The sequence below is a fragment of the Heterodontus francisci genome, chromosome 5 (genome assembly GCF_036365525.1).
Source record: "Heterodontus francisci isolate sHetFra1 chromosome 5, sHetFra1.hap1, whole genome shotgun sequence".
Classification (NCBI taxonomy): domain Eukaryota; kingdom Metazoa; phylum Chordata; class Chondrichthyes; order Heterodontiformes; family Heterodontidae; genus Heterodontus; species Heterodontus francisci.
This window is the reverse complement of record NC_090375.1, coordinates 8,645,079-8,789,257: the sequence shown is the minus strand read 5'-3', so window position 1 is coordinate 8,789,257 and position 144,179 is coordinate 8,645,079. Positions and strand designations below refer to the sequence as shown.

Sequence of the window (144,179 nt, the reverse complement as noted above, 5' to 3'; positions counted from 1 at the left end):
TCAATTTCCATCACTCCAGCATTGGCAGCCATGTCTTCAGCTGTATAGGTCCCAAATTCCAGAATTCCCTCCCTAAACCTCTCCGCCTCGCTACATCTGTCTTCCTTTAAGACGCTCCTTATTTGGTAACCTAATAACTCCTTCTGTGGTCTGGTGTCAAATGTCATCTGACAACGTTCCTGTGAGGTGCCACAGGTCAGGTGTTATATTAATGCAAGTTGTTGCCGTAAGCAAATTCTTATAAGCTGTAAGCAGAATAATGTTCTATATTTTTTTAGCAGATTAGCTGTGTTAAAAAGCACAATAATTTAAGGTCCTGTGGTAACTATTGGCAAAATTGTACTGAGGCAGTGTTTCAAGTGCCACTGTTTTTATAATAAACTAGTGTAAACTTGGCTTTATTATATAAATCATTCCTTCACAGTAAGAAATACATTTCAATGTTATCACATTGAGGGAAAATTAATAAAAGATATTGGCAAACGTTCTTCATCTAGACAAGACTGCTTCCCTTTAACAAAAACAAGAAATGCTGGAATCACTCAGCAGGTCTGGCAGCATCTGTGGAAAGAGAAGCAGAGTTAACGTTTCGGGTCAGTGACCCTTCTTTGGAACACTTTCGGTCACTGACCCGAAACGTTAACTCTGCTTCTCTTTCCACGGATGCTGCCAGACCTGCTGAGTGATTCCAGCATTTCTTGTTTTTGTTTCAGATTTCCAGCATCCGCAGTATTTTGCTTTTATTTTACTGCTTCCCTTTAATATTAATAGCTCAAGTCACAAAGTGGAAATAAAGACACCAAAGGAAGGTACTAAACCTGGAACCACACAGCCCTGCTGCAATGTATCACCACAATCAGGAACCAGTGAGTTTTTTAGCTCCTATCTATGGATGTGCAGGTGCTGGGGAGGAGAATAGGATACTGTCTGAAAAGAATGTTCAAGTATTCACAGCTACTTTACTAATTAGCTCCACCTAGCTTAAAGACACAAGGCATGTCTTGATACAGAGCATAACCACTGTTCCCATTTAATTCAAACAGCAGGTGCGGGCAATAGTTCTGCTGTTGCTGTTTATAGCTCCATCTTTTGTTTCGTTACTTGTCCCATTACCACCTCCTTTTGCCTTTCACCATCATCTCCTTTTGCCATTTAATCTCTCCTGTCCTCCACCATATCACAGGACTTCCCTTTGTTCTTTCCTCCTCTTCCTTCCCCCTTGTTCCTGGTTCTGTACTAGCTTATGATTTGTTACATCTCTAGCTTCTCCCAGTTCTGACGAAAGATCATCAGTCTGAAGTGTTAACGGTTTCTCGCTCCACAGATACTGCTTGACCTGTTGAGTGCTTCCAGCAATTTTGTGTGTTCAGACTGAATGTGGAGGAAGTTGGTTGTATATAAGTGTTTTATAAAGGAGACTAACTGGCTCAAAACAATTTCATCACACGTGTTTTGGATTCCAGATGGAATAAAGACTGTATGAACACCAACCTGTAGCACTTTGTCACTGAAACAATGAAATAAAACAATTCTAATAATCTTAGCTGGTGTATAAAAATGCAGAAATTCATTAAATGCAATAAACACAAAGTGCCAGAAATAGTCAGCAGGTCTGGCAGTATCTGTGGAAAGTGAAACACAGTTAAAGTTTCAGGTCTGTGACCTTTCATCAGAACTGACAAAGGATATCGCAAAAGGTTAGTATGCAGATACTGCAAGTAATTAGGAAAGCTAATAGAATGTTATCATTTATCGCAAGGGGAATTAAATATAAAAGTAGGGAGGTTATGCTTCAGCTATACAGGGCGTTGGTGAGACCACATCTGGAGTACTGTGTACAGTACTGGTCTCCTTATTTAAGGAAAGATGTAAATGCCTTGGAGGCAGTACAGAGAAGGCTTACTAGACTAATACCCAGAATGGGCAGGCTAGGCTGTCTTACAAGGAAAGATTGGAACATGCGAAGTTAGGAACAGGAGGCAGCCATTCAGCCCCTCGAGCCTGTCCTACCATTCAATGAGATCATGGCTGATCTGCAGCCTAACTCCATATACCTGCCTTTGGCCCATATCCCTTAACATTTTTGCTTAACAAAAATCTATCTACCTCAGATTTAAAATTAACAACTGTTCTAGCTTCAACTGCTGTTTGTGGGAGAGAGTTCCAAACCTCTACCACCCTTTGCATGAAGAAGTGCTTCCCAACATCTCTCCTGAACGGTCTGGTCCTAATTTTTAGACTATGCCCCCTAGTTTTAGAGTCTCCAACCAGTGGAAATAGTTTATCTTTATCTAGCCTGTCTTTTCCTGTTAATATCTTGAAGACTTCGATCAGATCACCCCTTAACCTTCTAAATTCTAGCAAAAACAGGCCTAATTTGTGTAATCTCTCCTCGTAACTTAACCCCTGTAGTCCAGGTATCATTCTTGTAAACCTACGTTGCACTCCCTCTATGGCCAATATATCCTTCCTAAGGTGTGGTGCCCAGAACTGCTCACAGTACTACAAGTGGGGTCTAACCAGGGTTTTGTACAGCTACAGCATAACCTGTGTGTTTTTATACTCCAATCCTCTAGATATAAAGGCTAGCATTCCCTTAGCCTTTTTGATTATTTTCTGCACTTGCTCGTGGCATTTTAAAGATCTATGCACCTGAACCCCCAAGTCTCTTTGGACATCCACTGTACTTAACCTCTTCCCATTTAGAAAGTACCCTGGCACTACCCTTTTTGGTCCAAAATGGATAATCTCACACTTGGCCACATTGAAATCCAACTGCCACAGTTTTGCCCACTCACCTAGTCTGTCATTATCTCTTTGCAATTTTATGCTATCATCTAGACTGCCTACAGTGCCACCTAACTTTGTATCATCAGAAAATTTGGATATATGACTTACTATGCCATCATCCAAATCATTAATGAATAATGTGAATAATTGAGGCCCCAACACAGATCCCTGCTGGACACCACTAGTCGCATCCTGCCAATCGGAGTACTTACCCATTATCCCCACTCTCTGTGCCTACCACTCAACCAACTTCCTAACCATGTCAATAATTTGCCCTCAACTCTATGGGCTTCTACCTTAGTTAATAGTCTCTTATGTGGGACTTTATCAAATGCCTTCTGGAAGTCCATATAAATAACATCCATAGACATTCCCCTTTCCACTACCTTAGTCACCTCTTCAAAAAAATTCAATGAGATTTGTCAGGCATGACCTTCCCGTCATGAATCCATGCTGGCTGTCCCTGATTAACTGAAATTTTTCTAGGTGTTCAGTCACCCTATCCTTGATTATAGACTGCAGCAACCTGCCCACCACAAATATCAGGCTAACTGGTCTGTAATTTCCTTGGTTTCCCCTTTCACCCTTCTTAAAAAGTGGAGTGACATGTGCAATTTTCCAATCCAGAGGGACCACTCCTGAATCTAGGGAACTCTGAAAGACTATAGTTAGGGTATCTACAATGTGCTCCCCTACTTCCTTTAACACCCTCGGATGGAAACCATCAGGTCCTGGGGATTTCTCACTCTTTAGTTCCATTAATTTCCTTGTTACTGATGTTTTACTTACGTTAATTGTATTAAGTCCCTGTCCCCTATCGGCTATTAATTTTTTCAGGACTTCCGGCAAGTTATCCTCCTTTTCTACTGTAAATACTGAGGCAAAGTAATTGTTCAACATGTCTGCCATTTCCCCATTATCAATGACAATATCTCCATTTTCAGCTTTTAATGGGCCTACATTGCTCTTGACCACCCGTTTTCCCTTTATGTAACTAAAACATTTCTTCTTATTGATTTTGATGTCCCTTGCAAGTTTCCTTTCATAATCTCTTTTAGCAGCTCTTATAAGCTGCTTTGTGACCCTTTGCTGTTCTTTGTATCAATCCCATTCGGCCGGATCTGTGCTGCATTTTTGTAAGCCCTTTTTGTTTTATGCTATCCCTAATCTCTTTAGTTGTCCATGGCTGTTTTTTCTGTGAAGTGGAGCTTTTTCCTCTCAGGGGTATATACTTGATCTGTATTTTGTTAAATGTTTCTTTTAATATTCTCCACTGTTCTTCAGTCGTTTGACCCATTAACAGATCTACCCAGTTTACCGTGGACAGTCTCTGTCTCATTTCGGTAAAGTCAGCCTTACCCAAGTCTAAAATTCTAGTAGCTGTTTTGGACAGACTAGGCTTGTATCCAGTAGAATTCAGAAGAGTAAGAGGCGACTTGATTGAAACATACAAGATCCTAAGGGGTCTTGACAGGGTGGATGTGGAAAGGGTCACTGACCCGAAACGTTAACTCTGCGTTCCGAAGAAGGGTCACTGACCCGAAACGTTAACTCTGCTTCTCTTTCCACAGATGCTGCCAGACCTGCTGAGTGATTCCAGCATTTCTTGTTTTTGTTTCAGATTTCCAGCATCTGCAGTATTTTGCTTTTATTATATGGATGTGGAAAGGATGTTTCTCCTTGTGGGAGAATATAGAACTAGGGGTCACTGTTTAAAAATAAGGGGTCGCCCATTTAAGACAGATGAGGAGAATTCTTTTCTCTCAGAGGGTCGTGAGTCTTTGGAATTCTCTTCCTCAAAAGGCGGTGGAAGCAGAGTCTTTGAATATTTTTAAGGCACAGCTAGATAGATTCCTGATAAGCAAGGGGGTGCAAGGTTATTGGGGGTAGGTGGAAATATGGAGTAATCAGTTCAGCCATGATCTTACTGAATGGCGGAGCAGGCTCGAAGGACCGAGTGGCCGACTCCTGCTCCTAATTTGTCTGTTCGTAGGTAGAAATGTAACAGGCTTTGAGCAGGTGAAAGGGGAGAGCGTGGGGGGTGGGGGGGAGGGGAATGGACAAAAGGGAAGGTTTATGATAGAGCGGAGGGCAGGAGAGATTAAATGACAGAGATGTAACGGAACAAAAGGCAAAAGGGCGTGTTAATAGTTGTAGTAAATGCAATATGTGTAATGTTTAAGGTGGACCATCTCCAGTGAGCCCATAATGTGTTCTTGCCTCATTATTACACATCAACATTATTCTACAAAGCTAGAGGATCTTTCTTAAGATTAGTTTTTAACATCATAGAGAGCGGTTTGGGAAGATGAGCGGAGAATGTGTTTAAAGAACACCTTCCAATTTCTACTTGATAACTACAGCATATGTGGTCTCAAATATCTGCACTTTGATTTTGCAACATGCTTTACCTGAAAGAGATGCAGCTCTTGTCATCGGGCCCTTTAACCACCACACCAGTAGCTCCCCCAGATCGAACAGCAAACACCTATGAACAGCAAATTGAAAAATGCACTTAAAAACAAAATCTGCTATCCAATCCAATAAATAACATATCTCTATATTATCACTCAAGTTATGGACTTAGGGCTGAAAGCTTATCATTTCTACCTGTTAGCGTCTGCTTTCAGAACTTCTGGACGTCCCAAAACACTTCACAGCCAATTAGATACTTTTGAATTGCAGTCACTGCTGTGTAATGTCAGAAATACAGCAGCCAATTTGCATACAACAAGCTCCCACAAACAGCAATATGAGAATGATCTCTTTTTCTAGTGATGTTGATAGAGGGATAATTACTATGCTGGACATCAGGGAGAGCTCCCCTGTTCTTCGAAATAGTACCATGGGATCTCAGTTTTACATCTTGTTCAAAGGATGGCGCCTTCGACAGTCGAGCACTCCCTCAGTATTGCACTGGGAGTGTCAGCTTGGATTATATGCACAGATCTCTGGAGTGGGACTAAAACCCATGACCTTCTGACTCGGAGGTGAGAGTGCTACCCATTGAGTCAAGGTAGACATCAAATTGAACCCAGCTGAAGCTATGAGGCTGTAATTATAAAATCAAGTTATGTTCGTTTGTGATAACTGTGCTGACAACTGTATTATCCCTACTTGTAGAGTAGTAATTACTAGTACATTAAACTGTGCCCTGCCCTGTAATTGATATTTTCAGACTGGTGAGACAGGAATCTCCTTGCTCATTCTTAACTGACATGGTTGTGTGTGAAATGTGTTTGGATAAACTCAGCCAATTCCCAGGTGGATGCAAATCAACACACAACAGAGGCGATGGGATCACTGGTGTCACAAGTATAGTTATTGAAGTGTTCAAACTGTCGCAGGAGAAGATGGCATAGTGTTAATGTTACTGAGCTAGTAATCCAGAGACCTAGGCTAACTTGCTGATCTAAATACGATTGCCTCTACATTGGGGAGACCATTTTGCGGAACACTCTGCTCAGACCCTGAGATTCCGGTTGCTTGTCATTTCAACACTGCCACCCACCCCCCCCCCCCACCACCCCCACTGCACTCATGCCCACATTTTGCTCCTTGGCCTGCTGCAGTGTTCCATTGAACATCAATGCAAGCTTCAGGAGCAGTACCTGATCTTTTGATTCTGCAAGGCTGTAGAGTGCCACTCAACCTGGAGTTCAACAATTTCAGAGCATGACTGGCCATTTTTTATATTTTTTAACCATGTGCCTGTTTTTTCATGAGAACAGAGCTGCTCATTACTCTGCCATTAACAATCTCTCTGTACTAATGCTTTGTCTTTCACCACAAGCACTAACACGGTCTTTGCCTTTGCCCCATGACAGTTTTGTTATTTAATCTCTCCTGCCCTCTGCCCTATCACACACCTCTCCTTTTGTTCTCTTCCTCACCAAACCACACCGCAACCCCCCCTTCACTTGCTTAACCTTTGCCAGTTTTGATGAAAGGTCACAGGCCTGAAACATTAACTCTACTTCTCTCTCCACAGATGCTGCCCGACCTGCTGAGTATTTCCAGCACTTTCTGTTTCATTTCAGATTTCCAACATCTGCAGTATTTTGCTTTTACTGACCCAGGTTAACGCCCTGGGGGACATGGGTTCAAATGGCACCACGCTAGCTGGTGGAATTTAAATTCAATTAATTCATAAAAATCTGGAATTGAAAGCTAATCTCAGTAATGGTGCCATGAAGCTGTCATTGATTGTTGTAAAAACCCATCTGGTTCACGAATGTCTTTTAGGGAAGGAAATCTGCTGTCCTTACCTGGTCTGGCCTACATGTGACTCCTGACCCATGGTAATGTGGTTGGCTCTTACCTGCCCTCTGACATGGCCTAGCAAGCCACTCAGTTGTCAAGAGCAATTAGGCATGGGCAACAAATGCTGGCCTCGCCAGTAACACCTACATCCCAAGAAAGAAATAAAAGAAAAGCGATTGGACCATGCCAATTAACGATGCATTTAACACTTCAGCACGAGTACAGGGCAGAAACCCATGATACAGTTCCACTGCAAATGCACCCCACATTGCTTGCTCTGCCTTCACCTCATTCATTCGCCCTTTTCACACAACCTGCATTTATATAGCACCCTTAATGTAGTAAAATGTCCCGAGACACTCCACAGAAGCAAAATTTGTTAACAAGCCACATAAGGCATTATTAGGACAGGTGACCAAAAACATGGTCAAAGAGGGAGTTTTAAATGAGCATCTTAAAGGAGGAAGGAGTGGCAGAGAGGCTTAGGGAGAGAATTCCAGAGCTTAGGACCTTGGCAGCTGAAGGCACGTCCAACAGTGAAGCAATTAGGCCAGAATTGGAGCAGGGCTGTGGGCTGGAGATTACAGAGGTAGGGAGCAGCGAGGCCACAGAGGGATTATAAAACAAGGATGAAAAGTTTAAAATTGAGACGTTGCCACACTAAGAGCCAAAGTAGGTCAGTGAGCACAGGGGTGATGGGGAACTGGTGCGAGTTAGGATGAGCTCAAGTTTAGGGAGATGGGAGGCCGGCCAGGGGAGCATTGGAATAGTCAAGTTTAGATTCACTTGTTATTATTTACTGTTTCTCTGTATTCACTTGTCTCCTCCTTTGCTACTATCTCAACCCCATCTCTGCTCTTTTCTTGTGTTTCGCTTTCTTGCTCTTTTGTTTTTACTTCGCTCTTTGTCTCTCTGTACTTTAGTGAGTGGCAGTAACAGTGGCACTCAGTTGAGTCGCCAATTTAGAGGCAGCAGCAGGTAGAAACAGCAGCATCAGGACTTGTGGGTGAGCAGGTCAGAGGTGGGCATCTCATCTAATGCGCAGAGAACACTCTCTTGGTTGTTGTCTTCCAGTAGGAGGCAAGTTTACAGGCAGACTCAGTCTTTGAGACATGAGGACAGCAAATGCATGAGAACACCACCATCTCCAAGCTCCCCTCCTAGTCACACACCATCCCGACTTGGAACTATATCACCGTTCCTTCACTGTTGCTGGGTCAAAATCCTGGAACACCCTTCCTAACATCACTGTGGGTGTACCTACACCACATGGACTGCAGCAGTTCAGGAAGTTGGCTCGCCACCACCTTCTCAAGGGGCAACTAGAAATGGGTGATAAATGCTGACCTTGCCAGCAACGGTCACATCCTCAGAATAACTAGAAATAAACTGAATCAGTTCAGCAATTTCTACTAGTGAGAGGAAACTAAAAGGTGGAGCACTGCATACGGGGTAAGATTAGGAAGCTGGCATCTGTATTAATGGGTGTTCTTCAGAAGCCTACAGTGTCATCTGTTATCTCAACAAATTACACAGGATATACACACAGAAACAGGCCAACTAGTCCATGCCAGTGTTTTATGTTCCCCTCAAGCCTCCTCCATCTTTCCTCATCTAAAACTATCATCCTAACCCTCTATTCTCTTCTCCCTCATATGTTTGACTAGCTTCCCCTTGAATGCATCTATACTTTTCGTTTCAACCACTCCCTGTGGTATCAAGTTCCACATTCTCACCACTTTTTGGGGAAATACATTTCTTCCGAATTCCCTATTGGATTGCTTGGTGACCATCTTACCCACTCCATCACAACCTTTCATAATTTTAACATAGAAACTAGGAGCAGAAGTAGGCCTTTTGGCCCTTCGGGCCTGCTCCGCCATTCAAAAGAGATCATGGCTGATCGTCTAATTCAGTATCCTGTTCCCACTTTCTCCCCATGTCCCTTGATCCCTTTGGCATTAAGAAATATATCTAACACCTGCTTGAATATATTTAATGACTTGGCCTCCACTGCCTTCTGCAGTAGAGAATTCCACAGGTTCCCCACCCTCTGAGTGAAGAAATTTCTCCTCATCTCGGTTCTAAATGGCATACCCCGTATCCTGAGACTGTGACCCCTGGTTCGCGACTCCCCAGCCATCGGGAACATCCTCCCTGCATCTAGCCTGTCTAGTCCTGTTAGAATGAGATCCCCTCTCATTCTTCTAAACTTTAGTGAATATGGGCCTAGTCGACCCAATCTCTCCTCGTACGTCAATCCTGCCATCCCAGGAATCAGCCTAGTAAATCATCTTTGCACTCCCTCCATGGCAAGAACATTCTTCCTTAGATAAGGAGACAAAAACTGCACACAATACTCCAGATGTGGTCTCACCAAGGCCCTGTACAACTGCAGTAAGACATCCTTGCTCCTGTACTCAAATCCTCTTGCAATGAAGGCCAACATACCACTCGCCTTCCTAACTGCTTGCTGCACCTGAATGATTGCTTTCAGCGACTGGTGTACAAGGACACCCAGGTGTCGTTGCACCTGCCCCTTTCCCAATCTATCACCATTCAGATAATAATCTGTCTTTCTGTTTTTACAACCAAAGTGGATAACTTCACATTTATACTGCATCTGCCATGCATTTTCCCACTCACCCAACTTGTCCAAATCACACTGGCGCCTCTACATCCTCCTCACAGCTCACTTCCACGCCCGCCCCCCCCCCCCCCCCCGCCAGCTTTGTGCCGTCTGCAAAATTGGAAATGTTACATTTAGTTCCCTTACCCAAGTCATTAATATATATTGTGAATAGCTGGGGGCCAAGCACTGAACTCTGCGGTACCCCACTAGTTACTGCCTGCCACACCGAAAAAGACCCGTTTATTCCAACTCTCTGTCTTCTGTCTGTCAACCAATTCTCAGTCGTTGCCAGTATATTACCCCCAATCCCATGTGCTTTAATTTTGCACACGAACCTCTCTGAACGGACAGGGGGCATTCTGAAGGGGGAGGGTGAACAGTCAGAGGTTGTGGTACGCCTCGGTACCAACGGCATAGGCAGGAAGAGTGATGAGGTCCTGCAGGTGGAGTTTAGGGAGTTAAGTAGAAAGTTAAAAAACAGGACCTCTAGGGTTGTAATCTCGGGATTACTCCCTGTGCCACGTGCCAGTGAGGCTAGAAATAGGAAGATAGTGCAGCTAAACACGTGGCTGAACAGCTGGTGTAGAAGGGAGGGTTTCAGATATCTGGACCATTGGGATCTCTCCAGGGACAGATGGGACCTGTACAAGAAGGACGGGTTGCATCTAAACTGGAGGGACACAAATATCCTGGCTGCGAGGTTTGCTAGCTGGGAGGGTTTAAACTAGTGTGGTCGGGGGGTGGGAACCAGAGCAGTAGGACAGCAAGTGAAATAAATGAAGGGGAACTAGTAAATAAGACCAGTAAGACTAAGAGGAAGAGCAGGCAGGGAGATGTTGTGGAGAACAGCGGGACTGGTGGTCTAAAGTGCATTTGTTTCAATGCAAGCAGTATAACAGGTAAGGCAGATGAACTTAGAGCTTGGATTAGTACTTCGAACTATGATGTTGTGCCTATTACAGAGACTTGGTTGAGGGAAGGACAGGATTGGCAGCTAAATGTTCCAGGATTTAGAAGCTTCAGGCGGGATAGAGGGGGATGTAAAAGGGGTGGGGGAGTTGCATTACTGGTTAAGGAGAATATCACAGCTGTACTGCGGGAGGACACCTCGGAGGGGTCATGCAGTGAGGCAATATGGGTGGAGCTCAGGAATAGGAAGGGTGCAGTCACAATGTTGGGGGTTTACTACAGGCCTCCCAACAGACAGCAGGAGGTAGAGGAGCAGATATGTAGACAGATTTTGGAAAGATGTAAAGGTAACAGGGTTGTAGTGGTGGGTGATTTTAACTTCCCCTCTATTGACTGGGACTCACTTAGTGCTAGGGGCTTGGATGGGGCAGAATTTGTAAGGAGCATCCAGGAGGGCTTCTTGAAACAATACGTAGATAGTCCAACTAGGGATGGGACCTGGTATTGGGGAATGAGCCCGGCCAGGTGGTCGAAGTTTCAGTAGGGGAGCATTTCAGGAACAGTGACCATAATTCCAAAAGTTTTATGGTACTTGTGGATAAGGATAAGAGTAGTCCTCGGGTGAAGGTGCTAAATTGGGGGAAGGCTAATTATAACAATATTAGGCAGGAACTGAAGAATTTAGATTGGGGGCGGCTGTTTGAGGGTAAAGCAACATCTGACATGTGGGAGTCTTTCAAATGTCAGTTGATTAGCATCCAGGACCAGCATGTTCCTGTGAGGAAGAAAGACAAGTTTGGCAAATTTCGGGAACCTTGGATAATGTGGAATAATGTGAGCCTCGTCAAAAAGAAAAAGGAAGCATTCATAAGGGCTGGAAGGCTAGGAACAGACGAATCCCTTGAGGAATATAAAGACAGTAGGAAGGAACTTAAGCAAAGAGTCAGGAGGGCTAAAAGGGGTTATGAGAAGTCATTGGCAAACAGGATTAAGGAAAGTCACAAGGCTTTTTATACGTATATAAAGAACAAGAGGGTAACTAGGGAAAGGTTGGCCCACTCAAGGACAGAGAAGGGAATCTATGTGTGGAGCCAAAGGAAATGGGCGAGGTACTAAATGAGTACTTTGCATCAGTATTCACCAAGGAGAAGGACTTGGTGGATGATGAGTCTCGGGAAGAGAGTGTAGATAGTCTCAGTCATCTCATTATCAATAAGGAGGAGGTGTTGGGTGTCTTGCAAAGCATTAAGGTAGATAAGTCCCCAGGGCCTGATGGGATCTACCCCAGAATACTGAGGGAGGCAAGGGAAGAAATTGCTGGGGTATTGACAGAAATCTTTGCATCCTCATTGGCTACAGGTGAGGTCCCAGAGGACTGGAGAATAGCCAATGTTGTTCCTTTGTTTAAGAAGGGTAGCAAGGATAATCCAGGAAATTATAGGCCGGTGAGCCTTACGTCAGTGGTAGGGAAATTATTAGAGAGGATTTTTCGGGACAGGATTTACTCCCATTTGGAAACAAATGGACTTATTAGCGAGAGGCAGCATGGTTTTGTGAAGGGGAGGTCATGTCTCACTAATTTGATTGAGTTTTTTGAGGAAGTGACAAAGATGATTGATGAAGGAAGGGCTGTGGATGTTATCTATATGGACTTCAGTAAAGCCTTTGACAAGGTCCCTCATGGCAGACTGATACAAAAGGTGAAGTCACATGGGATCAGAGGGGAGCTGGCAAGATGGATACAGAACTGGCTCAGTCATAGAAGACAGAGGGTAGCAGTGGAAGGGTGCTTTTCCGAATGGAGGGATGTGACCAGTGGTGTTCCGCAGGGATCAGTGCTGGGACCTTTGCTCTTTGTAGTTTTTATAAATGATTAGGAGGAAAATGTAGCTGGTCTGATTAGTAAGTTTGCGGACGACACAAAGGTTGGTGGAGTTGCGGACAGTGATGAGGATTGTCAGAGGATACAGCAGGATATAGATCGGTTGGAGACTTGGGCGGAGAAATGGCAGATGGAGTTTAATTCGGACAAATGTGAGGTAATGCATTTTGGAATGTCTAATGGAGGTGGGAGGTATACAGTAAATGGCAGAACCCTTAGGAGTATTGACAGGCAGAGAGATCTGGGCATACAGGTCCACAGGTCACTGAAAGTGGCAACGTAGGTGGATAAGGTAGTCAAGAAGGCATACGGCATGCTTGCCTTCATCGGTCGGGGCAAAGAGTATAAAAATTGGCAAGTCATGTTGCAGCTGTACAGAACCTTAGTTAGGCCACACTTAGAATATTGCGTGCAATTCTGGTCGCCACACTACCAGAAGGACGTGGAGGCTTTGGAGAGGGTACAGAAGAGGTTTACCAGGATGTTGCCTCGTCTGGAGGGCATTAGCTATGAGGAGAGGTTGGATAAACTCAAATTGTTTTCACTGGAACGACGGAGGTGGAAGGGCAACGTGATAGAGGTTTACAAAGTTATAAGCGGCATGGACAGAGTGGATAGTCAGAAGCTTTTTCCCAGGGTGGAAGAGTCAGTTACTAGGGGACATAGGTTTAAGGTGAGAGGGGCAAAGTTTAGAGGGGATGTGCGAGGCAAGTTCTTTACACAGAGGGTGGTGAGTGCATGGAACTTGTTGCCTGGGGAGGTGGTGGAAGCAGGTACCATAGAGACGTTTAAGAGACATCTTGACAAATACATGAATAGGATGGGAATAGAGGGATACGGACCCCGGAAGTGCATGAGGTTTTAGTTTAGGCAGGCATCAAGATCGGCGCAGGCTTGGAGGGCCGAATGGCCTGTTCCTGTGCTGTACTGTTCTTTGTTCTCTGTTATTGTTCTTATGTGGGACCTTACCAAAAGCCTTCTGAAAATCCAAATACACCACATCCACTGGTTCTCCCTTATCTATTCTACTAGTTACATCCTCAAAAAACTCCAGCAATTTGTTAAGCATGCTTTCCCTTTCATAGAAACATAGAAAATAGGAGCAGGAGTAGGCCATTCGGCCCTTCGAGCCTGCTCTGCCATTCATTATGATCATCCAACCCAGTAACCTTGTCCCGCTTTCTCCCCATACCCTTTGATCCCTTTAGACCCAAGAGCTATATCTAACTTCTTCTTGAAAACCTTCTTTCGTAAACCCATGCTGACTTTGTCCAATCCCGTTTATGCTTTCCAGGTGTTCTGCTTTCTTATCCTTTATTTTGGACTCTAGCATTTTCCCCACTACTGATGTAAGGCTAACTGGTCTGCAATTCCCTGTTTTTTCTCTCCCTTATTTTTTAGATAATGGGGTTACATTTGCCACCCTCCAATCTGTAGGAACTGCTCCAGAGTCTGTAGAAATTTGGAAGATACCCACCAATGCATCCACTATTTCCAAGGCCACTTCCTTTAGTACTCTGCGATGTAGATTATCGGGCCCTGGGGATTTGTCAGCCTTTAACGCCATTAATTTCCCTAGCACTTTTTTTTTTTACTAATACTAAGATCTCTATTCGGTCACCCCTCAGCCTTCTTGCTCATCTCAGGGCTGCAAGTCTGCCTTCAGGTATTGCAAGGGATATACGTCAGAACCAAAGGATCCAACTGGAAGAATTTATAAATGACAATGGTGTCCCCTTCAACTTTCAGCATCTCAGTGCACTCATCAGCAATAAAGAATGGATTGATCACCCACTGCCAGCACCTAATCCTCCCAGGTCAGGTATAGATGTCAGATGCAGAGTAAACCTCACTCAACAAAGAAGGAAAACTAAAATGATGCATATGCTGGAAATCTGAAATTAAAAAACCCAGAATATGCTTGAAATACTCAGTAGGGCAGACAGCACCTGTGGAGAGAGAAACAGAACTGCTGATACGTCATTGACCTGAAACATTATCTCTTTCTCAAGCCACAGGTGCTGCCGGATGTGCTGAGTGTTTCAAGCATTATCTGCATGTGTTAAGTATAGCAAATTGCAAAGGTGTTTATATTACTTTGTTACACCTAGATCAGAAAGGAAATTCTTGCCTAACCTCACAATAGCAACATTAATGGTCCTGGAGAAGATTCAAGAGGGCTACCAAATAAATGAGTAGTTTAAAAACTCAGTTATCGTAATAGGCTGACAGATCAGTCTTTATATTGTAGAAAACAGACAGTACTGCATGTCCCAATTCTCTCAAAACTATCGAATTAAATCATCCATCCACCTCAACAGTCCCTGCATCATTTTAAATCCTTCAATATAAATCTGCATTTGAAACGGACAAAGTATTGCAAGCGTAAAACACTGTCAGTGTTAGCTCAGTTGAAATCATTCACACTTGAATCAGAGCATCAGAGATTCAAAATCCACTACAGAGACTTGAACATATAATCCAGGCTGAGACTCAGTGCAGTACTGAGGGAGCGCCGCGCTGTCGGAGGGTCAGTACTGAGGGAGCGCCGCGCTGTCGGAGGGTCAGTACTGAGGGAGCGCCGCGCTGTCGGAGGGTCAGTACTGAGGGAGCGCCGCGCTGTCGGAGGGTCAGTACTGAGGGAGCGCCGCGCTGTCGGAGGTGCCGTACTGAGGGAGCGCCGCGCTGTCGGAGGTGCCGTACTGAGGGAGCGCCGCGCTGTCGGAGGTGCCGTACTGAGGGAGCGCCGCGCTGTCGGAGGTGCCGTACTGAGGGAGCGCCGCGCTGTCGGAGGTGCCGTACTGAGGGAGCGCCGCGCTGTCGGAGGTGCCGTACTGAGGGAGCGCCGCGCTGTCGGAGGTGCCGTACTGAGGGAGCGCCGCGCTGTCGGAGGTGCCGTACTGAGGGAGCGCCGCGCTGTCGGAGGTGCCGTACTGAGGGAGCGCCGCGCTGTCGGAGGTGCCGTACTGAGGGAGCGCCGCGCTGTCGGAGGTGCCGTACTGAGGGAGCGCCGCGCTGTCGGAGGTGCCGTACTGAGGGAGCGCCGCGCTGTCGGAGGTGCCGTACTGAGGGAGCGCCGCGCTGTCGGAGGTGCCGTACTGAGGGAGCGCCGCGCTGTCGGAGGTGCCGTACTGAGGGAGCGCCGCGCTGTCGGAGGTGCCGTACTGAGGGAGCGCCGCGCTGTCGGAGGTGCCGTACTGAGGGAGCGCCGCGCTGTCGGAGGTGCCGTACTGAGGGAGCGCCACGCTGTCGGAGGTGCCGTACTGAGGGAGCGCCGCGCTGTCGGAGGTGCCAGGGTGAGGGAGCGCCGCGCTGTCGGAGGTGCCAGGGTGAGGGAGCGCCGCGCTGTCGGAGGTGCCAGGGTGAGGGAGCGCCGCGCTGTCGGAGGTGCCGTACTGAGGGAGCGCCGCGCTGTCGGAGGTGCCGCACTGAGGGAGCGCCGCGCTGTCGGAGGTGCCGTACTGAGGGAGCGCCACGCTGTCGGAGGTGCCGTACTGAGGGAGCGCCGCGCTGTCGGAGGTGCCGTACTGAGGGAGCGCCGCGCTGTCGGAGGTGCCGTACTGAGGGAGCGCCGCGCTGTCGGAGGTGCCGTACTGAGGGAGCGCCGCGCTGTCGGAGGTGCCGTACTGAGGGAGCGCCGCGCTGTCGGAGGTGCCAGGGTGAGGGAGCGCCGCGCTGTCGGAGGTGCCAGGGTGAGGGAGCGCCGCGCTGTCGGAGGTGCCAGGGTGAGGGAGCGCCGCGCTGTCGGAGGTGCCGTACTGAGGGAGCGCCGCGCTGTCGGAGGTGCCGTACTGAGGGAGCGCCGCGCTGTCGGAGGTGCCGCACTGAGGGAGCGCCGCGCTGTCGGAGGTGCCGTACTGAGGGAGCGCCGCGCTGTCGGAGGTGCCAGGGTGAGGGAGCGCCGCGCTGTCGGAGGTGCCAGGGTGAGGGAGCGCCGCGCTGTCGGAGGTGCCGTACTGAGGGAGCGCCGCGCTGTCGGAGGTGCCGCACTGAGGGAGCGCCGCGCTGTCGGAGGTGCCGTACTGAGGGAGCGCCGCGCTGTCGGAGGTGCCGTACTGAGGGAGCGCCGCGCTGTCGGAGGTGCCATACTGAGGGAGCGCCGCGCTGTCTGAGGTGCCGTACTGAGGGAGCGCCGCGCTGTCGGAGGTGCCAGGGTGAGGGAGCGCCGCGCTGTCGGAGGTGCCAGGGTGAGGGAGCGCCGCGCTGTCGGAGGTGCCGTACTGAGGGAGCGCCGCGCTGTCGGAGGTGCCGCACTGAGGGAGCGCCGCGCTGTCGGAGGTGCCGTACTGAGGGAGCGCCGCGCTGTCGGAGGTGCCGTACTGAGGGAGCGCCGCGCTGTCGGAGGTGCCGTACTGAGGGAGCGCCGCGCTGTCGGAGGTGCCGTACTGAGGGAGCGCCGCGCTGTCGGAGGTGCCGTACTGAGGGAGCGCCGCGCTGTCGGAGGGTCAGTGATGACGGAGCTGTTGACAAGAGTTGTTGTTGTTGTTGTTGTTGGCGGCAGCTCCGCTCGAGACTCGGTTCGCGCGCTTTCTCCCTCTCACCTGTTTATTGGCTTCATCGAAAAAGACATTATTGACGGCGGAGACTTTCTCGAACTGCACGGGGCTATCGCACAGCTCCAAATAATGCTCCTGCGGTAGTGGTGGTGATGCCGGTGCCGCCATCATCATTACCGCTCAGCCGCCGGCTCTGTTTACATCCGCTATCCTGCTGTACTACGCACGCGCGCTGCCCTCCGCTGAGTCACTGCGCACGCGCGGCCATATCCGACGGTTCACTGCGCACGCGCGGCCTGATCCTGACTGTCTACTGCGCACGCGCAGTTTATGACAGGCTGGACGGAGCTTGTCAGAAGAGCATCTAAAATTTAAATTCTTTTATTGTAATTTTTCTTTAAATGTAGTTTTCCTGCAGGTAAGGGTAACATTTATAACAGGGTTGACCAACCTTTTCGAGTTGTTGGGACCACTTTACAATTTTTGTCTTACGTAGGGGGTGGTGAGACAATTTCAGAAAGAAAAATTTCAGCATTAAAAGTTTATCTTACTATTAATCAAAACAACAAATGTGCATTTTTGTGAAGAATCTTTCAATGAGAAGATTAAATTATTGACTTACTTTCTCATCACTATAATAAGAGCAAAATACTGCAGATGCTGGAACTCTGAAATGAGAAGAGAAAGTGCCGGAAATACTCAATAGGTCTGGCAGCATCTGTCTATAAGTAACATTTATAACAGGGTTATCCAGCCTTTTCATGTGACACAGATGCTGCCAGACCTGCTAAGTATTTCCAGCACTTTCTCTTATTACTATGTTGGACACTGACTTAGTGAGATACCTGGCATTTTGTTGCTTGCACAGGTCGTCAATCTCTGCCTGCACACGTCTTATAGCGATGTTCATCTGTCAGGAGTGAGCTTGATCAATCTGTCTCTTTCTGTCTGTATTGCCCCACCCTCTGTCCCCTATCTCTCTCTGAAACCCTCTCTCTTCTCCCTCTGTCTCTGCCCCCTCTCTGTTTCTCTCTTTTGAACCCCCCCCCCCCCCTCTATTCCCCCTTTTCTCTCACTGTCCTCCCCCGGTCTCTCTCTTCCCCCTCCCCCTTTTATTTAGAGATACAACTCTGAAACAGGCCCTTCAGCCCACCGAATCTGTGCTGACCAACAACCACCCATTTATACTAATCCTACATATGGCGGGCAGCCATAAAGGCGGGGCTAAAGTGTGGCGAGTCGAAGAGACTTAGCAGTTGGCAGCAAAAATGACAGAGGCGCAATGGGAGAGCCAACTATGTAACAGCCCCGACAAACAAATTTTTCTGCAGCACCTGTGGAAGAGCCTGTCACTCTAGAATTGGCCTTTATAGCCACTCCAGGCACTGCTCCACACACCACTGACCACCTCCAGGCGCTTACCCATTGTCTCTCGAGATAAGGAGGCCAAAGAATAACATTAATCCCATATTCCCTACCACATCCCCACCATTTTCCTACCACCTACCTACACTAGGGGCAATTTAAATGGCCAATTTACCTATCAACCTGCAAGTCTTTGGCTGTGGGAGGAAACCAGAGCACCTGCTGCTGCCACTATACTCTCTCAGGCCATCCCTCAGGATCGAGGATGACTTACTTCCACTCCAGTTTGATGGGTTTGCGATGGCTGATAATTCCAATGTGTGATCTACAGACTCCTTACTTTTTCTCTAGCCCTCACGCACAGGCACATACATGCAAAAACCGGTTAACTGAGAAAAAAAGGATTTTTGTTTACAGCTGTTTCAAAGGAATTTTAAAAAACTTAGACTGCAATGATCTGGAAGGAATTTCTTTGGTTCAGCGAGGTGTCCCAAAGACGAATAGTTGGCTGCCACTAGGAATTTTCCAGGCGAGTTGATGAACAGTCTTGTTTGGGTAGGCATTCAAAGAAATTCAACTGCAGCAGGCGTCACATAGGTCTTCCAGCAGGTGTGCAGCAACAGGTGTCAGTTCTCTGTTGCACATTCGATGCAAAAGTCCTTTTGAAAGATGCAGGGTTTCCTCAGAAATGCAGGAGGCAACAGTACCACTTCATACAAGCTTTTACTTTTCAAGAGCAAGGATTCTTTACAGAGAGATAATAGTTATTAGGTATTTCTTCTGATCTCCAGGCAGGTGCAAATCAAATTCCAATTGTCTGCTTGAGTCCAAACCCACTCGCTTTTAACAGTTCAAAATGAAACGAGCTTTTCAAAGCAGATCTCATGCTAAGTCATAAATTCTCTCTTGTCACACAAAGGGTAACTCTTAGGTCAAAACCCCCTCTGGTTTTCTTGAAATCGCCTGCTTTCCAGTCCTTGTTTACCAGTTCAACTTTTGTTGAACTTCCTTTCAAAAAAACACCCAAAGCTCAGCCTTTTCAGTTTTAAAAATACAGATTGCAAGTTTTACCAAAAAATATATAGAACATCTGTAACACCTCCGCCCTTGGTGAAATGAAATGCCATTCATTTGCGTTTCATTTCAATGTATAAAAACACAGAAGTTGAAAACATTTTAAAACACATTTTCCGCAGTCATCCCCCATTCACTCTACTTGTAGTTATTACAATTTTGCTTTGTACCATAAGGTCATAAGAACTAGGAGCAGGAGTAGGCAATTCAGCTCAAGCCTGCTCTGCCATTCAATACGATCATGGCTGATTTCATCTCGGCCTCAATTCCACTTTTCTGCCCTTCTCCATAACCCTTCAATCCTTTACTAATTAAAAATCTGTCTATCTCCTCCTTAAATTTACTCAATGTCCCGGCATCCACCGCACTCTGGGGGTAGTGAATTCCACAGACTCATGACCCTTTGAGAGAAGTAATTTCTCCTGATCTCTGTTTTAAATCTGCTACCCCTTATCCTAAAACTATGACCTAGATTTCCCCACAAGAGGAAACATCCTCTCTACGTCTACTTTGTCAATCCCCTTAATCATCTTATATACCTCAATTAGATCTCCTCTCATTCTTCTAAACTCAAGACAGTAAAGGCCTAAACTGCTCAATCTCTCTTCATAAGACAAACCCCTCATCCTTGGAATCAATATAGTGAACCTCCTCTGAACTACCTCCAATGCAACTACATCCCTCCTCAAATAAGGGGACCAAAACTGTACGCGATGCTCTAGGTGCGGTCCCACTAATGCTTTGTGCAACACTTCCCTACTTTTATATTCTATTCCTTTAGCAATAAATGCCAAAGTTCAATTCGCCTTCCTTATTACCTTTTGTACCTGCATACTAGTTTTCTGCGATCCATGCACAAGGACACCCAGATCCCTCTGCACCAAAGCATTCGGAAGTTTCTCTCCATTTAGATAATAATTTGCCTTTCTATTCTTCCGACCAAAGTGGATAACCTCACACTTCTCCACGTTAAACTCCATCTGCCAAATTTTGGCCCATTCACCTAACCTATCCATATCCATTTGTAAATTTCTTATTTCTTTATTGCAACTTACTATCCCACCTATTTTAGTGTCATCTGCAAATTTGTCTATAGTACCTTCTATCCCTGCATCCAAGTCATTTATATAGATTGTAAATAGTTGGGGCCCAAGGACCGAACCCTTTGGCACCCCACTAGTTACATCTTGCCACCCAGAAAAAGACCCATTTATCCCGACTCTCTGTTTTCTGTTGGTTAACCAATCCTCTATCCAAGCTAATAAATTGCCCCTAACCCCATGTGATCTTACCTTGTGTATTAACCTTTTATGAAGTCCAGATATACTACATCTACAGGATCCCCAATATCCACTTTGCTTGTCACAGCTTCGAAGAACTGAGCAAATTAGTCAAACACGATTTACACTTCATAAAACCATGCTGACTCTGATGGATTGCGTTTTGACTTTCTAAATGTCCTGTTATTACTTCCTTAATAATGGATTCTAACAATTTCCCAACGACAGATGTTAAACTAACTGGTCTGTAGTTTCCTACTTTCTGCCTCCCTCCCTTTTTGAATAAGGGCGTTATATTAGCTTTTGTCCAATCTGCTGGAACCTTTCCTGCATCCAGGGAATTTTGGAATATTATAACCAATGGATCCACTATCTCCACTGCCACTTCCTTTAAGACCCTAGGATGTAGGCCATCAGGCCCTGTGGGCTTGTCTGCCTTCAATCCCAATAGTTTTATCAGTACTTTTTCCCTAGTGATGATGATTTTTCTAAGTTCCTCTCTTTCTATAACCTCTGCATTTCCTGTTACTATTGGGATGGTACTTGTGTCCACCACCGTGAAAACTGAAGCAAAATACTGATTTAGTGTCTCTGCCTTTTCTGTGTTCCCCTCTATTAACTCCCCAATCTCATCCGCCAAAGGACCAACATTCACTTTAGCTACTCTCTTCCCTTTTATATACTTATAGAAGCTTTTGCTATCCGTTTTTATATTTTATGCTAGTTTTCTTTCATAATTTACCTTTGCTCTTTTTATTACTTTTTTCATAACCTTTGTTGATCTTTAAAAGTTTCCCAATCTTCCAGCCTGCCACTGGCCTTTGCAATATGGTATGCCTTAGTTTTTGTCTTTTTCTTATCCTTAACTTCCTTGCTTAGCCATGGATATTTTTTCCCCCTCTTAGAATCTTTCTTCCTCTCTGGAATATATTTTAGTTGGGAGGAACTGAATAGCTCCTTAAACATCTGCCACTGCTCATCAACCTTTTAGTCTTCCTGCCCAGTCCACCAGGGCCAAATCTGTCCTCAAGCCTATGTAATTACCTTTGTTTAACTCCAGAAAGCTAGTGTGGGACTCCAGTTTCTCTCCCTCAAACTGAATTTGAAATTCCAGTATGCTATGATCACTCTTCCCTAGAGGATCCTTAACTATGAGCTCATTAATTAATCCCACCTCATTACACAATACCAAATCTAGAATAGCCTGCTCCCTGGTTGGTTCCACAACATATTGCTTCACAACATATTCCACAACCATCTTTACTCATATATTCAAATAAAGTTAGATTCATGCCAAAGCATCTGCAATAACATTATAATTCCTGAAATTTGCACAATCTTTAAGTAATAGGGTTGCAACAATAAACTTCATTGGAATATTCTGGCATTCTGGGTTTTACATTTTTCCACAAAGATTATTCAAATCAGCCAATTGTAACCTTCCAAACATACCCTCCCAGTTGTTTTATGTATTCCTTCCAAATATCACTATAGACCAACACCACAGCAAGGTAAACTACAGTTCAGAACACTGGCTACTACGGGGTTCACTGGTCTCTGAAAAGTTTCTCGAGTACCCACTAACTTGTAAGGTATCACTTGACACTGGTAAAGACCATCTGGTATGACAAAAGCTGATGTTAAAGGAAAATGCCAGTATCCCTTTAAGAAATCTATCTTTGTAAGAAACATGCCACAGCCCACTCTGTCAATAGTCTTCCAAGCGAGGAATTGGGTAGGAGTCTGCCTTTGTTACTGCATTAACTTTTCTGTAGTCTATGAAAAGTCTCGTTGACCTATCAGGTTTAGGTACTAATACTATTGGTGAGCTCTAGCTGCTTTGACTGGGTTCAATTAAGTTGTTTTCCAGCATGTATTGGATTTCGGCTTTTACTTGGGCCTGTTTATCTGGACTTAAGCGGTTAGGATGCTGTTTTATAGGAATGGATTCCCCCACATCCACTAAGGTTGTGTGGCTAAGGTTGTACATCCTGGCTTATCCCTACAGACTTTTTTAAATGCTGTGAGTAGCCTTGTTAGGTCTTCTTGTTGTTCTGCATCTAAATATGAAAGTATGGTGTCCACTCTTCCTAGCAATTCAGTATTACTTAACTGGATAGTTGAGGTTCAATTTGAGGATTGTCAATGCCTCATCCTCACTATCTAACACTACTTGACGTAGGGGCCGGCGGAGGACCTGAAAGGAACAGGGCTGAAAATCTATAAATAAAGAACGGGGCTTGAGGCCCGTCACCTACCTGACGTCCAGGGCAGCGACGCACCTGAAAGGAACAGGGCTGAAAACCTACAAATAAAGAGCGGGGATCGAGGCCCTTCACCTACCTGACGTCTGGGGCAGCTGCGGGCTCTCTGACTGTTCCTGAGCTCACTCTGTTTGGATTTCGGAAAAAAAAATAAGAATAGTGACATCACTGAAATTCTGGTCGCTGATTGGTTGATGGGCGGCACCTGTGCCTGGGGAGAACTGTGATTGATTTGGAGTTAAAAAAAGGCTCCTTTTAAATTAAAGCCCGAGGATAGCTACCTGTAAATTTTTAATATTTACTGGCTATTCTAGTGCTGTTTGCACGGAGTAAGGCTGTAAGTTAAATGTGGGTATTTTCGTTGGCTGGGTAGGCGGTGGCGTAGTGGTATTATCTCTGGACTAGTAACCCAGAGACCCAGGGTATTTCTCTGGGGATATGGGTTCGAATCCCACCACAGCAGAAGGTGGGATTTGAATTTAATTAATAAACCTGGAATTAAAAGCTAGTCGAATGATGGCCATGAAACCATTGTCGATTGTTGTGAAAACCCATCTGGTTCACTAATGTCCTTGAGGGAAAGAATTTGCTTTCCTTACCTGGTCTGGCCTACATGTGACTCCAGACCCACAGCAATGTGGCTAACTCTTACATGCCCTCTGAAATGGCCTAGCAAGCCACTCAGTTGTACCTAACCGCTATGAAGCCAATAAAAAGGAATGAAACCAGACGGACCACCCGGCATTGACCGTGGCACCAGAAACGACAACGGCAAACCCAGCCCTGTCTACCCTGCAAAGTCCTCCTTACTAACATCTGGGGGCTTGTGCCAAAGTTGGGAGAGCTGTCCCACAGACTAGTCAAGCAACAGTCTGACATAGTCATACTCACGGAATCAGACCTTACAGACAATGTCCCAGACACTGCCATCACCATCCCCGGGTACGTCCTGTCCCACCGGCAGGACAGACCCAGCAGAGGTGGTGGCGCAGTGGTACACAGTAGGGAGGGAGTTGCCCTGGGAGTCCTCAACATCGACTCTGGACCTCATGAAGTCTCATGGCATCAGGTCAAACAGGTTACTGATTACCACCTACTACCCTCCCTCAGCTGATGAATCAGTACTCCTCCATGTTGAACACCACTTGGAGGAAGCACTGAGGGTGGCAAGGGCACAAAATGTACTCTGGGTGGGGGACTTCAATGTCCATCAGCTAGAGTGGCTCAGTAGCACCATTACTGACCAAGCTGGCCGAGTCCTAAAGGACATAGGCTGCTAGACTGGGTCTGCGGCAGGTGGTGGGGGAACCAACACGAGGGAAAAACATACTTGACCTCGTCCTCACCAATCTGCCTGCTGCAGGTGCTTCTGTCCATGACAGTATTGATAGGAGTGACCACCACACAGTCCTTGTGGAGACGAAGTCCCGCCTTCACATTGAGGATACCGTCCGCGTTGTGTTGTGTGGCACTATCATCGTGCTAAATGGGAAAGATTTCGAACAGATCTAGCAATGCAAAACTGGGCATCCATGAGGCGCTGTGGGCCATCAGCAGCAGCAGAATTGTACTCAACCACAATCTGTAACCTCATGGCCCGGCATCTCCCCCACTCTACCATTACCATCAAGCCAGGAGACCAACCCTGGTTCAATGAAGAGTGCAGGAGGGCATGACAGGAACAGCACCAGGCATACCTCAAAATGAGGTGTCATCCTGGTGAAGCTACAACACAGGACTATCTGCGTGCCAAACCGCGAAAGCAGCATGTGATAGACAGAGCTAAGCGATCCCATAACCAACGGATCAGATCTAAGCTCTGCAGTCCTGCCACATCCAGCTGTGAATGTTGGTGGACAATTAAGCAACTAACTGGAGGAGGTGGCTCCACAAATATCCCCATCCTCAATGATGGGGGAGCCCAGCACATCAGTGCGAAAGATAAGGCTGAAGCTTTTGCAACAATCCTCAGCCAGAAGTGCCGAGTTGATGATCCATCTTGGCCTCCACCTGAAGTCCCCAGCATCACAGATGCCAGACTTCAGCCAATTCGATTCACTCCGCGTGATATCAAGAAATGACTGAAGGCACTGGATACTGCAAAAGCTATGGGCCCTGACAATATTCTGACAATAGCACTGAAGACCTGTGCTCCAGAACTTGCCGCGCCCCTAGCCAAGCTGTTCCAGTACAGCTACAACACTGGCATCTACCCTGCAATGTGGAAAATTGCCCAGGTATGTCCTGTACACAAAAAGCAGGACAAGTCCAACCCGGCTAATTACCACCCCACCAGCCGACTCTCAATCATCAGTAAAGTGGTGGAAGGTGTCATCAACAGTGCCATCAAGCAGCACTTGCTTAGCAATAACCTGCTCAGTGACGCTCAGTTTGGGTTCCGCCAGGGCCACTCAGCTCCTGACCTCATTACAGCCTTGGTTCAAACATGGACAAAAGAGCTAAACTCAAGAAGTGAGGTGAGAGTGACTGCCCTTGACATCAAGGCAGCAGTTGACCGAGTATGACATCAAGGAGCCCTTATCAAAACTGAGGTCAATGGGAATCAGGGGGAAAACTGATCGCTGGTTGGAGTCATACCTAGCGCAAAGGAAGATGGTTGTGGTTGTTGGAGGTCAATCATCTGAGCTCCAGGACATCACTGCAGGAGTTCCTCAGGGTAGTGTCCTAGGCCCAACCATCTTCAGCTGCTTCATCAATAACCTACCTTCAATCATAAGGTCAGAAGTGGGGATGTTCGCTGATGATTGCACAATGTTCAGCACCATTCGTGACTCCTCAGATACTGAAGCAGTCCGTGTAGAAATGCAGCAAGACCTGGACAATATCCAAGCTTGGGCTGATAAGTGGCAAGTAACATTTTCGCCACACAAGTGCCAGGCAATGACCATCTCCAACAGGAGAGAATCTCACCATCTCCCCTTGACATTCAACAGCATTACCATTGCTGAATCCCCCACTATCAACATCCTCGGGGCTACCATTGACCAGAAACTGAACTGGAGTAGCCATATAAATACCTTGGCTACAAGAGCAGGTCAGAGGCTAGGAATCCTGAGGTGAGTAACTCACCTCCTGACTCCCCAAAGCCTGTCCACCATCTACAAGGCACAAGTCAGGAGTGTGATAGAATACTCTCCACTTGCCTGGATGGGTGCAGCTCCAACAACACTCAAGAAGCTCGACACCATCCAGGACAAAGCAGCCCGCTTGATTGGCACCCCATCTACAAACATTCACTCCCTCCACCACCGACGCACAGTGGCAGCAGTGTGTACCATCTACAAGATGCACTGCAGCAATGCACCAAGGCTCCTTAGACAGCACCTTCCAAACCCACGACCTCTACCACCTCGAAGGACAAGGGCAGCAAATACATGGGAACACCACCACCTGCAAGTTCCCCTCCAAGTCACACACCATCCTGACTTGGAACTCTACCGCTGTTCCTTCACTGTCGCTGGGTCAAAATCCTGGAACTCCCTTCCTAACAGCACTGTGGGTGTACCTACCCCAAATGGACTGCAGCGGTTCAAGAAGGCAGCTCACCACCACCTTCTCAAGGGCAATTAGGGATGAGCAATAAATGCTGGCCTGGCCAGCGTCACCACATCCCATGAACGAATAAAAAAAAAAGGTGCTCTTTGCTCTTTTTCTTTCTCAGCCTCAAAGGTACAGGGGATAAAAGTTGATTGTAAATAGCTGGGAAGTTATTACACTAGCAAGTTTTTTTTTCTCATTGTAATAGTAAGCAATGGCGGGGCAGCTTGGCCAAGCGGAATGTACCTCCTGTGCAATGTGGGAAGTCGTGGAAGTGCCATGTGACCTTGGTGAACATGTCTGCAGAAAGTGTCTCCGGTTGCAGAAGCTTGAGCTTCGGGTTTCAGAGCTTGATTGGTGGCTGGAGTCACTGTGGCGCATCCGCGAGGTGGAGGACTACGTGGATGGTACGTTTCAGGAGGTAGTCAAGCCGGCGCATCGGCGAGCTCAGTCAGGGGGGGTGACTTGGTGGATGCCGGACGGACAAAGAAGTCAGGGCAGGTAGTGCAGGAGTTCCCAGAGGACATCCCACTTTCTAACCGATATTCAGTTCTAAGTACAGATAGGGGAGAGGGTTCCTCTGGAGAATGCACCGAGAATCATGACCGGAATATCATGGCTGACTCAGCTGTGCTGAGATGGAGAAAAAAGGACAAGAGGGCAATAGTGGAAGGGGATTCTATGGTTAGAGGAACAGATAGGTGTTTCTGTGGTCGCAGATGTGATTCCAGGATGGTATGTTCCCTCCCTGGTGCAAGGGTCTTGGATATCACTGAGCAGTTACAAAGTATTCTGGAGAGTGAGAGTGCACAGCCGGAGGTCGTGGTCCACGTTGCTACCAATGACAGAGATGGAAAGAGGGATGAGGTCCTGCAAAAAGAATTCAGGGAGCTAGGCAGCAGATTAAAAAGCAGGACCTCAAAGGTTGTAACCTCTGGGTTTCTTCCAGTGCCACGGGCTAGTGAGTATAGGAATAGGAGGTTAGAGCAGATGAGCATGGTTGGGGAGATGGTGCAGGAGTGCGGGCTTTAGATTCTTGGATCACTGGGCCTGTTTCTGGCGAAGGTGGGATCTGTACAAGATGGACAGGTTGCACCTGAACCAGAACAGGACCAGCGTCCTTGCTGGGAGATTTGCTAGTGCTGTTGGGAGGGGGTTTAAACTAATTTGACAGGGGGGTGGGATACAGACTGGAAGCACAGTGGGGGCTGATGTACAATCAAATATAAATGTGAAGCTAAGTCAGTCCGGAGGACAGTAAATGTAGACCTGTTAAGGCTCAGGCACAGGCAAATATTGCAAGGCTGGATTGTATCTATTTTAATGCAAGGAGTCTTACTAGTAAGGCAGATGAATTGAGGGCATTGATTAACACATGGGAATATGATATTATTGCTATTACTGAGACATGGTTGAGGGAGGGGCAGGACTGGCAGCTTATATCCCAGGGTATAGAATCTTCAGACGTGATAGGGGAGGGGGTAAAAGAGGATGTGGCATTGCACTGTCGATTAAAGAGTCAATTACTGCAGTAAGGAGGGATGATATCTTAGGAGGTTCCTCTACTGAGGCCATATGGGTAGAACTTCAAAACAAAAAGGGGACATTCACTTGGCTGGGGGTGTACTACAGGTCTCCAGTCAGGCAGTGGTAAAGGAGCAGATATGTAGGCAAATCTCAGAGAGGTGCAATAATAATAGGGTAATAATAGTAGGGGATTTCAACTTCCCCTATATTAGAGGGGATAGTATTAGTGCAAAAAGCTTAAAGGGGGCGGAATTCTTCAAGTGCATTCAGGAGAGCTTTTTGAGCCAGTACGTAGAGTCCTACAAGAGGAAGAGCGGTTCTGGACTTAATCCTAGGAAATGAAGCCGGACAAGTGGTAGAAGTGGCAGTGGGGGAGCATTTCGGGAGAGTGAACATAACTCTAAGATTTAAGGCTGTTATGGAAAAGCACATAGAGGGACCGGAAATAAGATTATCGAATTGGGGGAAGGCAGATTTCAATATGATAAAACAGAATCTGGCCAAAGTGAACTGGGAGCAGCTTCTGACAGGAAAGTCTACATCAGACCAGTGGGAGTAATTTAAAAAGGAAATTGTGAGGGTTCTGGTCCAGCATGTTCCTGTAAAGGTGAAAAGTAGGACCAACAAATCAAGGGAACCATGGATTTCAAGGGATATAGAGGATTGGATAAGGGGAAAAAAAGGAGGCGTATGGCAGATTCAGAGGGCTGAAAACAACAGAGGCCCTAGAGGAGTAGAGAAAGTGTAGGGGAGTACTTAAAAAAGTAATTAGGAGAGCGAAGAGGGGACATGAAAAGTCACTGGCAGAAAAGATAAAGGAAAATCCCAAGGCATTTTATAAGTATGATAGGGGCAAGAGAATAAGCAGGGAAAATGTGGGGCCCATTAGGGATCTAAGAGGCAATCTGTGTGTGGAGCCGGAGGACATAGGTGAGGATTTGAACGATTACTTTTCATCTGTGTTCACTATGGAGAGGGACGATGTAGGTGTAGTGATCAGGGAGGGGGATTGTGATATACTTGATCAAATTAGCATTGAAAAGGAGGAAGTATTAGCTGTCTTAGCGAGCTTAAAAGTGGATAAATCCCCAGGCCCAGATGAGATGCATCCCAGGCTGCTATGTGTGGCAAGGAGGTGATAGCAGGGGCTCTGACACAAATTTTCAGATCCTCTCTGGCCACAAGAGAGGTACCAGAGGACTGGAGGACAGCGAATGTGGTACCATTATTCAAGAACGATAGCAGGGATAAACCAGGTAATTACAGGCCGGTGAGTCTAACATCAGTGGTAGGGAAATTATTGGAAAAAGTTATGAGATCGGATTAATCTCCACTTGGAGAGGTAGGGATTAATCAGGGATAGTCAGCATGGCTTTGTCAGGGGGAGATCGTGTCTCACTTGATTGAATTTTCGAGGAGGTGACAGGATGTGTAGATGTGGGTAAAGCAGTTGATGTAGTCTACATGGACTTCAGTAAGGCTTTTGATAAGGTCCCACATGGGAGATTAGTTAAGAAAGTAAAGGCCCATGGGATCCAGGGCAATTTGGCAAATTGGATTCAAAATTGGCTGAGTGGCAGGAGGCAGAGGGTGAAGGTAGAGGGTTGTTTCTGCGAGTGGAAGCCTGTGATCAGTGGTGTACTGCAGGGATCGGTGCTGGGACCCTTGCTGTTTGTAATGTACATTAATGATTTAGACGTGAATATAGGAGGTATGATCAGTAAGTTCGCAGACGACACAAAAATTGGTGGTGTCGTAAATAGTGAGGAGGAAAGTCTTAGATTACAGGATGATGTAGGTGGGCTGGTAAGATGGGCGGAGCAGTGGCAAATGGAGTTTAATCCTGAGAAGTGTGAGGTGATGCATTTTGGGAGGACTAACAAGGCAATGGAATATAAAATGGATGGAAGGACCCTAGGGAGTACAGAGGGTCAGAGGGACCTTGGTATACTTGTCCATAGTTCACTGAAGGCAGCAGCACAGGTAGATAAGGTGGTTAGGAAGGCATATAGGATACTTGCCTTTATTAGCCAAGGCATAGAGTATAAGAGCAGGGAGGTTATGATGGAGCTGTATAAAAGTCTGGTTAGGCCACAGTTGGAGTACTGTGTACAGCTCTGGTCTCCACACTATAGGAAGGATGTGATTGCACTGGAGAGGGTGCAGAGGAGATTCACCAGGATGTTGCCTGGGCTGGAGCATTTCAGCTATGAAAACAGACTGGATAGGCTAGGGTTGTTTTCCTTGGAGCGGAGAAGGCTGAGGGGGAACCTGATTGAGGTATACAAAATTATGAGTGGCACTGATAGGTTAGATAGGAAGAAACTTTTTCCCTTAGTGGAGAGGTCAATAACTAGGGAGCATAGATTTAAGGTAAGGGACAGGAGGTTTAGAGGGGACTTGAGGAGGAATTCTTTCACCCAGAAGGTGGTTGGAATCTGGAACATACTACCTGAAGGGTTGGTAGAGGTAGGAATACTCACAACAATCAAGAAATAATTCGATGAGTACTTGAAACGCCATAACATACAAGGCTACGGGCCAAGTGCGGGGAAATGGGATTAGTTAGGACGGGTGCTTGATGGTCGGCGCAGGCACGTTGGACTAAAGGGCCTGTTTCTGTGCTGTAAAACTCTATGACTCTATGACTATCCCTTTTATTCTTAACTGTCCCTACTACCTGACATACCTGTGTTCGTTTAACCTGTTCCCTGCAATAATATTGGTTTAACATATTAATATGACACAGTCAACTCTTTTTCTGGCGATCTGGGGTGTCAGTCAAATAATTTACTTTATCAATTCTTTTGACCACTTTATACAGACCACTGAACCGTGCTTTTAACGGCTCACTCTGCAAAGTTAATAATACTAACAGTTCATCCCCTGGTTGACATGTTTGGGTCTTAGCATGCTTGTCTGCCCATTTTTTCATCGAGGTTTGGGATGTTTTCAGGTGTTCCTGAGCCACATTGCAAGCTTTCACGAGCCTTTCCCAGAACATGGATATATTGTCTAGCACAGAAGATTCATCCCTCTGTTCTAAAAACCTTTTTTTGATTATATAAGATAGAAACATAGAAAATAGGAGCAGGAGTAGGCCATTCGGCCCTTCGGGCCTGCTCCGCCATTCAAAAAAGATCATGGCTGATCGTCTAATTCAGTTCCCTGTTCCTGCTTTCTCCCCATATTCCTTGATCCCTTTGGCATTAAGAAATATATCTATCTCGTTCTTGAGTATATTTAATGACTAGGCCTCCACTGCCTTCTGTGGTAGAGAATTCCACAGGTTCCCCACCCTCTGAGTGAAGACATTTCTCCTCATCTCTGTTCTAAATGTCATACCCCGTATCCTGAGACTGTGACCCCTGGTTCGCGACTCCCCAGCCATCGGGAACATCCTCCCTGCATCTAGCCTGTCTAGTCCTGTTAGAATGAGATACCCTCTCATTCTTCTAAACTCTGGTGAATATAGGCCTCATCGACCCAATCTCTCCTCATACGTCAATCCTGCCATCCCAGGAATCAGCCTAGTAAATCATCTTTGCACTCCCTCCATGGCAAGAACATCCTTCCTCAGATAAGGAGACCATAACTGCACACAATACTCCAGATGTGGTCTCACCAAGGCCCTGTATAACTACAGTAAGACATCCTTGCTCCTGTACTCATATCCTCTTGCAATGAAGGCCAACATACCATTCGCCTTCCTAACTGCTTGCTGCACCTGTTTGCTTGCTTTCAGCGATTGGTGTACAAGGACACCCGGGTCTCGTTGCACCTCCCCCTTTCCCAATCTATCACCATTCAGATAATAATCTGTCTTTCTGTTTTTACAAGCAAAGTGGATAATCTCACATTTATCCACGTTATACTGCATCTGCCATGCATTTGCCTGCTCACCCAACTTGTCCAAATCACATTGGAGCCTCTTTGCATCCTCCTCACAGCTCACTTTCCCCCGCAGCTTTGAGTCGTCTGCAAACTTGGAAATGTTGCATTTAGTTCCCTCACCCAAGTCATTAATATATATTGAGAATAGCTGGGGCCCAAGCACTGACCCCTGCAGTACCTCACTAGTCGCTGCCTACCACCCAGAAGAAGACCTGTTTATTCCTACTCTCTGTTTCCTGTCTGTCAACTAATTCTCAATCCATGCCAGTATATTATCTCCAATCCCATGTGCTTTAATTTTGCACACTAACGTCTTATGTGGGACCTTATCAAAAGCCTTCTGAAAATCCAAATACACCACATCCACTGGTTCTCCCTTATTCTATTAGTTACACCCTCAAAAAACTTAAGTAGACTTGTTAAGCATGACTTCCCTTTCGTAAACCCATGCTGACTTTGCCCAATCCCATTTATGTTTTCCAGGTGTTCTGCTATCGCATCCTTTGTAATAGACTCTAGCATTTTCCCCACTACTGATATAAGGCTAACTGGTCTGTAATTCCGTTTTTTCTCTTTTTTTAAATAATGGGGTTACATTTGCCCCCCTCCAATCTGTAGGAACTGCTCCAGAGTTTATACAATTTTGGAAGGTGACCACCAATGCATCCACTATTTCCAGGGCCACTTCCTTTAGTACTCTGGGATGTAGATTATTAGGCCCTGGGGATTTGTCAGCCTCTAACCCCATTAATTTCCCTAGCACTTTTTTTTTACTAATACTGATTTCCTTCAGTTCCTCCCTCTCATTCGACCCTTGGTTCCCTAACATTTCTGGGAGGTTATTTGTATCCTCCTTTGTGAAGACAGAACCAAAGTATGTGTTTAATTGTTCTGCCATTTCTTTGTTCCCCATTATAATTTCTCCCGTTTCTGACTGTAAGGGACCTACATTTGTCTTCACTAATCTTTTTCTCTTCACATATAGGAACATAGGAAGATAGGAACAGGAGTAGGCCATTCAGCCCCTCGAACCTGTCCCGCCATTCAATGAGATCATGGCTGATCCATATTTATAGAAGCTTTTACAGTCAGTTTTTATGTTCCCCGCAAGTTTACTCTCATACTCTATTTCCCCCGCTTAATCAACCTCTTTGTCCTCCTTTGCTGAATTCTAAACTGCTCCCAATCCTCAGACTTGCTGCTTTTTCTGGCCATTTTATACACCTCCTCTTTGGATCTAACACTATCCCTAATTTCTTTTGTAAGCCACGGTTGAACCACCTTTCCAGTTTTATTTTTGCGCCAGACAGGAATGAATAATTGTTGTAATTCATGAACACGCTCTTTAAACATTATCCATTGCCTATCCACCATCAACCCTTTTATTAAAGTTCCCCAATCTACTATAGCCAACTCATGCCTCATACCTTCGTAGTTTCCTTCATTTAGATTCAGGACCTTAGTTTCGGATTCAACTACTTCCCTCTCCATCTTAATGAAGAATTCTATCATGTTATGGTTGCTCCTCCCCAAGGGACCCCACACAGCAAGATTGTTAACTAATCTTTTCTCATTGCACAATACCCAGTCTAGGATAGCCTGTTCTCTAATTGGTTTCTCAACGTATTGGTCTAAAAAACCATCACATACACACTCCAGGAAATCCTCCTCCACAGTATTATTGTTAATTTGGTTTGGCCAATCTATAGGTAGATTAAAGTCACCATGATTACAGTTGTATACTGTATGCATCTCTAATTTCCTGTTTAATGCCATCCCTTACATCCCCACTACTGTTTGGGGGCCTGTAGAGAACCCTCAGCAGCATTTTCTGCCCCTTGGTGTTTCTTAGCTCCATCCATACAGATTCCACATCATGATTTTCCGAGCCAATAACCTTCCTCACAATTGTATTGATTTCCTCCTTTACTAACAACGCTACCCCTCCTCCTTTCCCTTTTTGGCTGTCCTTCCTAAATATTAAATACCCTGGATGTTCAGTTCCCATCCTTGGTCACCCTGCAGCCATGTCTCCGAAATCGCTACTATATCATAATCATTTACACTGTTAATTCATCTACCTTATTGTGAATGCTCCGCGCATTAAGACATATCTATTTAGATTTGTCCCTTTAACATTGTTAGTCATCTTAGCTTTATTTTGCACTACGGCCCCATTTGTTTCTCGCCCTTGTTTTCTCTGCCTTCCACTTTTGCTTCGTTCCTTTCTGTCTTCCATTTCTATCCTTGTTTCCACCTCCTCTGTCTCCCTGCTCAGATTCCCATCCCCCTGCTATTCTAGTTTAAACCCTCCCCGACAGCACTAGTAAACACCCCCCCGCCCCCCCACCGAGGAAATTGGTCCCGGTCCTGCCCAGATGCAACTCGTCCAGCTTGTACTGGTCCCACCTTCCCCAGAACTGGGCCCAAAGTCCCAGGAATCGGAATTCCTCCCCCCTACACCATTTCTCCAGCCACGTATTCATCTGATATATCCTGCTATTTCTGCTCTCACTAGCACGCGGCACTGGTAATAATCCTGAGATTGCTACCTTTGAGGCCCTCCTTTTTAACTTTCATCCTAACTCCCTATATTCAGCTTTCAGGACCTCATCCCTTTTTTTTACATATGTCGTTGGCACCGATATGTACCACGGCAACTGGCTGCTCGCCCTCCCCCCTCAGAATGCCCTGCAGCCACTCAGAGACATCCATGACCCTAGCACCAGGGAGACAACATACCATCCTGGAGTCTCCGCCTGTTTGTTCCCCTTATGATTGAATCCCTATCACTATAGCCCTACCACACCTCTTCCTCCCCTCCTGTGCAGGAGAGCCACCCATGGTGTCATGAACTTGGCTCTTGCTGCTTTCCCGTGAGCCTTCTCCCCCAACAATATCCAAAGCGGTATATCTGTTAGAGAGGGAGATGGCCACAGGGGACTCCTGCACTACCTGCCTTCCTCTACTCTGCCATTCCCTTTCTGCCCTTGCAGCATTTGCCTGCGATGTGACCACCTTGCTAACCGTGCTATCCACGACGATCTCAGCATCGCGGATGCTCCACAGTGAATCCACCCGCAGCTCCAGCTCCGTAATGTGGGTAGCCAGTAGCTGCAGATGGATACACTTCCTGCACACATGGTCACCAGGGACACTGGAAGCATCCCTGATTTCCCACATAGCACAAGAGGAGCATATCATGGGTACGAGCTCTCCTGCCATGACTTAGCTTTAGACTCCCTTTAATTAAAAAATTACTAATTATGCTAGGGGTCTTAGTTTAGGAGATTAGTTTTAGAGGATCTCTTATCTCATGTCTGTAAACCAATTCAAAAGGACTAAAACCGAGACTAATTCGGTGAATTTCTAGTGGCAAATAAAAGAAATTCTAGCCCTTTATCCCAATCATGGGAATAGTCATGACAGTATACCATGATCATTGTTTTGAGAGTTTGATGGTACCTTTCTAAAGCTCCCTGTGTCTGTGCATGATATGCTGAAGACCTTAACTGTGTGATACCCAATTTACCCAGAACTTCTTGAGACATTTTAGACATAAAATTGGAATCTTGATCTGATTGAACTTCAATTGGTAATCAATATCTCATAAAGAACTGGGTTAAATTCTCTACCACTAGCTTAGCAGTAATTCTCCTCAAGGGAATGGCCTCTGGGAATTGAGTAGTCATATCCATGCTAGTGAGTATATATTAATGGCCAGCTTTTGTTTTTGGTAAGGGTCCTACACAGTCTACCAACACCCTACTAAATGGTTCCCCAATAACTGGTCTGGGAATTAGAGGTGCTGGTTTTCTGGCAGGTTGTGGTTTTCCCACAATCTGGTATGTATGGCATGTTTTACAAAACTGCACTACGTCCTAGGTAAGACCTGGCCAGTAATAAAGTTGACATATACGTGATTTAGTCTTCCGGATCTCTATATGTCCTGCTCTAGGAATTTCATGCGCTAACCTTAATCATTCCTGGCAATACTTAGGTGGTACCACTACCTGTGAGTGGATCTCTAGCAGAGCAAGACTACCCCTTCTTCTGGCAGGGCAGGGATCCTGAAGAACCAAGACAGCATGGAGTGGGCTTCGCCATCAGAAACTCCTTGCTTAGCATGTTAGAGCCTCCCTCAAATGTCTCGGAACGCATACTGTCCATCCGACTGCTCACCACCTCTGGTCCAGTACACCTACTCGGCATCTATGCTCCAACACTCTGCTCCCCACCTGAAGCTAAAGACCAGTTCTACGAGGAGCTCCATAATATCATTAGTAGCATTCCCAATACCGAACACCTGTTCCTGTTGGGGGACTTTAATGCCAGGGTTGGGGCTGACCATGACTCATGGCCCTCCTGCCTTGGGTGCTATGGCGTTGGAAGGATGCATGAGAATGGGCAGAGACTGCTTGAGTTGTGTACCTATCATAACCTCTGCATCACCAACTCATTCTTTCACACTAAACCCTGTCACCAGGTTTCATGGAGGCACCCAAGATCGCGTCGTTGGCACCAGCTAGACCTCATCGTCACAAGGTGAGCCGCCTTAAACAGTGTTCAAATCACACGCAGCTTCCACAGTGCGGACTGCGACACCGACCACTCCCTGGTGTGCAGCAAGGTTAGACTCAAACCAAAGAAGTTGCATCACTCCAAGCAGAAGGGCCACCCGCGCATCAACACGAACAGAATTTCTCATCCACAGCTGTTACAAAAATTTCTAAATTCACTTGTAACAGCCCTTCAAAACACTCCCACAGGGGATGCTGGGACCAAGTGGGCCCACATCAGAGACTCCATCTATGAGTCAGCTTTGACCACCTATGGCAAACGTGCGAAGAGGAATGCAGACTGGTTTCAATCTCATATTGAAGAGCTGGAACCTGTCATAGCCGCTAAGCGCATTGCACTGTTGAACTACAAGAAAGCCCCCAGCGAGTTAACATCCGTAGCACTTAAAGCAGCCAGAAGCACTGCACAAAGAAAAGACAGGCGCTGCGCAAATGACTACTGGCAACACCTATGCAGTCATATTCAGCTGGCCTCAGACACCAGAAACATCAGAGGAATGTATGATGGCATTAAGAGAGCTCTTGGGCCAACCATCAAGAAGATCGCCCCCCTCAAATCTAAATCGAGGACATAATCACTGACCAACGCAAGCAAATGGACCGCTGGGTTGAGCACTACCTAGAACTGTACTCCAGGGAGAATGTAGTCACTGAGACTGCCCTCAATGCAGCCCAGCCTCTACCAGTTATGGATGAGCTGGACGTACAGCCAACAAAATCGGAACTCAGTGATGCCATTGATTCTCTAGCCAGCGGAAAAGCCCCTGGGAAGGACAGCATTACCCCTGAAATAATCAAGAGTGCCAAGCCTGCTATACTCTCAGCACTACATGAACTGCTTTGCCTGTGCTGGGACGAGGGAGCAGTACCTCAGGACATGCCCGATGCCAATATCATCACCCTCTATAAAAACAAAGGTGACCGCGGTGACTGCAACAACTACCGTGGAATCTCCCTGCTCAGCATAGTGGGGAAAGTCTTTGCTCGAGTCGCCTTAAACAGGCTCCAGAAGCTGGCTGAGCGCGTCTACCCTGAGGCACAGTGCGGCTTTCGAGCAGAGAGATCGACCATTGACATGCTGTTCTCCCTTCATCAGATACAGGAGAAATGCCGTGAACAACAGATGTCCCTCTACATTGCTTTCATTGATCTCACCAAAGCCTTTGACCTCGTCAGCAGACGTGGTCTCTTCAGACTACTAGAAAAGATACCACCAAAGCTACTAAGTATCATCACCTCATTCTATGACAATATGAAAGGCACAATTCAACATAGCGGCACCTCATCAGACCCCTTTCCTATCCTGAGTGGCGTGAAACAGGGCTGTGTTCTTGCACGCACACTGTTTGGGATTTTCTTCTCCCTGCTGCTCTCACATGCGTTCAAGTCTTCAGAAGAAGGAATTTTCCTCCACACAAGATCAGGGGGCAGGTTGTTCAACCTTGCCCGTCTAAGAGCGAAGTCCAAAGTACGGAAAGTCCTCATCAGGGAACTCCTCTTTGCTGACGATGCTGCTTTAACATCTCACACTGAAGAGTGTCTGCAGAGTCTCATCGACAGGCTGCCTGCAACGAATTTGGCCTAACCATCAGCCTCAAGAAAACGAACATCATGGGACAGGACGTCAGAAATGCTCCATCCATCAATATTGGCGACCACGCTCTGGAAGTGGTTCAAGAGTTCACCTACCTAGGCTCAACTATCACCAGTAACCTGTCCCTAGATGCAGAAATCAACAAGCGCATGGGAAAGGCTTCCACTGCTATGTCCAGACTGGCCAAGAGAGTGTGGGAAAATGGCGCACTGACACGGAACACAAAAGTCCGAGTATATCAAACCTGTGTCCTCAGTACCTTGCTCTATGTCAGCGAGGCCTGGACAACGTACGTCAGCCAAGAGCGACGTCTCAATTCATTCCATCTGCGCTGCCTCCAGAGAATACTTGGCATCAGGTGGCAGGACCATATCTCCAACACAGAAGTCCTCGAGGCGGCCAACATCCCCAGCTTATACACACTAATGAGTCAGCGGCGCTTGAGATGGCTTGGCCATGTGGGCTACATGGAAGATGGCAGGATCCGCAAGGACACATTGTACAGCGAGCTCGCCACTGGTATCAGACCCACCGGCCGTCCATGTCTCCGCTTTAAAGACGTCTGCAAACGCGACATGACGTCCTGTGACATTGATCACAAGTCGTGGGAGTCAGTTGCCAGCGTTCGCCAGAGCTGGCGGGCAGCCATAAAGGCGGGGCTAAAGTGTGGCGAGTCGAAGAGACTTAGCAGTTGGCAGGAAAAAAGACAGAGGCGCAAGGGGAGAGCCAACTGTGTAACAGCCCCGACAAACACATTTTTCTGCAGCACCTGTGGAAGAGCCTGTCACTCTCGAATTAGCCTTTGTAGCCACTCCAGGCGCTGCTTCACAAACCACTGACCACCTCCAGGCGCTTACCCATTGTCTCTCGAGACAAGGAGGCCAAAGAAGAAGAAGAAGAAGACCACTACCTGTCGAACAACCGTCCATTCTTCATCCGCAGGTCTATGAAGCAATCTCCACTTCCTCATCTGAACCCCATCTTTAACATAATAGCTTTCTGGAACTGCTTTTGCCTCAGCCTCTGTCAGACCTGATCGTGCCACTTTATTTAACTCTGGATCAGCTTGCTGAGCCGTGATCAGACAAGACTTATTAAACATTTCATTTGGATTATCTTAATTTCCAAAGAAAGTTCCAGATATTCAGCTATCTGTCTGCGATGCCAATTTTACCTCCGACAATGGAACTTGTTTAGCCACTGTTCGGGTTACTACACATGAAGGAAAAATTCCTGGAACTTTTTCCTGTAACTGTTCTGTCTCTTTAACTTCACTTGGTTTCTCTATGACTATGGGAGAAACTAATACTTTTGCTCCGGCCAAATCATTCCCTCGGAGTAGGTCAAATTCACCTACCAGAAAACTATGGACAACTCCTACAGTTACTATCCCAGACATTAGGTCATACTCTAGGTGCACTTGATACAAATGTACAGGTATATACTCCCTGCCAATAGGAGGCCCAAAGAAGAAGAAGAAGAAAACTTTAGCATTCAGTGCATTCTCTGGTGGAAATTTTATAGCTTTCCCCAGCAAAAGAGTTTGGGTTGGTCCTGTATCCCTAAGTATAACTATAGGTTTGCCTGCCTCACTTGAAAGATAAGGAGTTACTTTTCCTTTCGACAAGAAGTTCCTATAACTTTCAAGTATCTTTTTCTCAACCCGTACACTCACATTTGTTTTTGTATTTGGTTTTACAGCTGCTGTCAAAGCTACAACCTGATCTGCTGTACTCTCAGTCAGAGCCCCTTTCTTTGCATTAACTTTGTGTACCCCAACAAGTCCCTTTGGTTTATCTCGCAACTTCCAGAATTCTGCACAAAGATGTCCCACCTTGTAACAATGATAACACTTTGCCTTGCGGATCTCACTTCCACCCTCAGCACCTTCCTTTCTGGCCTGAGGAGGTGATCCTGGGGCATTCCCAGCTGTCCTTTCTTGTCCCTGGCTGCTTGTCTTCCTTTCAGCTTCTATCTTTCTCGGGTTTGTGGGGGTGACGGACAAAGGGTTTGAACTTCTACACAAGCTCAAAATCATCAGCAATTTCCGCTGCCAGTCTGGACCTTGAAACCTTTTAGAAACATAGAAAATAGGAGCAGGACTAAGCCATTCGGCCCTTTGGGCCTGCTCCGCCATTCAAAAAGATCATGGCTGATCATCTCATTCAGTACCCTGTCCCCACTTTCTCCCCATATCCCTTGGTTCTGTTTGGTTCTCAACATGAGTTCTCATGGCTGGAGGGAGTGAATTTTTAAATTCTTCCAGGAGAATCAGTTCTCTAAGGTTCTCATACGTGGCTTCCATCTTTAATGCCTATATCCAATGATCAAAATTCATTTGCTTTACCCTCTCAAATTCTACATACGTCAGCCCAGACAATCTCCAGAGGTTCTGAAACTTCTGTCGGTACGCTTCAGGGACTAACTCATAAACAGCAAGAATAGCCTTTTTTGCCATCTCATAATCTGCAGAAGCCTCTTCAGAAAGCATGGCATAAACTTCATGAGCTCTGCCCATCAACCTGCTTTGCATAAGCAATGTCCAGCTTTCCTTTGGCCACTTCATTTGTTTGGCTATCTTTTCAAACAAAATGAAAAATGCCTCTACGTCCCTTTCCTCAAATTTAGGGAGAGCTTGTATAAATTTAAACAGCTCTCCGCTAGCTCCTGGGCTGGACTTAGCTTCTTCCTCACCAGAATCTCCACTGGCATCAAGACCACTCTGTTGTCTTAGTTCCATATTTTTAAATTCGAATTCCTTTCCCTATCGTTTTTTTTTTGCTCGTTCCTTCTCCTTGTCCTCAAACTCAAATTTTTTCATTGTCACTTCTTTTTCAAACTCAAATTTAAGTTTTTCTATTTCCTGTTCCTGCTCGTTTTTTTTTTTAAGTGTCCTTTACTGCTCAAGTTTTCTTATTGCTATTTCTTTTTCTGTTTCCTGTTGAAGCCTAAGTTTGTCCATTTTATTTCCCTGTTCAAGTTCAAGCTGCCTCATCTGTAACTGTCAAGAAAAAATAACTAAAAATAAAAGTAAAAAAAAACAGTGGGTAGGCACAGTAGTAACAAACTGAACAAACTAAAATAAAATAAACACAAAAAATAAAAAATAAAAAAATAACTAAAAATAAAAGTAAAATGGGGGGCTGTCATGCTCTGAAATGATTGAACTCAATGTTCAGTCCGGCAGGCTGTAGTGTGCCTAATCAGTAAATGAGATGCTGTTCCTCGAGCTTGCGTTGATGTTCACTGGGACACTGCAGCAATCCCAGGACAGAGATGTGAGCATGAGAGCAGGGGGGAGTGTTGAAATGGCAAGCAACCGGAAGCTCGCGGTCATGCTTTCGGACTGAGTGGAGGTGTAACGCAAAGCGGTCACCCAGTCTGCGTTTGGTCTCCCCAATGTAGAGGAGACCACATTGTGAGTAGCGAATACAGTATACTACATTGAAAGAAGTACAAGTAAATTGCTGCTTCACCTGAAAGGAGTGTTTGGGGCCTTCGATAGTGAGGAGAGAGGAGGTAAATGGGCAGGTATTACACCTCCTGCGATTGCAGGGGAAGGTGCCATGGGAAGGGGACGAGGTGGTGGGGGTAATGGAGGGGTGGACCAGGGTGTCGCGGAGGGAACATGAGCATGACGGACTCCCCATTTTACTTTTATTTTCAGTTATTTTTTCTTTTTTGTGTTTATTTTATTTTAGTTTGTTCAGTTTCTTTCTACTGTGCCTACCCACTGTTTTTTTTTCATGTTTGTGCTTGTGGCTGTTCAGTTTTCAGTCCGTTAACACCCTATCTGTACTAATGCTTTGTCTTTCAGCACACCATTAACATATTGTTTGCCTTTGCTCCATGACCTTCTGGTCAGCTATTCTCTGTGACCTTGTCCTATCAACACCTTCTCTTTTGTTACCTCTTGCCCCACCCCCGCTTTACTTACTTAAAATCTTTTATATTTCTAATATCTGCTAGTTCTGAAGAAGGGTCACTGACCTGAAATGTTAACTCTGCTTCTCTTTCCACAGATGCTGCCAGACCTGATGAGTATTTCCAGCGTTTCTTGTTTTTATTTCAGATTTCCAGCATCCGCAGTATTTTGCTTTTGTTTTAGAGAAGTTGGGGACTGTTAGACCACACCTGGAGTACTGTGTGCAGTTTTGTTCCCCTTACCTTAGGAAGGCCATTATTGCTATAGAGGGAGTGCAACAAAGATTCACCGGACTTGTTCCCAGGATGGCGGGACTGTCCTAAGAAGAGAGATTGGGGAAACTGGGCCTGTATTCTCCAGAGTTTCAAAGAATGAGAGGTGATCTCATTGAAACCTACAAAATACATAAAGAGATAGACAGGGTAGATGCAGCTAAGATGTTTCCCCTGGTTGGGGAATCTAGAACCAGGGGACACAATTTCAAAATAAGGGGGAAGTCACTTAGGACAGAGATGAGGAGAAATTTCTTTACTCAGAGGGTTGTGAATCTTTGAAATTCTCTACCCCAGAGGGCTGTGGAAGCTCAGTCATTGAGTATGTTTAAAGCAGAGATTGACAGATTTCTAAATACCAATGAAATAAAGGGATATGGGGATAGTGTGGGGAAAAAGGCATTGAAGTGCAAGATCAGCCATAATCGTATTGAATGGTGGATCAGGTTTGATGTTCCTATTTTTCCTTGGTGAAGAGAAGGCTGAGAGGAGATCATGAGGAGTCTGGACAGAGTAGCTGGGGAAAAACTGTTCCCACTCATGAAAGGATCAGAAACGAGAGGGCAGAGATTTAAGGGATTTGGGAAAAGAAATAACAACGACATGAGGAAAAACTTTTTCATCCAGCAAGTGGTTAGGATCTGGAATGCGCTGCCTGAGAATGTGGTGGAGGCAGATTCAATTGAGGAATTCGAAAGGGAATTAGACAGTTATCTGAAAAGGAAGAATGTGCAGTGTTACAGGGAGAAGGCGCAGGAATGGCACTAAGTCAATTGCTCATTTGGAGAGGTGGTACAAACACGATGGGCTGAGTGGCCTCATGTGCTGTAACAATTCTGTGATATGTGATCAACACGTCCCAACCAGCAGACCTGGTTTTGGGTGATTCACACCCCTATTGTGGGCAGGTTGGCTTGGGAGAGGACACTGCTGTTGGACTTTTTTTTTCATTCATGGGCTATGGGCATCGCTGGCCAGGCCAGCATTTATTGCCCATCCCTAATTGCCCTTGAGAAGGTGGTGGTGAGCTGCCTTCTTGAACCGCTGCAGTCCATGTGGGGTAGGTACACCCACAGTGCTGTTAGGAAGGGAGTTCCAGGATTTTGACCCAGTGACGGTGAAGGAACGGCGATATAGTTCCAAGTCAGGATGGTGTGTGACTTGGAGGGGAACTTGCAAGTGGTGATGTTCCCATGCATCTGCTGCTCTTGTCCTTCGAGGTGGTAGAGGTCGCGGTATTGGAAGGTGCTGTCTAAGGAGCCTTGGTGCATTGCTGCAGTGCATCTTGTAGATGGTACACACTGCTGCCACTGTGCTTTGGTGGTGAAGGGAGTGAATGTTTGTAGATGGGGTGCCAATCAAGCGGGCTGCTTTGTCCTGGATGGTGTCGAGCTTCTTGAGTGTTGTTGGAGCTGCACCCATCCAGGCAAGTGGAGAGTATTCCATCACACTCCTGACTTGTGCCTTGTAGATGGTGGACAGGCTTTGGGGAGTCAGGAGGTGAGTTACTCGCCTCAGGATTCCTAGCCTCTGACCTGCTCTTGTAGCCAAGGTATTTATATGGCTACTCCAGTTCATTTTCTGGTCAATGGTAGCCCCTAGGATGTTGATCGTGGGGGATTCAGTGATGGTAATGCCATTGCATGTCATGGTTAGATTCTCTTGTTGGAGATGGTCATTGCCTGGCACTTGTGTGGCGCGAATGTTACTTGCCACTTATCAGCCCAAGCTTGGATATTGTCCAGGTCTTGCTGCATTTCTACACGGACTGCTTCAGTATTTGAGGAGTCACGAATGGTGCTGAACATTATGCAATCATCAGCGAACATCCCCACTTCTGACCATTGAAGGTCATTGATGAAGCAGCTGAAGATGGTTGGGCCTAGGACACTACCCTGAGGAACTCCTGCAGTGATGTCCTGGAGCTCAGATGATTGACCTCCAACAACTACAACCATCTTCCTTTGTGCTCGGTATGACTCCAACCAGCGATCAGTTTTCCCCCTGATTCCCATTGACCTCAGTTTTGCTAAGGGCTCCTTGATGTCATACTCGGTCAAATGCTGCCTTGATGTCAAGGGCAGTCACTCTCACCTCACTTCTTGAGTTCAGCTCTTTTGTCCATGTTTGAACCAAGGCTGTAATGAGGTCAGGAGCTGAGTGGCCCTGGCGGAACCCAAACTGAGCGTCACTGAGCAGGTTATTGCTAAGCAAGTGCTGCTTGATGGCACTGTTGATGACACCTTTCATCACTTTACTGATGATTGAGAGTAGGCTGATGGGGCGATAATTGGCCAGGTTGGACTTTTCCTGCTTTTTGTGTACAGGACATAGCTGGGCAATTTTCCACATTGCCAGGTAGATGCCAATGTTGTAGCTGTACTGGAACAGCTTGGCTTGGGGTGCAGCAAGTTCTGGAGCACAGGTCTTCAGTACTATTGCTGGAATATTGTCAGGGCCCATAGCCTTTGCAGTATCGAGTGCCTTCAGTCATTTCTTGATATCACGCGGAGTGAATCAAATTGGCTGGAGACTGGCATCTGTAATGCTGGGGACTTCAGGAGGAGGCCGAGATGGATCATCAACTTGGCACTTCTGGCTGAAGATTGTTGCAAATGCTTCAGCCTTATCTTTCGCACTGATGTGCTGGGCTCCCCCATCATTGAGGATGGGGATATTTGTGGAGCCACCTCCTCCAGTTAGTTGTTTAATTGTCCACCACCATTCACGGCTGGATGTGGCAGGACTGCAGAGCTTAGATCTGATCCGTTGGTTATGGGATCGTTTAGCTCTGTCTATTGCATGCTGCTTATGCAGTTTGGCACACAGATAGTCCTGTGTTGTAGCTTCACCAGGTTGACACCTCATTTTGAGGTATGCCTGGTGCTGCTTCTGGCATGCCCTCCTGAACTCCTCATTGAACCAGGGTTGGTCTCCTGGCTTGATGGTAATGGTAGAGTGGGGGATATGCCGGGCCATGAGGTTACAGATTGTAGTTGAGTACAATTCTGCTGCTGCTGATGGCCCACAGCGCCTCATGGATGCCCAGCTTTGCATTGCTAGATCTGTTCGAAATCTATCCCATTTAGCACGGCGATAGTGCCACACAACACAATGGAGGGTATCCTCAATGTGAAAGCGGGACTTCGTCTCCACAAGAACTGTGCGGTGGTCACTCCTACCAATACTGTCATGGACAGAAGCACCTGTGGCAGGCAGATTGCTGAGGACGAGGTCAAGTATGTTTTTCCCTCGTGTTGATTCCCCCACCACCTGCCGCAGACCCAGTCTAGCAGCTATGTCCTTTAGTACTCGGCCAGCTCGGTCAGTAGTGGTACTGCCGAGTCACTCTTGGTGATGGACATTGAAGTCCCCCACCCAGAGTACATTTGTGCCCTTGCCACCCTCAGTGCTTCCTCCAAGTGCTGTTCAACATGGAGGAGTACTGACTCATCAGCTGAGGGAGGGCAGTAGGTGGTAATCAGTAGGAGGTTACCTTGCCCATGTTTGCCCTGATGCCATGAGACTTCATGGGGTCCAAAGTTGATGTTGAGGACTCCCAGGGCAACTCCCTCCCTACTGTATACCACTGTCCCGCTACCTCTGCTGGGTCTGTCCTGCCGGTGGGACAGGACATACGCTGGGATAGTGATTGTAGTGTCTGGGACATTGTCTGTAAGGTATGATTCCGTGAGTATGACTATGTCAGGCTGTTGCTGACTAGTCTGTGGGACAGCTCTCCCAACTTTGGCACAAGCCCCCAGATGTTAGTAAGGAGGACTTTGCAGGGTCGACAGGGCTGGGTTTGCCGTTGTCGTTTCCGGTGCCTAGGTCGATGCCGGGTGGTCCGTCCTCTTTCATTCCTTTTTATTGACTTTGTAGCGGTTAGGTACAACTGAGTGGCTTGCTAGGCCATTTCAGAGGGCATGTAAGAGTTAACCACATTGCTGTGGGTCTGGAGTCACATGTAGGCCAGACCAGGTAAGGACAGCAAATTTCCTTCCCTCAAAGACATTAGTGAACCAGATGGGTTTTTACAACAATCAACAATGGTTTCAGGGCCATCATTGGACTAGCTTTTAATTCCAGATTTATTAATTAAATTCAAATCCCACCTTCTGCTGTGGTGGGATTCGAACCCATGTCCCCAGAGAAATACTAGTCCAGTGATAATACCACTATGCCACTGCCTCCCCTTTCTTGCCACTGGATTTGGAGGATCTTATGGATGCATCTCTAGTGATACTTCTCCAGTGCTTTGAGGTGCCTGCAGTAGGTTGTCCAAGTTTCCGAAGCATTTCGGAATGCAGGGATCATTGCTGCCCAGCAAACCTTGCTCTTAGTCTTGGGTTTGAGACCCTGATCTGAGCTGGCACATTAGAGACGATGGTGAACCTTCACCGTCTATGTCTTCCTTCACTGAGAGGAGGCGCCCAAGATGTAGAAGATGGTCCACATTTTCAAGAATCTCGCTATTGCTCTTGATTGACAGAGGAGGAGTTGTGCTGTGGGAGTGCTTGAAATTTTGCTACCGCTTTATTAAGCACAGTGTACATTTCAGGACACCGCATCTTCTCAACAATAGCCTGGCCTTTGAAGGAGTACAGCGCAGATTCACCAGAATGTTACATGGCTCCAAGGGTTAGGTTAAGAGCAGTGATTAAATAAACTAGGCTTGTATTCCCTGGAATATAGAAGGATAAGGAGCAATTTGATTGACGTTTTGAAAGGAATTGATAGGGTCGATCGAGGGAAACGTTTTCAACTGGTGGGGAGTCAAGGACAATGGGAAATTATCTTAAAATCAGAGCCAGGCCATTCAGGAGGAAAGTTAGGAAACACTTGTTCCAGCAATGGGTGTTAGATGTGTGGAACACTCGCCCACAAAATGCAGTAGATGCTGCGGTTCAGTTAATCATTTCAAATCTGAGATTGATAGATTTTTGCTGACAAGGATATTAAGGGATATGGAATCAATGCAGGTGGATGGAGGTGGGATACTGATCAGCCATTATCTAACTGAACAGCAGAACAGGCACACGAGACTGAATGGTCAACTCCTGTTCCTACAACACTCCAGTGCAGCGCGGAGGGAGTGCTGCGCTGTCAGATGACATCTTTTGGGTGAGATGTTAAACAGAGGCCCCGTCTACCCTCTCAAGTGGATACAGAAGATCCAATGACACCATTGTGAAGAGCAGAGGAGTTCTCCCTGGTGTCCTGGCCAATATTTATCCCTCAACTGACATCACTAAAGCAGATTATCTGGTGGTTGCTGTTTTTGAGAGCTTGCTGTGCATAAATTGGCTTCCAACATCATAACAGTGGCTACATTGGCTATGAAGTGCTTTGGCAGATCCTGAGGTCATGAAAGGAGCCATATTAAATGCAAGTTCTTTCTCCTTATTTAATTTTTATCGTCATTTTAAAGCAGAGAATATACAGTAAGATGGCATGCACATTGCAGCAAATGGAGATAAACATCTGGTATTTAGTATTAATGAAAAGGGGGTGGGGGGAATGAGGTTTGGTGCAAATGGGGAAAGACCAGGTCCCAGACTTTAGTAAAACAAGTGCTGCTGGAGTTTAGCAAATGTGAGATCCTTTGCTATGGCATTACTGTGGAGGGAGCATTAGGGGTGAACCTGTGGCTAGTTACCGTTGCAGAGTCAAATGTGAAGTTTCGTTCACTGATAAATTCCTGGCTTCTGTGAGCCAAGGATGGATCTGATAGCACTGTTAGTGGGTGATTGCAGTGAGCAAATTAGCTGCCGCATTTCCTACAACAATGACATACACTTAAAAAGTACTTTATTGGCTGTAAAGTGCTTAGGGATGTCTGGTGGCCGTGAATGGTGCCATATAAATGCAGGTATTTTCCCTCATTTACCAGCATTGACGTTTGCATTGCATGATGCATAAAGTTTAATGAGTTATAAGAATATAAGAAATACTAGAGAAGGGACTACACTCAACCTCCTCTTAGGAAATGAGAATGGGCAGGTGGTTGATGTGTCAGTGGGGGAGCATATTGGGACCAGTGACCATAACTCCATTAGCTTCAAGATAGTTATGGAAAAGGATAGGACTGGTCCTCAAGTTGAAGTCAGGTTGAATTTTGATGGCATCAGACAGGAACTCTCAAAAGTTGAACGGGAGAGGCTGTTTACAGGTAAAGGGACGTCTGGCAAGTGGGAGGCTTTTAAAAGCGAAATAGGAAGAGTTCAGGGTCGGCATGTTACTGTTAGATTGAAGGGCAAGGCTGGCAAGTTTAGGGAACCTTGGTTGACGAGGGATATTGAGGGTCTGGTCAGAACAAAGGAGGAGGCATATGTCAGGTATAGGCATCTGGGATCAAGCGAGTCCCTCGAGGAGTATAGGGGATGTAGGACTACACTTAAGGAAATTAGGAGGGCAGATAAGATAAAGGAGAATCCTAAAAGATTCTATAAGTATATTAAGAGCAAAAGGGTAGCTAGGGAGAGAGTAGGTCCCCTTAAGGATCAGTGTGGTAATCTATGTGTGGAGCCATGGGAAATGGGCGAGGTCTTAAATGAATATTTCTCATCTGTCTTTACCGTGGAGAAGGTCATGGAAGCTAGTGAGTTCAAGGGAGGGAACAGCGATATCCTGGAGCATATCAACATTACAAAGGAGGAGGTGTTGGAGGTTTTGAAGCGCACTAAGGTGGATAAACCCCCAGGGCCTGACCAGGTGTATCCTAGGATGCTATGGGAAGCAAGGGGGAGATTGCTGGGGCCCTGGCAGAGATTTTTGTATCATTAGCCACGGGTGAGGTACCGGAAGACTGGAGGATAGCTAAAGTTGTGCCTTTAAGAAGGTCAGCAGGGATAAACCAGGGAACTACAGGCCAGTGAGGATTGACGAGGGCAGGATGATGGACGTTGTCTGAATGGACTTTATATATATATTTATATATACTTTAGGGTACTGCCTGTGCGGAGTTTGCAAGTTCTCCCTGTGACCGTGTGGGTTTCTGCCAGGTGCTCCGGTTTCCTCCCACAGCCAAAGACTTGCAGGTTGATAGGTAAATTGGCCATTGTAAATTGACTCTAGTGCAGGTAGGTGGTAGTAGAATGGTGGGGATGTGGTAGGAATGTAGGATTAGTATAAATAGGTGGTTGATGGTCGGTACAGACTCGGTGGGCCGAAGGGCCTGTTTCAGTGCTGTATCTCTAAATAAATAAAAATAAAATAAATAGCAAGGCCTTTGACAAGGGATCCAGGGTGAGCTAGCAAATTGGATACAAAATTGGAAAATTGGCTTGGTGATAGGAGGCAGAGGGTGGTAGTGGAGGGTTGTTTTTCAGATTGGAGGCCGGTGGCCAGTGGTGTGCCGCAGGGATCGGTGCTGGGCCCTCTGTTGTTTGTCATATATATTAATGACTTGGATGTGAATGTAGGGGGCATGATTAGTAAGTTTGCAGATGACACCAAAATTGTTGACATAGTGGACAGTGAAGAAGGTTGTCTAAGGTTACAACAGGATATAGATCAACTGGGAAAGGGGGCAAGGGATTGGCAAATGGAATCTAATGCAGACAAGTGTGAAGTGATGCATTTTGGGAAGTTAAACCAGGGCAGGACATATACAGTGAATGGCAGGGCCCTGGGGAATGTTGTGGAGCAGAGACACTTTGGGGTGCAAGTACATAGTTCCCTGAAAGTGGCAACACAGGTAGACAGGGTGGTGAAGGCGGCATATGGGATGCTTGCCTTCATCAGCTGAGGCATTGAGTACAAGAGTTGGGACGTCATGTTACAGTTGTACATACTGTTGGTTAGGCCACATTTGGAGTACTGTGTGCAGTTCTGGTCGCCGCACTACAGGAAAGATGTGCTTAAGCTAGAGAGGGTGCAGAAAAGATTCACAAGGATGTTGCCTGGTTTGGAGGGCTTGAGTTATAAAGAGAGATTAGATAGGCTGGGTCTGTTTTTCCTGGAGCGAAGGAGGCTGAGAGGGGATAGAGGTATATAAAATTATGAAAGGCATAGATAGGGTAGATAGCCAGAGTCTGTTTCCCATGGTAGGGGTGACTAAAACTAGAGGGCATAGATTTAAGGTGAGAGGGAGGAGGTTTAAAGGGGATCAAAGGGGTAAATTTTTCACACAAAGAATAGTGGGTATCTGGAATGAGCTGCCTGAGGAGGTGGTGGAGGCAGGAACAGTAGCAACATTTAAGAGGCATCCGGACAGGTACTTGAATGAGCAAGGCATAGAGGGATATGGAATTAATGCAGGCAGATGGGAATAGTATAGAGGCGCATTATGGTCAGCATGGATGCGGTGGGCCGAAGGGCCTGTTTCTCTGCTGTACGACTATGAGGAGCAGGAGTAGACCATTTGGTCCCTTGAGGCTGCTCCACTATTCAGTATGATCACAGCTAATCATTTGTCTCAACTTCACTTCCCTGCCCACTCCCTGCAATGAAATGAGTCCTTATTCTTCTGGCTTTGAGATTGGACATTTATAATACTTGCATATATGAAGGGTTTTGATACAGATAGGGAGAAAGTGTTTCCACTGGCAGGAGGGTCAGTAGCCAGAGGATTTGATTACCAGATGGTAAGTGAACTCGTTTGCCGATGACTGTGCTCTCATAGCACACACTCTGTAGGCCAGCCAGCTGCTTGTTGAATGCTTTGGCCTTACAATAAGTTTGAAAAAGAGGGGGATTTTGTACCAACCTGCCCCTGGCCACAAACTCAAAGACCCCATCGTCACAATTAATCATACACCCCTCAACTGAGTTCAGAAGTTCTGTTATCTTGGGAGTATCCTCTCCAACAACAGTCCATTGGATGATGGCTTTGGAGAGAGCGTGGAGTCTGTCTGAAAACAAAGATTAAAGTCTACTAGGCAGTGGTTCTCCCATCACTTCTCCATGGCTGCGAGGTGTGAACAACCTACCTGTATCACATAAAGCAACTAGATGCAGTCCACCTTCGCTGCTTAAGATCTATCTGCAACATCAAGAGGCTGGATAAATTCCTTAACACCAAACTTCTTGCAAGGTGCCATATGCCTGGTAGAGACCATGCTCATCAGAGCTCAGCTTTGCCGAGTTGGCCATGTGCTTTGCATGGAGGATTCCCGCAAACCAAAAGCAGTATTCAACAGCCAGCTGAGCACTGGAATAATGTACCACAGGATGTCCCAAACTTAAGATACAAAGACATCCTGAAAGCCAATCTCAGCCCGTAAGTTGGACCCCATTACATGGGGAAAAAACCATGGACAGATCCAAATGGAGCAGTCTCAGTCAAGAAATCTCAACATTTGGAGAAAGTCAGGTCCCTACAGGACAAGCAAGCACTCCCCAAAGACAATGCCTTCACCTACCTGTCCAATCGTGACTTCATATGCCATGTTTGCAATCGGATCGGCAAATCAAGATTTAGTTTATCACAAGATGACACCAACCTGAACACTTATCAGGCAAAGCGATGGGAGTATCCATTATCATCGATGTAGATAGTGAGAAACAGCTTTTACTGGCAGGCGGGTCAGTGACTAGGAGATTTAAGATAACTGGCAAAAAGTCAGGGAGGGTAAATAAAAAGAAATCATTTTACACAGCGGGTTATGATCTGGAATGACAGCCTGAACGGGCACTGGATGCAGATTCAATAGTAACTTTCAAAATCTCTACTTAGGGAAAAATTTGCAGGGCTATGGGGAAAGGGCAGAGGAGAGGGACCAATTGGATAGCTCTTTCAAAGAGCCAGCACAGGCATAATGGGCCGAATGGCCTCCTTCTGTGCTGTATGACTGTTTTTACAAAAAAAATCACTTTAAACGGTTCATTATTCTAGTTCCTGGGAAATTTTATTTACATTTTATTTAGAGATACAGCACTGAAACAGGCCCTTCAGCCCACCGAGTCTGTGCCAACCAACAACCACCCATTTGTACTAATCCTACATTAATCCCAACCTTCCCTCAATTCTCCTACCACCTACCTACACTAGGGGCAATTTACAATGGCCAATTTATCTATCAACCTGCATGTCTTTGGCTGTGGGAGGAAACCGGAGCACCCGGCGAAAACCCACGCGGTCACAGGGAGAACTTGCAAACTCCACACAGGCAGTACCCAGAATCGAACCCGGGTCGCTGGAGCTGTGAGGCTGCGGTGCTAACCACTGTGCCACATGAAGGAATTCTAACAATTCTATAATTTACAAATCTACTTAACCAGGAAGTTACCCTGAAGATTAATTCTTCAGAACAAACAGAGCAGTAGTGTCCATCGACAATAAACCACTTGCCCTTGTGTTTACTAATCACACTATGGTGTACTGTACTGGTTTATACACATTATTGTAGTACCTGTGACATCCTTTGTTCAGCACATTTAGAATTTTCCTTTCCAATTTGAACTCCTGTACCTCAAGTTATTTCACACAAACAGTGCAAATACTAAACACATTGTCATTATACACAAGGGAGAACATAGCTGAAAGCTATGGGTTTGAGGATCAGACATGTGGTTAGAATAGTTACTGAATATATTAGACACACTTTATACACTTGGTCACATTCAATATTTAAGCAGATTCTTTTGTGGGATTGGTGGAAAAGAGGCCAATAAAACAATCTTCACATTGCTTTTCATTATTTACGGTGCAGCAGTGTTCAGCTCAGTTCAATATTCGTGTTGTTTACTCTTGTTGCACTCATGATGTCCAGAGAATTAACATTTTGTATTTATATAGCGCCTTTAAAGTAAAATGCGACACCAAGCCACATAAACATTAGGTCAGGTGACCAAAAGCTTGGTCAAAGAGGAAGGTTTTAAGGGGCATCTTAAAAGGAGCGGCTTAAGGTTAAAATTTCAAGGCTTGGGGGTCCAGGAAGCTGAAGGCACTGCCGCCAATGGTGGAGCGATTAAAACCGGGGTTGGTCAGGAGGTCAGATTTAGAGGAATGCAGAGATCTCGGAGGGTTGTAGGGCTGGAGGTTACAGAGGTAGGGAGGGACAAGGCCGTGGAGTGATTTGAAAACAAGGATGAGAACGATAACCAGAAGACAACATAAGTCAGCGAGTATGGCGTGATGGAGAAACAGGACTTGGTGCAAGTTAGGATCTGAGTAGCAGATTTCTGGATGACTAATATTTGTACATAAGTAAAATGATAAATATGACATTAGTTTTGAAAGGGCTGTTTGGAAAAGGCTGCTATACAGACACTATTTGGAAGAAATGTGTTATGGAAGCCCCTCCTACAGGTTATTATGAAGGCTGAATGGGTACAGACTGGTCTTCCCATATTCTGATGGAATGAACTAAGATGCACAATACAATTACTAATTTAGTCACCAGCTCAGAGAGCATTCGTTCTAGGTGCCAAAGTTCAAACGTTCTGGATACATTTAGCTTGGGGAGCATGTTTTGTTAAATTCTGTTTATAAACACAAAATGAAGTGTTTCCCATTAGATCCCAAATATTTTAATAGCTTTTAGATTAATTCGCAATCTGTTAAATACAAACAGGATTTCATCATGAAATAAAAACAGAAAGTGCTGGAAATAACTCAGCAGGTCTGGCAGGATCTGTGGAGAGAGAAACAGTGTTAACATTTCACGTCTGTGAACTGACAAAAGGTCACAGACCTGAAACGTCAACTCTTTCTCTCTTCACAGATGCTGCCAGACCTGCTGAGTATTTCCAACACTTTCTGCTGTCATTTCAGAGTTCCAGCATCCGCAATATTTTGCTTTAATTTTAGAATTTCATTATGTATTGTTTAAACAAATTGTGCAGTTACATAAACACAAATAAACAATTCAAAGAACTAGGATTAATAGTTTCTAAGTATTTTTTAAAAAGTAAAATAAAAGCCATATTATCTCTTTTCTTTAAATTACATCTTGCTGCTAGAATCTGCAGTAGTCTCAGTGAATCTAGTTGAAACAAGTTACACCTGGACTCCAGGTGTTGCACTGCCAGTGGCACCTTTCTCAACACATCAAAATGGTAAAGGAAATAATAGCCTTTTCATAGAATAAGAACAAAGAACAAGAACAAAGATAATTACAGCACAGGAACAGGCCCTTCGGCCCTCCAAGCCTGCGCCGATCCAGATCCTCTCTCTAAACATGTCGCCTATTTTCTTAGGTTCTGTATCTCTTTTCTTCCTGCCCATTCATGTATCTGTCTAGATACATCTTAAAAGACTCCATCGTGCCCGCGTCTACCACCTCCGCTGGCAACGCGTTCCAGGTGCCCACCACCCTCTGCGTAAAGAACTTTCCACGCATATCCCCCCTAAACATTTCCCCTTTCACTTTGAACTCGTGTCCTCTAGTAATTGAAACCCCCACTCTGGGAAAAAGCCTCTTGCTGTCCACCCTGTCTATACCTCTCATGATTTTGTACACCTCAATCAGGTCCCCCCTCAACCTCCGTCTTTCTAATGAAAATAATCCTAATCTACTCAACCTCTCTTCATAGCTAGCGCCCTCCATACCAGGCAACATCCTGGTGAACCTCCTCTGCACCCTCTCCAAAGCATCCACATCCTTTTGATAATGTGGCGACCAGAACTGTACGCAGTATTCCAAATGTGGCCGAACCAAAGTCCTATACAACTGTAACATGACCTGCCAACTCTTGTACTCAATGCCCCGTCCGATGAAGGAAAGCATGCCGTATGCCTTCTTGACCACTCTATTTACCTGCGTTGCCACCTTCAGGGAACAGTGGACCTGAACACCCAAATCTCTCTGGACATCAATTTTCCCCAGGACTTTTCCATTTACTGTATAGTTCACTCTTGAATTGGATCTTCCAAAATGCATCACCTCGCATTTGCCCTGATTGAACTCCATCTGCCATTTCTCTGCCCAACTCTCTAATCTATCTATATTCTGCTGTATTCTCTGACAGTCCCCTTCACTATCTGCTACTCCACCAATCTTAGTGTCGTCTGCAAACTTGCTAATCAGTCCACCTATACTTTCCTCCAAATCATTAATGTATATCACAAACAACAGTGGTCCCAGCACGGATCCCTGTGGAACACCACTGGTCACACGTCTCCATTTTGAGAAACTCCCCTCTACTGCTACTCTCTGTCTCCTGTTGCCCAGCCAGTTCTTTATCCATCTAGCTAGTACACCTTGGACCCCAAGCGCCTTCACTTTCTCCATCAGCCTGCCATGGGGAACCTTATCAAACGCCTTACTGAAGTCCATGTATATGACATCGACAGCCCTTCCCTCATCAATCAACTTTGTCACTTCCTCAAAGAATTCTATTAAGTTGGTAAGACATGACCTTCCCTGCACAAAACCATGTTGCCTATCACTGATGAGCCCATTTTCTTCCAAATGGGAATAGATCCTATCCCTCAGTATCTTCTCCAGCAGCTTCCCTACCACTGACGTCAGGCTCACCGGTCTATAATTACCTGGATTATCCCTGCTACCCTTCTTAAACAAGGGGACAACATTAGCAATTCTCCAGTCCTCCGGGACCTCACCCGTGTTTAAGGATGCTGCAAAGATATCTGTTAAGGCCCCAGCTATTTCCTCTCTCGCTTCCCTCAGTAACCTGGGATAGATCCCATCCGGACCTGGGGACTTGTCCACCTTAATGCCCTTTAGAATACCCAACACTTCCTCCCTCCTTATGCCGACTTGACCTAGAGTAATCAAACATCTGTTCCTAACCTCAACATCCGTCATGTCCCTCTCCTCGGTGAATACCGATGCAAAGTACTCGTTTAGAATCTCACCCGTTTTCTCTGAGTCCAAGCATAACATTCCTCCTTTGTCCTTTAGTGGGCCAATCCTTTCTCTAGTTACCCTCTTTCTCCTTATATATGAATAAAAGGCTTTGGGATTTTCCTTAACCCTGTTTGCTAAAGATATTTCATGACCCCTTTTAGCCCTCTTAATTCCTCGTTTCAGATTGGTCCTACATTCCCGATATTCTTTCAAAGCTTCGTCTTTCATCAGCCGCCTACACCTTATGTATGCTTCCTTTTTCCTCTGAGCTAGTCTCACAATTTCACCTGTCATCCATGGTTCCCTAATCTTGCCATTTCTATCCCTCATTTTCACAGGAACATGTCTCTCCTGAACGTTAATCAACCTCTCTTTAAAAGCCTCCCACATATCACATGTGGATTTACCTTCAAATAAGGCAGTGATTGTGCATAACTCTGTCCCCACTTCAATTGGGCAATGTAAAATATGCCACCTTTTGTGGTTACGCTCTAAACGTGAAAATGCAGCTTTCATCCAAAATGTAGTTTAAAGTCAAGATGGGTTATTTATTTAGTTTTAAACTTTGCTTACATGAGAGAATCCAAAGCATTTCTCTGTCACAGGTGCCAAATTAATATACATGGTGCAGTAGCATTTTCAACATCACCACTCCAATCTAACTTTTGTCACAATACCAATTCTACAAATCTACTGATACTCATTTTTAATCTTAAATCAAATTGCGCAATTTTTCATCTCTATAGAATCCCAGCTTGCCAGTTTATTTTCCCCTCGTGCAAAGACCAGTCTGCATAAAATATTTAAAAGCCATTCCTTCTTTAATCCTCTGGTGGACTTTCATGATCGTAAATCATCTTCACACGTTTCCCTTGCTGTTGGATGTGGTCTTCGTTGATTTTTTCTAAAGCTTCGATCTACAAGATATTTTTTAAAGAAAGGCAAATACACTTTTAGCACAGACAATGGATTAAAATTATTATTAATTATTACTGAGATACAGCACTGAAACAGGCCCTTCAGCCCACCGAGTCTGTGCCAACCATCAACCTCCCATTTATAATAATCCTACGTTAACCCCATATTCCCTACCACATCCCCACCTTCCCCCAATTCTCCTACCACCTACCTACACTAGGGGCAATTTACGATGGCCAATTTACCTATCAACCTGCAAGTCTTTGGCTGTGGGAGGAAACCGGAGCACCCGGCGGAAACCCACGCAGTCACAGGGAGAACTTGCAAACTCCGCACAGGCAGTACCCAGAACTGAACCTGGGTCGCTTGAGACTGCAGTGCTAGCTACTGTGACGCCCCATTGTATGGGGTCAGTTTTATTCAACCAAATATTTGTTAATAATTGATAAAAGTTGATGCTACATTTTGCCTTAAAGCCTGAATCACTCAATCTATTAAAGCAGTTGGCACATTTTCATCTTTCTGTAAACACCATAGACAGAAATAATCTCAGATAATCAAAAGGCTTTACACAATAATTTATATAGCACCTTTAATGTAATAAAACGTACCAAGGATCTTCACAGGAGCGTTATAAAGCTAAATATGATACCGAGCCACATGAGATGATATTAGGTCAGAGAGATAGGTTTTAAAGAGTGTATTATAGGAGTGAAGTGAGGTAGAGAGGCGAAGAAGCGTTGGGAGGGTATTCCAGAACTTAGGGCCTAGGTAATGGAAGACGCGGCCACCAATGGTGGAGTGATTAAAATCGGGCATGTTCAAGAGGCCAGAATTAGAGGAGCATAGCGATCTTAGAGGGTTGTGGTTCTGGAGGAGATTAGAGTGATAAGGAGGGATTTGAAAACAAGGATGAGGATTTAAAAATCAGGACGTTGCTTGACTGGGAGCCAATGTAGGTCAGTGAGCACAGGGGTGTTAGGGGAATGGGACTTGGTGCGAGCAAAGATACAAGAAGCAGAATTTCGGATGACCTTAAGTTTACAGAGGCTACTGCAAAACAAATAGTGAATTAGCTTAATTCTTGCCCTGTCAAGTATATTTCCTGCTCACAGCGATGTATTATTAGAAAATACAGTTTAACTTGCTGGTTTATCTAGTGAAAAGTTTACAAAGTGAGACCTCAACAACTTACATTTATACAAAACCTTTAACATAATAAAACCATGCTTAATTCCACAAAAAGGTCATACCTCAACAATGAAGTCCATTTCGTTATCTGCTGTAATATTGAAACCAGAGACAGCATTGAAAAGCTCCCTTTCATTCATTACATCAGCAACTCCTGACTTCTGGAAGAACTGCAATAAGAGAAGCAACATAAAGAATCACTCTATACGTACATAGCTTAACAAAACCCTAAGTTAAGCGCTCACCATCAATTTTAAGCCTACCAATTTCAAAATAAGAGAAATGCACTTATCTGGCAGCTTACAACCAACAATGTATTTTTTGAATTGCAGCAGCTGTTATAATGTACAGAACGCGGCACAGCAAGCTCCCACAAACTGCAACGTGATAATGACCAGACAATCTGCTTTAGTGCCGTTGGTTGAGGGATAAATATTGGCCATGACACCCTGCACTTAGAAATTGTGCCATGAGATCTTTCACGTTCAACCGAGAGGTCAGACAGAACCTCAATTTTATGTTTCAGCATCTCAGCCAGTGCCGCACTCCCTCAACACTGCACTGAAGCGAGAGACTGGATTATGTGCTTGAAACCAGAAGCTTCTGACTGAGGGGCCTCTGTGCTACCCACTGAGGCAAAACTGCAGCTGAGCATCAGTGCCGTACATTCGATAGGGCTCCTCAGCCTAGTCATTTGTGCTCCTGCAGGAAAGACTCGTTTGTTTTTGCCATAATGGATTGTAAATCAGAGTGAGCGCACAGCTCCGAAAACAGAGCCATCCTACCCATGAAATACAGAGAAATGAAATCAATGGCATCAGCAGTCTGAGGAACAACTTGTAGTTATACACTGCTCCTGAAGGGCAGAAAGACAATCTCAGACTGCATTATAAGCAGCAGCAAAAAGACTTGGTGGATAACAGGGAAGATGCTAGGATGGAAAATCAAAAGCACATTTAAAAGGACATTTCTGAAAGTAGGGAGGGAGGTGTCAAGGTGGAAGGAACTGAATAGATGAGTTCCAGAGGACAGGAGCCACGGGTGAGGTAGAGGAAGCGAGGGGCGGGAAGGTCAAAGTTGAACGAGAGGAAGGTGTAACACAGAGAAAAAGGTAGAGAGGGCAGTCAGTGAGCTTTTGGGTAAGTTTAAGCTTCAACATTGCAGCAATTAGAAATGATACTGTCTGCAGAAAGGAAAGTCCACACTGGGAGCTCTTTGAATAATACATAGGTTCAGTAGGCCAGTGTTTGGTGCAGTGAGTTACTTCACCAGAGCTACTGAATTTCCACCTCATCAGATAAAACCCTCAAATAAAATAATCCTGTGGTTCATTTTGAGAGGAATAGAATTCAAAGCAAAAGAAGTTGTATTGAATTTATAAAGAACCTTAGTTAGACGAGGCTTGGAGTACTGTGAACAGTTCTGGTCTCCATATTACCAAAAGAATGTAGAGGCACTGGAGCAAATGGAAGAAAGATTTACTGGGTTTTTTAATTCATTCATGGGATGTGGGCGTCGCTGGCTAGATCAGCAGTTATTGCCCATCCCCAATTGCCCTTGAACTGAGTGGCTTGCGAGGCCATTTCAGAGGGCAGTTAAGAGTCAACCACATTGCTGTGGGTCTGCAGTCACATGTAGGCCAGACCAGGTAAGGACAGCAGATTTCCTTCCCTAAAGGACATTAGTGAACCAGATGGGATTTTACAACAATCGACAATGGTTTCATGGTCACTGCTAGCTTTTAATTCCAGATTTATTAAATTCAAATTTCACCATCTGCCGTGGTGGGATTTGAACCCATAGCCCCAGAGTATTAGCCTGGGCTCTGGATTACTAGTCCAGTGACATTACCACTACGCCACCACCTCCCCAGAACAGGGAAGTTGTGGGGAGGGAAGACTGAACAAGATGATGCTCCTTGCTCTTGAAATGAGAAGGCCAAGGGGTGGCCAGATAGAGGTCTTTCAAATTATGACTGGGTTTGATGGTGTAGACATAGAGAAGATATTTCCACATAAATCCAATAAGGAATTCAGGAGAAAACTAGTCTACCCAGAGAGTGGTGAGAATGTAGAACTCACTACTACAAGGAGGGGTTGAGGCAAACAGCATAGATGAATTTAAGGGGAAGCTAGATAATTAGATCAGGGGAAAGGAATAGAGGATATGAGATAGCGTGAGATGAAATAATGTAGCTCATTAACACTGACATGGACCTGAGTCGAATGGCCTGCTTCTCTGCTGAAAATTTTGCATAAAGCTGCACTAATTCACTGCTGCTAAGGTAAGTTACTTGCATAACATGAATCTGTAACAGCAAAAGTAATATAATTAATACCCGAGAAACATTTTTACAGTCCCTGAAGAGAAACTCAAGCCCGTGAGGGTGAGTAGGTTCCACAGACTGACTGACATCGATCAACCAAACCTGTAAACAAACAAAAACACAGGAAAGGTTATAATCACACTGAGAAAAACCAGCAGGAAATCTGGCATCTGGACAGGTACTTGAATGAGCAAGGCATAGAGGGATATGGAATTAATGCAGGCAGGTGGGATTAGTATAGATAGGCATTATGGTCGGCATGGACGCGGTGGGCTGAAGGGCCTGTTTCTATGCTGTACGACTATGACTATGAAATTTCTTCTCTGTTCCATCAGAATTCTAGTTGGTGCAGAAACAACTTTTAGTGAAGGAATGGGTTGGTTTGGTAGAGTCCCTTTAAAACAGATGTTGTGGGGGAGGGGGGGGGGGAGGAGATGCGGGAGAGGACGGGACAGGGGGGGAAAGAGAGTCATTTTAAATACATGCTAAGATCTGAGAGCATCTGAACTGCCATTCGGAATTAAGACAAGTCAAAATATAATAGAACAAACTTAATTCTAGATGTCAGAAAGCACTAAGCACTTCACACAAAGTTTAGTGAAAATCCACAATTCTCTTCCCAAAAGTTGTTGAGACTGGGGGTCAATTGACAATTTTATAATTTAGATTGATAGATTTTGGTTGGGTATTAAGGGTTACAGAACCAAGGTGGGTAGATGGAGTTAGGATACAGATTAGCCATGATCTAAATCACTGGCAGAACAGGCTTGAAGGGCTGAATGGCCTCTTCCTACATTCCTAATAGGATGCACAAGATAAATTTATTGTATTACAAGGAAGGCATATTTCAAGCTCAAGATAATTGCTGAATCTACCTACAGCCTTCTGAGAGGAAACTGGCAATTTCCCTCCAAGTCACACACAACCCTGAATTCGAACTATATCACTGTTCCTTCACTGTCGCTGGGTCAAAATCCTGGGACTCCCTTCCTTACAGCACTGTGGGTGTACCTACACCACATGGACTACAACAGTTCAAGAAGGCAGCTCACCACCACCTTGTCAAGGGCAGTTAGGAAGGGGCAATAAATGCTGGCCTAGCCAGCGATGCCCACATCTCCTGAATGAATAAGAAAGGACTTCTTAAATCTGAACAAACGAAACTATGAAGGTATGAGGAGCAAGTTGGCTGTGGTGGATTGGGAGAGTACATTAAAAGATTTAATGGTAGACCTGCAATGCTAGTATAACACAGTTTACAACAAATATACATTCCTCTAAGACACAAAAACACAACAGGAAAGATGACTCAATCGTGACTAACAAAAGTTAAAGATTGCATTAGATCAAGGGAAGTGGATTATAAATTTGCCAGAAAAGGTGGTAAGCCCGAGGATTGGGAGCAATTTAGAATCCAGCAAAGGATGACCAATAAAGAGAATCTATTATAAAGGATGTGATAACTGGACAGATAGAAAAGAATATGATTGGGCAGAGTCAACATGGATTTGTGAAAGGGAAATCATGTTTGACAAACCGGTTGAGAGTTTTTTTTGAGGATGTTACTTGCAGCATAGATAAAGGAGAACCAGTGGATGTGGTATATTTGGATTTTCAGAAGGCCTTTAATGAGGTTTCACACAGGAGGGTTGTAAACAAAATTAGAGCACATGGGGTTGGGGGGTAATATGCTGCAATGGATTGAGAAATGGCAAACAGACATAAAACAGAGAGTAGGAATAAACAGGTCATTCTCAGGATGGCAGGCTGTTACTAGTGAGGTACCACAAGGATCAGTGCTGGGGCCACAGCTGTTCACAATCTATATAAATATGTATGTGGAGACCAAATGTAATATTTCCAAATTTACTGATGACACAACTAGGTGGGAATGTGAGTTGTGAGGAGGATGCAAGGAGGCTTCAAGAGGATTTGGACAGGCTAAGTGAATGGGCAAGAACATGGCAGATGGAATATAATGTGAATAAGTGTGAAGTGATCCACTTTGGTAGAAAAAACAAAGACCGTGTATTTCTTAAATGGTGACAGATTGGGAAGTGTTGATGTCCAAAGGGACCTGGGTGTCCTTGTTCTTGAGTCACTGAAAGAAAGCAATTAGGAAGGCAATGGTATGCTGACCTTCATTGCAAGGGGATTTTAAGTACAGGAGTAAAGATGTCTTGCTGCAATTGTATAAAGCCTTGGTGAGAACTGCACCTGGAATATTGTTTTGGTCTCCTCATCCAAGGAAGGAGATACTTGCCATAGAGGGAGTGCAACAGAGGCTCACCAGACTAACCCCTGGGATGGCAGAATTGTCTTATGAGGAGACATTGCAGAAACCGGGCCTGTATTCTCTCGAGTTACGAAGAATGAGAGGTGATCTCATTAAAACTTACAAAATTCTTACAGGGGGTGACAGGGTGGATCGAGATAAGATGTTTCCCCTGGCTGGTGAGTCTAGAACCAGGGGACATAATCTCAGAATAAGGGGCAGGCAATTTAAAACTGAGATGAGGAGGAATTTCTTTACTCAGAGGGTGGTGAATCTGTGGAATTCTCTACCCCAGAGGGCTGTGGAAGCTCAGTCATTGAGCATGTTCAAGACAGAAATCTATTAGATACCTGGATACTGACTTCAAGGGATATGGGAATAGCATGGGAAAGTGGCAATACGGTAATGATCAGCCATGATATCATTGAATGGGTGGTCTGATGGGCTGAATGGCCTACTCCTATGACTTAGCACTCCATTCCAATTACTTCTAATGAGTGTCTGGTAATCCAGCTGTGTCTACTCCACCCCAACAAAATTCTCACTGAACTTTCTCACCCATAAACATCCAAAAGTATTCTTACCTTCTCCATATGCCACAGCATATTGTATGCACTCAGGTCAGCATGAACAAGCTTGCATTCTGTGTACAGCTGCTGCATCATCTGCACGAAAAAACAGACCATTAACCAATAGCAAGAAAGCTTTTGCTCAGCAAAAAAAAAATCAATTGAGAAGAGGGAAAGCCAAGAGGAGACCTGATTGAGGGATTGAAGATGAAAACAGACAGGGTAGATGTAGAATCAAGAAATGCTGGAAATACTCAGCAGGTCTGGCAGCATCTGTGGAGAGAGAAGCAGAGTTAACGTTTCGGGTCAGCGAACCTTCTTCGGAACTGGAGTTCGGAACCCAGTTCCGAAGAAGGGTCGCTGACCCGAAACGTTAACTCTGCTTCTCTCTCCACAGATGCTGCCAGACCTGCTGAGTATTTCCAGCATTTCCTGTTTTTATTTCAGATTTCCAGCATCCGCAGTATTTTGCTTTTATTAGGGTAGATGTAGAGATGGCTCTACGTGTGGGAGTGTCCAAAACTAGGGGCCATACATACATGACAATCACTAATAAATCCAATTGGGAATTCAGGAGAAAATTCTTTACCCAGAGAGTGGAGAATGTGGAACTCTGAGTGGTTGAGACAAAGAGCAAGGATGGGTTTTAGGGGAAGCTGGATAAACACGAGGGGGAAAGGAAAAGGAGGACACACTGCTGGATTGAGAGGAAGTAGGGTGGGAAGAGGTTCGTGCGGAGCATAAGCCTGTGGGACGTACGGCCTATTTCTGTGCTGGACATTCTATGTAATTCTATATAATTTGGTTTCCTCAACATTTGCTAATGGCTGGATTCACAGACACCCAGACAGACAGGTGTCCCACCCCGCCCACGCACCCCTCCCCGCCCACACACCCAGACAGCTGCAACCCACACTCACAAACCCTGAAACTTTCAAGGCTTGATACATTTTCACTTCTTTTGGATTGCACAGTCACAGTATGATTGGAAACAGCAGAGCACTTTTCTATATAGTAAGTTGAGCATGTGCAGAGAAAGAATAGCTTACATGTAAAGCCTGGTAGTAGGCTCGTGTCATATCCTTGGTGCTGAGTTTAACATCCTTTAATTTAGGAGCTGGTACGTGATCCTGGCCTATGAAGGACATCACCAGAATATGCTTCTTAAGAATAACCACCTCTGGACAGCAAATTCCAGCTTCCTGCATTCTGCAGAACAAAAGGCATCAGACTGTGTAACTGCCACACCAGCAACCTGCATTTATTGTAGCATTTTTAATGTAGAAAAACACCCCAAAGCCTCTCACAGGAACATGGTCATCAGACAAAATCATGGCAATGTTGAAAATGCTGGTTCCTTTAATTAACCAGGACTTACTTCAGAGTTAAGAGAGAGCAGGTGATGCACATTGCAGCTTGTATTTAAGGGCTTGGTTTTTCTACAGTCAGCAGATTTATTCCTGGACAGGGAGACAGTCCAGGAGGGAAGAGTGGAAACAGGTATTTGTACTGAACTGTGGTTTGAGAGAATAAAACCAGTTGTGGGTCACAGACTGTCTCCTGCTTCCTGATTTGGCAAATGGACATCTGCCAATTGAACACCACATGTACGCTGACACCCAGTTCTACCTCACCATCACCTCTCTCAACCCCTCTGCTGTCTCTAAACTGCCAGACTGCTTATCTGACATCCAGTACTGGATGAGCAGAAATTTCCTCAAATTAAATATTGACAAGACCACAGTCCTCGTCTTCAGTCCCTGTTACAAACTCTGCTCCCTCATCACCAACCCCATCTCTCTGGCAACTGTCTGAGACTGAACCAGACTGTTCACAACCTTGGTGTCATCTTGACCCCGAGATGAGTTACCAATCACATACCTGCTCCATGAGTGGCACTGCCCATTTTCACCTCCATAATATCACTCAACTCCACCCATGCCTCAGCTCATCAACTGCTGAAACTCTAATCCATGCCTTTGTTGACCACTACTCCAACGCACTCCTGGCAAGCCTCCCACGTTCCACATTCCGTAAACCGGAGGTCATCCAAAATTCTGCTGCATGTGTCCTTACTCACACCAAGCCCCTTTCATGCATCACTCCATTGCTAGCTGACCTACACCGGCTAACAGAATCATAATGGTCGCAGCATAGGAGGCCATTCAGCTCAGCAAGAGCAACTTGGCCAGTTCCACACACCAGCCATTATCCTGCAGCCCTGAAAATCTTTTCTCTTCAGATACTTATCCGATTCCCCTCTGAAAGCCACAATTGAAATCAGCCTCCACCACACTCTCAGGCAGTGCATTTCGCATCCTAACCACTCACTGCATAAAAACGTTTTTCCTCAGGTCATCTTTGGTTCTTTTGCCACTCACCTTAAATCTGAGTCCTCTGGTACTTAATCCTGGTCTCTATTTTAAATTCTCAACCCGGTTTTCAAATCCCTCCATGGCCTCGTCCACACCCCCCACCTGGGTAATCTCCTCCTACATCACACCCCCCACTCTGGTAATCTCCTCCAGCCTCTCAAGCCCCACCCTGGTAATCTCCTCCAGCCTCACAAACCCCCCCCCCCCCACCCTGGTAATCTCCTCCAGCCTCTCAACCCCCACCCTGGCAATCTCCTCCAGCCCCACAAACCACCCCCCCACCCTGGTAATCTCCTCCAGCCTCTCAACCCCCACCCTGGTAATCTCCTCCAGCCCCACAAACCACCCCCCCCCCACTCTGGTAATCTCCTCCAGCCGCTCACCCCCCCCCACCCTGGTAATCTTCTCCAGCCCCACAAACCACCCCCCCACCCTGGCAATCTCCTCCAGCCTCTCAACCCCCACCCTGGTAATCTCCTCCAGCCCCACAAACCACCCCCCCACTCTGGTAATCTCCTCCAGCCGCTCACACCCCCCACCCTGGTAATCTCCTCCAGCCTCTCAACTCCCACCCTGGTAATCTCCTCCAGCCCCACCCGCCATGATTCTTGTGCTTCAATTCTGGTCTCTTGAGCAGGCCCGATTCTAAATCACACTGGCACTGGTGGCTGTGCCTTCAGCTGCCAAGGTCTTAAATTCCAGAATTCTCTCCCTAAACTTCTCCACCTCTCTTTCCACTTTTAAGACGCTCCTTAAAATGTAAGTAGCTGAAAGTACAGCCCCAATGATGGGGCAATGAAAATCGGGGATGGGCGAGAGGTCAGAATTGGAGGAGCGCAGAGATCTTGGGAGGTGGTCACGGAGATAGGAACCTTATGGAGGGGCCTGGACACAGAAACAAAAGCCATTTTATTCTTTACTCATCTGGATTATTTTGACTTGCACCATGAAGCTTGCAATGGTATTCAAAAATCACATGAGTATAACTATCCCATAAGCACAAAAGCTCTAGTTGTGTTAATATAGAAACCTGATCAACCAAATGGGTGAGTGATAAAACTCAAAGAAAGGGCTTGTATAACTGCAAAGAATACCGGAGAGATATTCGGAACTACAATGGGAAACAAAAAGTAATAAGAGCTCAAAAAGGAAATCAGAAAAAAAAACTTACAAGGGTGTCACGAAAAGTTATGACAAGGATATTAAGAGAAAGAGGGTGGCTTCGGGTAACGTGGGTCCTTAAAGATGATATTGGAATTGAAAGAAAAGAAACTTACTATACAATTGCTGTGCATTGACCTTCACAGGAGAAAAGGAGGATACCAGAAAAGTTTATAAATCATGGTGAGGAGTTTTGACAGATAGGAAAAAAAAATTAAAGGCCTTCATCTCAAGAGAGCTGAAATAGAAAGGGGTGGAAGTTATGCTACAGGTGTATAAAGCGCTGGTTAGACCCTATTTGAGTAGTGATCAGTTCTGGGTAGCACACATCCCTTCGCCAACGTTCCCCCACCCTCTTCCTTCACATCAGCCAAAGCTACACCAGCCAGTCCTCAAAACGTATCTGTGGAAACAGCTGTTAATTGCTGACGTTTGTGTGATGCATCAAGTCTACACTGCAAAATGTGACTGCAATTTGGCCTGTAATAAAATGACAGAATTAAAACCATTCAATAACTATGTTTGGAACCACCATGATACAGAATGAGAGTTCACCAAACTTTCCTATATCCAAACTTCGGAGAAAAATTCAGGACAACCTTTCAATTGGTTAAAAAAAAAGACACTATACCTGACCAAGTTGTGCATTTCCTTCTCTGCCCACATGCGAATGATTTTGCGAGGATTTAACTTGCTGAAACGGTCTTTGAATCTGTAATCATCCTTGATGTACTTATCACGGTTTTTGAACTCATTAAGTGTCGTCTTAAAAACTTTGATGGCGCACTCAGTGGGAACCATTTTGTCATCCATGCTTCAGAAGGACAAAGAGGGAGAAGCCACAATGAATTTGTGCCAATATTAATTTCAGCTTGGAGACACGTGTTAAAATTTATGCCAAAACAACCAGCAGGAATCACATCATCATTATGCTTGTGATGGAAAGATCATCTCTAACTAGTAATTCCATCCATAGTTTACAAAATACCTGGCCAACATTCATTTCTCACATTTACAAGAGCTCCAGCTCTTACATGGCAAATGTGGCACCAACTAAACCAGAAACTAAAAATAAAAACACTTCAATTCCATAGGATTACATGCACAGAAACAGGCTACTCAGCCCAACTGGTCTATGGGTAATCAGATCGACACGTGGGAGTATGTTTTTTTTTTTACATATTATTCGTTTGTGGGATGTGGTCATCACTGGCTAGGCCTGCATTTATTGCCCATCCCTAACTGCCCTTGCACTAAGTGGCTTGGTAGGCCATTTCAGAGTCAACCACATTGCTGTGGGTCTGGAGTCCCACACACAAGCCAGATTTCCCTCCCTAAATGGCATTAGTGAACCAGATAGGTTTTTACAACAATCAACATCATGGTCATCATTAGATGATGACAGATTTATTAACTGAATTCAAATTTCACCATCTGCCGTGGTGGGATTCGAACCAAAGTCCCCAGAACAATAGCCCAGGTGCTGGATTACTGGTCCAGTGACATCACCATTATGCCACTGCCTCTTACTGAGACATGGCTGAAAGAAGAGCAGGAGTGGCAGCTCAACATTCCTGGTTACAGAGTTTTCAGACAGGATAGAGAGGGGGATAAAAGATGGGGTGGGGTCGCAATATTGATTAAAGCAGCAATTATATTTCTGAGGGGGGGGATGATCTGGTTGAAGCCATATGGGTTGAACTTATATGGTTTCCATACTTTTTGATGAAACTTGAGAATCTATATTTTAAAAACTGAAAAGGAGATCATGGACATTGAATCATCTGGAGACTACTGAACTTTGTGGGTGCTTTTTTTTTTAAAAAAGGAAGGTCAACAAAAGGTTGACCAGTAAACAAGTTTTTACTGGAAGGCACATGATTTCAAGTGAACATAGCAGGAGAGTTGTGTTATGAGAAGACAGGATTTATGATGATCGGACTTGCCTGGCGGCACAGTGGCGCAGTGGTTAGCACCGCAGCCTCACAGCTCCAGGGACCCGGGTTCGATTCCGGGTACTGCCTGTGTGGAGTTTGCAAGTTCTCCCTGTGTCTGCGTGGGTTTTCTCCGGGTGCTCCGGTTTCCTCCCACAAGCCAAAAGACTTGCAGGTTGATAGGTAAATTGGCCATTATAAATTGTCACTAGTATAGGTAGGTGGTAGGGAAATATAGGGACAGGTGGGGATGTTTGGTAGGAATATGGGATTAGTGTAGGATTAGTATAAATGGGTGGTTGATGTTCGGCACAGACTCGGTGGGCCGAAGGGCCTGTTTCAGTGCTGTATCTCTAATCTAAAATCTAATCTTGAACTGTTAAAAGCCAGCTGGTTTTTGGACTAAAAAAGGTAGTAGGAGTTTTGCTTAGTGACCTGCCAGGAGATCAGAAGAAAATCCAGGCAACTGTTATCTCTCTTTGAAGAATCCCTACTCAAGAAGCAAAAGCCTGTATGAAGTTGTACTGTTGCCTCCTGTATTTTTAAGAAATCCTAGATGTTTACAGAAACCTTGCATTTTTAAAAGAACTCTGCATCGTGAAGTCTTCTGCAGTTGAATTTCTTTGAAAGCCTACCCAAGACAGACTTGTTCATCAACATTGCCTGGAAAGATTCCGAGTGGCAGCCAACTATTCGCCTTTGGGGCACCTCGCCAAAACAAAGGACTTCCACTATTCAGTACAAGTTATTTTTTTTGATTCCTCCTATTTCTTTGTAACAGCTGTAAACAAAATCCCTTTTTCTCCTGGCTAACTGGTTGTGTGTGCGCGCAGATTAAAAAAAGGGCTTTCCACCAGGTGCTCCGGTTTCCTCCCACAGCCAAAAGACTTGCAGGTTGATAGGTAAATTGGCCATTGTAAATTGCCCCTAGTGTATGTAGGTGGTAGGAGAATGGTGGGGAACTGGTAGAGAATATGGGATTAATGCAGAATTAGTATAAATGGGTGGTTTTTGGTCGGCACAGACTCGGTGGGCCAAAGGACCTGTTTCAGTGCTGTATCTCTCTATGACTAATATTTCAATTCACGTATATATTTACTTTATTATTAGTTAAGACTTGGTTTTATAATAAACAAATAATTGTGTTGTTTGTTAAAGGAACCTGGTTGGTGTGCTTTATTCTGGGGACAAATAGAGCATCTAATTGACTGTTTCGGTAAGTGGGAAAATTTAAACTTATGTTGTGACCTGTGGAGAAGTGGGACTGAATTAACAGTGCACTCTTCCCGCCTCAGTGGTAACAAACTGAAGAACAAAAAAGGGTCAATCACACTACTGTGATTGTAGTACGGATCTCCAAACAGTCAGAGGGAGATAAAAGAGCAAATATGTAAGCAAATCTCTGAAGTTCAAAAACAACAGGGCAGTAATAGTGGGAGCTTTCAAATATTAACTAGGATAGAATTAGGGAGGGAGCAGAATTCTTGAGAACTTTTGAGCCAGTATGTAGCAAGTCCAACAAGAAGCGGAGCGGTTCTGGACTTAGTTTTAGGGAATGAAGCTGGGCAGGTGGAAGGGGTTTCAGTTGGGGAGCACTTTGGTGGAAGTGATCACAATTCAGTTAGATTTAGGGTAGTTTATGGAATAGGACAAAGATAGACCAGGAATAAAAGTTCTCAATTGGGGAAAAGCTAATTTTACTAAACTGGGGTGTGATTTAACTAGAGTGGACTAGAAACAGTTACTTGAAGGTAAATCAGTGCCAGATCAGTGGGAGGCAGTGGAAGAGATAGTGAGGGTTCAGAGTAAGTATGTTCCCTTAAAGAAAAAGGGTGGGACCAACAAATCCAGAGCCCCCTGGATGTCAAGGGGCTTAAAGGAGAGAAGAAAAAAAGAGAAGCTCATGACAGATACAGAGGGCTCGATACTGCAGAAAACCTAGAGTATAATAAAGGTAGGGGTGGAATTAAAAAAGAAATTAGGAAAGCAAAGAGAGGACATGAAAAATATTGGCAAGTAAAATCAAGGAGAACCCAATAATTTTTTTATCATCAGGCAAACCTCACCTGCCAAGACTGAGGCACACATTATTTCGCCACATGTACATTAAAACTTTAAAAACTGCAATCGCTGACTGGAAGGACATTTGCATAGTACCAGACAATGTGGAAACAAAGGGGGCCAGTCCCTGTTCCTCCAATACACAGAAGTGGTCAGGCCAGTTTTAGTCACATGACTGACTGGCTGTTGGAGTTTTTGAACTCTCCACAAATGAATTGCCAGGCAGAACACTGCGAGCTCTTGGACAGAGAAGATCTCCTCTGCCTGCCTTCATCTCTTGCCACAGAACTGAATCTTGTGAAAACACGTGAAACTCAAATAGATGGGTTTACCACATGAACAAAGTTTTAAGATGATTACTAGGCCCCAACGAATCACAAGGCCATATCGTCAATCAAGAACTACAGCGAGCTCGAGAAATAGTAACGATATTGCCTCAAACTGTCCTACTTATCTTTTCTTCTGTTCTTTTCTATTCCAGCTGATGTTTATATCGCGTGTGCATGCTAGCGTGAGCGTGTCGTATTTCCGTAGGCGTTAACCGTATTAGAGTTTAAGTTTTAAGGTTTTCAGAAAATTCCTCTTTCTGCTTTAAACCAAAGAAAGCCTGTTTGTTATTTGCCTGATAATTGGAAACTGAACAAGGATTCACACAAAGGGGAGCTCAAAACACTGTTTAAAAATTAAACCCCGTTACAATAAGACCAGGTAAAGATAGCAAAAGACCCCTAGACACATTGCTCACCTGATCGTAACATTATAAATACATAAAGAGCAAGGGGTAACTGAAGAAAGAGAGGGCCCTATTAGGGACCACAAGGGTGTGTGGGGAGACGTTCATATGGTTCTTAATGAATACTTTGTGTCTTCACAAAGGAGGGGACAATACAGACATTGCAATCAGGGAGGAGAAGAGTGAAATAATAGATGAAATTAACAGTGAGAAGTATTCAGGGGTTTAACATCTTTGATAGTGGATAAATCGCCAGTCCGGACGAAATGCATCCTAAGCGAAGAGAAGCAAGGGAAGAAATAGCGGAGGCTCTGGTAATAATTTTCCAATCCTGTCTGGCTACACGTGTGGTGCCAGAGAACTGGAGGAAAGCTAACGTCGTACCATTGTTTAAAAAGGGAGAAAGAGATAGACCGAGTAATTACAGGTCAGTGAATCTAACCTCAGTGGTGGGAAAATTATTGGAAAAAATTCTGAGGGGCAGGATAGATCTTCAGTTAGAAATTCATGGATCAAAGACAATCAGCAGAGACTTGGTAAGGGAAGGTCGTGTCTGACGAACACAGTTGAATTTTTTGAGGGGGTAACAAGGAGGGTCAGTGAGGATAATGCATTTGATGTGGTCTATATAGATTTTAGCAAGGCTTTTTACAAGGTTCCACATGGCAGACTGTTCACAAAAGTAAAAGCCCATGCTATCCAAGGCAAAATGGCAAGTTGGACCCAAACTTGACTCAGAGGCGGGAAGCAAAGGGTAATGGTCGATGGGTGTTTTTGTGACTGGAAGGCTGTTTCCAGTGGGGTTCCACAGGTCTCAGTACTAGATCCCTTGCTTTTTGTGGTAAATATCAATGATTTGGACTTGAATGTCGTTTGCAGACAGTACAAAAATTGGCCATGTGGTTGATAATAAAGAAGAAAGCTGTAGACTGCAGGAAGATCTCAATGGACTGGTCAGGTGGGTGGAACAGTGGCAATTGGAGTTCAATCCAGAGAAGTGTGAGGTAATGCACTTGGAAAGTGGTTAACAAGGTAAGGGAATACACAATAAATGGTGGGATATTGGGAAGTATAGAGGAACAGAGGGACCTTGGAGTGCATGTTCACAGATCCCTGAAGGTGGCTGGACAGATAGATAAGGCGGTCAAGAAGGAATGCAGGATATTTGCCTTTATTAGCAGAGACATAGGATATAAGAGCTGGGAGGTTACGATGGAACTGTATAAAACAAAAGTTAGGCCACAGCTGGAGTACTGCGTGGAGTTCTGGTCACCACACTATAGGGAAGGTGTGATTGCACTAGATAGGGTACAGAGATTTAAGAGGATGCTGTCTGGACTGGAGAATTTTAGTTATGAGGAATGATTGGATAGGCTAGAATGGCTTTCTTTGAAATAGAGGAAGCTGAAGGGAGATTTAATTGAAGTGCATCAAATTATGAGTCATCGAATTAGATAGGAAGGCCCAATTCCCCTTGGTTGACGGGTCCATAACCAGGGGGCATAGATTTAAGGTTAAGAGGTAGGAGCTTTAGAAGGGATCAGAGGGGAGATTGTTTCACCCAGAGGATGGTGGGGATCTGGCACACACTGCCTGAAAGGGTGGTAGAGGCAGAAACTCTTGTAACATTTAAAAAGTACTTAGATATTCTCTGAAGTGCCATAACCTACAAGGCTATGGACCAAGAGCTGGAAACTAGGATTAAACTGGATGGCTTCTTGTCGAACAGCACAGACATGCTAGGCCGAATGGCTTCCTTTCACGCTGTAAATTTCTATGGTGGTGTTTAGGCTCCACACGAGCCTCCTCCTCCCGCCCTATCAGCATTTCCTTCTATTCCTTGCTGCCTCATGTGCTCATCTAGAATCCCTTTAAATGCATCCGTACTATTCGCCTAAACTACTCCATGTGGTAGTGAGTCCCACATTCTCTGGGTAAAGCAGCTTCTCCTGAAACCCCTATTGGATTTATTAGTTTCTTTTTCTTTCTTTTGGGCCTCCTTATCTCGAGAGACAATGGATACGCGCCTGGAGGTGGTCAGTGCCACCTTTATTAGTGACTATCCCATATTCATGGCTCCTAGTTTTGGACTTCCCACATTAAGTGCAAACGTCCCCTCTGTGTCTACCCTATCGAATACCTTCATAATTTTACAGACACCGATCAATCAAGTCACCCCTCCGTATTATCTTTCCTAATTCAATTTCTGCTGGTGGGTGGAATTTCCGTGTGTTTGGGGATGGGGGTATTTTTCGCTGAATACATACCTTCCTCCATTAGCATGGAAGACCACAGACTCTTTGCCTGTGCTGATACAGCCATTGATGCTTTCCAACACCCCAGCATTCACCATTTTGTAAAGCAGCAAGCGGGTTTTCGAGTCTACAGCTTGGTCCTGAGATGGCAATAAAAATTTTAAAAAGGCACCAAATGGGAATTAAAGGTAGTGAACCTGTACACCATCATTCAAAAATAAAGACAATTAAATTTATTAACAGTTGACTTTCCCCTATGCAGATTGAAACTACGTTTATGCCTTATCAGAGAGCAGTTCCAATTCAAAATCAACGTTTGTAACAACTTAAAACAGACTGGCAAAGTGAAATACAGTCATGCCTTAACTCAGCATTAAACTATCCTCCAGTGCACAGGGTTAATGCACTGAAATCATCCCGGATTGGACAGAACATTTGTTGTCAGCTCAACCATCGGGAAAACAACAGGATTCCCAAATAATTTTAAAAGACTGGCTTAATAGTGCAAATCACTTTTAAAAATAAATTATAAACCACCAGTTGCTGATTTTAAGTCAATTTAGACAATTAGTAAATTCAACACTGGACAGCATATGGGCAGACAACAATTAACATTTCAGCACAATGTGTAAGCTAAGCTAATCACAGAAGTTTTATTAATTATAGGTTAATTACTTTGAAAGGTGGTTAGTTGTTATATAGATTTAGCTGCCGTAACCCTGTACAGGAAGCCCTGGACCTGCGAGTGCATAAAGTTACAGCAGAGTTGAGGGGCCAAGTGGCCTGCTCCTAATTCGCATGTCCGAAAGGTGATTCGCAGCCCCATGAGTTCAGATTTTCAAACATTCCCTATGCAAGGAGAGAATGCAGAGGAGATTTACCAGATAACAAGGGATGAGGGACTTCAGTTACATGGAGAGACTGGAGAAGCTGGGATTGTTCTTCTTAGAGCAGAGAAGGTTACAGGGAGATGTAATAGAGGTGTTCAAAGTCATGAAGGGTTTTGATAGAGTAAATAAGGAGAAACTGTTTCCAGTGGTTGGAAAGTCAGTAACTGGAGGACAGAGATTTCAGATAATTGGCAAAAGAACCAGAGGGGAGATAAGGAGAATTTTTTTTCCTTTACGCAGTGAGTTGTGATCTGGGATGCACTGTCTGAAAGGGCAGTGGAAGCATATTCAATAGCAACTTTCAAAAGGGAACTGAATAAATACTTAAAGGGGCAAAATTTGCAGGGCTATGGGGGAAAGAGCAGGTGGAGTGGGACTAATTAGACAGCTCTTTCAAAGAGCCAACACAGGCACAATGCGCCGAATGGCTTCCTTCTGTGGTGTATCATTCAATGCTAAGTACCAGTCGTATTTAATAAACATGAACAAAGCAAGACATACAGAAGTAGAATATTCTTTCTTTTCGTGAATCCTGGCACTGCGACGCTGTTCAGAGTACGAATGCTGCTTCAACACATTAAAAACACGATTTGATAGTTTCAAATCCATGCCGATTCCATCGCCAACTTGGAACTCTGGAGCAAACTAAAAGAAAAAACATTTTTTGGATCACTCAACTTATTATTCGTTCATGGGATGTGGGCATCTCGGACAAGGTCAGCATTTATTGCCCATCCTTAATTGCCCTTAAGCTCATGTAGCACTATCTAAAATCATACAAAGACCGGCTCAGAAAGAGGCCATTCGGCCCATCGAGTCTGTGCCACTGAGAAAGAGCAATCCAGCCAAATCCAACTTTCCAGCTCTTGGTCCATAGCCCTGTAGGTTAAGGCACTTCAAGTGCCTATCCAATTGCTTTTGTAATACCATGAGAGTTTCTGCCTCTCCCACCCTTTCAGGCAGTGAGTTCCAGACCCCAATTATTTTAAACCTATGCTTCTTGGTCATTGACCTCTCTCCTAATGGATATAGGTCCTTCATACCCACTCTATCTAGGCCCCTCATAATTTTATACACCTCAATTAAAACTAGGCCATACTTTCAGCACAATATCAATGGGTCTCATCTCCTTTACAGTTCAGGAAATGGAAAGTCCCCTTTCCTTTTCGGGAGGCTACATGGGGGTTTCACTGACTCCAAGATAGGCAAATGGTAGCTGCACCTTTTACATTATTTTTCACAGTATTTACTAATATCTATTTTTCGGTATTTACACTTTGTAAGGGTAGAAACAGACAGTTAAACAAGTATAAAAAAACTCCTACCCCACCCAAACAAACTTGGCATAACAAGTAAAAGATCACTCGGAAATGCTTACATTTTCCATTCGGGCAGTGTTCCTTCTGCCACATGTCGCCTCATCATGTTTGGTGGTAATCTCTCGGCCCTTTCCCACAAATCCGCGTTTTGGATTTGTCGAAGGTTTATCTGTCAACACAGGAAGATTTTCAAGACCTCAGTTAGAAAAATTAATTCGTAAACTAAAGATACTTTAGACAAAACCTTAAGAATATATTAAAACAAAACATGTCAACTACCAGCTCTTTACTGTTAATTGCAATATATTAGCAAGGAATGACAAATATCAGGCAATTCCATGTCCTTCACACAGCAATGAATGATATGAACGAGTGCCTGAATGCACTTTCATCTGGAGTCTCTTCGACTCGCCACAATTTAGCCCTGTCTTTATGGCTGCCCGCCAGCTCTGGCGAATGCTGGCAACTGACTCCCAAGACTTGTGATCAATGTCACACGATTTCATGTCGCGTTTGCAGACGTCTTTATAACGGAGATATGGACGGCCGGTGGGTCTGATACCAGTGGCGAGCTCGCTGTACAATGTGTCTTTGGGGATCCTGCCATCTTCCATGCGGCTCACATGGCCAAGCCATCTCAAGCGCCGCTGACTCAGTAGTGTGTATAAGCTGGGGGTGTTGGCCGCTTCAAGGACTTCTGTGTTGGAGATATAGTCCTGCCACCTGATGCCAAGTATTCTCCGAAGGCAGCGAAGATGGAATGAATTGAGACGTCGCTCTTGGCTGGCATACGTTGTCCAGGCCTCGCTGCCGTAGAGCAAGGTACTGAGGACACAGGCCTGATACACTCGGACTTTTGTGTTCCGTGTCAGTGCGCCATTTTCCCACACTCTCTTGGCCAGTCTGGACATAGCAGTGGAAGCCTTACCCATGCGCTTGTTGATTTCTGCATCTAGAGACAGGTTACTGGTGATAGTTGAGCCTAGGTAGGTGAACTCTTGAACCACTTCCAGAGCGTGGTCGCCAATATTGATGGATGGAGCATTTCTGACATCCTGCCCCATGATGTTCGTTTTCTTGAGGCTGATGGTTAGGCCAAATTCATTGCAGGCAGACGCAAACCTGTCGATGAGACTCTGCAGGCATTCTTCAGTGTGAGATGTTAAAGCAGCATCGTCAGCAAAGAGGAGTTCTCTGATGAGGACTTTCCGTACTTTGGACTTCGCTCTTAGACGGGCAAGGTTGAACAACCTGCCCCCATGGGAACAGCTTTTCCTTCCCTAACTTATCTAAGCCTGTCATAATCTTGTACACCTCTATCAAATCTCCGCTCAATCTCCTTTGCTCCAGAGAACAGCCCCAACTCTTTCAACCTAACCTTGTAACTAAAATCCCCCATCCCTGGAACCATTCTAGTAAATCTCCTCTGCACCCTCTCAAGGACCCTCACACCCTTCCTAAAGTGGTGATCAGAACTGGATGCAATACTAATTGGGACATAACCAGAGCTTTATAAAGGTTCAGCATAACTTCCCTGCTTTTGTACTCAATGCCTCTATTTATAAAGCCCAAGATCCCATATGCTTTACTAACCACTCTCTCAATATGTCCTGCCCCTTCAAAGATCAATGCACATGAACCCCCAGGTCCCCCTGTCCCTGCACACTCGTTAGAACTGTGCCATTAAGTTGTTCTGCCTCACCATGTCCTGTTGCAGGCATTTCATATCATTCTCACTGTTTGCCGCTCCTCCAAGTTTGGAATCATTGACAAATTTTGAAATTCTACTCTGAATTCCAAAATCCAAGTCACTTATGTATAGCAAACAAAAGCAGTGGGTCCCAGCACTGACCCTTGGGGAACACCACTGTCTACAACTCTCCAGTCTGAAAAACAACCATTTACCAAAATTCACCAATTTCTGTCCTCCAGCCAATTTTATATCCAATTGGACACTGACCCTCCTATTCCATGAGCTTCCATTTTGTTAACCAGCCTTTTATGTGGTACTTTAACAAATGCTTTCTTAAAATCCATATAGACAACATCCACTTCATTCTCTGCATCAACCTTGTTACTTCATCAAAAATTTCAATTAGTCAAGCATGATCGGCCTTTTACAAATCCGCACTGGCTATCCTTAATCAACTCAAACCTCTCCAAGTGCCTGTTGAATTTTTCTTCAATTATTGCTTCTAAAACCTTACCCACCACTGATATTAAACTAACTGTCCTGTAGTTGCTAGGAATGTCCTTACTCCCTTTCTTGAATAAGGGTGTCACATTTGCCACTCTCCAATCCTCTGGTGACTCACCTGTATCTAGGGAAGACTGGAAGATTATGGCAAGCCCGTCCGCTACCTCCATCCCCACTTCCTTTAGCAACCTGGGATGCAAGCCATCTAGACCAGGTGACTTAGCTACTATAAGTATAGCCAGCCTTTCTAGTATCTCCTCACTCTCAATTTTTACCCTATCCATTATCTCAGCTCTCTCCACTTCTACCGATATTGTGTCAGATTCCTCTTCCTTAGTAAACACCAATACAAAGTCCTCATTAGGCATTCTAGCCTTGTCCTGGGCCTTAATGATCTATCAGCCTCTTTGTCCCCAACAGACCTCACTCCACCTCTTATTACCTGCTTACTATTTACACGCTGGTAAAAGATTTTTGGGTTCCCTTTTACATTGACTGCTATTCGATTATCATATCCTCTCTTTGCCAGTCTTATTTTCCTCTTCACTTCCCCTTTTAACTTATTGTATTTGGCCTGGTGCTCAGTTGGAGTTCACCTGGCATGCAGCATACACCCTCTTTACTCTTCCATCTGTTTAAAAAGTGCCCAGCTGTTAAGAGACCAAAGAAATTAGTACAGAGACAGATAGACTCGGGGTTCAGGTACAGTAAGCTCTGGAAGTCACAACAAGCCATTTAAAAAAGAAAATAAATGCAATTTTGAATTTTATTAAGTGGGACATAGTGTATAAAAGTATAGAGCTGATTCTGAACCTACACAAATCGTTCGTTAAACTACAGCTGGAAAATCCTGTTCAATTTTTGGGAATCATACTTCAAGAAGTAGGTCAAGGAAGACGATACAAATGAAATTCATTAAGAGAGACTTCAGTTATGAGGAAAGACAGGTGAAAGGGAAGCTCTCATTGCAAAGGAGGATAAGAGAATGAGACAGCTGATCAAAATAGGAGGAACTTTAATATCAAATAAGGAAAAAAAAAAAAACTTATTCCCACTGTTAAATGAGTCACTAACTGCTGGGCATAAATTTATCATAAGAACTTAAGAAATAGGAGCAGGAGTAGGCCATTTGGTCCCTCGAGCCTGCTCCACCATTCAATAAGGTTATGGCTGGTCTGATTGGGGCATTAACTCCACTTTCCTGCCTGGCCCTCCTGCATAACCCTCATCTCCTTTGTAGATCAGAAATCTGTCTAACTCAGCCTTGAATATATTGAATGACCCAGCCTCCACTGCTCTCTGGGGAAGAGAACTCCAAAGACAAATGACCCCGACAGAAGAAATTCTTCCTCATCGGAGTCTTAAATGGGAGACATATTATTCTAAAACTGTGTCCCCCTTGTTCTCGATTCCCCTGAGGGGAAACATCCTCTCAGCATCTACCCTGTCAAACCCCCTCAGAATCTTACATGTTTCAATAAGATCAAGTCTCATTCTTCTAAACTGCTCAACCTTTCCTCATATGACAACCCCTTCATCCCAGGAATCAGCCTAGTGAACCTTCTCTGAACTGCTTCCTTCTTTGGCCTCCTTATCTCGAGAGACAATGGGTAAGCGCCTGGAGGTGGTCAGTGGTGTGTGGAGCAGCGCCTGGAGTGGCTATAAAGGCCAATTCTAGAGTGACAGGCTCTTCCACAGGTGCTGCAGAAAAATGTGTTTGTCGGGGCTGTTGCACAGTTGGCTCTCCCCTTGCGCCTCTGTCTTTTTTCCTGCCAACTGCTAAGTCTCTTCGACTCGCTACACTTTAGCCCCGCCTTTATGGCTGCCCGCCAGCTCTGGCGAACGCTGGCAACTGACTCCCACGACTTGTGATCAATGTCACAGGACTTCAGGTCGTGTTTGCAGACGTCTTTAAAGCGGAGACATGGACGGCCGCTGGGTCTGATACCAGTGGCGAGCTCGCTGTACAATGTGTCTTTGGGGATCCTGCCATCTTCCGTGTGGCTCACATGGCCAAGCCAACTCAAGCGCCGCTGACTCAGTAGTGTGTATAAGCTGGATATGTTGGCCACCTCGAGGACTTCTGTGTTGGAGATACGGTCCTGCCACCTGATGCCAAGTATTCTCAGGAGGCAGCGAAGATGGAATGAATTGAGATGTCGCTCTTGGCTGACATACATTGTCCAGGCCTCGCTGCCATAGAGCAAGGTACTGAGGACACAGGCTTGATACACTCGGACTTTTGTGTAATGCAAGTATAACAGGAGTTAGAGCTCTCAATTGGGGCACGGCTAATTTTACTAAACTGAGGAGTGACTTAGAGAAAGTGGACTGGAAACAGCTACGTGAAAGTAAATCAGTGTCAGAGCAGAGGGAGACATTCAAAAGGTCAGATTCAAGGGGCTCAGAGTAAACATGTACCCACAAAGAAAAAGGGTGAGACAGCCAAATCTAGAGCCCCATGGATGTCAAGGGGCCTACAGGGTAAGATAAGGCAGAAACGGAAAGCTTATGTCCGACACCAAGAACTCAATAATACAGAAAGCCAAGAGGAGTACAGAAAGTGGAGGGGTGAAATCAAAAAGGAAATTAGGAAAGCAAAGAAAGGGCATAAAAGAATATTGGCAAGCAAAATCCAGGTGAACCTAAAGAGGTTTCATCGATACAGTAAGAGTAAGAGGATAACTAAGGAGTAGAGCCCATAAAAGACCAAAAAGGTAACCTATGCGTAGGGGCGGAAGATGTTGGTATGGTTCTTAATGAATACTTTGCTTCGGTCTTCACAGAAGAGGGGGACGATGCAGATATTGTAGTTAAGGAGGAAGAGTGTGAAGTATTGGATGTGATAAACATAGTGAGATGGGAAGTATTACTGGGATTAGCATTCTTGAAAGTTGATAAATCACCAGGGCTGGATGAAATGTAACCTAGGCTGTTAAAAGAAACGAGAGGGGAAATTATAGAAGGTCTGACCATCATTTTCCAGTCCTCTCTGGATGCAAGTGTGGTGTTGGTGGATTGGAGAACTGCTAAGGTTTAAAAAGGGAGCAAAGGACAGACCGAATGATTACAGGCCAGTCAGTCTCATCTCAGTAGTGGGAAAATTATTGAAATCTATTCTGAGAGACAGGATAAACTGTCACTTAGAAAGGCACAGGTTAATCAAGGATAGTCAGCATGGAATTGTTAAGTGAAGATCTTGTTTGACCAACTTGATCAAATTTTTTGTAGTAACAAGGAAGATAGATGAGGGTAGTGCAGTTGATGTAGTCTACATGGATTTTAGGAAGGCTTTTGACAAGGTCCCACATGGCAGACTGGTTAAAATCCCATGGAATCCAGGGAAATGCAGCAAGGTGGATACAAAATTGGCTCAAAGGCAGGAAACAAAGGGTAATTGTTGACGGGTGTTCCACAAGACTCAGTACTGGGTGCCCTGCTTTTTGATCAACGATTTGGACATAAATGTAGAAGGCACGATTAAGAAGTTTGCAGATGACACTAAGATTGGCCGTGTGGTAGACAGCGAGGAGGATAGCTGTAGGCTGCAGGAAGATATTGATGATCTGGTCAGATGGGCAGAAAAGTGGCAATGAACCAAGGCTCCTTCGACAACACCTTCCAAACCCGCGACCTCTACCACCTCGAAGGACAAGAGCAACAGATTCAAGGGACCACCACCACCTGTAAGTTCCCCTCCAAGTCACACACCATCCTGACTTGGAACTATATTGCCGTTCCTTCACTGTCGCTGGGTCAAACTCCTGGAACTCCCTTCCTAACAGCACTGTGGGTATACCTACCCCAAATGGACTGCAGCGGTTCAAGAAGGCAGCTCACCGCCACCTTCTCAAGGGCAATTAAGGATGGGCAATAAATGCTGGCATAGCCAGTGACGCCCACATCCCATGAATGAATTAAAAAAATGGAATTCAACCCGAAGAAGTGCGAGGTGATGCATTTGGGGAGGTCAAACAAGGCAAAGGTATACACGATTAATGGGAAAATACTGAAATGTGTAGAGGAAGTGAGGGAACTTGGAATGAATGTTCACAGATCCCTGAAGGTAGGACAGGTCGATAAAGTGGTTAAGACATATGGAATCCTTTTCTCTATTAGCCAAGGTATAGAATACAAGAGCAGGGAGGTTATGCTGGAACTGTATAACTCATTGATTAGGCCACAACTTGAGTACTGTGTGCAGTTCTGGTCACCTCATTACAGAAAGGATGTAATTGCACTAGAGAGGACACAAAAGAGATTTATGAGGATGTTGCCAGGACTGGAAAAATGGAGCTACGAGGAAAGACTGGATAGGCTGGGGTTGTTCTCCTTGAAACAGAGAAGGCTGAGGGGAGATCTGATTGAATGTACAAAATTTTGAGGGGCCTGGATAGAGTGGAGGTGAAGAGTCTATTCACCTTAGCAGAGAAGTCAGTGATAAGGGGGCATAGATTTAAAGTGATTGGTAGGTAGAAAGATTAGAGGGGAAGTGAGGAAAAACTTTTTCACCAAGAGGGTGATGGGGGTCTGGTGCTCACTGCCTGAAAGGGTAGTTGAGGCAGAGACCCTCAACTCATTCAAAAGGAGTCTGGATAGGCACCTCGAGTGTCGAACTCGGCAGGGCTACGGATCAAATGCTCGAAGGTGGAACTAGAATAGGTGGATCGTTTATCGGCTGGCTCAGATACGATGGACCAAGTGGCCACTTTCTGTGCCTTAACCTTTCTACGATTTCTTCTTAAATAAGGAGACCAAATCTGCACCCAAGTACTCTAGGTGCAGTCTCACCAATGCCCTGTGCAGTTGAAGCAAGATTTCCCTACTTTTTTTACGCCACCCTGACTATAAATGCCAACATTCCATTTGCCTTCCTAATTATTTGCTGTACCTGCATGCTAACTTTTTGTGATTCATGTACAAGGATACCCAGAACCCTCTGTACTGCAGAATTCTGCAGTTTCTCTCCATTTAGATAATCTGCTTTTTTGTTCTCCCTACCAAAGTGGACCTCACATTTTCCCACATTATACTCCATCTGCCAACTCACTTAACCTATGCATATGCCTTTGCAGACACCATGTCCTCTTCACAACTTGCTTTCCTAACTATCTTTGTACTGCCAGAAAATTTGGCTAGAATATACTTGGTCCCTTTTTCTAAGTCATTATCATAGATCATAAATAGTTAAGGCCCCAACACTGATCCCTGTGGCACTCCACTAGTTACAGTTTGCTAACCTGAAAATGCCCCATTCATCCCGAATCTGTTTCCTGTTAGCCAGTCCTCTATCCGTGCCAATATATTACCCCCAACATCTTGTGCAGTAATCTTTTATGTGGCACCTTATCGAATGCCTTTGGGAAATCCAAATACACTACATCTACTGGTTCCCCTTTATCAGTCCTGCTTGTTACAACCATTTCCCTTTCATAAAACCATGTTGACTCTGCCTGATTGCATTGAGATTTTCTATATGTCCTGCTACTACTTCCCTAATAATGGATTCCAGCATTTTCCCAATGACAGACGTTAGGCTAACCGACCTTTGGTTTCCTGCTTTCTGTCTCCTTCCTTTCTTGACTAGAGGTGTTACATTTGCAGTTTTCCAATCTGCTGGGACCTTTCCAGAAACTAGGGAATTTTGGAAGATTACAACCAATGCATCCACGATCTCTGCAGCCACTTTTTTTTTAAAAAAAAAAGACTCCAGGATGCAGGTCAACAGGTCCAGGGGACTTGCCAGCTTTTAAATCCCATTAGTTTTCCTAGTACTTTTTCTTAGCATGAAAACAAGGGGACAATGGAGGAAGATAATTTTTTTAATCACAGGTGATAGGAAATTGGATGTCCACCAGAAACAGTGAAGAGAAAAAAAGACTTGCATTTATATAGTCCTTTTCACAAATACCGATGGCTCAAAACTTTCCAGCCAATAAAGTACTTTTTGAAGGGGAATCACTGTTGTAATCTAGGAAACATGGCAGCCAATTTGCACAGAGCAAGATCCCACAAACAGCAATGTAATAATGACCAGATAACCTGTTTTTAGTGATAACTGAGGGATTAATTCACTACTCTTGTTCGAAATAGCACCATAGGATCTTTTACATCCACCCGAGCAAGCAGATGGGGCCTCTGTTTAATGCCTCATCTGAAAGATGGCACTTCCGACAGCGCAGCACTCCCACAGTACTGCTGTGGAGTGTCAGCCTGAATTCTTGTGCTCAAGTCTTGGATGGGACTTGAACCTGGAACCTTGCAACTCAGAGGAGAGAGTGGCCTACTTGGCCGTTTCAGAGGGCAAGTTAGAGTTCAGCACACTGATGTGGGACTGGAAATACCTACAGGCCCTGGCTGGCTAAGTACAGCAAGTTTCCTTCCCTAAAAGGAAGGACATTAGTGAACCAGCTGGGTTTTTACACTGTCACTTTAACGGATACGAGCTAGTTCCAGCTTTTCTGTTAAAAAATAAATAAAAACTGAACGCAAATGCTCAAGGTGCCAAGATGGGATTTGAACTCATGCTCTCAATTATTACTTCAGGCCTCAGAGATCGGACAAATGACCTCATTTGATGCTGTGAAACTTTGCCATTCTATTTCTCAAGATATGGGGATCAAAGTCAGACAATTATAATTTCCTAAATACACAAAGGAATTATAAGGATTTCTCTCAAGCAGCAAGGTAGCGAGGACTTCAGGTAGTTTTCATAATCACCATCTCATGCATAAAGATCACTGAAGGCCAGGACTAAATTAACATGCCTGGAAACAACAGGTAAGCTCAGTCATATCAAGTGAGACATTACCAGGTCTGTAGGGATCATGCCGTGTATCCTGCCAATCTACTTCATCATCCGAGCTTTCACTGTCTTCATAAGGATGCACCATTCGATAATTCTCAAAGGAAATAGAAACTGAGTGCAAACAGAGAGAGAGAGAGATAATACGTTGCATATTTTATATAGCTTGCATATAGAGACACTGCAAGTCTCAGCCAAAAGAGAGATCATTGGGTGATTCCTCCCATCAATCACACCTATGGACCACACTGCTGCAAGTAACTGGAATTGATTTTATACATCATTTGTATTGTCACAATCCTTCACTCACCGCATTACTGCTGGGGAAATAATCCTGTTGTTACTGGGAGACGTTGCTGTAGTATTGGCCATGAGTTCTGTTTGCTGTAGTTGGTAGTGACTGTTTTTAAATAGACTCTTGCTTGCTATGAGTCCTCCTGTAAATGCATCCCACCTCTAACTCATTGGCTGTCAGAGTTGGCAATACTCAGTGATTTTTAATGTGTTAAATGATTGAGTATTTATGTCGCTATATGTTTAGGGCAGTTGTCTTATTTGTTGGGGCTATTTTGTTACCCCAAGTGGAAACTGCACTGAAGCATTTGCTGAAACTCAAAGTTGGGAATCAATCCCAGATAACACAGCTCAGTGTTGCAAAGGCACATAAACTCGAATTCCAAACACTATCATTGTCTGTTTTCTCAGGGAAATAAAAACATTTGCAACTATTATACTGTAAAGAAGTTGAGACCATTTAGTTTATCAGTATTACATGCTGAAACTTTCTAAACACGGAGTTACAATAAACCACATTCCTATAGTCAATTAAGGAATTTGAAACCTGAAGAGTTATATCGTGAAAATTAGCTGCCATAATGGCAGATGCTATTGATTCAGCATCTGAAATGCTGCTTCTGAACTGCAAGTTACACCTTCCAGCAAAGTACACAGATAAGAAGCTGAACAAGCAGCAAACCTGAATTAATGTTAGAGTACCTGTAAAGAGAAGAGGCAGGTTATTTCTGCAGGTGATTCAATAGTGGAGAATGACAGAGTACAGCACAGAAACAGATCATTTGGCTCAACTGGTCCATGCTGGTGACTTCCACATGAGCCTCTGCACACTATCAGCATACCACAATCACAAGGACAGGGTGAGGCGAATAGCACAGATGCCTTAAAGGGAAGTTGGATTAGCATGAGGGAGAAAGGAATAGAAGAATGCCTTGATAGCGTGAGATGAAGTAAGGGTGGGCAGAGGCTCGTGTGGAGCATCATCACCTGTACAGAGCAGTTGAGCCGAATGGCCCGTTTCCATGTTGTAAATTCCATTTCAGATTTCCAGTATCCGCAGTACCGCAGATGGTTTTTGTCCTTCTCCTCGCAAACACAATAACTGAGGATGTTGGTGTAGTATCAATCAACAAAAATATAACAACTTGAATAGAGATTTCAGGAGAAACTTCTTTACCCAGAGAGTGGTGGGAATGTGGAACTCACTACCACAGGGAGTGGTTGATGTGAATAGTATAAATACATTTAAGGGGAAGCTGGATAAACACACGAGGGAGAAAGGAATAGAGGGATAAGCAGATAGGTGAGGGGAAGGGTGGGAGGCGCAGCATGTGGAGCATAAGCACCAACACAGACATCAGTTGGGCCAAATGGCCTGTTATTTTTTTTTTAATTCTTTCATGGGGTGTGGGCATCACTGGCAAGGCCAGCATTTGTTGCCCATCCCTTGTTGCCCATCCCTAATTGCCCTTAACAACTGAGTGGCTTGCTAGGCCATTTCAGAGGGCAGTTAAGAGTTAACCACGTTGCTGTGGGTCTGGAGTCAGATGTAGGACAGCAGATCTCCTTCCCTAAAGGACATTAGTGAATCACATGGGTTTTTCTGACAATCGATGATAGTGACACTAAGTCCCCTAATGTTTCTGTGCTGTACGTACCATGTCATTCACTTTATGGCATCAGCTTTGTCAGCAAATGTCAAAATGATTGATGATTCTACAACATATACACAGGCAGATGCACTGAAAACTAAGTGTACATTAACTCATACCTTTGCTGTCACCATTCAATTTATTTTCTTCCCGGCGAAGTTGTGCATCATATTCTCGATCAAATTCCATCTGTAACATCTGGGCTAACAGGAGATCACTGGAAGTTTCTGTCCCCTCTCCAATGAGAGCTGCCGGATCAATACTGAACGCGAGAGGAGGTATTAATTTTTCTCCCAATGAATTAAGTTACACAATTTACATTTATATAGCACTTTTAATGTAGGAAAATGTTCCAATGCCCTTCGCAGGACAATATTGACAATGAGCCAATAAAGGAGATTTTAGGTTGGCTAAATAAGTAGCTTTTAAGGAGGGTTTTAAAAGAGAACAGATGGAGAGGCAAATATCTTCCGGGATGGAATTCCAGAGCCTACAGCCATACAGCTGAAGCCAGGGCCACCAATGGTTGGCGAAGGGAGCACGGGGATGTTCAAGAGGCCAGAATCGGAAGAGCACAGAGATCACAGAGGGTTGCAGAGATAGGGAGGGGAGAATTTTAAAATCACAGTGCTGGTGGACCAGGACCTAATGTAGGTCAGTATGCAAAGGGGTGATGTGTGAATTTGGTGCAGGATTAGGATATAGGCAACAGGGTCTTGGATGAGAATGGAAGATGGGAGTCCAGTCAGGAGAGCATTGGAATAGTTTAGTCTGGAGGTAACAAAACATGGATGAGTTTCCACAGCAGATAAGCTGATGCAGGGGCACAGAAGGGCAATATTAGAGGTGGAAATAGGCGTCCTTGGTGATGGGGCATATGTGGTGTTGGAAGCTCAGCTCAGGGTCAAATAGGATTACTAACAGTCTGGTTCAGCCTCAGACACTGGCTTGGGAGGGGGACGAAACTGGTGACAAGGGAATGGAGCTTGTGACAGGGGTCGAAGACTATGTTTTTAGTCTTCCCAATATTTAGCTGGAGGAAATTGCAGCTCAACCAGAACTTAATAGAGGGGCAGTAGAGGAGTCGAAAGAGGCGAGGTAGAGCTAGGAGGCGTTAGCATACAAGTGTAACTGATACCATAACTTTAGAAACTGTCACCAAAGGGCAGTATGTAGCCGAGGAATAGGAGGGGGTTAGAAATAGATCTTTGGCAACGTCAAATGCAATGGTGCGGCAGCAGGGAGAGAATCCATTGGAGGAGATTCTGTGGCTACCACTGGACAGATAGAAATTGGAACTAGGTGAGGGCAGTCCCATGACAGAGGAGAAACAATGGAGGAGGGCATTGTGGTCAACCATGTCAAAAGATGCAGAGATGTCAAGGATGAGAAAAGGATAGTTCACCATGGTCACAGTCACATAGGATGTAATTTGTAGCTGTTTTAGTGCTGTGGTAGGGGTGGGATCCTGATTGGAGAAATTGAAATATGGAGTTATGGAAAAAGACGGGCATGGATTTGGGAGGCGGCAAGACTTGAGAGGAAAGGGTGCTGGGGAGGTGGGGCAGTAGTTTACAAGGACAGAGGGGCCAAGTGCAGATTTTATGAAGCTGGGGAGTAGGGGGAAGGATGCCGGCTGATTTGAAATGGAGGGGGATCGTACCCAAGGAGAGAGAAACATTACAGCATCAGCTAACATTGGACCAGAAAGGTAAGTTGGGTGGTCAGTAGTCAAGTGCACACATAGTTGAAAGAGCAGGAGGTGGCTCTCATGGATAAAAGGAGTTTGGGGAGGGAATAAGGAAAGATTGGAGAAAAACTGGAGAAAATTGGGGTGGCACAGTGGTTAGCACCGCAGCCTCATAGCTCCAGCGACCCGGGTTTGGTTCTGGGTACTGCCTGCGCGGAGTTTGCAAGTTCTCCCTGTGACCGCGTGGGTTTCCGCCGGGTGCTCCGGCTTCCTCCCACAGCCAAAGACTTGCAGGTTGATAGGTAAATTGGCCATTGTAAATTGCCCCTAGTGTAGGTAGGTGGTAGGAGAATGGTGGGAACATGGGATTAATGTAGGAATAGTCTAAATGGGTGGTTGTTGGTCGGCATAGACCCGGTGGGCCGAAGGACCTGTTTCAGTGCTGTCTCTCTCTATGACAAACTCTAAGATGTAAGAGGAGAGGAAAGAACCTCCTAGGAAGCTGGAGGAAGGGAAGTGGCAGAGGCAGCTGAATGGATAGTCTCGGTCTTAGTGACAAAGAAGTCTATGAGCTCCTCAGACTTGTGGGACGTAAGGGTGGAGGTGACAGGGAGAGGGGTTTAAGCAGATGGTTGGTCGTGGAGAAGAGAAGACGGGGGTTATCGATGATCTGGGTAGTGAGCAGGTCTCAAAGTGCTTGATGTGGCCCAGTCAAATCGGGCAATGAATTGAAAAACTAGTTATGCACTGTGTTATGTTCAAGTCTACCACCCCTTGGATGTAAAGGAGTGCAGATGGGGACTGTACTGGTAATGAGAGCATTCAGGGTATCATTGAAGACAAGGCCATTAAAGGTGATGGGGAGGGTTTGTTTGAGCAGATCAATAGCTGCAGAAAGGAGGGCCAAAGCCTTGGCCAATGGGAGTTTGTACATGGCTTGGGGAACTGGGGGTTGGGGTTGGGAGGTGGGGGTGGCAGGGGAAATGCAGGAGTCAGTGTAGTTGGAAAAGGGATGTGAGTGGTGAGATACATGGAACTGATCAGAGATTGCAGTGCAACTTTAACAGGCTGCTCCTGTGGAGCAAATTAGGATTACTATCATTTTCTTCAGCACAGCTGCATTAACAGCATGACACAGAGTGAAATTAATTTATCCTTCTCATTTAAAGCCTCAGTGGTTGAGGGAGTAAATGCACACGAGGGTTACCAACCCTCCAGGATTGGCCTGGTGTCTCCAGCAATTGCAGATTAATCTCCAGGGCACTGCTGTGAGAAAACCAGCAAGAATTCAATGGGGAGTTAATGAAAAAAATTCATTTTCTTTGAGCATTAGAAAAATATTGGGCAAAAAGGCCATTGACTGACAGTCAAGAATCCAATTGGACAATAAAGTGACTTTACATTTTCCAATTAGCCGCTAGAATGCGGGTTGCCGCAGGGATGGACGTGTCGAGTGGCCAATGGTGGAGAGTGCGGGACTGAGTGACTGGAGGCAGCAGTGATGAATCCTCCAGAAATACATTAACCAGAGTTGGCATCCCAACGCACTGTTACTGAGTTACACTGGCTAGGAAAGCGTCAGCTCTGATCTCTGGTCCGTGTAAAAGTTAAGACGTTTGGAGCAGCACAGTGGTTAGCACCGCAGCCTCACAGCTCCAGCAACCTGGGTTCGGTTCTGGGTACTGTCTGTACAGAGTTGCAAGTTCTCCCTGTGACCACGTGGGTTTCTGCCGGGTGCTCCGGTTTCCTCCCACAGCCAAAGACTTGCAGGTTGATAGGTAAATTGGCCATTGTAAATTTCCCCTAGTGTAGGTAGGTGGTAGGAGAATGGTGGGGATGTAGTAGGGAATATGGGATTAATGTAGGATTAGTATAAATGGGTGATTGCTGGTCAGCACAGACTCTGGGCCGAAAGGCCTGTTCAGTGCTGTATCTCTCTATGACTCTATCTGAGCCAAGGAAGCAGTGGCAAGATTGTTTGCCTGGAACAAAAACTAAAGCTACCATCTTTGCTCCTGACTGCTGCCCAACAACCGCTGGACTGGGTAGTTTCAGCTTCAAAATTGAATTGCAGTGAAATTAAACTAATTGTCATTTTCTCCCACACAAACTAACGTTTGAAAAGAACTTGGCACATACCCAAAGACGTGAGGGAATGCTGCATTGTCTTCCTGTTGCTGCAGTTCTTTAGCAAGCTCTTCACTCATTACATCAGAAAGGGAGCAGGGGATTACTGTGGAAGGTGGTGATCCCCAAGGACACTGTAAACAAGATCAGTGGCATCAAAGCATCTTGGAGACTGAATCTCAATCAACAATCAATAGTGTTCATGGGGAAATCTGCTCACTCCTTCTCAGGACATTCATTCTGATCCACAGCTCAGTTAATGTACTTGTGTCAGTGCAGGCTCGAAGGGCCGAGTGGCCTACTCCTGCTCCTAATTCGTATGTTCGTAAGTACGTAATGCACCACACTGACCATTATAAATAGTACAAGCTGACTAACATCAAACAGTAAAAGGAACGTCCTTCACAAGAAAGATAATCAGGGTTTTCTGTGTTTTTTTTCTTCTCCCAGGAGATTATATGGTTGTGAGGGGGAGGGGGGGATTAGAGTGCTTAGTCACGAGGTGCAACAGGTTTTTTTCCTGATTGTCAATTTCCTGCGTTTGTAATCTTCTAAAACCAGTCGCTCCCCTAAAGAGCCACATTAATGTAGTGAATGCAATGTTGCTGATCCGAAGAGCAAAACTGAGCTGAGGATCCCTGCAAACACCTTAGGGCTGCTCCAGTGAGAGTGGGAGAGATCATGTAAAAGAAAGAGAGACACGCACATTTTAAAACGCTGGAAAGTAGAAAGGCAGTCTTTATGCACTGTGGGCCTGTGACTCCAGCCCACATCAACATGGCTGACTCTTAACTGCCCCATGAAGTGGCCCAGCAAGACATTCATTTGTATCGAACCTCAGGCAACACGGGCAGGAATAATTTTAGTAGTGGAATAGGTAAAACAACCAAATCATTAATGCAAAGAAGAGTATTAGCAACAGGATGCGGAGAACTTTTTTCCTCAGGTGACCTCAGTTTAAATGAACTCTAGTGTAACAGGATACATGGGATGAGGACTATTGCTGGTATGGAGGACAGAGACCAACTCAGACTGGTTGGGCCATCTGGCCTATTTTTGTGCTGTAATTTCCATGTAATTCTATGTCATCCTGTCTTTAGACACATCTATTGAGTGTTTTGGGAGAGCAGCTCCAAAATTAATTGCATATCGCCCATGTTAAGAAATGGTTTGTGGTTTTGCTTTCTGTTGCCTGAGTGAGGTACGGAGAATCTGGGCCTCGGGGGCATTTAGAGGGATTAGGCATTGCAAGAGTCAAATGACCCGAGCGTTTCAGTAGTACAACTGTTCCACAAACTTCATGGCTTTCAGACTCTCAGGATGACATACAAGTATCCTTATTGCAAAAACTGATTGGGAGACGAGAGAGAAAAAGTATGTGTGAAATTCAGAGCTCTTTACAGATTTATCTCTCGCTAAATACAACAAAACAAATTCTCTCTATTTTTTCAGCATTAAGCTTTGGCAGATTGCAGTTTAATATTCAGGATGCTAGTCTATAGCTTTATGACGTTAGCTTTATCTCATATCATACTTAGAGAAAGTATATTAAAATGTAGGTTTTATTAAGTTAGAACCTCTTGTTCTGAAGGTCCTGGATTGCATCATTAACTAGAAAAACAGAAAGCAAGTGCAATAAAAACTTGTGCTAAAAAAGATAAGCCCCCACCCAGGCCCGAGCACAAACTTGCTGTAACTATGACTGGATGACTTTTGCCACAGTTATGGTTTTTGGGGTACATCCTGCAATGTAGAAGGGCAGGAAGGACTCCAGGCAAGTGTTATTGGGCACGTAAGCAGAAGGAACAGGGAACGGGCCACAACTAATATTGAAAGATCATAACGGCAGCATTTTTCTTTGTAATCAAATACTGTAACGTATTAAGTGCTGAAATAAAATCATAAATGCAACCAAAATGGAGTCAGTTTCGAACCATTGAACGGTCGACAGAGACTTTAAATATATTGCAGCAGTTTTGTTAAAAGGAGACAGACTTCTGCAGCTGCAAGAGTGTTACACAAGAACAGAGCTGAACAGTATACTCTCTCTCTCTCCTCCCCCCGCCCCCCAATCACGAGAATTATGAAGCATCAGCACACAGTGAGTCAGACCATTGAGTCACGAAGAAAATATTTACAGGACCGTGGGGAAAGAACAGGCAAGTAGGACTAATTAGATAGCTCCTTCAAAGAGCCAGCACAGGCACAACAAGCCGAATGGCATCTTTCTGTGCTATATGTTCCTATTTATCATGGTATTACTTTATGTTGTGACAACAAAAATATTGACATTTACAAGTGCAGGATCAAGTACATCAAGAGACCCAGGATAAACCACTAAGTATGCACTGGTAAATTTATATTGACAGTGGTACATTTTGTACTGTTCCAATGTTGTCACACAAACACCACTGACAGGCTCATCACAAGACCATTACTAATCAGAAAGCCCATTCAGTCCAAACAAACAGTTACCCTACAGTCTCCTGCATTACCATAGAAAAATTTCAGCATAGGAGGCAACCCTTCAGCCTGTCCCATCCGTGGCAACTGGAATAAAAACTAGCCGCCCAATCTAATCCCACCTTCCAGCACCTGGTCCGTAACCTTGCAGGTTACAGCACTTCAGGTGCATGTGCAGGTACCTTTTAAAATAATTGTGGGTTTCTGCCTCCACCACCGATCCTGGCAGTGAATTCCAGACACCCACCACCCTCTGGGTGAAAAAGTTTATCCTCATGTCCCCTCTAATCCTTCTACCAATCACCTTAAATCTGTGCCCCCTGGTAATTGACCTCTCCGCTATGGGAAACAGGTCCTTCTTGTCTACTCTATCTAGGCCCCTTATAATTTTGTACACCTCTCACTCCTCAGCCTCCTCTGTTCTAAAGAAAACAATCCTAGCCAATCTAATCTTTCCTCATAGCTGCAACTTTCAAGCGCTGGCAACATTTTTGTAAATCTACATAGGAACATATGAATTATGAGGAATAGGCCATCGTAACACTCATCCTAACAGTTTTATAGAAATGGGTTCAAGATTTATGCCTTCACTACTCCAAGTTCATTCCATGTTGATCGAGGAATTTCCTTTCATCAGTCCTATATTTGCCCTTTATTAGCTTGACCCACACTCCCCTTGCCCAATTCTTGCAATTTAATATAAAATAATGCAGATTTCCCTTTTCCACGCCCTTAAGCATCCTCGTACAACTCTAAAAGAACATCTGTTGGGTGCATTTGTTCCACGCCCGAAGCCCAAGTTCCTCCCCTCTTCCCTCATAGCTTAAGTCAACCTGAGGGATCAACACGGCCCTCTGTGCACTACCCTTCAGCACCTGTGTCTTCCTTCCAGCTTCCCAACCAGAAATGAACAGAGTCTGGCCACAGCACTGTACAGTTTGAACACTACCCTCTAACAACTTGCATTTACATAGTGCCTTTAACATGATAAAACACTCCAAGGCCTTTCAGAGGAAGCACTAGTAGACAAAAACAGACATCGAGTTAGGGAAGACATTAGGACAGCTGACCATAAGCTTGCTTTTAAGAAGAGTCTTAAAGGGAAAGAGGAGATGATGTTTCGAAAGAGTGTTCCAGAACTTGGGGCCTAGTTGATTGAAAGCAAGGCTGCCAATACGCGAGTGAAAAAAGTGGGGAATGCACAAGAGGTCAAAGTTGGAGGGGCACTGAGATTTGAGGGTTGTAGGAGGTTGCAGAGATAGGGAGGGGCAAGGCCATGGAGGAATTTGAAAACAAGAATGAAAATTGAGGCGTTGTCAAACCGGGAACTAGTGTAGGTCAGTGAGCACAGGGACGATGGGTGACTACTGCTTGGTGCGAGTTAGGATACGGGCTGCAGAGTTTTGAATGATCTCAAGTCTATGGAGGGTTCTATTGGCAACAGAGTTCAACATGGTACTAGCTTGGCTTGCTGCTCGTGGCTTATCCTGGGTCTCTGGATGTTTGTCATTGAATCCAGTAAGACTCCATTCAACTTAATCTGTAACTATTTCAACACAAGATCACAAATGAAATGCACCTGGTAATTTACACCAATTGGGTTGAAATCATTAGCATAAAGCTCAATATTTTTGAAATCTCAATTAGACAAACCCCAAGAAATATAACACCTGGAATGAACTGGGAAACCATCCCTTTCAGGACCAGGCATTACATCACAACCACCTTCAATGTTTTACCATTGAGCAAAGCGAGTTAGAAGTTCAAAGGCTCAAACCCCACCCCAGGACTCGAGCACATAATCTCAGCCAAAACTTCAGGATAACACCCATTATAGAACAATACAGCGCAAAAGGAGGCCATTCAGCTCATCATGCCTGTGTATCTTTCAGACTATACTGTAAATAATAGGTGCTGTCTGCCTGTTTGGGTGAATGTGAAAGTACAGCTTGAACAAGAGCAGGGGAATTCTCCCCCACCATGCCAGCCAGAATATAATCACTCGTCCAATATGAAACACCAGCTGATCATTTATCTCAGTGCCATCTTAATGAACTTGCTGCCATACTTCCTACAGAACAGTTGAGACTGCTCTTCAAATCTAATGCATTGGCTGTGAAACACTGCAACATCCTGAGAACATGAAAAGTGCTTTTTAAATGCCAATTCTTCCTTTAACTTCACTCAGCTCATCTTTCCCTTAGTGAATAGATCTCCACACCCCAACCCTACCACCTCCTGTATCCATCCCTGCAAAAAATCTATCCCCCCTATTCACTTACAACTGCACTTTCAACATCCAACTATCCAGCCTTTGGCCCTCCATTCACCACAACCATTTTTGCAACTACTGATTTGCTCAACCGCACCCTCACCTCCACCTTTGATGCCGTAGTCCCCAGTAAAACCATTACACTCCATCACCTTGGCTGTTCCCCCCGGTACGACGCTCACCTCCGTTCCCTTAAATCCAAGGGACGCAGACTTGAAAGGACGCGGTGGGACTGGTTTAACCATCCACCACATAAAACATGGTCCTGCTCTCACATGCAGACTGCATCCTGGAATGTAAAAATAACCACTGCCTTCTTTGCTGCAAACTGTCTCCTTAACCCCCTCTTCTGTCCCCTCCAACAAGTGTGAGGACTTCACAGATTTCTTTGCCACTAAAGACAGAGACCATCTGATCAGCTGTCTCTGCTCCTTTCCACTAGCCCATCAGGCCAAACTTGCTCTAAAATTACCCCTTGCCTTATCCCTGAACTGGCATCTTCCTCTAATTTCTCCCCAACTTCCCCTCATGCTCTCTCCAAGCTCATCTTGTCCATGGGAGCCACCTCCTGGTCCCACTAAACTGACCACCCAGCCTCGCCTCCTGCTCCCCATGTTAGCCGACATTGTGAACAATTCTCTCTCCCCTTCAACTCTCTCACCCCCTTCCTCAAAACCCCTTGTCCCTCCCCCCCTCGGCCCATCTCCAGCCTCCCTTCCCTCTCTCAACGTGCTGCCACTTCTCTACCTTGTTACTCCAGGGCTGCTCTCCGGCGGCCGGGCCTGGCAGCGGCACCACCTGCTCCATCCTGTCCGCTCGGCGGCTCCAACTCCCGGTAAACAGACAAGACAGATCCGGGGAGCGGCTCAGCCTGACCTGACCTGACCCGACCCGGCCCGGCGCTCCGATGGTCAACTCCCGCCGGGGACTGAGACTGGCCGATACCCGGGGCTGGGGACGGGGCGATAACCGGGGCCTAGGACTGAAGACTGGGGCCGGGCCGATGCCCAGAGGAAGAGAAGCCGCTCTCGCTGAAAATGGCGGCCTCCGAGCACCGGGGCCGGAAGCGAAAACCCAGGCCGGGTGAAAGGTCAAGCGGCCCCCGCGCTGCGCATAGAGGACTTTCCCATGACGTCAGAGGGCGGGGCGAGACCTCCGCCATATTGTTTATGACAGTCAGAAAACCCCCACCCCTCCCCAGTCTGCCAGAGTGGAAGCAATATGGGTTTTGAGTTGGAACCCCACTGTCAGGGTCAAATGGGGATCAGAAGCCCACACTCTGGGGAACAATCACTCAGAGGTCATTTTCCCCGAATTAGTCAAGTAGTGGCCAGAGCGCGGGCTGACCATCCAATTAAGTATGGTGGTGGGACTCTCAAAGCTGAAGGGGCAATATAAGGCTCTCTGGCAGCTTGCAGTTCAAGTGAGAGAGAGAGAGATGGTGCCTCAAGGTGGAGCGCCCTTTCTCCAACTTCTTTAACGTTTAAATTAAAAATTGGAGTCAGCAACTGTGCCAGCATTGTGGAGGGGGAACCCTTTCACAGGGCCAGCTACAGCTGAAGCCATGCAAACTGACTGGGCCTCAAAGCCTGCCTAGAACACTGGTAAAACACTGGACCCTCGGTCTGCCACTAGGAGGCTGTCATCAGGCAGTTAGCCTACCCCCAACACATCAGGGAGCCTGGAGGAAGACTGGAATATTCCAGTCTGCCTTTGACAATAGGCCTTAATAGGATTTTAATTCTCCTTAATTGATTACCCTGCCTGCCCCATGCTGCCTTGGGGAAAATGGCCTGGATGGGGCACAGTGCTGGCAAACCAGCACGCCGACTGGCTGGGCAAATCTTTCTCTCACCTGCCTCTGTACTTGCCCACATCTGGGGGCAAAAGTCCTGCCCAAAGAGAGAAACAAAGAGAGAGAGAGAAAGGAAGATTAAAATAAGAAAGAAAGAGAGAGAGAGAAATAAAGTAAGAAACAACATGCATTTACATATTACTAAAAACAAAAAATGCTGGAAATACTCAGCAGGTCATCAGCGTCTGTAGAGAAACAGAGTTAATGTTTCTGGTCAACAGATTACTTAACTCAGGGAGTTCTGAAGAAAGGTCACTGACCTGAAATGTTAACTCTGCTTCTCTCTCCACAGATGCTGCCAGACCTGCTGAGTTTTTCCAGCACTTTCTGTTTTCATTTCAGATTTCCAGCATCCACAGTATTTTGCTTTTATTTTACTTAACTTAGGGAATTTGTTGAGTTAGGGAATTCAGTGCAGTGAGGAAAGAGGTGCTGTTTTGGTCTTTTACAAAACAAAGAGCAGTCCAAGTGAGGGAGTGGGAGATAGCGAGGCCTGAGAGCTGATGTCTTAGAAGCATTAATTAGATGAGCAGGGAAGTGCTTATCTATATTACAGAAAGTCTCACTGGCAGCAATGGGGCAGCAGACCTGGGTGGAGACTAAGCGCAGCGACCGAAATCCCCCCAACAACAAAAGCAACATCTGCGTAACAGCTACAGTGACGTCCCAACCAGGGAAGGAGCCAATTGCTGGGTAGCTGGTAAGTTTTTCCAGATAATCGTCTAGAAAGTAAAGGGATAGCAGGGCACCCCAGTTCCATGGAATACTCACCACCACCTTCTTAAGGGCAATTAGGGTTGGGCAATAAATGCTGGCTTAGCTAGTGACACCCACATCCCGTGAAAGAACAAAACAGTCCTGTGCCATGTGAGAAATCCTGGATGCTTCTCAAAGCCTGGATGACCACATGTGCAGGAAGTGTCATCAGCTAGAGTAGCTCGAGCTCTGGGCTTCAGAGCTTGAATGGCGGCTGGAGTCACTACGCAGCATCTGTGAAGCTGAGAGCTTCATGGATAGCATCTTTCTGGAGGTGGTCATCCCACAGCTTAAAAATGTGCAGGCAGAGAGGAAATTGGTGACTGTCAGAAGGACAGGAGGACCAGGCAGGCAGGCAGGGCAGGGCATGAGTGCATCTTTTTCTCCAACTGGTATTCAGTTCTGAATACTGCTGAGAGTGATGGTTCTTCTGAGGAGTGCAGGCAAAGCCAAGTCCATGGCACCATGTGTGGCTCAGCTGCACAGGAGTGGAGGAAGAATAGTGCAAGAGCAGTAGTGGTAGGTGATTCGATAGTGGGAGAACAGATGGACGCTTCTGTGGCTGCAGACATGACTCCAGAATGATGTGCTGCCTCTCTATTTTCAGGGTCAAGGATATCATTGAGCGGCTGCAGGACATTCTGAGGGGGGAGGGTGAACAGTCAGAGGTCGTGGTCCATATCAGCACCAATGACATAGGCAGAATGAGGGATGGGGTCCTGCAGGCAGAGTTTAGGGAGCTGGGGGAGAGATTGAAAAGCAGGATCTCAAAGGTAGTAATCTCTGGATTACTCCCGCTACCAATGTTAGTGAGTACAGAAATAGGAAGATAGAGCTGATGAATGTGTGGCTGGAAAGATGCTGCAGGAGGGAAGGTTTTAGATTCCTGAGGCATTGGGAAGGTGGGAAATTCTGGGGGAGGTGGGGCATGTACAAGCCAGATGGGTTGAACCTCAACAGGGCCGGGACCAATATCCTCACAGGAAGTTTTGCTAGTGCTGTTGGGGAGGGTTTAAACAAGCTTGGCAGGGGGATGGGAACCTGAGAATAGATTCAGAGGGAGAGAAGTAAAGCTGGAAAAGGAAGACAGAAAATTAGTAAGTGTCTTTGGAAGTCAGAGGAAACAAAGGTTAGAAAATAGACAAAAAGGGAGTTTGGCAGTTCTAAATGATATATACTTCAATGCAAGAAGTGCAGGGAATAAGGCAGATGAGCTGAGAGCACAGATTGATATGTGGCTGTATGATATTATAGCTATTGCTGAGACACGGCTATAACAAGGGCAGAAATGGCAGCTCAACATTCACGGTTACAAAGTTTTCAGACGAGATAGAGAGGGGGATAAAAAAGGGGAGATCACAATATTGATTAAAGAAACAATTATAGCTGTGAGGAGGGATGATACGGTCAAAGGATCATCAAATGAGGTGATATAGGTTTAACTGAGCAACAAAAAATGGGCAATCACACTACTGGGAATGTACTGCAGACCCCAAAAAGAGGGAGATAGAAGAGCAAATATGTAAGCAATCCCACTTCTGACAATAAAAACAAGAAATGCTGGAACCACTCAGCAGGTCTGGCAGCATCTGTGAAAAGAGAAGCAGAGTTAACGTTTCAGGTCAGTGACCCTTCTTCGGAACTGACAAATATTAGAAAAGTCACAGGTTGTAAGCAAGTTAGGTGGGGGTGGGGCAAGAGATAACAAAGGAGACAGTGTAGATTGGACAAGGCCACATAGCTGACCAAAAGGTCATGGAGCAAAGACAAACAATATGTTAATAGTGTGTTGAAAGACAAAGCATTAGTACAGATTAGGTGTTAACGGACTGAATATTGAACAGCAGCAAGTGCAAACCTGAAAAAAAAACCCTCTGACAAGTTGTCTTTGGGTGGCACAGTGGCGCAGTGGTTAGCACCGCAGCCTCACAGCTCCAGTGACCCGGGTTCAGTTCTGGGTACTGCCTGTGCGGAGTTTGCAAGTTCTCCCTGTGACCGCGTGGGTTTCCGCCGGGTGCTCCGGTTTCCTCTCACAGTCAAAGACTTGCAGGTTGATAGGTAAATTGGCCATTGTAAATTGCCCCTAGTGTAGGTAGATGGTGGGGATGTGGTAGGGAATATGGGATTAATGTATAAATGGGTGGTTGTTGGCCAGCACAGACTCGGTGGGCTGAAGGGCCTGTTGCAGTGCTGTATGTCTAAATAAATAAAAAAGTGCAAAAACAATAGGGCAGTAATAATAGGGGATTTCAACTACGTGCATAGCTGGAGAGATGGTGCAGGAGGGAGGGCTTCAGATTTCTGGGGCATTGGGACTGGTTTTGGGGAAGGTGGGAAGTTGGACAAGCCGGAAGATCTGCAACTGAACAGGCCTGGGGCACATATCCTTGTGGGAAGGTTTGCTCATGCTGTTGGGGATGGTTTAAACTAGATTGGCAGGGGGATGGGAACCTGAGTGCAATCTTAGCTAGGATTTCAGGGCAGGGAACAGGAGGCAGAAAATTAGTGAGTGACTCTGAAAGACAGAGGAAGCAAAGGTTAAAAAGTGTGCAGCACAGGAATTTGGCAGTGTTAAAGGGTATTTATTTAAATGCAAGTATAGTAAATAAAGCCGATGAGCTGAGGGCACAGATAGACACATGATATCTTTGCAGAAACTTGGCTTAGGGAGGGGCAAGAATGGCAACTCAACATCCCTGGATATAGAGTTTTCAGGCAGGATAGAGAGGGAGATAAAAAAGGAGGGGGTGTAGCATTATTAGTTAAGGAATCAAGAACAGCTTTGAGGAGCGATGATATGCTAAATGAATCATCAAATGAGGCCATATGGGTGGAGCTGAGAAATAAAAAAGGGGCTGCCACACCACTAGGAATGTGCTATAGACCCCTAAATAGTGAAAGGGAGATAGAAGAGCAAATGTGTAGGCAAGTTTCTGAGTTCAAAAACTATAGGGCAATAATAGTTGGGGATTTCAACTACCCCAATATCAACTGGGATACGAACATTGTGAAGGGCACAGAGGACACAAAATTCTTGAACTAGGTTCAAGAGAACTTTTTCAGCCAACACGTTACAAGCCCACGAGAGGGGGCACAATTCTAGATTTAGTCTTCAGTAATGAAGCTGGACAAGTGCATGAAGTAACAATGAGTGACCATTTTGGAGATAGTGATCATAATACACTTAGTTTTAGCATAATCATGGAAAAGGACAAAGATAAAACAGGAGTTTTTTTATTCATTCACGGGATGTGGGCATCACTGGCTAGGCCAGCATTTATTGTCCATCCCTAATTTCCCTTGAGAAGGTGGTGGTGAGCTGCCTTCTTGAACCGTTGCAGTCCATGTAAGGGAGGTACACGCACAGTGCTGTTAGGAAGGGAGTTCCAGGATTTTGACCAAGCAACAATGAAGGAACAGCGATATAGTTCCAAGTCAGGATGGTGTGTGACCTGGAGGGGAACTTGCAGGTGGTGGTGTTCCCATGCATTTTCTGCCCTTGTCCTTCAAGTTGGTAGAGGTCGCGGGTTTGGAAGGTGCTGTCTAAGGAGCCTTGGTGTGTTGCTGCAGTGCATCTTGTAGATGGTACACACTGCTGCCACTGTGCATCGGTGGTGGAGGGAGTGAATGTTTGTGGATGCGGTGCCAATCAAGCGGGCTGCTTTGTCCTGGATGGTGTCGAGCTTCTTGAGGGTTGTTGGAGCTGCGCCTATCCAGGCAAGTGAAGAGTATTCCATCACACTCCTGACTTGTGCCTTGTAGATGGTGGACAGGCTTTGGGGAGTCAAGAGATAAGTTACTCGCCACAGGATTCCTAGCCTCTGCCCTGCTCTTGTAGCCACGGTATTTATATGGCTACTCCAGTTCAGTTTCTGGTCAATGGTACCCCCTAGGATGTTGATAGTGGGGGATTCAGCGATGGTAATGCCATAGAATGTCAAGGGGAGTTGGTTAGATTCTCTCTTGTTGGAGATGGTCATTGCCTGGCACTTGTGTGGCGCGAATGTTACTTGCCACTTATCAGCCCAAGCCTGGATATTGTCCAGGTCTTGCTGCATTTCTACACGGACTGCTTCAGTATCTGAGGGGCTGTGAATGGTGCTGAACATTGTGCAATCATCAGCGAACATCCCCACTTCTGACCTTATGATTGAAGGGAGGTCATTGATGAAGCAGCTGAAGATGGTTGGGCCTCGGACACTACCCTGAGGAACTCCTGCAGTGATGTCCTGGAGCTGAGATGATTGACCTCCAACAACCACAACCATCTTCTTTTGTGTTAGGTATGACTCCAAAGAGTGGAGAGTTTTCCCCCTGCTTCCCATTGACTTCAGTTTTGCTAGGGCTCCTTGATGCCATACTCGGTCAAATGCTGCTGTGATGTCAAGGACAGTCACTCTCACCTCACCTCTTGAGTTTGGCTCTTTTGTTCATGTTTGAACCAAGGCTGTAATGAGGTCAGGAGCTGAATGGCCCTGGTGGAACCCAAACTGAGCGTCAATGAGCAGGTTATTGCTAAGCAACTGCTGGTTGATAGCACTGTTGATGACTCCTTCCATCACTTTATTGATGATTGAGAGTAGACTGATGGGGCGGTAATTGGCCGGGTTGGACTTGTCCTGCTTTTTGTGTACAGGTGTAAAAGTTTAAAATTGGGGGAAGGCAAATTTTAAGAAACTGAGAGGTGACCTGGTGAAAGTTGACTGAATACAGCTACTTGAAGGAAAATCAGTGACAAACCAGTAGGAGGCATTCAAAAGCGAGATACTACAGGCACTGTGTAGGCATGTCCCCACAAAGATAAAGGGTGGCACTGCCAAATCTAGAGACCCCTGATTATCTAGAAGCTTACAGGGTAAGATAAAGCAGAAAAAGAAAGCTTATGATGATCTCAAAAATCTTAATACTTTAGAAAGCCACAGGAGTATAGAAAGTGCAGGGGTGAAGTAAAAAAGGAAATTAGAAAAGCAAAGAGAGGCCATGAAAAATTATTGGCAGGTAAAATCAAGGAAAACTCAAAGATGTTTTATCAATACATTAAGAGCAAGAGGATAACTAAGGAAAGGGTAGGACCTATCAGAGATGTACAAGGGAACTTATGCATGGATGCAGAAGATGTGGGCAGGGTTCTTACTGAGTTTTTTTTCTCTGTCTTCACAAAGGAGAGGAATGATGCAGACATTGTAATTAAAGAGGAGGAGTGTGAAATATTAGATACAATAAGCATAATGAGAGAGGAAACATTAGAGGGTCTGACATCCTTGAAAGTGAATAAATCACCAGGGCCGGATGGATTGCATCCCAGGTTGTTAAAGGTAGCCAGGGAGGAAATTGCAGATGCTCTGAGGATCATCTTCAAATCCTCACTAGATAGAGGAGAGGTACCAGACGATTGGAGGTCGACGAATGTTGTACCATAGTTTAAAAAGGGTGCGAGGGTGAGGCCAAATAATTATAGGCTGGTCAGTCTGACCTCAGTGTGGGTAAATTGTTAAAATGTATTCTGAGGGACTGGATAAACTGCCACTTAGAAAGGCATGGATTTGTTAAGGGAAGGTCATGTCTTACTAACTTAATTGAGTTTTTTGAGGAGTAACAGGAAGGATTGATGAGGGTAATGCAGTGGATGTGGTCTACATGGATTTTGGTAAGGCATTTGACAAGGACCCACATGGCAGACTGGTCAGTGAAATGAAAGCCCTTGGGATACAGGGGAATGTGGCTGGTTGGATCCAGAATTGGCTCAGTGACAGGAAACAAAGGGTAGTAGTCGACGGATGTTTTTGTGAATGGAAAGCTGTTTCCAGTGGCGTTCCACGGGGCTCAATGTTGGGTCCCTTTGCTGTTTGTGGTATATATTAATGATTTGGACTTAACTGTGGGAGGCATGATTGGGAAATTTGCTGATGATACAAAAATTGGCCGTGTAGTTGATAGTGAAGAGGATAGCTGTAAACTCCAGAAAGATATCAATGGTTTGATTGAGTGGGCGGGAAAGTGGCAAATGGAATTCAATCCAGATAAGTGTGAGGTAATGCATTTGGGGAGGGCAAATAAAGTGAGGGAATATAAAATAAACGGGAGGATATTGAGAGGGGTAGAAGAAGTGAGAGACCTTGGAGTGCATTTCCACAGGTCCCTGAAGGTGGTAGGACAGGTAGATAGAGTGGTGAAGAAGGCATATGGAATGCTTTCCTTTATTGGCCAAGGTATAGAATACAAAAGCAGAGATGTAATACTGGAACTGTATAAAACACAGGTTAGGCCACAGCTAGAATATTGTGTACAGTTCTGGTCACCACATTACAGAAAGGACATAATTGCTGTGGAGAGAGTACAGAGGAGATTTACAAGAATGTTGCCAGGGCTCGAAAGTTGCAGCTATGAGGAAAGAATAGGCTGGGGTTGTTTTCCTTAGAACAGAGGAGGCTGAGGGATCACTTATTAGAGGTGTACAAAATTATGAGGGGCCTAGATAGAGTAGACAGGAAGGACCTGTTTCCCTGAGAGGAGAGGTCAATTACCAGGGGGCCCAGATTTCAGGTGATTGGTAGAAGGATTAGAGGAGACATGAGGAAAAACTTTTTCACCCAGAGGGTGGTGGGTGTCTGGAATTCACTGCCAGGAATAGTGGTGGAGACACAAACCCTCAATTCTTTTAAAAGGTACCTGGACATGTACCTGGAGTGCTGTAACCTGCAAGGCTATGGACCAGGTGCTGGAAGGTGGGATTAGATTCTGCGGCTAGTTTTCTTTTAGCCAGTACGGACACAATGGGCTGAATGGCCTCCTTCTGTGCCATAACTTTTCTATGGGTCTACCCTAATATTAACTAGGATAGAATTAGTGTGAAAGGCACAGAGAGCAGCATTCTTAAAATGCATTCAGGAGAACCTTTTTTAGCCAGTATGGTGCAAGCCAAACAAGAGAGGGGGCAGTTCTCGAGTTAGTTTTAGGGAATGAAGCTGGGCAGGTGGAAGGGGTTTTAGTTGGGGAGCACTTTGGTGGAAGTGATCATAATTCAGTTAGATTTAGGGTAGTTACAGAAAAGGACAGAAATAGACCAGGAATAAAAGTTTTCAATTGGAGAAAAGCTAATTGTATAAGCTGAGATGTGATTTAGCTAAAGTGGACTGGAAACAGTTACTTGAAGGTAAATCAGTGCCAGATCAGTGGGAGGCAGTGGAAGAGATAGTGAGGGTTCAGACAAGTATGATCCCTTAAAGAAAAAGGATGGACCAAATAATCCACAGCCCCCTGGATGTCAAGCTGCTTAAAGGAGAGAATAAAGAAAAAAAGGGAAGCTTATGACATAAGCTTCAGTTACATAGATAGATTGGAGAAGTTGGGACTGTTTTCCTTGGAAAAGAGAAGGTTGGGAGGAGATTTGATAGAGGTATTCAAAATAATGAGGGGTCTGGGCAGAGTAGATAGAGAGAAAGTATTCCCATTGGTGGAAGGATTGAGAACAAGAGGGCACAGATTTTGAGTAATTGGCAAAAGAAGGAATGGTGGCATGAGGAAAAACCTTTTCACGCAGTGAGTGTTTAGGATCTGGAATACACTGCCAGAGAGTGTGGTGCAGGCAGGTTCAATCAAGGCACTCAAAAGGGAATTAGACTGTTATCTGAAAAGGAAGAATTTGCAGGGCTACGGGGAGAAGGCGGGGGAGTGGCACTAGGTAAATTGCTCCGTCTGAGAGCCAGCACAGACACTTTGGGCCGAATGGCCTCCTTCTGTTGCTATGGTCAGGTGAGGAGAGGGGGTCTCAGGTTTTCCTTTCGCCCATTCTCTTGTTTGACCGCAACAGGGTTTATTCCTATTTTAAAGCAGTGGTTGTGCTTATCACCTCCGTGATTATTTGACCTTGTCCCTCTATCCTAATGGCAAAAGAACCAATCAGACAGGTTTTCTTGAGTTTAAACAAGAAAGACATAAGTTTATTACACTTAACACTCTAACCCGATTTAAAATACTAAAAATATGCCACACATTCACGTACACATTCACATGAGAGTCACACACACTCAAATAGATTACAGAGGGAAACAGATTTACTGGTTGGATCAAAGCCCGGAATAAATGGAATTTAAATACAGTCTGTAAGTCCAATAGTCCTCAGATGAAGTTGTAGTCTTGAAGTCTTCGCTGGGCCACGTGCACGGTGGTTGGCTTGCTTTGCTCAGGACTCCTGAAGACAGAGTGGGTAGTTGATTCTCTTCCCTGGTTGTTGGCTGTAGCAGTCTGTAGGCTTGGAGGGAGTGGGGCGGGTGGGGGGGAATTCCCAGTCAGAGCCAGATCTTCTCTTGATATTTTCTGGGGAGAGTGAGAGAGAGAGCCGCTTGCTTCATTGCTGTCTGGATAAATACGAGCGAGAAAGGAACAGATAAATACGGTGAGGTGAAGTAGGCTGAGAGGAGTCTCGTGTGGAGCATAAACACAGCATGGATCGAATGGCCTTTTTCTGTTCTGTAAATACTGTGTAATTCTAATAGCAAGTGCAACTTCATTAAAGCAGGCAGAAAGAATTCGATTCCATTCAAAGTTGATTATTGATGATCTTTGTAAGTTCACATACAGGGCAAGATTTTTTTGCCCATCTTAGTCAATGGGTGAAAATTCTACAGAGCATCATTCAACTATACGAACAGAGGCATGCATGTCTATTTGGGTGGAGTGAAAGGAGAATCAGTGAAATCTTACAGCTATGTGCTCTGATTAGACCCCGTCAGGAGTAACTGTGTTCAGTTCTGGGCCCCACACCCTCAGGAAGGATATATTGGCCTTGGAGGGGGTGCAGTGCAGATTCACCAGAATGATATTGGGGCTAAAAGGGTTAAATTATGAGGACAGGTTGCATAGACTAGGCTTGTATTCCATTGTGTATAGAAGATTAAGGGGTGTTTAAGGTGATTAAAGAATTTGATAGAGTACATATAAACTATTTCCTCTGGTGACAGAGTCCAGAACAAGGGGGAATAACCTTAAAATCAGAGTCAGTCCGTTCAGGGATGATATCAGGAAGCACCTCTTCACATAAAGGAGAGTGGAAATCGGGAACTGTCTTCCCCAAAAATCTGCTGGGGGTCAATTGAAAATGTCAAAACTGAGATTGATAGATTTAAGGGTTATGGAGTTAATACGAACATACGAATTAGGAGCAGACGTAGGCCATTCGGCCCCTCGAGCCTGCTCTGCCATTCAATAAGATCATGTCTGATCTGTGCATCTCGAATCCCACACTCCCATCTACCCCTGATAACATCTGATTCCCTTACTTAACAAGAATCTATCTACCTCCGCCTTAAAAATATTCAATGGCCCCGCCTCCACCACCTTCTGAGGCGGAGAGTTCCAAAGTCGCACAACCCTCTGAGAAAAAAATTTCTCCTCATCTCTGTCTTAAAAGGTGATCCCTAATTTTAAATCAGTGCCTCTTAGTTCTGGACTCACCCACAAGAGGAAACATCCTCTTCACATCCACCTTGTCAAGACCGTTCAGGATCTTATAAACTTCAATCAAGTCTCCTCTCACTCTTCTAAACTCCAGTGAAAACAAGCCCAGTCTGTCCAACCTTTCCTCATAAGACAACCCACTCATTCCAGGAAACAATCTAGTAAACCTCCACTGAACCAGACATTCACTTCTGCGGGAAATGTTGGTTTACAGCCTTATCATTGAAAGTGCTAATAAGGAAATAAGAATAATTTCTGTGATCAAATTGAGATTAAATTAACAAACTACTCATACAGAAACCGAAGTTCATGGGCCCTGGTTGAAAGTTGGATGCGATTAGTAACAGTTTTGGATAAACTTGTCTTCGAGGGATATGATGCTGGGAGCATGTTTCCCCTGGTCGGGGACTCCAGAACCAGGGGCCACAGTCTCAGAATAAGATTAAGATTGCAGCCAGTTAGGACTGGGATGAAGAGATCTTTTTCACTCAGGATTCAAATTCTCGCCCCCCCTTCTCCCCACCACCACCAGAGGGCTGTGGATACTCAGTCCTTGAGTATATTCAAGAGAGAAGGTACAAACCTTTGGATACTAGGGGAATTAAGGAATTTGGGGAAGTGCCAGAGGGTGGGGGCAGGTAGAAGATCAACCACGATCTTAAGATTCAGATCAGGCACAATCTCATTGAATGGTGAGAACTGGTTCGATGGGCTGATTGGCCTCCTTCTGCTCCTATGGCTCAGAATTTCTAAGAATAGCCAAGTCAATCTAACACACCTCCTAACACTGATTCAGAGTAAAACAAAGACCTAACCTACAAACCCTATTAGTTGCATGAACTGAAAAGAGGGGAAAAAAGGGGAGAAAAGCCATTTCATAAAGAAAGTTTTAAAAAAGGGTAATGAACAGGACAGCATTCTGCAGATCAGGGGCTGGAAATTCTGCAGCAACTAACTCACCTCCTGACTCCCCAAAGCCTGTCCACCATCTACAAGGCACAAGTCAGGAGTGTGATGGAATACTCTCCACTTGCCTGGATGGGTGCAGCTCCTACAACACTCAAGAAGCTCGACACCATCCAGGACAAAACAGCCCACGTGATGGCACCCCATCCACAAACATTCACTCCCTCCACCACCGACACACAGTGGCAGCAGTGTGTACCATCTACAAGATGCACTGCAGCAATGCACCAAGGCTGCTTAGACAGCACCTTCCAAACCTATGACTTCTACCAACTAGAAGGACAAGGGCCACGGATGCATGGGAACACCACCACCTGCAAGTTCCCCTCCAAGTCACACACCATCCTGACTTGGAACTATATCGCCGTTCCTTCACTGTCGCTGGGTCAAAATCCTGGAACTCCCTTCCTAACAGCACTGTGGGTGTACCTACCCCACAGGGACTGCAGCGGTTCAAGAAGGCAGCTCACCATCACCTTCTCAAGGGTATTGAAGGATGGGCAATAAATGCTGGCCTGGCCAGTGACACTCATATCTCAGGAATGAATAAAACGAAAAGCCCCCAATTCATCACTGGAAACACGAAACCAGTAGAGATTTGTTTTTTGACCTTGAACAGTTGAATCAATCCCTCTTAGGCAAACTTAGGCTGTGTCAGTAACTGATTGATAATGATTCCAGGAATATTAACTTCATGAACAAATATGACAAAGAACGCAGATTTCTGCAATGGTGTTGGAAGTTATAAATGGCTCATTTCAAACATTTTTGCATCGTGGAAGCAGACCTCATTAGTAAGTATTTGGGACTTTAATTTGTACTGTCATATGGAATATCTTAACCAAATTTGCTCGTAAATACGGGGATGTAGATTATGTTGGACTCGATTTGCTTATTTTGTTCATTCCATTTGAACAAATATCCAATACTTCATGTATGATACATGAGAAAGAAAGACTTGCATTTATATAGTGCCTTTCACATCCTCCGGCAGTCCCAAAAGCAGATTACAGCCAATGAAGTACTTTTAAAGTATAGATACTGTTGTCATAGAGTCATTTATGACACAGAAGAAGGCCATTCGGCCCATCGGGTCCATGCTGGCTCTCCACGGAGCTGTAGGAAATTAGACCAATTTGTGCACAGCAAGATCCCACAAATGGTAATGTGATATTTTTTATTAAAAACAGAAAGTGCTGGAAATACTCAGCAGGTCAGGCAGCATCTGTGGAGAGGGAAGCAGAGTTAATGTTTCAGGTCTGTAACCTTTCATCAAAACTGGCAAAGGTTAAGCAAGTGAAGGGGGTGGGGTGTGGTTTGGTGAGGAAGAGAACAAAAGGAGAGGTGTGTGATAGGGCAGAGGGCAGGAGAGAATAAATAACAAAACTATCACGGGGCAAAGGCAAAGACCGTGTTAGTGCTTGTGGTGAAAGACAAAGCATTGGTACAGAGAGAGTGTTAATAGTTGAGAACAAAAGGGAAAGTGGGGTGGCCGATATTTTTAGTTTAGTTGATTGAGTTATAAATCCTGGTTTGGAAACTGTTCTTCAAAATAATGCTATAGGATTGTTTACTTCTACCTGAAAGGGCAGAGGGGACCTCGATTTAACACCTTATCTGAAAAATGGCGCCTCTGACAGTGCAGCACTTCCTCAGTACTGCATTGAATTGTCAGCCTAGATTTTTGCTCTCAAGTCTCTGGAGTGGGACGTAAACCTACAACCTTCTGACTCAGAGGCAAGTGTGCTACTCACTGTGCAAATGGTGACAATAAATTAGCATATACATATCTCCACCAGTAACTAGGTTCTGTATATTACCACGTGTTAACTAGGTTTACTAGTTACCAGTAACTAAGCTACTGATAATTTGAACAGATTCTCAAATGTTATAACAGAATTAGGAAAATCTTTGATTAAAACCCTGTTTAATTAATAGGAACATAGAGTACAAGAGCAATGAAGTTATGTTGAACTTGTATAAGACACTAGTTCGGCCTCAGCTGGAGTATTGTGTCCAGTTCTGGGCGCTGCACTTGAGGAAAGATGTGAGGGCATTGGAGAGAGTACAGAAAAGATTCAGGGGAATGGTTCCAGGGATGAGGAATTTCAGTTATGAAGATAGATTGGAGAAGTGAGGACTGTTTTCCTTGGAGAAGAGAAGGCTGAGAGGTGACTTGATAGAGGTATTCAAAATCATGAGGGGTCTGGACAGAGTAGATAGAGAGAAACTGTTCCCATTCGTGAAAGGATCGAGAACGAGAGGGCACAGATTTAAAGTATTTGGCAAGAGAAGCAAAAGTTACATGAGGAAAAACTTTTTCACGTAGCGAGTGGTTAAGATCTGGAATGCACTGCCTGAGAGTGCGGTGGAGGCAGATTCAATCGAGGCCTTCAAAAGGGAATTAGACAATTATCTTAAAAGGAAGAATGTGCAGGGTTACAGGGAGAAGGCAGGGGAGTGGCATTAGATGAATTGCTTATTGGGAGAGCTGGTGCAGACATGATGGGCCGAATGCTGTAATAATTCTGTGATTCTGAATTTTTAAAATCTCTCACTTTGAGTTTGAATTATTTTCTGCAAACTGTCCCTGCAGATTCGAATGAAACAAGCTTTCTGATTGTGTTCGGGATCAATGAGATTACTGTGCTTTTACAAAATGCAATTTTCATGTGTTTGATGCCTTATGTGCGTAGTGAGGGTGTAGGGTGAATGTAGAGAGGACGTAATGTGGATGTGTGTATGTAGTGTGTACATAGTGTGAACATAGTGTGTACATAATGGATAGTAGTGAGGATGTAGTGTACATAGTCTAATGGTGACCATGAAACCTTTGTCGATTGTTGTAAAAACCCATCTGGTTCACTAATGCCCTTTAGGGAAGGAAATCTGCTGTCCTTACCTGGTCTGGCCTACATGTGACTCAGACCCACAGCAATGTGGTTGACTCTTATAATGGCCTACCAGGGCAATTAGAGATGGGCAATAAATGCTGGCCTAGTCAATGACACCCATATCGCACGAATGAATAATGAAAAAACGTAGTGTGCACTTAGCGTGGATGTAGTGTACATAGTGTGGACGTAGTGAGTACATAATGTCTACATAGCATGGACATAATGAACTTGGTGTGTGTTCAGTGTGGACGTAATGTGTAGAAAGTTTGAGGACGTAGTGTGGTTGAAGTGAGGACGTAGTGTTGATGTAATGTGTACGCAGTGAGGACATAGTTGGATGTAGAGTGTGCGCAGTGTGGATGTAGTGAGGACGTAGTGTGTATATAGTGTGTACATAATGTCTATATAGTGTACGCATGGTGTGGACACAGTATGGACATGGTGTGTGCATAGTGAGGATGTAGTGTGTACATAGTGTTGACATAGTTGGATGTAATGTGTACATAATGTGGACGTAGTGAGGACAGAGTTTACTATCCTGGCATCCAATGCACTACTGAAAAAGCCTAAATTGACAGTAATGGGAGATTACACATTGAAGGAGCCATGCACTGGGAATAGAGCTAAAACATTGTAGCTCTGAGTTTCTGACCTACACTCCCAGGAGTGTGGTTTCCTGTTGGGAGCACCATACTGTAGAATTGTCTCTTTAGTGTAGCTAGTTAAAAGTTCAGGAGAATTTCATACCATCAAATTGCTGTATAAATGTGTGGTCAGTTAATGAGCAGGGCCAATCTCCCTGATGTCCTGGGGCCAATATTTATCCTTCAAACAACGTCACTGAAACAGATTATCTGGTCATTATCACATTGCTGTTTGTGGGAGCTTGCTTTGCACAAATTGGCTGCCACGTTTCCCACATTACAACAGCGACTCTTTGAAAGTATATCATTGGCTGTAAAGTGATGTTGGACTGCCTGAGGTTGTGAAAGGTGCTATAGAAATGCAAATGTTTGTTCTTGGTTTGTTTGAAGGGAATGAGAGCTGGAAGATTATTTTCATCAATGTTGTGATTTGCAACTATACAGCCACAAAGTCACTGAGGATGGCTGGAAACAAAAAACAAATTCCCACCATTTTTCCTGAAACCATTGCTGTTTGAAAGCTTTGTGTTCAATAACAATGCTTTATCTCTTATGTAGGCAGTCATGGGGATAATTGGACAGCTCCTGATCTTTCTCCTGGTGACAGGGCTCCTCTCTGCATGTCCTGACAAATGCTTTTGCAATTCAAAGATTGTCGACTGCCGCAGCATTGCTCTGCAGAATATTCCGCCCGGTGTCAACCCGGACACAGAGACATTATTCCTGGATAAAAACTCTCTGATTAGAATCCGTCACAATGCCTTTGAACATTTGGGAAATCTAAGTTATCTTGGTTTATCAAGTAATTGTCTCATCCTTCAAAACTACACATTTGAACTCCTGCTAAAACTGCAGGCTTTGGACCTGTCTGCAAACCACTTGTCAGAACTCCCGGAAGATCTATTTTTAAACCTTCCAAATCTCACCTGGTTAAACCTGGCCAACAACAAGTTAAAAAGATTTCCCCTAGTGAGGTCACTTGCTAAACTGACCTATCTGGATCTGTCTAACAATGAGTTCTCAGTGGTCCAAGAAACACTCAAACACTTGCCTCAGCTGGACACACTATTCCTTAATAATAACCAACTAGAATCCCTCCCAGCAACTGTTTTTGACCAATTATTTCTCCTTGACGTTCTTGACTTGTCAAACAATAAGCTAAAATCGCTGCCTCCCCACGTCTTCAAGAACCATCACAAGCTGACTGATTTGCGTCTTGACCACAACAGGTTAGAAAACCTCACTGCAACTTTATTTTCCCATCAGCATAATCTACAGTATCTGACAATCTCTGGAAATGCCATTGCTAATTTACCATCTCAGCTCTTTGGTAACTTGACAAAACTATCAAAACTCGACTTGTCCAACAATTCATTAACCCTTCTGCCGTACAATTTTCTTTCAAATCTGGAAGAGTTGAAAATGTTGAAACACTCTGAAAATTTCATCGACAAGTTGGTAGTTGACATATTCAAATATAACCCCAAACTTGTTTACCTGCATTTAGATAACAATCACCTCAATAGCATTCCTGTGTTTGAAGGTCTCTCACAGTTGGAAGAATTGACCCTTTCCTTTAACAGGCTGGTTGCATTTCCAAGAGGATTCGCTGACAATCTTGTAAAGCTGAAGTGCCTGCAAGTCACTGACAACCTCATCAGGCACTGGGACATTGAAGTGTTTCAAAACATTGCATCTGTGCTCTTAAAAAACAATCCAATCTGCTTGAGCAAGAGGAAAGAATCACCAGTACCATCCACAAACATGAATTGTAGGAAGCAGCAATGCTAACCAGTTCCGAAGAAGGGTCACTGACCCGAAACGTTAACTCTGCTTCTCTTTCCACAGATGCTGCCAGACCTGCTGAGTGATTCCAGCATTTCTTGTTTCTGATGCTAATCGGCTTGTCAGTTTGACAGAGTTCTCCTTTTAGTCCTATTTGGAAATGGTATCAGTGGAATTACAATTAGATGGAAGCAATGGGACTTGGCCATTTACAAACGCATGCCGTTATTTTAATAGATGCCATTATTTTCAGTGCATCAGGTCAGAGGCTAGGAATCCTGTGGCGTGTAACTCACCTCCTGACTCCCCAAAGTCTGTCCACCATCTACAAGGCACAAGTCAGGAGTGTGATGGAATACTCTTCACAACACTCAAGAAGCTCAACACCATCCAGGACAAAGCAGCCCGCTTGATTGACACCCCATCTACAGACATTCACTCCCTCCACCACCGACGCACAGTGGCAGCAGTGTGTACCATCTATAAGATGCACTGCAGCAACACACCAAGGCTCCTTAGACAGCACCTTCCAAACCCGCGACCTCTACCACCTCGAAGGACAAGGGCGGCAGATGCATGGGAACACCACCACCTGCAAGTTCCCCTCCAAGTCACACACCATCCTGACTTGGAACTATATCGCCGTTCCTTCACTGTCGCTGGGTCAAAATCCTGGAACTCCCTTCCTAACAGCACTGTGGGTATACCTACCCCACATGGACTGCAGCGGTTTCAGAAGGCAGCTCACCACCACCTTCTCAAGGGCAATTAGGGATGGACAATAAATGCTGGCCTAGCCAGCGACACCCACATCCCATGAATGAATAATAAAAAAATTATCGCCCACCACCTTTATTTCAAATTAGACAAGTAACGTGAACTGTGCAAATGCTGCATTGCAAGTGAGTACAATGAGAAGCATTGCCTATTTTCCCTGTGCATTTCCTTTACTCTGATGAAAACTGAAGAAAGACTTGCATTTATATAGCACCTCTCTCAACCTCAAGATATCCCAAAGTGCTTTACAGCCAATGAAGTACTTCTGAAGTGTTGTCACTGTTGTAATGTAGGAAAAATGGCAGACAATATGAACAGAGCAAGCTCCCACAAACAGGAATGTGATAATCTGTTTTAGTGATGTTAGGTGAGCAATAAATATTGGCCCAAGACACAGAATCCCCACTCTGTTCATCTATCTATGCTCTCCTATGATATCTTGCATTCTTCTCCAAAGTTTGCTGTAACTCCCGATTTGATATAATCAACAACCTTGATATAATTCCCCTTATGTCTCTATAAATGGAGAATATAAACATGCCAGCCCAGACCCCATCAATTCAAAACACATCCATTTACTTAAGTGCTTTGCATTTTGTTCCCATGTATCGATGTTGCTGCATTCCCTTTAGTAACACATGCCTTTGTTACGACCAAGGCGGGAGTAATGCACTGTTAATTCAGTCCCACTACTCCACAGGCCACAGCATATTAGTAAAGTTTCCCACGTACCAGAAATTTGCCAAATTTAACCCTTTATTTATCCCAGAATAAAGCACACCAAACCAAGTATCTTTAAACAACAACAAAATTAACTATTGATTAATAAACCAAGTTTTAAATGGTAATGAGATGAATCTATATGTATGAAGAGATTTTATAACTCTGTATTCTTCGTAACCCTCAAGCACACACACATACATTCCAAAACAAAACCGTTAACTGGGGAAAAACAGACATTGATCTTACAACAGTTTCTTAGGTATAATAAAATAACTGGGTTGTAACATCTGGTAGGATATTTCTGGATCGGCGAGGTGTCCCAGAGTCGAATAGTCAGATGCCACTTGATGTCTTTCCAGGTGAGTTCGATAAACAGTCTTTGATGGACAGGTGTTCAAGGCAATTCATCTGCAGCAGGCATCATACAGATCTTTCAGCAAAAAGTGTAACAACAGGTCTACTTAAATTTTAAAGTAGCAGTCTAACAGCAGAAACTTTCTTGAGATTTCAGGATCTTCCAAAAATACACAAAAGCCAACAGGGCTCACTCTTGAGACTGGAGGCAACAGCAAACTGTCACTCCCGAAGCACAAGGCTTCCTTTCTCTAAAGCAGTGTTCCTCCACAGAGTGTAGCAACCCCTCTTCCCCTGGGCCTTTTCTCTCTCTTTGGGCAAGTCAAAACCACACCTTAAATGTAACACTTCTTTCCATGAAATGCAAAGCTTATTTTTCAGAGAGAATAGGTATTTTTCTCTAGTCTAACAGCAAATAACAGCTCTGAGCCACCTCATTCCTCTCTTGTCTGTTTCACTCTGTAGAACTGACTAAAGCCTTCAAGAACATCCAAGTCACAAGACAGTCGTAAAATCTCCCGGTTGCTTGGATACGAGTTTTATAGCATGCATACCTCAAACATCAAATCATCATTCAGTTCACAGAAAGTCCTTTTTTCTCAGTCTTAAAGGCACATTGACCTCTTCGTTTTAAAAAAAAAAATCTTATGACACCTTATTTATGTAAGAAATATTGTTTCAGGCAGCTGATCAACTGCTAAGGAAAATACAGCTTAGTTTATTGTAGAAATAAGAAGAAAATCTACAAATGTCATCAATCTGAAATTCCAACAGAAACTCTCGAGTTCTAATGAACAGTCTACTCCCAAAACATTAAAGCAACTTTTCTCAGTTGCTGAGTGACCCGCCATGTGTTGCGGTATGATGTGGTTTCATTGTTATTTTCCCAGGAGCGAAGAAAGTTGATGGTGGGGCCCATAATCATGTAAAATGCTGAGAGATAGAAATTATGCAAAAGTAGGCAGGGGATATAACCTACTATCAATGTTATTTTTGCTGAAGCATTCCGTGTAGAAATGCAGCAAGACCTGGACAATATCCAGGCTTGGGCTGATAAGTGGCAAGTAACATTCACGCCACACAAGTGCCAGGCAATGACCATCTCCAACATGAGAGAATCTAACCATCTCCCCTTGATATTCAACAGCATTACCATCGCTGAATCCCCCACTATCAACATCCTAGGGTTACCGTTGACCAGAAACTGAACTGGAGTAGCCATATAAATACCGTGGCTACAAGAGCAGGTCAGAGGCTAGGAATCCTGAGGCGAGTAACTCACCTCCTGACTCCCCAAAGCCTGTCCACCATCTACAAGGCACAAATCAGGAGTGTGATGGAATACTCTCCACTTGCCTGGATGGATGCAGCTCCAACAACACTCAAGAAGCTCAACACCATCCAGGACAAAGCAGCCTGCTTGATTGGCACCCCATCTACAAACATTCCCTCCCTCCACCACCGACGCACAGTGGCAGCAGTGTGTACCATCTACAAGATGCACTGCAGCAATGCACCAAGACTCCTTAGACAGCACCTTCCAAACCCGCGACCTCTACCAACTAGAAGGACAAGGGCAGCAAATACATGGGAACACCACCACCTGCAAGTTACCCTCCAAGTCACACACCATCCTGATTTGGAACTATATCACCGTTCCTTCACTGTCACTGGGTCAAAATCCTGGAACTCCCTTCCACACAGCACTGTGGGTATACCTACCCCAAATGGACTGCAGCGGTTCAAGAAGGCAGCTCACCACCACCTTCTCAAGGGCAATTAGGGATGGGCAATAAATGTTGGCCTGGCCAGCGTCGCCCACATCCCATGAATGAATAAAAAATTCTCTACCCCAGAGATCTGTGGAAGTTCAATCATTGAGCATGTTCATGACAGAAATCGATAGGTATCTCGAGACTAACAGTTTGGAGATAGTGGGGGAAAATGGCATTGAGGTAGATGATCAGCCATGATCTGTTTGAATAGCGGAGTCGGCTCGATGGGCCGAATGGCCTATTTCTGTACCTATTTCTATGTTCCTATGTCCCTCTGTTTCCATATGTCAGAAATGAAGAAATTCTGTTAACCTATTCCATGATACAATACAAATTAAAGTCACTAATACTCATTACAGATCAAAGTCATGTATGTAATGCCAGAATTTTGAAAATGATTTCTAACACTATTGCAGAAATCTATGTTCTTTGCCATATTTGCTCATGAGGTTAATATTCCTGCAATCATTGTGAATCAGTTATTGACACAGCCTGTTTGCCTAAGAGGGATGGATGAAGAAGGTGAAAAATCAAATCCCTGTTGATTTGGTGCTTGTAGTGATGAATTGTGGTCTGTGGAATGCTGACCTCTTCATTACTTGCTTAAAAGCATTTCTTTATCAATTGGCTCTTCTCTTTTTCCCCCTCTGTTTTCAGTTCATGTAACTATCTGGGTTAACAGGGTAGGCAGACAACTTAGTCCAGGGGCTTTGTTAATGTCGCTCTGAATCAGTGTTGGGAGGTATGCTGAAATTACATGGCAACTCTTCGAAACTCTGGAATGTAGTCGGAGGTTTTTCAGCTCCTTGAGCCTGTTCTCACTGTTCAATGAGATCATGGCTCAGCTGTATCTCAACTCTATTTACCTGCCTTGTTTTCGTGATCCTTGAAAGTTTCAATTGACCCCCCAGCCTCAACAGGTTTTTGTAGGAGTAAGTTTCAGATTTTCATTACTTGGTGTGAAGACGTGCTTCCTGACATCACCCCTGAACAGCCTGGTTTTCATTTTAAGGTTATGCCCTCTTGTTCTAGACTCCCCCTCACCAGAGGAAGTCTCTATCTACCATATCAACTCCTTTAATTATCTTCAACTTCTCAATTAGATCACCCTTAATCTTCAACACTTGAGGGAATACAAGTCGAGTCTTTGCAACACATCCTCATAATTTAACCTTTTTAGCCCTGCCATCATTCTGATGAATCTGCACTGCACCCCTCCAAAGTGAATATATCCTCCCTGACGGGCAGTGCGCAGAACTGAACATGTTTCTCCGGTCTAATCAGAGCTTTTTACAACATAGAAATTTTGTGGCACAGAAGGGGCCATTCGGCCCATCATGTCTGTGCCTGCACAAATTAGCGATCCAGCCCAATCCCACATTCCAGCACTTGGTCCGTAGCCCTGCAGGTTACAGCACTTCAAGTGCATATCCAAGTACCTTTTAAATGTAATGAGGGTTTCTGCCTCTCCCACCCTTTCAGGCAGTGAGTTCCGGATCCCCACCATCCTCTGGATGAAAACAACTCCCCTCTAATCCTCCCACCAGTTACTTTTGTTACAACTGAGGTGGGAGGAGTGCATTGTTTATTCTAGTCCCACTTTTCCACAGGTCACAACATATATTTTAATTTTTTCCACTCACCGATATGGTCAATTATATACTCTAATTTTCCCCAGAATAAAACACACCAACCGGTTTCTTAAATAAACAACAAAATTTAGTTTATTATAAAGCAAGTCTTAACCAATAATGAAGTAAAACATACACACAAATTGAAATATTGCAGTTCCTTATTTATCCTAACCCTCACACGCACGCACGCACGTTAACCAGGAGAATAAAAGGGATTTTTGTTTATAGCTGTTACAAAGAAAACAGAAGGAAAAAAAACACATAGGCTGAAAAGAAGGTGGGAAAAGATGTCCCTTGTTTTGGTTTGGCATTCCAAATGCGTGCAGGCGGCTGTCACTATGATCTTTCAAGAACAGTTCTTTCCAGGCGATGTTGAAGATCAGTTTGGGTAGGCTTTCCAAAAGATGCAGCTACAGAGGCTCCAAATAGGTCTTACAGCAGGAATGCAGCAACAATGTTCCAGTTCCCACATATTTGATGTGCGAGGTTTCTTCAAATTTGCAGAATTTCTTCAAATACAGGAGGAAATAGGAATCTGAAACACTGGATGCAGGATTTGTCTTGGAGAGAGAGAGCTGAGTTGTTCTTCTTCTGGCAGGCAAAAACCAACTGTTTGTTGTAACAGTTCAAACTGAAACTAAAAACAGTTCAGAAGTCAAGCCTCCTGACATCTATAAATATTGACCTGTCACTTCTTAGTAAACATCTCCCCAAGTCAAAAACAACCCCTGCTGGGTGATTATCCACAGACAGGTGCCTTTCAGTAAGACTTGTTTACTAGCCAAATCCAGGAACCTTCTGGTGACTTCTTTTAAAAACCCCCAGAAAGTTCAGCAGTCTCTTCAAGATTCTGGATGAATCAGTGTCCATGATTCAACTATATGTTTGTAAAACATATTTTACAAAAGAAATAGAAGCAATCACATAACATTTTCAATATTGACCTCTCTGTTATTGGAAATAGGTCCTTCTAGCGACTCTATCTCGGCTCCTCATAATTTTATACTCTTCAATTAAATCTCCCCTCAACCTTCTCTGTTCCAAATAAAACAAGCCCCGCCAATCCAAAAGCAAAATACTGCAGATGCTGGAAATCTAAAATGAAAACAGAAGATCAGGCAGCATTTGTGGAGAGAGAAACAGAGTTAAAATTTCAGGTCTGTGACCTTTTCCCAGTTCTGATAAAAAAAAAACAAGCACTAGGCTCTATTTTTAGAGTGATAGAATTGAAAAATAGGAATGTTTTGCTAAACCTGTATCGAACCTTGGTTAGATCGCACTTGGAGTACTGCGTGAAGTTCTGGTCACCATATTATAGAAAGGATATAGAGGCACTGGAGAGGGCGAAGAGATGATTTACAAGTGTTATGGAGAGGTGGGAAATGATAGGGATGGCTTCCCTTTATTCACCTCTCAAATGACTAAGACAGCTTCTTTTTAAAAAGTATTTTAACACCTGAGCATTTTAATGGTCAACAAACAGACAAATGACAGGTTTTCTCACATGTTTAAAAGATAAATATTTATTATGCAACACATGAAAATATATGCAACTTCACCCACTCTCACACACATGCAGATACACACACACAAGAACAGATAGAGATTAAAAGATAACGTGTTTAGGTCTGATATTTTTAAAGAGTTTGCTATAAAACATGCCTTTCCCCTGGGGTAAAGACGTGAAGTGGCGCAGGCCTGATTTTCTTTTTTTTTTCCTGGTTCACTGAAGAAAAAAACTTGGATAGTTCAGGAGGATGGATGCGATGTCGCTGACTTCTCTTATATCTCAGTCACAGTTCAACGTCGGAAGCCTGGTTCGATTGGTCAGGTAGGGAGTTCAAGGCCAACTCCAGTCTCTGCCTACATGTCGTTTAAAGAAGGTGCTCTTAGGCAGGGTCCTTCCTCTTCACTGGGAGAGAATGGAATTTTTACTTCTGAACTAATCACTGAAATAAAGCCAACACTGAATCAACTTGGATTGTTTCACATGATAGCACGCATCACATGCATTCCCCAGGGTCACTGTCGCTAGACCTTCCAAAGTTTACTGGTGGTAAGCTGTTTATTTAAATTCTTGACAGAATGTCCACAATGACGTCATTTTTCGCAGCTATGTGCGTGATTTTTAAGTTAAACGTCTGGAGGAGTAAACTCCATCTGAACAGCCTGGCACTGTTAACTTTGAATTTCACTAGGAAAGTTAGTATGGTTGTGGTCAGTGTATATTAAAATTTCCTTGTGTACGTTATTAACATGGACCACGAAATGTTGAAGGGCTAACAGAAGTCCCAAATCCTCCTTTTCTATGGTGGAACATTTCCACTGATGTCTATTTAAAGTTTTGGAAAAATAGCCAATTGGTCTCTCAATTTCCGAGTCACCTTCCTGGAATAAAACAGCTCCTAATCCCATATCGCACACGCCAATAGCCACCTTAAAGGATCTGTTAAAGTTTGGTGCTGCTAATATGGGTTCATTTGTTAGAATCACCTTCAATTTCTCAAAAGCCATCTGGCACAGTTCTGTCCATGCTATCTCAACATTTTTCGATGGTGCAGCTACGGTGATGAAATTAGGGACAAATTTTCTACAGACGCCGCACATCCCCAGGAGTCACATTATCTCTTTCTTGGTCTTGGGAACGTGGAAATCTAATCAGGGCTTGTACTTTTGCAGCTCTTGGCAACACCTGACCTTGGCCTGCAACATGTCCCAAGTAGGTCACTTTGGCGTTAGCAAATTCACTTTTAGTTAAATCTGCCATTATGTTAGCGTTTTGTAGACCTTTGAATAACGCCCTTAAATGGTTTAGGTGGTCTTACTAGGTGTCATTATAGATATAGAGGTCATCAAGGTTATTTATGCCAGTCACCAGTTCATTCATCAATCTTTGAAAGGTTGCTACGGCTTTCTTTAAACCGACTTTGCATCAGAATAGACTATCTGATGTTACAAAAGCTGAGATTTCCTTAGCTTGGGTGGTCATTGGGACTTGCCAGTACCCTTTTAATTAATCAATTTTACTCATGGAAGCAGAGTTTTCTATTGGTCAACACAGTCTTCAATGCGAGGAATTGGGTACGAATTTAGGCCATTGCATTAATTTTTTTATAGTCAATGCAGTCTCTTAGATCTGTCCAGCTTAGAAACTGATACAGTAGGAGAACTCCAGCTGCTTTGACTAGGCTCAATTAGGTAATTGTTTAGCATGCATTGGATCTGCTCTTGGACTTGAGCTAATTTATTGGGGCTCAGTTGAGTTTAATTAGTTGGGTCTCCCCACGATCCACATCATGAATGGCAAAGAGGTGCGACGCGGTTTGTCCCTGCACATTTCCCCAAACTCTCTTAGCAGGGTTGCTAGCCTTTTTCTCTGCTTGTCCATTAGATATTTAAACACTGTGTCCAGCCTCCCTAAGATTTCTGTGTTAGTTGTCATGCAGGCCCCCACCTATCAAGAATGAGAGACATTAATTTTGCCACATGAACATTAAAACTTAAAATTGTTGCTGGGAAGAAAAGAGGGCCAGGCCCCTCACTGGAAAGACATTTTTTGCATACTAGCACACTGTTGGAACAAAGGAACCAGTCCCTGCTTCCCCAATACACAGAAGACGTGGTGAGACCAGTTTAGTCACATGACTATGTTCCGAAGAAGGGTCACTGACCCGAAACGTTAACTCTGCTTCTCTTTCCACAGATGCTGCCAGACCTGCTGAGTGAATCCAGCATTTCTTGTTTTTGTTTGTGTTAGTCACATGACTAACTGGCTGTTGGAGATTTTTGAATTTGAACTTGCCACAGAGTTTTAAAACTCAGAAAGTTGTTTGCTCCTGGACTGGAAAGGACCTCTCTCCTGTCTGCTCCCATCTCACTCTCACCAGCTTTGGAAATCATCGAAGACACATGAATCTCAAGAGAGAAAAGTCTCCTACAGTGAACAAGAATACTGAGCCCCAACCAAAAGCAAGAACTACCTACAAAAAGACTACCGTGAGCTTGAAGTACAGTAACAAGAAACTCTTCTGATATTGCCTCAAACCTCTCTATTTTTTCTTCTCTTTTCTGTCACTATTTGCATGTGCATATCATGGATTCATGCTAGTGTGGGGTGCGGCGTGTATCCTTAGGCATTAACCGAATTAGAGTTTAAGTTTAAATTTTAATAAATGTCACCTTTCTTCTTTAAACCTGAGAAAACCTGTTTGAGCTCATTTCTTTGCCTAATAATTGGAAAGCGGTAAACAAGGATTCACAAAGGGGGAGCTCAAAACACACTGTGTTTAAAAGGTAAAAATCCTGTTACAATAAGACCAGGTGAAGGCTGAAAGAGACCCCTGGACACCTTTCTCACCTGGTCATAACATAGTTAATTTCACAGTAGGGGGTGGGGGGGGGGGGGGGTTCAGTCAGAGAATTTTCCAGATTCTCTTCTTCCCTTAGTTCCTCTTCACTATTGTTTACGTCCTCAACTGTCCTCATACCTGGCACACATTCACAGGTTTGTCATTTCTAATTATAATACTTCTTTAGCATGTTTATGTTTTCTTTCTCAGGTCTGGGGCATTAGTCAAGTAATTGACCTCAATGATCTTTTTCCCCATGCAGTACGGGCCACTAAACCTGGCTCTCTGGTGTTTGCCCTGTAATGGTATCAGCATCAGGACCTGAGCCCTGGTTTAAATGTCCAAACCTCAGCATGTCTGTCTGCCTGCCTTTTCATGTTCTGCTGAGAGGCTTTAAGGTGTTCCTTAGTCACATCACATGATTTAAAAAGTCACCGTGAAAAGCTGATACACGAGGTTTCCTCCCTTTGATCGAGAAATTTTTCCTCGATCAGCTTAAGGGGGCCTCTTACCTCATGCCCATAGACCAGTTCAAACGGACTGAAGCCTGTCGGGTTGTTGGGTGACTCTCTAATGAAGAGCAGCAGAAAAGCTAAACCCTTGTCCCAGTCATGGGGGGTACTCACAGCAGTCGGCTCTGATCATGGTTTTCAGGGTTTGGTGATACCGTTCCAGAGACCCTTGTGGTATGCCGAGGATTTTAGCTGTTTGATGCTGAGGCCATTTATAACCTCCGGGACATAAAATTAGATGCTTGATCAGATTGGATCTCTTTAGACAGTCCGTAACAGGTGAAAAATTGGGTCAGCCCCTCGACTGTGGCTTTTGCTGTGATTTTTCTTAGGGGTTTGACCTCTGGGAATCAGGTGGCCATATCGATGATTGATAATAGATATTAAAAACCTGTCCTAGTTCTCGGTAAAGGTCCCACATAATCTACCAAATGCTGCGAAAGAGTTCTTTGAAAGCAGGGCTGGATATTAGTGGATTGGGCTGGATCGCAGACTGTGGTTTCCCAACATGGCAGGTGTGGCAGGTCCAATGGAATTTGACCGCAACTTTGCGGAGGTGAGGCCAATAAAAGTGTTGGTTTATCCAGGTCTCAGTCTTTCAGATACGCACGTGCCCAGCCATTGAGATTTCACAGGCAATCCTCAAGGTTTCCCTATGATATTTGGGGGGGGGAACTAAAATTTATTGAACCACTGTCCACTCCTCCATTGCAGGTCATCGAGGAGGTCTCCACTTTCTCATCACTACCCAGTTGTTTAAGTAATAGCATTCGGGAGCCCCTTCTGCCTCTGCCTCGGAATGGGCGGTGTGTGGCTATTTTAAACCTTTTTAAGTCGGGGGTCTGCTTGCTGAGCCTCCATCCACTCCTAAGTCCCCGAAAAAAGTTTCAGCCAGCCAGACCTCTGGGTCATCTGTCCGAATTACTGGCTCATCTCTCTCTAGCGAAGGTCACTACACAGTCAAGGTATATTCCAGCTGTAACAACTTCTTCCTGTAACTGTTCCATCTCCCTGGCCTTATTTGGCTTGTTGAGACTATCAGGGAGGCTATCACTCTACCCCCCCCCCCCCCACCCCCCCCCAGGTAAATCATTGCCCAACAGTAAATATACTCCAGCCACAGGCAGACTAGGGACAATCCCTACCGTAACCAGTCCAGAGACTAGATTGCACTGTAAGTGGACCCAATATAGGAGTACGGGCATGTACCCACCTTCAATGGCTTTAACCAGGACCTTCACAGTCACAGAGCTTTCTGGTGGGAAGGTCTTACCATTACCCAGCATTAGTGATTGAGTGGCCCCTGTTTCCCTGAGCAGGAAAATTGATTTGCTTTCCTCATTAGAGGGGTACGGGGACACCTTTCCCTCAAAGGCAAAATGCTGGTAACCCTCGGAGATTTTGTCTGTTTCTGCTGCACCTATGGCGGTATTCCTAGAGGGGTCAATCACCATAGTTAGGATCACGGACTTATCCTCCATGCCACCTGTTAGGACACCCTTTCCTGGACTGGCCTTATGAATCCCAACAAAACCCAATGGCATCCCTTTCAATTTCCAGCAGTCAGCTTTCCCATATCCTGCTTTACTATGGTGGGAACACGGGGTCTTCAGGAATCATTCCTACCCTCTGCACCTTCCTTCCTGACCTGCAGAGGCCCCCCACCCCCAGCCCCTGCCTCCACCCGGCATTTTCACTTCTCTGCTCCCTTTCACTATCACCCTATGGCCTATTGCTCTCCAACCTTCTCTCCTTCCTGAACCTCTGGGGATTATTGGGAAAGGGTTTCCCTGATGAAAGGGTCTGTGTGTGAGTTTGTAATCATCAGCCATTGCAACAGAATCCCTCACCTTTGAAACCCTTTGTTCTTCAATATGGGTCTTGATATCGTTATAATCTAGTAGGTTTTTTTTCGGGAAGAATGCAGTATGCCTTCAAGGCAGCAAGCTCTAAAGACTGAGTCAAAGAGTGCATTCTCATTGCCTTGAATACAGCCATTCGATGACTGCGATTCAAAGGATGCATTCTCGTTACCTTGGATACAGCCACTTGGACTGAGCAGCAAGAGATACATTTGTTACAATTTAATTTTGAACTGTCTTATAGTGCAAACAGCCTGTTCTAACAGAGAACACAGACAGACAGCTGTGTGTTAGCACCTGAAAGAAGAGCTCTCAGCACATTTCAACTGAAGGAAGAGAATTTAGTCTGTTTATTTATTATTATCTCTCAAAATGCTAAAAGAGTCAAGCCAAAACAGAGACTTTTGATAATTTAAACTGAAGGAAGGGAAGATAGACTATGACAATCTTTATCCCTCAAAAACTCTAAAGTCAAATTGATTCTATTGATTGTGTTTGCAAGTTGTTAATTGTTGATCTACTGCGGTCATCGCTGGAGAAGGAAAGCATCACTTACTGCTGAAATTAGACTATGGACTGTTCTACTGTTCAAGAACCTGTTCTCCCCCATCAGTTGGCTGTGAGGACTTCAAGCAACATGGACTGTAAATTTGCAAAGACTCTAATTTTTTCTATTTTAAATGTTGTTTATATCTTAGTAGTGTTTAAGAATTTAGTTTTTCTAATTAAACAGTTAATTTGTTGACATAAAGACACCTGGTTTGGTTAGCCTCATTTGGGGGTTAATAGATGGTATAATTTGGCTGGGTCTTTCTTTAATTTGGAAAGTTTAAAATGATATGTTCGGCGATCTGTGGAGGGATGGGATTGAATTAACAGTGCATTTCTCCCACCACTATCAGAATCGGAAATTTTGATAGGAGCGGTCGGTTGTAACAATATTAATTGGGATACTATTTTGAATTCCTCTAATAGAATCACCTCTTAAATTCTAATGCGAGGGATGTAGCTTCATTAAACTCATCCAGTGATCAAAAACCATGTGTTTAACTCGCTCAAATTCAATGAAGGTTTGGGCAGGCCTTTTCCGAGTCTTCCTGAATTTTTGTCTGTATGCCTCAGGGACTAGCATTTAAAATAGCAGTTTTGGTTTCTCATAATCTGAAGAGCTTTCCTCTGATAGAATGGAGTAATCTTCCCACTAATTCACCTTGTTAAAAGGAGGGTTCAAGACTCTCTTGGCCACATTAACATATGAGCAATTTTCTTAAAGGAGATAAAGTATGATTTGACCTCATCCTCATTCAATTCTGGCACTAATCATGAGTGTTTCAGGAAATCAGAGCTTTATTCCGGATCAGGTCGAGTATTTGAATTGCTAGGAACACCACCCGATACAATTTCAGTCTTTCTCTATCTAGCTCAAACTCCCTTGTCTCTCTCTCTCCCTTTGCTTTTTTTTTCCCCTTTGCATTTCTCTTTGCTCCTTTTTCCTTTGAAACTCTAGTTCCAGTTTTCGCACAGTGATTTCTCTTTCCATTTGAATTCTAGCTAATGCAACTCTATCAGTCTCGGTTTCCATGCCTGTTTCTACTGTTTCTAGGTGAATATTAAAATGATTAGCTAGAGTTTTAAGGAGCTCGGGCTTTCTTTCTTTGGCCTTAAAGTTACTCGCACCTGGTTAGCTACAGTTTAGTTCCTCAATATTTAATGGATTTAATGCATGCCAAGAAAACTCTTCCTGTTCAACAAATGCTTTGGTGTGGAATGTGACCATGTCTTAAGTGTTTATCACAGTAAAAATATGAGAAAACCTGCTGATTCTTATTTTTACAATTTTAGCAATCAATTTACCTCCTCTGTCCAATTCACTCGTTTAATCTGTTTCAGATCCCAGATGACGAGCCCCCAATTTGTTACAGACAGGTGAGAGAGGATAGGGATGGCTCCCCCTTTTCTACCACTTGACTGACCAAAGACAGCGTTGTTTTTAAAAAAATGTGTTTTAACCTGAGTGCTTTAATTGTTGAGAACAGACAGGTTTCCTCGTAAGTTTTAAAAGAAAGGTAAATGTTTATTGTACAACAGCCGAAATATACACAACTACACACTCTCACACTCATACAGATACACACACACTCAAGAAAAGATGCAGATTATAAAGTAATATGCGTTTTGGGCTGATGATTTTAAGAGTTCTCTGTTACACTTGCTTTTCCCTGGGGTGAAGACTTGAAACGGTACAGGCCTGTAATCTTTTTTTCTTGTACACTGAAGACAAGCTTGGGAGGTTTAGGAGGATGGATACATTGTTGCAGATTTCTCACGTAAACTCCAGTCAAATTTCCGAGCTCGAGGCCAAATCCAGTCTCTGCCTCCATGTAGCTTAATAGCTGGCGATGTTAGGCGGGATCCTTTTTCTTCGATGGCACAGATGTTTCTCTCGGGTTTTGTCTGCCCAGAATCTATCTTTATTAAAACTCCTTATCAGAAATCTAGGGCCAGATTTTAAGGAGCTCTCATATTGGGATCCGTGGCGGGGAGGTGAGGGGGGGGAGGTGCCTGAAGATGACCCCAGATGAGGCCCACAATGGATCTCGATGCCAGCAGGGCCTGGCCCAATATCACCAGCAGTGGCGAGGTCTCATGGCTGCACCACCCCCACCCCCACCCCCCCCCCCACCCCTCAGCAAAGGGACCACAATTTAAATATTGAAATAAAATAAAATACCTGAATTAATTAATTTCATATTGCCTCCAGATGCCCCCCTCCCCCCCGTGCTCTTCACCCTCAATGGTTGGCACTGCCATGCCTTCGGATCCCCCTCCAGGGAAACCAGGCAGAACACTTGTGGGGAGGGGGGGGGGGGTGTGAACAGAGTCAAATTAGCATCACAGGTGTAGGGGTTGGTGGGAAGGGTTGTAGGTGAAAGTTTGTGCAGTTTTGTGGGAGTGGGGGGAGGTCAGATGGTAAAGGTAAGTTTTTTTGTGGGGGGGAGGGCAAATAACTAATTTAATTGTTATTGGAGGGGTGGCAGAGGGGCAAAAGAGATGTATTTTTTAAAAATTCCATTTAGCTTTAGCCCGTTAAAATGGCGTCAGCGCCTGTGCATGGGCAGCTGACGCCATCGCCGGGGAGGAGCAACCCGCCCCCCTCAATGTGATCGGGGGCGCGGCCCACCCCAGCTATTCAAATGAGCCACTACGCTTGGAATCATGGCGGCTCTTTGGTGTATGGCTTGCGCGGGCGTGCCGCCAATTCTTTTGCCCACTGCCAATTTCGGCAGCAAGTTTATAAAATTCGGCCCCTAGTTTCTGTCATGTGACCAGAGTTTCTCTTCCATTGAATTCATAAATAGTTTCTGATGGTTAGACCATTGTCAGACAATGGAATTTGGGTGTCACTCATCATAATACCATTTTGATAAAGTAGAGCTTTTCACACCCATTCTCTGGAGTTCAGGTTTGGAGTCTAAATGTCTGCAACAGTATTGTGAACCCAATTCGTTGGAGAATTGCAGCCATTACCGCAGAAAGGGCCGTTTGCATCTTAATGATTTCTCAAAGAAATGTCCAGAAAGGTCATTTGCATTTAAATAACTTAGCCAAGACTTGTCCAGAAATGAAAGTTAACTCAGGGTTCTTGCGATTCCCTGTGTATTAGCAGGAAAGAAAAGGTCATCTGACCTTTCAACTCCATTTTGTTTCACAGGAAAAGTGTCCATTTTGGTGCATAAGTTCATATTGCTAGAGTGGTGAGAATGTGGAACTCGCTAGTACAGGGTGTGGTTGAAGCGCATGTAGAGATGTATTTAAGGGAAGCTAGACAAACATTTGAGGGAGTAGGGAATAGAGGGTAACGATGATAGATTTAGATAGGAAAAGTTGGTAGGAGGCTCGAGTGAAGCATAAACACTGGCATGGACTGGTTGGGCCGTATGGACTGTTTCTGTGCCCTATATCCTACATATTCCCTTGCCTTGTTTGTCCTCCCCAACTGCATTACCTCGCACTACTCTGGATCAAATTCCATTTTCCACTTTTCTGCCTACCTGACCAGTCCATTGACATCTTCTTGCAGTCTACAGCTTTCTTCCTCGCTATCAACCACACGTATCATCTGTAAACTCCTTAACAGAAGATGGTGGAACAATGGTAATATCACTGGACTAATAATCTGAGGCCCTGACTAATGCTCTGGTAAGTTCAAATTCCACCATGGCAGCCAGTGGAATTTAAATTCATTTAATTAATAAAAATCTCAGTAATGGTGCCATTTATTGTCATAAAAACCCATCTGGTTCACTAATGTCCTTTAGGGAAGGAAATCTGCCGTCCTTACCTGGTCTGGCCGACATGTGACTCCAGACCCACAGCAATGTGGTTAACTCTTACATGCCCTCTGAAATGGCCTAGGAAGCCACTCAGTTGTCAAGGGCAATTAGGGACGGGCAATAAATGCTGACCTTGCTAGTGATGCCCAAATCCCATGAAAGAATGTAACAATCATGCTCTTCTTTGTTCTACATTTATGTCTAAATTACTGATACATACCATGAAAAGCAGTGGCGCCTCCCTTCCAGTCACAAAAACGTTATCGCTTCCTTCCTGCCTCTGAGTTAATTTTGGATCTTGCCCTTGGATCCCACGGGCTCTTACTTTTCTGACTAGGCTGCCATGTTGGACTTTGTCAAAAGTCTTGCTAAAACCCATGTAGACAACATCAAATGTGCTATCATCATGGACCCCACCCCCCCTTGTTACTTCCTCAAAAAAATACATTCAAGTTAATCAGACATGACCTTTCCTTAACTAATGCATGCAGTATGTCTTTGATGAACCTGTCTCTTTCTAAATGAGGAACAAAGAACAAAGAACAGTACAGCACAGGAACAGGCCATTCGGCCCTCCAAGCCTGCACCGATCTTGATGCCTGTCTAAACTAAAACCTTCTGCACTTCCGGGGCCCATATCCCTCTATTCCCATCCTATTCATATATTTGTCAAGATGTCTCTTAAATGTCGCTATCGTACCTGCTTCCACCACCTTCCCTAGCAGCAAGTTCCAGGCACTCACCACCCTCTGTGTAAAGAACTTGCCTCGCACATCCCCTCTAAACTTTGCCCCTCTCTCCTTAACCCTATGTCCCCTAGTAACTGACTCTTCCACCCTGGGAAAAAGCTTCTGACTATCCACTCTGTCCATGCCGCTTATAACTTTGTAAACCTCTATCATGTCGCCCCTCAAGCTCCGTCGTTCCAGTGAAAACAATCCGAGTTTATCCAACCTCTCCTCATAGCTAATGCCCTCCAGACCAGGCAACATCCTGGTAAACCTCTTCTGTACCCTCTCCAAAGCCTCCACGTCCTTCTGGTATTGTGGCGACCAGAATTGCACGCAATATTCTAAGTGTGGCCTAACTAAGGTTCTGTACAACTACAGCATGACTTGCCAATTTTTATACTCTATGCCCTGACCGATGAAGGTAAACATGCCGTGTGCCTTCTTGACTACCTTATCCACCTGCGTTGCCACTTTCAGTGACCTGTGGACCTGTACGCCCAGATCTCTCTGCCTGTCAATACTCCTAAGGGTTCTGCCATTTACTGTATACTTCCCACCTGTATTAGATCTTCCAAAATGCATTACCTCACATTTGTCCGGATTAAACTCCATCTGCCATTTCTCCGCCCAATCTATCTCCAACCGATCTATATCCTGCTGTATCCTCTGACAATCCTCATCTCTATCCGCAACTCCACCAACCTTTGTGTCGTCCACAAACTTACTAATCAGACCAGCTACATTTTCTCCAAATCATTTATGTACACTATAAACAGCAAAGGTCCCAGCACTGATCCCTGCGGAACACCACTAGTCACAGCCCTCCATTCAGAAAAGCACCCTTCCACTGCTACCCTCAGTTTTCTATGACCGAGCCAGTTCTGTATCCATCTTGCCAGCTCACCTCTGATCTCGTGTGACTTCACCTTTTGTATCAGTCTGCCATGAGGGACCTTGTCAAAGGTTTTACTGAAGTCCATATAGACAACATCCACTGCCCTTCCTTCATCAATCATCTTCGTCACTTCCTCAAAAAACTCAATCAAGTTAGTGAGACACGACCTCCCCTTCACAAAACCATGCTGCCTCTCGCTAATAAGTTCATTTGTTTCCAAATGGGAGTAAATCCTGTCCCGAAGAATCCTCTCTAATAATTTCCCTACCACTGACGTAAGGCTCACCGGCCTATAATTTCCTGGATTATCCTTGCTACTCTTCTTAAACAAAGGAACAACATTGGCTATTCTCCAGTCCTCTGGGACCTCACCTGCAGTCAATGAGGATACAAAGATTTCTGTCAAGGCCCCAGCAATTTCTTCCCTTGCCTCCCTCAGTATTCTGGGGTAGATCCCATCAGGCCCTGGGGACTTATCTACCTTAATGCTTTGCAAGACGCCCAACACCTCCTCCTTTTTGATAACTACATGACCGACACTATCTACACTCCTTTTCCTAGACTCATCATCCACCAAGTCCTTCTCTTTGGTGAATACTGATGCAAAGCACTCATTTAGTACCTCGCCCATTTCCTCTGGCTCCACACATAGATTCCCATCTCTGTCCTTGAGTGGGCCAACCCTTTCCCTGGTTACCCTCTTGCTCTTTATATATGTATAAAAAGCCTTGGGATTCTCCTTAATCCTGTTTGCCAATGACTTTTCATGACCCCTTTTAGCCTTCCTGACTCCTTGCTTAAGTTCCTTCCTACTGTCTTTATATCTTTTATTTTAATTTTTTTTATTTTAGAGATACAGCACTGAAACAGGCCCTTCGGCCCACCGAGTCTGTGCCGACCAACAAACACCCATTTATACCAATCCTACATTATTCCCATATTCCCTGCCACATCCCCACCTTCCCTCAATTCTCCAATTGTTGGATCCCATTAGTTGCACTAAGAGAGACGAAGTCCGACTATTGCTTTAAGAAACTTTATTGCAGTACTTTTTGGTTACATCATCAGCAAAGCAAACTACAACAACACCTGGGCTCTTCTCTTCTCTTCTCTTCTCTTCTCTTCTCTTCTCTTCTCTTCTCTTCTCTTCTCTTCTCTTCTCTCCTCTCCTCTCCTCTCCTCTCCTCTCCTCTCCTCTCCTCTCCTCTCCTCTCCTCTCCTCTCCTCTCCTCTCCTCTCCTCTCCTTCTCTCTCCTGCCCTCTCCTGTCTGAGCAGGGAAATCAAGCCTTTCTTTATAGTTCTTCATACAAATCAGTGACACCCCCTTTATGTTCCCAATTGGTTTACAAACTCTGCAGTTTCTTGGTGTCAGGGCCTGATTGGGATACTGCCTTGTCAATTTGTTGCACCTCCTTACTCTAGCAGTTTCTCATCTCCTTGGAATGTTTGGCTGATTGCTATACAATAGGCTATTATGAAGCAGCTGACAGTTGTCCTGTGAATTTTTACTTGTTAGTCTACTCCTACTGATAAGCTGTCTCTGCAGCTCCGAGGTTAGTTTGTTAGTAATACATGATTGATTAATTATTTCATCTTAAATGTTCCCATCTTATTCTGTTCTCAAAAATTCTGTTCTCACATACCACCTACCTACACTCGGGTCAATTTATAATGGCCAATTTACCTATCAATCTGCAAGTCTTTGGCTGTGGGAGCAAACCGGAGCACCCGGAGGAAACCCACGCGGTCACAGGGAGAACTTGCAAACTCCACGCAGGCAGTACCCAGAACCGAACCCGGGTCTCTGGAGCTGTGAGGCTGTGGTGCTAATTCCTCAAGGGCTTCGTCTGTTCCCAGCCTTCTAGCCCTTATGAATGCTTCCTTTTTCATTTTGACTAGGATCACAATATCCCTCGTTATCCAAGGTTCCCGAAACTTGCCAAACTTATCAAAGAACAAAGAAAATTACAGCACAGGAACAGGCCCTTCGGCCCTCCAAGCCTGCGCCGATCCAGATCCTCTGTCTAAACCTGTCGCCTGTTTTCTAAGGGTCTGTATCTCTTTTCTTCCTGCCCATTCATGTATCTGTCTAGATACATCTTAAAAGACGCTATCGTGCCCGCGTCTACCACCTCCGCTGGCAACGCGTTCCAGGCACCCACCACCCTCTGCGTAAAGAATTTTCCACGCATATCCCCCCTAAACTTTTCCCCTCTCACTTTGAACTCGTGACCCCTAGTAATTGAATCCCCCACTCTGGGAAAAAGCTTCTTGCTATCCACCCTGTCTATACCTCTCATGATTTTGTACACCTCAATCAGGTCCCCCCTCAACCTCCGTCTTTCTAATGAAAATAATCCTAATCTACTCAACCTCTCTTCATAGCTAGCGCCCTCCATACAAGGCAACATCCTGGTGAACCTCCTCTGCACCCTCTCCAAAGCATCTACATCCTTTTGGTAATGTGGCGACCAGAACTGCACGCAGTATTCCAAATGTGGCCGAACCAAAGTCTTATACAACTGTAACATGACCTGCCAACTCTTGTACTCAATACCCCGTCCGATGAAGGAAAGCATGCCGTATGCCTTCTTGACCACTCTATCGACCTGCGTTGCCACCTTCAGGGAACAATGGACCTGAACACCCAAATCTCTCTGTACATCAATTTTCCCCAGGACTTTCCAATTATTGTATAGTTCACTCTTGAATTGGATCTTCCAAAATGCATCACCTCGCATTTGCCCGGATTGAACTCCATCTGCCATTTCTCTGCCCAACTCTCCAATCTATCTATATTCTGCTGTATTCTCTGACAGTCCCCTTCACTATCTGCTACTCCACCAATCTTAGTGTCGTCTGCAAACTTGCTAATCAGACCACCTATACTTTCCTCCAAATCATTTATGTATATCACAAACAACAGTGGTCCCAGCACGGATCCCTGTGGAACACCACTGGTCACACGTCTCCATTTTGAGAAACTCCCTTCCACTGCTACTCTCTGTCTCCTGTTGCCCAGCCAGTTCTTTATCCATCTAGCTAGTACACCTTGGACCCCATGCGACTTCACTTTCTCCATCAACCTACCATGGGGAACCTTATCTAACGCCTTACTGAAGTCCATGTATATGACATCTACAGCCCTTCTCTCATCAATCAACTTTGTCACTTCCTCAAAGAATTCTATTAAGTTGGTAAGACATGACCTTCCCTGCACAAAACCATGTTGCCTATCACTGATAAGCCCATTTTCTTCCAAATGGGAATAGATCCTATCCCTCAGTATCTTCTCCAGCAGCTTCCCTACCACTGACGTCAGGCTCACCGGTCTATAATTACCTGGATTATCCCTGCTACCCTTCTTAAACAAGGGGACAACATTAGCAATTCTCCAGTCCTCCGGGACCTCACCCGTGTTTAAGAATGCTGCAAAGATATCTGTTAAGGCCCCAGCTATTTCCTCTCTCGCTTCCCTCAGTAACCTGGGATAGATCCCATCCGGACCTGGGGACTTGTCCACCTTAATGCCTTTTAGAATACCCAACACTTCCTCCCTCCTTATGCCGACATGACCTAGAGTAAACAAACATCTGTCCCTAACCTCAACATCCATCATGTCCCTCTCCTCGGTGAATACCGATGCAAAGTACTCGTTTAGAATCGCACCCATTTTCTCTGACTCCACGCATAACTTTCCTCCTTTGTCCTTGAGTGGGCCAATCCTTTCTCTAGTTACCCTCTTGCTCCTTATATATGAATAAAAGACTTTGGGATTTTCCTTAACCCTGTTTGCTAAAGATATTTCATGACCCCTTTTAGCCCTCTTAATTCCTCGTTTCAGATTGGTCCTACATTCCCGATATTCTTCCAAAGCTTCGTCTTTCTTCAGCCGCCTAGACCTTATGTATGCTTCCTTTTTCCTCTTAGCTAGTCTCACAATTTCACCTGTCATCCATGGTTCCCTAATCTTGCCATTTCTACCCCTCATTTTCACAGGAACATGTCTCTCCTGCACGCTAATCAACCTCTCTTTGAAAGCCTCCCACATATCAAATGTAGATTTATCGTCAAACAGCTGCTCCCAATCTACATTCCCCAGCTCCTGCCGAATTTTGGTATAGTTGGCCTTCCCCCAATTTAGCACTCTTCCTTTAGGACCACTCTCGTCTTTGTCCATGAGTATTCTAAAACTTACGGAATTGTGATCACTATTCCCAAAGTAGTCCCCTACTGAAACTTCAACCACCTGGCCGGGCTCATTCCCCAACACCAGGTCCACTATGGCCCCTTCCCGAGTTGGACTATTTACATACTGCTCTCGAAAACCCTCCTGGACGCTCCTTACAAATTCTGCTCCATCGAGACCTCTAACACTAAGTGAATCCCAGTCAATGTTGGGAAAATTAAAATCTCCTATCACCACCACCCTGTTGCTCCTACATCTTTCCATAATCTGTTTACATATTTGTACCTCTATCTCACGCTCGCTGTTGGGAGGCCTGTAGTACAGCCCCAGCATTGTTACCGCACCCTTCCTATTTCTGAGTTCTGCCCATATTGCCTCACTGCTCGAGTCCTCCATAGTGCCCTCCTTCAGCACAGCTGTGATATCCTCTTTGACCAGTAATGCAACTCCTCCACCCCTTTTACCTCCCTCTCTATCCCGCCTGAAGCATTGATATCCTGGGATATTTAGTTGCCAATCATGCCCTTCCCTCAACCAAGTCTCAGTAATAGCAATAACATCATACTCCCAGGTACTAATCCAAGCCCTAAGTTCATCTGCCTTACCTACTACACTTCTTGCATTAAAACAAATGCACCTCAGACCACCAGTCCCTTTGCATTCATCATCTGCTCCCTGCCTACTCTTTCCCTTAGTCACGCTGACTTCATTATCTAGTTCCTTACAGGCTTTAGTTACTACCTCCTTACTGTCCACTGACCTCCTCATTTGGTTCCCATCCCCCTGCCACATTAGTTTAAACCCTCCCCAACAGCGTTAGCAAAAGCACCCCCAAGGACAGGAACATGCCAGAAATGCTCCCCTACTGAAACTTCGACCACCTGGCCGGGCTCATTCCCCAATACCAGGTCCAGTACGGCCCCATCCCTAGTTGGACTATCTACCTATTGTTTCAAGAAGCCCTCCTGGATGCTCCTTACAAATTCTGCCCCATCCAAGCCCCTAGTACTAAGTGAGTCCCAGTCAATATAGGGGAAGTTAAAATAACCCACCACTACAACCCTGTTACCTTTACATCTTTCCACAATCTGTCTACATATCTGCTCCTCTACCTCCCGCTGGCTGTTGGGAGGCCTGTAGTAAACCCCCAACATCGTGACTGCATCCTTCCTATTCCTGAGCTCCACCCATATTGCCTCGCTGCATGACCCTTCCGAGGAAGAGTGCAAGTGTTCAAAAAAGGATGTAAGGATCATCCCAGTAACAGGTCAGTCATTTTAACCTCAGTGGGGATGGTTTAAACTAATTTGACAGGAGGATGGAAACCTGAGGGCAGTTTCAGATAGGACAATTTCAGGGCAGGGAATGGGAGGCAGAAAATTAGTGAGTGGCTCAGAAAGACAGAAGAAGCAAAGGTTAAAAAGTGTGCAGCACAGGAATATGGCAGTGTTAAAGGGTATTTATTTAAATGCAAGGATTATAGTAAATAAAGCTGATGAACTGAGGGCACAGATAGACACATGGCAACATGATATTGTTGCTATATCGGAAACTTGGCTTAAAGAGGGACAAGAATGGCAACTCAACATCCCTGGATATAGGGTTTTCAGGCAGGATGGAGAGGGGGATAAAAAAGGAGTTTTTATTCGTTAAGGAATCAAGAACAGCTTTGAGGAGGGATGATATGCTAAATGAATCATCAAATGAGGCCATATGGGTGTATTAGGAGTGTACTATAGACCCAGCCAAAGACTTGCAGTTTGATAGGTAAATTGGCCATTGTAAATTGCCCCTAGTCTAGGTAGGTGGTAGGATGTGATAGGGAATATGGGATTAATGTAGGATTAGTATAAATGGGTGGTTGTTGGTCGCACAGACTCGGTGGGCCAAAGGGCCTGTTTCAGTGCTGTATCTCTCTATGACTCTATGACAAATAGTGAGAGGGAGGTAGAAGAACAAATATGTAAGCAAATTTCTGAGTTCAAAAATAGGGCAATAACAGTTGGGGATTTCAACTACCCAAATCTCAACTGGGATACAAACAGTGTGAAGGGCACAGAGGGGACAAAATTCTTGAACTGCATCAAGAGAACTTTTTTCGGCAGCACATAACAAGCCCAACGAGAGGGGGCACAATTCTCGATTTAGTCTTCCCTAATGAAGCTGGGCAAGTGGATGAAGTAACAGTGGGCGACCATTTTATGATAGTGACCATAATACAGTTAGTTTTAGCATAATCATGGAAAAGGACAAAGATAAAACAGGAGAAAAAGTTCTAAATTGGGGGAAGGCAAATTTTACAAAACTGAGGTGTGACCTGGCAAAAGAGGACTGAATGCAGCTACTTGAAGGAAAATCAGTGGCAAACCAGTGGGAGGCATTCAAAAGCGAGATACTACAGGCACAGTGTAGGCACGTCCCCACAAAGATAAAGGGTGGTACTGTCAAATCTAGAGCACCATGGTTAATTAGAAGCTTACAGGGTAAGTTAAAGCAGAAAAAGCTTATGACGATCTCAGAAAACCTAATACTTTAGAAAGCCTAGAGGAGTATAGAAAGTGCAGGGGTCAGCCTGATGTCAGTAATGGGGAAAATTCTAGAGTCCATTATCAAAGATTTTACAGCAGAGCACTTGAAGAACAGTGGGAGAATTGGGCAGAGTCAGCATGGATTTACGAAAGGAAAATCATGCTTGACAAATCTACTAGAATTCTTCGAGGATGTAACTAGTAGAGTTGATGAGGGGGAGCCAGTGGATGTGGTTTATTTGGACTTTCACAAGGCTTTTGACAAAGTCCCACATAAGAGATTATCATGTAAAATTAAAGTGCATGGGATTGGGGGTAGTGCATTGCGATGGATAGAAACAAAGAGTAAGGATAAATGGGTCTTTTTCCGAATGGCAGGCAGTGACTAGTGGGGTACCGTAGGGATCGGTGCTAGGACCTCAGCTATTCACAATATATATTAATGATTTAGATGAGGGAACTAAATGTATTATTTCCAAATTTGCAGATGATACAAAACTGGGTGGGAGGGTGAGTTGTGAGGAGGATGCAGAGAGGCTTCAGTGTGATTTGGACAAGTTGAGTGAGTGGGCTAATGCATGGCAGATGCAGTATAATGTGGATAATTGTGAGGTTATTCACCTTGGTAGCAAAAACAGGAAGGCAGATTATTATCTGAATGGCTATAAACTGAGAGAGGGGAATATGCAGCGAGACCTGGGTGTTCTCATACACCAGTCGCTGAAGGTAAGCATGCAGGTGCAACAGGCAGTAAAAAAGGCAAATGGTATGTTGACCTTCATAGCGAGAGGATTCGAGTACAGGAGCAGGGATGTCTCACTGCAATTATACAGGGCCTTGGTGAGACCACACCTGGAATATTGTGTGCAGTTTTGGTCTCCTTATCTGAGGAAGGATGTTCTTGCTATAGAGGGAGTGCAGTGAAGGTTTATCAGACTGATTCCTGGGATGGTGGAACTGACTTATGAGGAGAGATTGAGTCGGTTAGGATTATATTCGCTGGAATTCAGAAGAGTGAGGGGGGATCTCATAGAAACCTATAAAATTCTAACAGGACTTGACAGGGTAGATGCAGGAAGGATGTTCCCGATAGTGGGGGAGTCCAGAACCAGGGGTCACAGTCTAAGGATACGGGGTAAACCTTTCAGGACTGAGATGAGGAGAAATTTCTTCACCCAGAGAGTAGTGAGCCTGTGGAATTTGCTACCACAGAAAGCAGTTGAGGCCAAAACATTGTATGTTTTCAAGAAGGAGTTAGATATAGCTCTTGGGGCGAAAGGGATCAAAGGGTATGGGGAGAAAGCGGGAACAGGTTACTGAGTTGGATGATCAGCCATGATCATAATGAATGGCGGAGCAGGTTCGAAGGGCCGAATGGCCTACTCCTGCTCCTATTTTCTATGTTTCTATGTGAAGTAAAAAAGGAAATTAGAAAAGCAAAGAGAGGACATGAAAAATTATTGGCAGGTAAAATCAGGGAAAACCCAAAGATGTTTTATCAGAACATTAATTCAAGAGTTAGCTATAGTTCTTAGGGCTAAAGGGATCAAGGGATACGGGGAGAAAGCGGGAGCAGGTTACTGAGTCTGGATGATCAGCCATGATCATATTGAATGGCGGAGCAGGCTCGAAGGTCCAATTGTCCTACTCCTGCTCCTATTTTTCGATGTTTCTATTAAGAGCAAGAGGATAACTAAGGCAAGGGTAGGGCCTATCAGAGATGTACAAGGGAATTTATGCAGAAGATGTGGGCAGGGTTCTTAATGAGTTTTTTTGTCTTTGTCTTCACAAAGGAGAGAGTTGATGCAGACATTGTAGTAAAAATGGAGTATGAAATATTAGATACAATAAGCATAATGAGAGAGGAAGCATTAGAGGGTTTGACATCCTTGAAAGTGGATAAATCGCCAGGGCCGGATGGATTTCATCCCAGGTAGTTAAAGGAAGCCAGGGAGGAAATAGCAGATGCGCTGAGGATCATCTTCAAATCCTCACTAGATACAGGAGAGGTACCAGACGATTGGGGGTCTACAAACGTTGTTCCATTGTTTATAAAGGGTGCGAGGGTGAGGCCAAATAATTATAGAGCTCGGTGGTGGTAAATTGTTAGAATCTATTCTGAGGAACAGGATGAACTGCCACTTTGACAGGCATGGATTAGTCAGGGATAGCACGGATTTGTTAAGGGAAGGGCATGTCTTACTAACTTAACTGAGTTTTTTGAGTAAGTAACGAGAAGGATTGATGAGGGTAGTGCAGTGGATGTGGTCTACATGGATTTTGGTAAGGCATTTAACAAGGTCCCACATGACAGACTGGTCAGTAAAATGAAAGCCCATGGGACACAGGGGAATGTGGCTGGTTGGATCCAGAATTGGCTCAGGGCCAGGAAACAAAGGGTAGTAATCGATGGATGTTTTTTGTGAATGGAAAGCTGTTTCCAGTGGCATTCCACAGGGCTCAGTGTTGGGTCCCTTGCTGTTTGTGGAATATATTAATGATTTGGACTTAAATGTGGGAGGCATGATTGGGAAATTTGCTGATGCTACAAAAACTGGTCGTGTAGTTGATAGTGAAGAGGATAGCTGTAAACTCCAGAAAGATACCAATGGTTTGGTTGAGTGGGCGGAAAACTGGCAAATGGAATTCAATCCAGATAAGCGTGAGGTAATGCATTTGGGAAGGGCAAATAAAGTGAGGGAATACACAATAAACCGGAGGATATTGAGAGGGGTAGAAGTGAGAGACCTTGGAGTGCATGTCCACAGGTCCCTGAAAGTGGTAGGACAGATAGATAGAGTGGTGAAGAAGGCATATGGAATGCTTTCCTTTATTGGCCGAGGTATAGAATACAAAAGCAGGGATGTAATGCTGGAACTGTATAAAATGCTGGTTAGGCCACAGCTGGAGTTTTGCTTACAGTTCTGGTCACCACAATACAGAAGGAGGATGTTGCCTGGTCTGGAGGACATTAGCTATGAGGAGAGGTTGGATAAACTCGGATTGTTTTCACTGGAACGACGGAGGTGGAGGGGCGACATGATAGAGGTTTACAAAGTTATAAGCGGCATGGACAGAGTGGATAGTCAGAAGCTTTTTCCCAGGGTGGAAGAGTCAGTTACTAGGGGGCATAGGTTTAAGGTGAGAGGGGGAAAGTTTAGAGGGGATGTGCGAGGCAAGTTCTTTCCACAGAGGGTGGTGAGTGCCTGGAACTTGCTGCCGGGGGAGGTGGTGGAAGCAGGTACCATAGAGACGTTTAAGAGGCATCTTGATAAATACATGAATAGGATGAGAATAGAGGGATACGGACCCCGGAAGTGCAGATGGTTTTAGTTTAGGCAGGCTTGGAGGGCCGAATGGCCTGTTCCTGTGCTGTACTGTTCTTTGTTTGTTGTTCTTTGATAGTGATAGACTTCAAGACATAGACAGGTTGGTGGAATGGGAGGACACATGGCAGATGAATTTAATCTAGAGAAATGTGAAGTGATACATTTTGATAGGAAGAATGAGGAGAGACAATATAAAATAAAGGGTGCAATTCTAAAGGGGGTGCAGGAGCAGAGGGACCTGCAGGTATAATAGGGCAGGTTGAGAAAGTGGTTAAGAAAGCATCAGGATCCTGGGCTTTATAAATAGAGGTATAGTGTACAAAAGCAAGGAAGTTATAGTGAACCTTTATAAAACACTGGCTAGGTCGCAACTGGATTATTGTGTCCAATTCTGGGCATACAATCTTGGAAGGATGTGAAGGCATTAGAGAAGGTGCAGAAAGGACGGATGCGAATGGTTCCAGGGATGAGAGACTTCAGTTACGTGGATTGATTGGAGAAGCCGGGTCTGTTCCCCTTAGAGAAGAGAAGGTTGAGAGGATTTTTGCTGGAGTTGTTTAAAATCATGAGGGGTTGTAAGATAGCTTGGTATAATATTAAAAGTGCATACGATATGCTGCAATGTCTTAAAATGTATAAGATTAATTAGAAGTGATGATAGGTAATAATACTTTAAAATATTGTTAAAGTAACTATAATATGTGTAAGCTCAATTAAACATGGCATAAGACTGAGAAGCAAAGCCTGAATTTAAGCCAACTTGAATTTAAAAGCAAAAAGGAATGTTCTGAGGCAAAGTTATGTTCGAAACAAGGCGGCAGTGAAGAACAGAACCTTGAGCAAATATGCAAAGAATGTGTTAAATTAGTGGCATGTTTGAAACTAACAGATAATAAAAGACAGAACATTAATTAAGTTACAACTAAAACCGAAGGTTTAAAATTCCTGAGATTTTTTTTAAAAATTCATTCATGGGATGTGGGCGTCACTGGCCAGGCCAGCATTTATTGCCCATCCCTAATTGCCCTTGAGAAGGTGGTGGTGAGCTGCCTTCTTGAACCGCTGCAGTCCATTTGGGGTTGGTACACCCACAGTGCTGTGAGGAAGAGAGTTCCAGGATTTTGACCCAGCGACAGTGAAGGAACGGCGATATAGTTCCAAGTCAGGATGGTGTGTGACTTGGAGGGGAAATTGCAGATGGTGGTGTTCCCATGTATTTGCTGCCCATGTATCAGTTATCACTAGATTAAAATATATTGCTGTAACTGATTTAACAACTGTATGTCTGAGGTTCCTAGATAAGGAATAACTAAGTCGCAAGAAGCTGGAACAAAGTGATACCAGAGAATTAAGCATAGAATTTAATGTTAAAGGTTAAAAAAAATGATTAAACAGAATGAGTGAGATAATCCAGGCAATTGTCAGGTACCACGTAGGCTCAAAGGGGAAAAAGGGTATAAAAGAACAGCTATTGAACATGAGCAGCAACACAAAAACGCAGAGGAAGAAGAGAATCTTAAGTCAACAGAACACAGCAAGAAGAAGAGAGACTGCACCACAGTCACTTGGAGGGCTACTGACGACGGTGTGAGGGACAGACTGTCATCTTTGTTAAGTATTACTTCTTTGTACTGGATGTAAACTACTGAATAAATCTGCTATACTTATAACCAACATATACCTGCAGCAATAGTGGTTTGTTGTAGTCACGGACGATTCATCCTTGTTGGATTAAATTGAATCCTAAAAGTTGTAGGAAAGCTACAATTGGCACCCCAGATGGTACTTTGAACAACAGGTGAAACCAGGTATTGTTGAGTATAAGGTAGCAAACACAGGAGTTTTCATCTTTGTTTTTTTATTAACTGACTGATAGTACACCAAGATGCATGAAGGGGCTCTTTGGACAAAGTATAAAGCAAGGTTAGAAAATAAGTGTGATGGTACACAGGTCTTCTTTGGCCTCCTTGTCTCAAGAGACAATGGGAAAGCGCCTGGAGGTGGTCAGTGGTTTGTGGAGCAGCGCCTGGAGTGGCTATAAAGGCCAATTCTAGTGACAGACTCTTCCACAGGTGCTGCAGATAAAATTGGTTTGTCGGAGCTGTTACACAGTTGGTTCTCCTTGCGCCTCTGTCTTTTTTCCTGCCAACTGCTAAGTCTCTTCGACTCGCCACGCTTTAGCCCCGCCTTTATGGTTGCCCGTCAGCTCTGGCGATTGCTGGCAACTGACTCCCACGACTTGTGATCAATGTCACAGG

At 44.7% G+C, this 144,179-nt stretch overlaps 3 protein-coding genes across 3 annotated transcripts in view; 1 reads left to right on the top strand and 2 right to left on the bottom strand.

Annotated features, from left to right (window-relative positions):
- rmc1 (regulator of MON1-CCZ1) overlaps positions 1-17,197 on the bottom strand; it is a 66,566-nt gene extending 49,369 nt beyond the window's left edge. The window contains exons 1-3 of the mRNA XM_068031029.1: positions 17,018-17,197; positions 5,202-5,278; positions 1,424-1,507 (exon numbers count right to left, since the gene is read on the bottom strand). Coding sequence (XP_067887130.1) covers positions 1,424-1,507; positions 5,202-5,278; positions 17,018-17,146 — 290 coding nt within the window. The 5' untranslated portion in view covers positions 17,147-17,197. The remainder of the gene's footprint in view (positions 1-1,423; positions 1,508-5,201; positions 5,279-17,017) is intronic.
- Positions 17,198-56,589: 39,392 nt separating this feature from the next.
- On the bottom strand, positions 56,590-96,646 carry riok3 (RIO kinase 3 (yeast)). Its single transcript, XM_068031079.1, has 13 exons — positions 96,317-96,646; positions 90,847-90,968; positions 87,137-87,279; positions 85,078-85,185; positions 76,129-76,238; positions 75,252-75,395; positions 73,873-74,000; positions 67,509-67,691; positions 64,391-64,550; positions 63,357-63,437; positions 60,510-60,599; positions 58,234-58,341; positions 56,590-56,979 (listed from the first exon to the last, which is right to left on the bottom strand). The coding sequence occupies exons 1-13, from the start codon at positions 96,374-96,376 to the stop codon at positions 56,884-56,886; spliced, it is 1,533 nt and encodes a 510-aa protein (XP_067887180.1). The 5' UTR covers positions 96,377-96,646; the 3' UTR covers positions 56,590-56,883.
- A 12,667-nt stretch (positions 96,647-109,313) lies between these two features.
- On the top strand, positions 109,314-117,910 carry LOC137369719 (carboxypeptidase N subunit 2-like). Its single transcript, XM_068031078.1, has 2 exons — positions 109,314-109,396; positions 112,702-117,910. Exon 2 carries the CDS (start codon positions 112,708-112,710, stop codon positions 113,932-113,934), a length of 1,227 nt encoding a protein of 408 aa, XP_067887179.1. The 5' UTR covers positions 109,314-109,396; positions 112,702-112,707; the 3' UTR covers positions 113,935-117,910.
- Positions 117,911-144,179: the final 26,269 nt, after the last annotated feature.

What these genes read in the sequence shown, in the direction of transcription:
- riok3 (XM_068031079.1), bottom strand. Translation starts at nt 96,376, where the DNA reads ATGGAGCAGGTGGTGCCGCTGCCAGGCCCGGCCGCCGGAGAGCAGCCC. An exon ending in GCATTCCCTCACGTCTTTGG is followed by an intron (nt 87,280 to 90,846) that starts GTATGTGCCAAG and finishes TCTCGCGTTCAG; the next exon opens with TATTGATCCGGCAGCTCTCA. An exon ending in GCATGATCCCTACAGACCTG is followed by an intron (nt 76,239 to 85,077) that starts GTAATGTCTCAC and finishes CTGTGTTGACAG; the next exon opens with ATAAACCTTCGACAAATCCA.
- LOC137369719 (XM_068031078.1), top strand. Translation starts at nt 112,708, where the DNA reads ATGGGGATAATTGGACAGCTCCTGATCTTTCTCCTGGTGACAGGGCTC.